Source organism: Herpailurus yagouaroundi, unplaced genomic scaffold (genome assembly GCF_014898765.1).
Source record: "Herpailurus yagouaroundi ecotype Mexico unplaced genomic scaffold, PumYag 182, whole genome shotgun sequence".
Taxonomy (NCBI): Eukaryota; Metazoa; Chordata; class Mammalia; order Carnivora; family Felidae; genus Herpailurus; species Herpailurus yagouaroundi.
The window spans coordinates 42,415,620-42,527,593 of record NW_024412413.1 but is presented as its reverse complement, the minus strand read 5'-3'; the positions used below and the strand labels follow the sequence as shown (position 1 = coordinate 42,527,593).

At 41.0% G+C, this 111,974-nt stretch overlaps 2 protein-coding genes and 2 long non-coding RNA genes across 4 annotated transcripts in view; 1 reads left to right on the top strand and 3 right to left on the bottom strand.

The window, feature by feature from the left end:
• Positions 1–9,080: 9,080 nt before the first annotated feature.
• On the bottom strand, positions 9,081–73,066 carry LOC121040715 (uncharacterized). The gene is made up of 3 exons (XR_005795415.1): positions 71,491–73,066; positions 60,440–60,496; positions 9,081–9,526 (listed from the first exon to the last, which is right to left on the bottom strand). It is a non-coding gene; the product is annotated as an uncharacterized LOC121040715 (long non-coding RNA).
• On the top strand, positions 13,729–23,558 carry LOC121040717 (uncharacterized). Its single transcript, XR_005795417.1, has 2 exons — positions 13,729–13,953; positions 23,164–23,558. It is a non-coding gene; the product is annotated as an uncharacterized LOC121040717 (long non-coding RNA).
• Positions 73,067–94,703: 21,637 nt separating the features above from the next.
• Positions 94,704–100,415, bottom strand: BBS10 (Bardet-Biedl syndrome 10). The gene is made up of 3 exons (XM_040490425.1): positions 100,400–100,415; positions 98,030–98,336; positions 94,704–97,596 (listed from the first exon to the last, which is right to left on the bottom strand). Exons 1-3 carry the CDS (start codon positions 100,413–100,415, stop codon positions 95,622–95,624), a joined length of 2,298 nt encoding a protein of 765 aa, XP_040346359.1. The 3' UTR covers positions 94,704–95,621.
• Positions 100,365–111,974, bottom strand: part of OSBPL8 (oxysterol binding protein like 8) — a 166,572-nt gene continuing 154,962 nt past the window's right edge. The window contains exons 21-25 of the mRNA XM_040490424.1: positions 111,880–111,972; positions 111,459–111,546; positions 108,622–108,727; positions 106,681–106,783; positions 100,365–104,646 (exon numbers count right to left, since the gene is read on the bottom strand). Of these exons, the coding sequence (XP_040346358.1) occupies positions 104,514–104,646; positions 106,681–106,783; positions 108,622–108,727; positions 111,459–111,546; positions 111,880–111,972 (523 nt within the window). The 3' untranslated portion in view covers positions 100,365–104,513. The remainder of the gene's footprint in view (positions 104,647–106,680; positions 106,784–108,621; positions 108,728–111,458; positions 111,547–111,879; positions 111,973–111,974) is intronic.

Genomic DNA, 111,974 nt, shown 5'->3' with positions numbered 1-111,974 from the left:
ATTTGTTACACAGCAAGAGATAACAAAGACATTTTTCATCCCAAAGTCCTCCCTTCTCCTGGGGGAGATATGATTAATGTCAATTTCACCATTCCTGGAAATTATGCACTTTTTTTGGCAACATACATTTCATAAGAAAAGACGCAAGTTAATACCAGCATTTTCCTAGCTACCTAGTTTTAAAATCAGCTTCACTCGAGCCACAACTTTAAAAAGGAAGAAAAACTACCTTATTGCATGTAGTAATGGTCTCATTGTGATCTTTTTCTCTAGAGTTTCAAGATTACGTGTTGCCTTTGCCAAAATTCCCCTTCTTTCATGGCCATCCAATAGGTACATCATTCTCTTTCATACTTTTCTTAGTGGGTCTTCCTATGAAACGACTTTAAAAGAAACACATTCATAGGGCTTGTTTCTCTTTCAATACCTCTTTAATTCATAGATTTGCTCTTTACTTCATGACAAAATGGCCTTTGAAGATCTTCAAGGACTGTTTTTATGTCTAAGAATTTAAAAAAGTTAGAATATGGAATTCAACTGCTTTGGGCATTCAATATTTCACCTTGGAGGTAATGTATACAAAGACCTTAGAACAGATTTATACAGAAGTTATTTATATAGAAGTACAGATTGACACCCTATTATGTAGATAAGGAAATGCTTCATGTGCTTAATACCTAGAGACCAAAATGGAGAAGAGCTATCCACTAACGCAGCCTGGACTCTACAGTGGATGCCAAGTTCAGAATAGCTCTCATAATTCTAATTAAGGACCCCCTCCATAGGATGGTTTTTATGATTTCTCCATCATCTATCAGAGCTGTGAACAAAACTGTTGTCTCTAAAATGTTTCCTGATAGGTCATTGTAAAATGATCTGGCACAAAATGACTCAAAAACTTCTGTGGACAGGAATGTTTATTAACACATCACTGTGCCTTTGGGCAAACACATTTCTTAGATCTAAACATCAAATTGCTGCCGCATGCCTCTAGGAAACGGTGTATACATTTTACCTGATCTGCAAAGGTATGGGCCTCAAACAGTATGCTAGATCTTTCTTACATCAAAGAGGCACAGGGACTGGCAACGCAGTCTGGTTAAATTCTGTAAAACTAAATTCTGTAAAACTAAATTCTGTAAAACTAGAAGTGACTAGATTTAGGGGCACCTGGGTGGTTCAGTTGGTTAAGCATCTGACTTCGGCTCAGGTCATGATCTCACAGCTCATGAGTTCGAGCCCTGCATCTGGCTCTGTGTTGACAGCTCAGATCCTGGAGCCTGCTTCGGATTCTGTGTCTCCCTCTCTCTCTGTCCCTCCCCCGCTTGGACCCTGTCTGTCTCTCTCTCAAAAACAAACACACATTTAAAAAAAAAAGTGACTAGATTTACACAAAGAAAGCACCAGCAAGGGCATAGTGTTTCCTGATTCCTCTGATTGTGGGATTTTGAGGGCGATGGGGGAAGGGAGAGAAGGGAGGCCATGGGAATCACGACCCTGTGGAGAACCACCATGTCCCCACCCTACAGGAAAGGGGGAAAAGAGAAATGAGTACAAGACAAGAAGTTTTGTGCTTAGAAACTCACTAAGGTGTAAGATGCTATAAAAGAGGTTTTTGCTCCTGACTTGCTTACACTCCTGGTCTCCTAGATCTGGATTCTGAGAAAAAGAAAAGAGTTGCCTAGAAATCTATTCCTAGCTTCCATTTTTAGGTTTTAGTAGTTACAGCCAAAAGCTGATGAGTTGGTGGCCATCACAATTTTTCTTGTACCACATTCATAACTTTCTCAAAGTGAGTTTGCATGGTTACTTGCGGGTTAAAACTAAGGGTAATTAAAGCTTTGGAAAATGACCTTCCCTCCTCCCTCCTTCCCTTCCCTCCCTCCTTCTTTCCCTCCTTCCTTCCTTTGATAAATTTACTTTGAAGAACCAAAATTTATTTTCTTTTTTCCCCATCTTTATTGAGGTATAATTGACAAATAAAATTGTCCATACTTAAGGTGTATAATTTGATGTTTTGACATACATTGTGAAATAATTGTCACAAGTGAGCTAATTAACATGAAAACTGATGTTTTTAAATAAAAAATATTTGAGTTGCAAATGATTCCCTCATGATTTTACACAGGAAATGTGACTAAAATGTAAACTGTACAAAATTAAATTACAGAATATTAGGGCAAGAGAAAACAGTTCCTGGGCACTGTCTAGACAAGCATTCAGGAAACAGTGATAGTGTTATTTATTCTTATTTTTTGCCACCTGTCAAGAGAAAGAATATCAATGTGCAGGTCATAAATAAGTCAGTGAAGGGGCGCCTGGGTGGCTCCGTCAGTTAAGTGTCTAACTTCGGCTCAGGTCATGATTTCGCGGTTTGTGAGTTCGAGCCCCGCGTCAGGCTCTGTGCTGACAGCTCAGAGCCTGGAGCCCGTTCGGATTCTGTGTCTCCCCATCTCTTGGCCCCTCCCTATGCTCTGTCTCTCCCTGTCTCTCAATAATAAGTAAATGTTAAAAAAAAAATTAAAAAAGAAATAAATAAGTCACTGAAGGTGATTACATTCCCTTTATTTTCCCCAAAGAAAAAGGAAATTGGATGTTTAGCATAGAATATTCATTATTACACCTGGGTTGACCTAGAAGAGCAAGTTTTCTTACAACCTCATTACAATGAAGCTACTAACACCTCTTGCATATTAATCAGTTATGATCTTGGAAGTTACATGGTTACTTGTACCCCAAACGCATGTAGCTTAATTTGGCCCAATACCCATTATCTTTTTCTGCATAACAACAGCCTATAAACTTTTCAGCCTAACACAGCAACCCCTCATTAAGCTCACAATTCTCCCGGTTAACAATTCGAGTTGGGCTCAGCTGAGCCATTCTTCTGGTCTTGGCTGGGCTAACTCACGAGTACTTGGTCAACAGCTGGTTGACTAAGGGACTCTGCTTCTGAGGGAGGGCTTGTCTAGGATGACCTCAGCTGGGACAACGCATCTCCGCTCCGCACAGTCATGTGAACTTGAGCAAATTTCCTAGCCTCTCTGGTCTTCCCTGCTGGCTCATTCTCATCAACACACAAATACGCTGTTATTTCTCTAACCCACAGCCAGAAAGGCCTCTTTTATCTCCAGCTATCGCCCTATCTCTCTGCTCATTTTTGTAGCCAAACTCTTTAAAAGTTATTTGGACTCACTGGCTCCAATTCCGTTCTTCCCATGTTTTGCTAAAACCTACTCAAGAAGGTTTTAGCCCACACCATTCTGCCCAAATTGCTCCTGTCAAGGCCAACCTTTACATTGCTCACTCCAAAGATCCATTCCTACTCCTCATCTTACGTGACCCGTCAGCAGCAGTTGACACGTGTCATCACCCCATCTCCTCGAAACACTTCTTTCACTTGGCTTCTGGGCAGCACACCCACCTGGTTCTCATCCTCCCTCACTAGCTTCCCCTTCCAGGTCTCCTTTACTGGCTCCAATATCAGAGTTATCCAAGCTCAGTCCTTGGACTTTTTCCCTTCTGACTTTACTTATTTTCCTGGTGATCTCATCCAGTCTCCTGATTTTTAAGTATCGTCCATATGTGAATAACTCCAAATTAATGTCCCTATCCACGACCCCAAGTCCAGACATAAATATCCAGCTGCCTACAAGCAATCTCCACTTGGAAATGTTATATTTTCCTATTTCTGCTGCAACAAATGATCATAAACTGAGTGGCTTAAAACAACATGAATGTATTACCTTACTGTTTTGGAGGTCAGAAGTCCAAAATGGGTCTCAGTGGGTAACATCAGAGTGTCAGCACGGCTGCATTTCTTTTCTAGGGGAAAATCCATTTTCTTGGCCTTTCCAACTTTTAGAGACTGCTGGCATTTGTTTGCTTGTGGGCTGCTTCCATCTTCAAAGCCAGCAATGGCCAGTGAAGTCTTTCTTGCATTGCATAGTCTGATACTGACTTCCACATTTAAAGACATGATTACATTACATCCACCTGAATAGTGCAGGACACCTTCCCTATTGTAAGGTCAGCTAATTAGCAACCTTAATTCCATCCACTAATTCAATTCCCCCTTGCCATATAATCAAACATATTCACAGGTTCCCTAATTCACAGGGAATTAGGATCTCGATGGGCCTTTTGGGGGATCCTTATCCTGCCTGCCACAGATGTCTTATAGTCAGGTCAAAGATAGCATATCCAAACTGAACTCCTGAGCTTACCAATCCTGCCCCTAAGTCCTCCTCAACTTCAATCAACACCAACCTCACCTTTCCAATTGATCAAGGCAGAAAGTTTGGAGTCACCTTTGTCTTCTCTTTCTAGCTCATATCCAATCTATTAGCAAATCCTGTGGACTCCACCTATAGAGATGCTTAGAATCTGATACTTCTTACCGCCTCCCAAGCAACTACACTGGTTCATCCTCCTCCATTACTCTCTTGGGTTATTGTTAATGGTCTCCAGATCTCCCAGAATATTATAATAGTCTCCCAACCCATCTCTGTGGTTTCTGCCCTGTCCTACCAGCACCCATTTCCCACCTGCCCACACATAGTCTGTTCTCAATATAACATCCAGATGATATTTTTACAACAGAAGTCAGACCATGTAGCTTCTCCGCTCACAACTCTCCCAAGGCTTCTCAGCTCCATAAAAGTCAATATCTGCAAAGCCCATAGGATCTGACCTTTCCTCCTACTTCTCTGACTTCTGTTCCTCCCCACCATACTCATTTTTACTCCACCCACCAGGGCCTCCCTGCTCTGTCTGCAACAGTCCGGGCACCTCCTCGCGGCTTTTGTACTTGGCAGTTTACTCTTTGTGACACACTCTTCTCCCAGAGGTTTATAATATGGGTCTCTCTTCATCTCCCTCCATCTTTGCTCAAAGTCCCCTTCTCAGGCCTTCCTTATTCATCATCCTTTATTTTTTAACCTTTTTCCCCCTTTCTTTTTATTGAAGTATCGTTGACACACCATGTTATGTTAGTTTCAGGAATACGACGTAGGGATTCGACACATCTTCTTGTTATGCTATGCTCGTCACAAGTGCAGCTACCATCTGTCCATACTACACTGTTCTAATACCATTGCCATATTCCATATGCATACCTTTTATCCCTGTGACTTATTCATCCCATAACTGGAAGCCTGTACCTCCCACTCCCCTTCATCCACTTTGTTTATTCCACCAAGCCCCTCCCCTCTGGCAACCATCAGTTCTCTGTATTTATGAATCTGTTTCTGCTTTTCGTTTCTCTGAGATCCACGTATAGGTGAAATCCCTATGATATTTGTCTTTCTCTGACTTATTTTACTTAGCGTAGTAGCCTCTAGGCCCATCGGTGTAGTTGCAAATGGCAAGAGCTCATCCTTTCATATGGCCAAGTAAAATTCCGTTGTATGTACATACCTACATACGGTGGAATCTATACTAAAGCTTCTTTACCCACTTACCTGTCAGTGGACACTTGGGTTGCTTCCATATCCTGGCTATTATAAAGAATGCTGCAATAAACATCGGGGTGCATCTATCTTCTCAAATTAGTGGTTTTGTTTTCTTTGGGTAAATATTTAGTAGTGGAATTACTGGATCATATAGTATTTCTCTTTCTGTTTGAAGAACATCCATACTGTTTTCCACAGTGGCTGTACCAATTTACATCCTCACCAACAGTGCAACAGGGTTCCTTTTTCTCCACGTCCTCGCTAACACTTGTTATTTCTTGTTGTTTTGAATCTAGCCATTCTGACAGGTGTAGGGTGAGGTCTCATTGTGGCTTTAATCTGCATCTCCCTGATGATTGGTGACATTGAGCATCTTCTCACAACATCCTTTAAATTGCACGCACATGGGGGTGCCTGAGTGGCTCAGTCAGTTGAGCGTGCCGACTTTAGCTCGGGTCATGATTTCACAGTCTGTGAGTTTGAGCCCCGCGTCAGGCTCTGTGCTGACAGTTCGGAGCCTGGAGCCCACTTTGGATTCTGTGTCTCCCTCTCTTTCCGTCCCTCCCCTGCTCGCACTCTCTCTCCCTCTCCCTCTCTCTTTCAGAAATAAATAAACATTTAAAAAAAATTTTAAATTGCATGCACATGCACACACACACGGACACAGAAATCTTTCCTTCTTTAATGCTTTACTTTTCTCAGTAGCATTTATCCCATTCTAACTTACCATATAATTTACATTTTTATAGTTTATTTTTATCTCTCACCACTACTAGATAGTAAATTCCACGAAGGCAGGGATGCTTTGAGGTATTCCTAATTCTTAGGCCATTATCAAGTACATGGTAGACACTCAGTAGATATTAGACAAATAAATGATTCTGCATCAGTTTCTTCATCAGTAAAATGGGAATACTAGGAATGGTAACGATATCGTAAAGTTATTGGGAGAATTAAATAAATTAATATATGTAATGTGTTATCACAGAGCCTGCAACGGAGAAAGCATTAAAGAAGTATTTGGCGCTTATAATCTCTCTACCATTTACACTGATTCTTCTCTTGTTACTCAGTGAGCACCAAGCACTACGCCTCAAGGGGTAATGATAGTAATATATCGAGAAAACACTGTGTCCTAGTAAGGAAGTCATATGTAAATACTTGCTATTGTATATAATTTAACAAAGCCCTCAGCAAGTAACGATCTTACATTAATTACTACTGGACTCTCTAGGTGTGTGTGTTGAGGACAAATGTTCAGTATCCTTGTTTTTCTATTGGATGCACACATGTTAACATGGACAAAGGAACCTGAACTTTAGTCCCTCACCCGGTCAGAACTAACCACGAATGGCAGGCAGATGAGCTAAATCCTCATGACTGTCGTAGTCCCACATTCCTTTGTTATTAATTGGATTTAGGTGATGACCTTCAAGTCTAGAATCAGCACCATTCTTTCCCAGTTTGAATATTGGCACAAGCCACAGACCTTATTAATCTTATTTCAAAATGTCAGAACACCAATATTCAGAGCATTTGAAACTGTGCAAATAACCTTCTAGAATACATTTTCAAAATCAAAGTATCATTATTGGTTTTCTTCCTTCATCCTCTTGCAGCATATACCAAACTGAATCCCAGAGATTCCATCAACTTATTTCCATTTTTATACCAGTGAGGCCAAAGGGAAAAAAGCATTATTATCTGGCTGCAGAAGCTCCGTGAAGAGCCAAACCTCAGACTTGCACATCTTTGAAAGTTAAAGTCTCTCCTGACAAAGTAGGCCAAATATTTCTGATGTGTAGCTATTGGATGGTCAGTTTTATTCATTCCCTAATAAATATGAAGCACCCAAAAAATCAGTTTTATAAGAAACCGGACCATCGCTGGCTGTTTGTCTTTGATTAAACATCACCTCTGCGATTTAATTCAATCACTTCAAACGGAAGTCTATGATGTTTGACTCTGAATAAAACACTTTAACGTCAAGTTTAAAGATGGCCACGTGCAGTTGTATAGATCATTCATTGCACCTGCCTATCTAGCTGAGGGGGCAAGTGAGGCTGAAAGATTTTTCACTTTGTTTATTTTCAATTCCAAGGCTTGACTGTGAGTATTAAGGATGCAACCTGGAAGACTCAGCATATAGTGACATCACAAACCTTAGAGCTGGAAAGAATAGGTGATAATATTATAGGAGAGGACAGAGGACGAGAGTGAATCATATAGGACCAATGCCTAGATAATTCATAAGACCCTTCAAGAAATTTAGATCAGGCCTGGAGAGAAGGGGAGAAAGGGAGAAGGAAGTAGAAGAGAAAACAATGACTGTGGCAATTTATCAAAAGAAGATGGGTTATATCTAAAGAAAATGAAGTATAATGATTTGGTAAGATTATGTTTTCTGCAATCTACTCAACAGAAATTGGGGACTTGAGATCCAAACTCAGTTTTTAAGCAGTTTTTTAGAAGCTGAATATGTGTACACCTGAGTAACAGGGGCTGGGACTATAAAATGTATACCCAGCATATTGCATTTATTGAGCTTCCAAAACACAGTGGGCTCTAGGCTAAGAGCCTTACACGCATTCTCACATTTAGTCAATCCAGGGGAAAAAGGGTCTGGGAGGCTGGCTGGGTATTTTCTGCTTGTCTCTCCAGATCATTATCTCCCCTGCCCTGTGCCAAAAGAGGCTGACTGATATGAACTACCACCACCAGCCACCTTGTCCTACTGCTTCTTATTGGGTTTGGCCAGTGGTAGGACTGGTGGAGAGTGCGATCAGGGTACTTACTCCCCTGGCTCTCTATGTCATATTGCCTTGAATTGTCTTCATCCCTCTATGGAAGGTGATAGCTCTTATCAGGCAGCCCTCTCCATTGCTACTGATATGGACTCAATGTTTATGTCCCCCCGCCCCCAAGTTCATATGTTAAAGCCCTGACCCCCAAAGTGATGATATTTGGAAGTAGGACCTTTGGGAGGTGGTTAGGTTTAGACGAGATCATGAAGGTAACCCCCCCGCCCCGGCGCGATGAGATTAGCTTTTTTATAGGAAGAAAAAGACACACCAGAGCTTGCTCTTTCTCTGCCATGTGAGGATATGTGGGAAGAAAGCTGCTGTCTGCAAGCCAGAGAGCCAACTCTCACCGGGAACCAGATCTGCCAGCACCTCGAGCTGGGCCTTCCCAGCCTCCAGAACAGTGAGAAATAAATGTCTGCTGTTCAAGCCGCCCCATCTATTGTATTTTGTTATAGCGGCCCCGTGCACTGACACAGCTACCCTCTCGGAGTTCCAGGACCGCTGCCTCCCACTCCCAATGCCCCTTCAGGCACAGGGAAGATAGGCGACTGCCTGACGCCACTGGTCTTAAAGTCCTGCACTATTCCTTTCTGGTTTCCGTAAAGCCTGCCCGCAATCTAGTGAACAGCCACTTTCTGCCTACCCAGTGGGAGTGCGCCCTCTATTTCCTGCTAGGACACTCTCTAATATACATGTACTTCCTAAGCAGAGACTGGGTGGCCGTTTATCAATAGGACTTTGCTCATCTGTGGAGCTACAGGGATCTTCACGCTTCTTCCAACTCTGAAAGTCTTTCTATGCTGCTTATAGTTACACTAATAAAGACATTCGTTACGTTTTTATTCAATTATACATGAAACAGCAAATATTTCCTGTAAAACCTTTACATTGTGTTGAACGAAACTGTTCTGTCTATCCTCCCAGCAGCCGTTCCTTTTGACCCCTGCACTCGATTTAAAAGAAAAAGGAATGGAGAAAAAGCGAGTGACAGTCCAGTGTCAGTGCTGGAGGGCAGCCATTGACTCCGAGTCCCTGGAGACAGAGGTCCTGGAGGTCCTGGAGAGTTTGTGGCTTCTCTACCTGGGACAACTAGTTTTCTAGAGATGGGATTGAGAACCCACGAATGCTGCTCACCAGATGAAGAAAGACGGCTAGTTGCAGGGCACAAAGCTTTTGTTTGGAGTTACATCTTGATGCTTCTGAAAGCAGCAACATTTCTCAGTGTTTCCTGTGTGTTCAGCTCCTCAGGAGAGGCTGAATATGCAAATGCTAGAATAAAATATAGTAAGAAAAAATAATGAATGAAACAGTCCACTGCATCTCAAACAATTTCGCATCATCATCCTGTCTCCTTTTGTCTTATGACCAGGAATAATCGCCAAATTGTTGTTCATGTTGTTGAATTTCTGCTAAAAATCCCTCATACTTGTCTAAGGCTTTATAATTTATGGAGCCTCTCATTTTATTCTCATAAGGATCTCCTGTGCGTGTGCATGCACAAACACACACAGACACACACAATTGTGAAAATAAATAGGGCAGGTATTCTCTTTTATTTTTATTATTGGTGTTTTTTTTTTAATCTCATAATATCTTATCTTTTTCCATTCCAACCCCTCAAAGTCTTTTATGATATATTATAAATGTGATTTTTCTTGATCTTGGTCATAATAATCTTATTAGTAATACTATGTTATTTGCTATGCTATATTATTTGTTACATATTCATTCGTTGATAATCTTTTTTTTATTTTAATTTTTAATTTGTATTCTGTAAAGTTGCCGATTCTGGAGATTTTCTCTGTTCCTTTCTAGTCTTTGTTGCTTTTGGTCTTTCTTTCCCACTCAAAATGTCCCCTTTAAGATTTCTCACAGGGCTGGTTTAGTGGTCATGAACTCCCTTAGTTTTTGTTTGTCTGACAGGCTCTTTATCTCTCTTTCTATTCTGAATGACAGCCTTGATGGCTAAAGTATTCTTGGCTGCATATTTTTTCCACTTTGGGCATGTTGAGTATACCATGCCACTCCCATCTGGCCTGCCAGGTTTCTGGGGAGAGATCTGCTGCAAACCTGACTTGTCTTCCCTTGTAGATTAGGAATTTATTTTCCCTTGTTGCTTTCAGGATTCTTTCCTTATCTGTATATTTTAAAATTTTTACTATGATATATTCTTGCTGTGGGCCAGCTTTTGTTAAATTTGGTGGGAGTTCTCTGTGCCTCCTGGATTTCAATGTCTGTTTCCTTCCCCAGATTAGGGAAGTTTTCTGCTATAATGTGCTCATTTAAAACTTTTCTGCCCTCTTTCCCCTTTCTGGGACTCCTATGCTACAAATGTTATTATGCTTTATGGAGTTACTGAGTTCCCTAAGTCTACATTCATGATCTAATACTTTTCTTTCCCTACTCTTTTCAGCTTCATTACTTTCCATATTTTTATATTCTATATCACTTATTCATTCCTCTGAGTCGTACATCCTCACTGTCACTACATCCTGTTGGTTTTGAATCTCAGTTATAGCATTTTTTTCCAGCCTGACTAGTTTTTAGTTCTTTTATTTCTGCAGTAAGGGATTCTCTGGTGTCTTCTATGCTTTCTCAAGCCCAGTCAGTCTCCTTATGATTGTTGTTTTAAATTCTGGTTCAGGCATAATTACTTATATCTGTTTTGGTTAGGTCCCTGGCTGTGACCTCTTCATGTTCTTTATTTTGGGGTGAATTCCTCCATTTTGGCACTTTGTTTAGGTCACTATTTGTGTGTGTGTGTGTGTGTGTGTGTGTGTGTGTGTGTGTGTTGGGAAATCCTGTTATATTTCCTGGTCCTGAGAGTAATGGCTGTATTAAGAAGAGGTCCTAAACTATCCAGGGCCTCGTGTTTCAGGAAGTATTTCTGAGCGTGCACTCCGCTATTGTGTCTTGGTTGCTCTTTCCCTCAGATCGGTCCTCTGCAGAGTTTCTCCTTGCCTGCAGTGGGGAGCGTTTGGACCTTTCCAGTGTGTGGCATTTTAACTAGGTGTACTTTAGTCTGCTTGTTAAAATGAGCCTGATCCTATTTCCACGAGAGCTGAAGCTTTGCAGAGCTCTATGATCAGTAGTCTTGGTACATGTTGGGGTTTGTGCTGGTTTTCTGGGGAAGAGGCCTGCTGCTTGGGTTCTCAGCCAGACCTGCCCTAGTTAAAGATGCACCTGCAGTGAGCAGTGGGGCAGAGCTTGGTGTATGTGGCTCCAGCCTCCACTGGGAGGCGCTGTGTTGTTCACTGAAGTCTATCCCTGCTGCTGGGAGGCAGGAAAAATGGCATTGCCCCGCTCTCCGAAGCGGGGAGTTTGTGCCCACTGCTATTCAGAAAGCCCTCATAGATGAGTGAACAATCTCCCCTCTTGTGTCCCAGGTTTCTGTCAGAATCCTGCTTTCACCCTGTGTCTGAATCGTCTGCCTGCCTTGCGGCCAGTACTCCTGTGTTTCATCTCAGTCACGCAGCTAGGTTTCAAAACCTCCAAATTTTAGGGACTCAGAGCAGTGCAGACCCACCCTGATCCTCTGGGGGAGGGTATCGCGGTGCTGTGGCTAGTGCCCGTTCATCCCAGAAAATCCGTCCCACGACTGTGCAGAGGCTTGGAGTTTGTGGTAAAATGCAGCCAAGAGTTGGCTTCTAGGTTAGCTGCCCTCTCAGCAGGTGCCCCTACTGCTATGCGAATTAACAGGCCGCTCAGTGACCCCCTGTCTCTTCTGTCCCCTGAAAGGTAGTGCCATCTCTCCCAAATGCATTCCAAGAAGGGGAACGGTTCCTCCCGGTGAGACCCAGGAGATCCTCAGACCATGCTGTCCATTCCAGGGCCTCTGCTCTCCTTCCCCACAAGAACACCGCTAAGGCCACCGGCATGACCCGGGTGATGGTATGACTTCTAAAACTTCAGACTTCGAGCTCCCTTGCTTGTAAAAACTTGCCACAATCAGTTTCTCTCCTTTTCCCAGTCAGTGGTTTTGAGGAAGAGTTTTTCTTGTGCAATCTCCTGCATGCTGCCTTCTGTCTTTGTCTCTCTCCCTTTCTCCCTCTTTCCTCTTTCCCTGATCAGCCTCCCCACACCGCAGCACCCTCAATTCTTTTCTCTCCCTCAAATCAACTCTCTGTAGTATCTCCCTCCATGATGTAGCCACTTTTCTCCCTCTAGGTGTGCAACTTGTTCTTTCAGTCCTCATATTAATTTCTTGGGTGTTCAGGATGATTTGATATTTATCTAGCTGTGTTCAAGGGACAAGGAAAGCATAGGGTCCCCCTACTATTCTGCCATCTTAACTCCTCCTCGACTATCTTCTGTAAACAGTGAGCTATGATAGGTGTTATGGGAAATATGAGAGAATTCCTGTCCAGTAGAACTTTCTGCAATGATGAAAATATTCTAAACGTGTTATTAAAAATCATGGAGACAAAATATAATGTGAAGACAGAATGTGGGATAAAGAGGAATAATAGCTTTATTGCTTTGCGGGCAAAGGAGGGTGTAGTGGGCTAAGGCCTTCAGAAACTGCAAGCCTGCCGGGAGGAAAGGGGTGGGAGGTTTTGTAAGGAAATACAGGCTCTACGGGCCCCCGGGTGGCTCAGTTGGTTGAGCATCCAACGTCAGCTCAGGTCATGATCTCACTCACAGTTCGTGAGTTCAAGGCCCCTGTCAGGTTCTGTGCTGACAGCTCAGAGCCTGGAGCCTGCTTTGGATTCTGTGTCTCCCTCTCTCTCTGCTCCTCCCCCACACACACTCTCTCTCTCAAAAATGAATAAACATTTAAAAACTTTTTAAAGATAAGGAAATACAGGATCTAGCCAGTTTTGACAGGAATTGTGTAGGCACTGCCAGCTTTGTTCATCATGTCTTTAGGGTGGCACCGGGTTCCGGAAACAAAAGGCTAAGAAGGGAGGAGGGGAGGTTTGCAGAAGAGAGGAAAAAGATTACTTTAAAATCGAGTTTGGCTAAAGTATTAGTGCAGCCATTTTGATTTTGGTTCAACTTTATGCTTTTAAGCATTTTCAAAGGTTCAGTTTCATTTTTGAGAGACAGAGCACGAGCAGGGGAGGAGCAGCGAGAGAGAGAGAGAGAGAGAGAGAGAGAGAATCCAAAGCAGGATCCAGGTTCAGAGCTGTCAGCACAGAGCCCGATGCGGGGCTCGAACCCACAAACTGGGAGATCATGACCTGAGCTAAAGTCGGACACTCAACCGACTGAGCCACCCAGGCACCCCGGTTTCCAATATAATAGCAACTAACCACATGTAGGCAATGAACATTTGAAATCCATGCAATAAAACCGAGGAAATTTTTAATTTTACCTAATGTTAACTTATTTTAATTTAATGTTAATTTTTTTAAAAAACCTAAATATTTGAACTTTAATAGCTACTGGCTTGGGCAGTGCAGCTCTGACACCAAAGTAGCTACTCCTATTTTGCAGGAATTTAGAATCCAAAGGGATGATGTCATAGAGTGGGTAGCCAACAGGAGGCGAGCTTGAGAACAATTACAAACTATTGCATAAAATTCAAAATTATAGAAAATACATCTAAACATTGAGATCATCTAATGAAGTGATCTGTGTGGGATGAGGTTAATGGAAAGAAAGCATTCAGAGAAAATAGGATTTCAGGAACTGTTATGGTGGAGAAAGGAAGAGCAGAGGCAAGTGAAAGAAAAAGGACCATTTGGAGGAATGTGAGTGAGATGTTGAGGCAAATCTGAAGGGAATGTGGATATTGACACTGATTAGTGGCAGAATATGCCATCCCAATGATACCTCTTTGGTATAAGGAGTATTTTGAGAAGGAGCAGACACAGGAGAAGCTCTGAAAACAGAGTAGAAGTTACCCTTTTGTAAGAGAAATGGATATTTATAAAGAAATCTCTATTTGGAAGGGTATCTCCCTCACTGTACCAGGAAGAGAAGGATGACCAAACCACAAGAAACTCTTATCAATGCAGAAGTCCCTGACTTAAATCTTCATGGCAAATCTTACTCTTGTTTACCAGACTTGTGCTGCCCATCTCCCCGTAACTGACTTCCCCCACACCCTTCTGTCTTTTGTCTTTAGCTAAGGCTGGTATTTAAGCCTGAATGGTGTATCACCTCTGAGAGTTACTCAGTTTTCTGAATACTTCCCTTGTATACAGTAGGTATACATTATAAACTTCTGTTTGTTTTTCTCTTATTAATCTTGTTTTATAGGGCTCCAGCTGAGAACTTACAAGGGCAGAGGGAAAATTATTTTACTCTCCCCTACGTTGGTAACATGGAAAGCCATTATCGGATAGTGTGGACACTGTAAAGGATAAACAAATGGAGAGAGAGCAAGTAAATGAGAGAGAGAGAGAGAGAGAGAGAGAGAGGAAACAAACACTAAAAATGTTCAAGTACTGTGACCTGGCACATCTTTTGTTCTTTCATTTATTCCCTAAAAATGTTTTCAAATAATAATAGAAGATTAGCTAACCCATTTGGTTTATGAATTTGTGTAGGGGAGGAATTTTTATTGTACCCTTCTAGATTCTGTGGCTGGTCCAATCATTAAAATGACATAAGACAGATTAACAGGAGAGAAACAAATCTAATTGCATACATGTGCAGGAGACCCAAAAGGCAACCAGGCAATTGAGGTTTATAAAACCTCCTGAGCTAAGGAAAAGGTTTCAGAGGAGGGAAAGCAATTTATAGGGAGGGGAGAGGAGGAAATGTTTGGCAAATCAAGGTTATGCAGATCAGTTTCTTAAGTAAAAATGGTTTATCTCTGGCAGTAGCTCTCTTCTTGGTAGAGGCCCCCTTTCCAATGTAAATTTCCTTTATAATTGCATATTTCCCCCACAAATGAAAAAATTACATTTCTTTTAGGCATTTAAGGGGGAGGTTACAAGCTTCTCATGAGTCTTCTGGGTCTTGATTGCCTTCAGGTCAAAGTAATCCTCCTGTGAGAGTGGCATGTTAAGGAGGAGCAGTCTTGTTCTGAACTCCTTTGTTTACATCGTATTTGGAAATATATATAGTCTCTTATTATTTAATATAAACCTCTTCTGCAAATGATACTGCATTTGATCTAATGACTTTCCACTTCATCTCTCTTTTCTTTCAACCCTATAAACACACACACACACACACACACACACACACACTTCACACTCCTGCCAAATACCATGTTCAGAAGTGCTTCTCAAATTATCTGAGGTGAAGAACCAGTTTTTCTTTTCCCAATCCATCATGAACTCATACTTATATAAAAATACAACAACAACAACAAGAAGTAGAAAGATGGAATAAAAAGATATACAAAATACAAGCCAGGTTTTCTTTTCTTGGATTGTACAAAGGTACCCTGACATACTGCTTTGAAAGTTTCTAAATGCTTCCGTTCAATTTATTACTTGTTTCCTCATGGACTTGTTAAAAAATGATTAAAGAAGACAAACCAGGTGATAACACCTCATGAAGCAGATAGCCTCCATTCAGAGAATTGTTAAATGGGGAGAGAGAAAGACTGAAAGCTTTTACAGGACAAAGAATAAAGAACAAGGAAGAGAGAAAGAGAAAATATCAGATTGGCTGGGGCTACATAGTCAACTTTGCTTGGGGTGAGAAGGCACAAGGAAATAAGGAGGAGTCCTAAATTGGCGGGGCATTTGGGGACTGGCTGCCTAGATAGTCTGTTTCTGGTGAAGCCGAGCATTCACAGGGACATGAGAGTTATCTAAATTTCAGTTCACTGATGTGGCACCCAGGGAAGGAGCAGTTCCATCACGGGACTTGAAATTTATTTCAAAACTGGTTACAAATAATGTGCTATTTGGCACCTACCCATGCATCACACTTTCAATAGCATTGACTTAGATGCATGAAGATTTGTCTATGTAGAATGTTGTGTAATAAATAAATAAATAAAAATTTATATACACAACACACTGCATAGACAATATTATTTTTCTGATCTTCAACTATTTACACCTTTAAAATGAAGCAAATCATTTGAAGTTCATAATCTATAAGGAAACAAGATTTTGTTTGAAAAGTCCTTTTTAATTCTTTGCTTATTTTCTTGCACTCATAAATACTTTTAAAATGTCAGTTTTCCAATGAACTCTTGTGTTCAAGAGTCTTGTGTTCTTGTGTTGGACACCCCACATGATTACGTAGGGGTATTGATCTCTAATACCTAATGTTTGTCTGTTTAATGTGTTTCTTAAGAACATTTTTATTCTTAAATGAAATCTTATGAGATAGATGCTTATAACATTATTTTATGGCCACAAAAACGAGTGAGTTATCATAAAATGGCTGAGTTTTCACAAACATCAATGTCTTCCTGCTGTACATGAGGACACAGAAAAAGTCTGGCCAAGAAAGGGGTGAGAAAATCAGTGTTTAGCACTGAAGGATTTGCAAATGTGCAAAGTGCAAATTTGTTTATCAAAAACATGTGAATACAACTTGCTTAAGGTTTTATTTACTTTAAAAATTTCTTCATCTAGAGGCACCTGGGTGGCTCAGTCAGTTGAGCATTTGACTCTTGATTTCGGCTCAGGTCATGATCCCAGGGTCATGGGATCAAGCCCTGTGTCAGGCTCCAGGCTGAGCATGGAGCCTGCTTGAAATTCTCTCTCTCTCTCTCTCTCTCTCTCTCTCTCTCTCTCCCTCTCCCCCACTCACACACACATTCTCTTTCTAGGATAATAATGAAAACGTTCCTTCATCTAACACTGCATTTATTCCTCTGAAAATTTAGGACAAATATAAAATCACAGCAGAAGCCCACAGAAGAAAAAGCAGGTGCATATCATTTAGGAATAACAGCCTCAGAAAAAACTGAAATTAAAGCTCAAAGGCTGTTGCATTTATTCTCCCTTCACTCCCTTTAAATCTTGAAGACTTTGTGTTCTATTTCCAAAAAATGTGGTTAGTGTTTTAACATTTCCACCAATTTTGCCGAGCAATCTAATTTGACCTCCATTTAAGAGAAAGCCTTTCTTGGTCTTTTTGTCATTACCATACAACATGAAAAACAAATATTATGAGTGACCCTTGATTGGATCCTAGATTAGAAGAAAAAGACAAAAAATCTTTGACAGGGCATTAAGACAATGGAGAAAATTTGAATATAGGCCACATTTATTAGATAATTTTATTACATCAACATTAAACTTCTTTGGTGTGATATATTGTGGTTATATGGGAGAATATCCTTGTTCTTAAGAAACACATGCTAAAGTATTCAGAGAGAAAGTGCCATGATATCTGCAGCATACTTTCAAATGCTTCAGCATTAAAAAATAAGGCCCATTGATATAGATAGATAGATGATAGATGATAGATAGATAGATAGACAGATAGACAGACAGATAAAACAAGCCAATATGGCAAAATGTTGATAATTGGTATATTTAAGCAAGACTCTTCCTAACCCTGAAGGGTCTGGGTCAAAAGTACAAATGGAGACTCATATACCATGCCTAAATATTTAAAGTTATAAAGCAAACTCATAAAATAATAAAATACGTTCTATTATTTACTTTGACCAATGCAGCTTCATAATGATCTGGAAACCAAGTTCAAATTTAGAATTCACAAACACCTGTAAGTTTTATGTTAAAACATAGCAATTCAAGGAAAGCCAGCCCTGGTCTCCTGGCCTGCAACCATTTCTCACCCATTCCTAAGTCCATCCTGCACCATAAGGGGTTCTATGCACACCTGTGTGGACACCTCAGTTCATGAATTCAAGCACCACCCGTGGGGTAGCAGAATGTGAAACCCCAAAACACGCCCCTTTGGCAGAAGATTATTTGGAGCTGAAGACAACTGAGAAGATGCAGATATAAGAAAAGCTTACTGCCCTCCCTCTATTTGCCCAAAACAAGGACATAAATTTTCAAGGATATCTCTCTTCCCCTCTCTATCGAGAAGGACCAAAGTTAATCACTAGAGATAACTTTAGATCCTATCTGCGTGGAAATGGTACTGGAAGAATCTATATAACAAACCTTACTATCCAGCTTTTATCTACCATTAGTTTCCTATATATCTGTGTGCTCATTATTTGCTGCCCTTAGAGACTCAAAGTCTATTTCCTTTGTCTGTGACTTCTATAGAAATGTATTGTTCCTTTGCTAAGATACTGTATGAACTGAGGTTCTAACTAAACCTTTAAGTTACTGATCTTTCCCTAGGCATCTCCCATCCATACAAGAGGTATACATATTAATAAACTTCTCTGTTAGTTTTTCTCTTACTAACCTATCTTTGGCTATAGGTGTCCATCCAAGAACTTAGGGAAATTACTTTCCTCACCTTCACATCCATATCATGCAGCTCCCCACTCTCAGAAACAGATGTTTCTTGGGACCATTGGGCCAAGGGCTATGCACAGTGGAGATGGTCTAACCTCAGGAAAATGGACCCCAAAAAAGATGAAAGTAATAGGAATTCCAGGCTCTAGGACACCTGAAGCATGGAATAAAAGTGAGGGGTTGTGGCAGGAGATGAGCTCCAGATGGGCATACCTCTTGGCTCAGAATACCTCTCATCCCTTGAGTAAGGCCAAGGCTAGAGGAGAAAATAGGGGGCCCTCCAACATATGGGTAGTGTTGGATATAAGTGAAGGGATATGGATTTCCAATGAATTATTCTTTCAATTAAAAAAATTTTTAATGTTTATTTTTGAGAGAGAGAGAGATACAGAGCATGAGCACGGGAGGGGCAAGAGACAAAGGGAGACACAGAATCTGAAGCAGGCTCCAGGCTCCAAGCTGTCAGCACAGAGCCTGACATGGGGCTCAAACCCATAAATCATGAGATCATGAGCAGAGCTAAGGTCAGAGGCCTAACCAATTGAGCCACCCAGACTCCCGTCTTTCAATTTTTGACTTTAACATTTGGGCATATTTTTTCCTACTTTCCAAAAATGCATTGGAGATGTTTTGGAAAAAAACAATTTTGTGTCCTATTCTTTTTACATATCTTTCTAATAATTGTAGGGGGGGGAATTAATCTTCCCTCTACCCTCAAAGTTCTTAGCAAAGACCTCTGTAATAAAAGAAGTTTATTAACGTGTATACCTCATGTATGCATGGGAGATGACCAGGGAAAAATGAGTAACTCAGAGGTGGCTCAGAGTTCAGGCTTAAATACCATATTAATTGGGGAGGGGAGGAAGGGTATAGGCCTCATAGGGGAGAGTAAGTGATTTTTAGGGAAGATGAATGGGTTCTTAGAAAAAAATAGATGGAAGATATGATAATTTGTGGTCAAGTTTGGATGTGGTGTCAGTGATTCCTGGTTGATGAAACTCCTGGGGAGGGATCTATAACTGAGGTCCTTTTGTTGCTCTGTCTTGAGGCAGATAGGAGCAGTTCAGAGATAGCCCTCCTTGCATTTATTGCTTTTTCAAATGTCTACAACTCAAAATGCCAAAGCAGCATATTATGAGGTAGCATGTCCTGAACGCCTACATTCATATTTTGAGATGGCATATTCTGTTACCCTTAGCAATAATCATTTACATGACTAAAAACTCTTTGCAAATATTATTTTTAATATTCATTAGATCCAATCTGCGATACTGTGACTTACAGTAAGAATACATTTTTTGGTCTTCATCCTTGTTCTTGGCCTGGAGCTCCTCAAACCCCTGGAATTTCCTAAGTGTTGAGAGTGAAACAAAGTGTCTTTTGTTATGTTAATGAGGTGACTAGCGCATTGCACCCTGGGAGGGGGGCTGGTTGCTAAGGGAAACAGCCAGGTGTTTAGAAGGCTGGAACTTTTGATCTCACCCCCTGATTTCCCAGGAGGAGAGAGGGGCTGGAGATTGAGCTTAATCACCAATGGCCATTGATTTAATCAATCATGCTTATGTAATGAAGTTTTCATAAAAAACCAAAAGGAGTAGATTTGGAGAGCTTCCTGGTGGATGACCCCATGGAAATTTGTTTGTTTAGATATTTATTTATTTTTGAAAGAGACAGAGCATGAGTGGGGGGGTGGGGCAGAGAGCGAGGGAGACACAGAATCTGAAGCAGGCTCCAGGCTCCCAGCTGTCAGCACAGAGGCGGACTTGGGGCTCGAACTCATGAACCATGAGATCATGGCCTGAGCTGAAGTCGGAAGCTTATCGACTGAACCATCCAGGTGCCCCAGAACTCATGGGAATTTGAGGATTGTGGTATGCTTAGAGAGCATGGGAGCTCTGAGCCTTTTCCCACATGTATTATTTTATAGTATATCCTTTTATAATAAACTGGCAAATGTTTCCCTGAGTTCTGTGAGATGCTGTAGCAAATCACTCGACCCAAGGCAGGGGGTTGTAGGAACCGCCAATTTATAGCCACTTGGTCAGAAGCACAAGTTACAAACCTGCACTTAAAATTGGCTTCTCAAGGGGGTGGAGGGGAGTCTTGTACAACAGTGTCCTTAACCTGTGGGATCTGGTGCTATTTTCTTTTTTTTTTTTTTTTTTAAGTCTATGTATTTATTTTGAGAGAGAGAGAGAGACCGTGCATGAGCGCACAAGTTGGGGAGGGGCAAAGAAAGAGTGAGAGAGAGAATCTTAAGCAGGATCCCCACTGTCAGCACAGGGCCTGACTCCCTGCATCATGACCTAAGCCAAAATCAAGAGTCAGAAGCTTAACCGACTGAGCCACCCAGGTGCCCGCTGATGCTATTTTCTAGGTAAATAGTTTCAGAACTGAGTTGAATTTAGGCCACCTGGACGGTGTCTGCTGGGAATTTCCCATTGACAGCACTCAGGCCTGTGGCTACATGTGAGTTCTGGGAGAGCTGGGAAAGTCAGTCTGACAGTTTCCCAGAAGGAGAGGGAAATAACATGACCCAACCTACCTGAACTCTTCCTTCTACTAACAGAGTAGACAACTGCAGGTTGTACAGGTAATTTACGATGTCAGCCTGTCAAGGGAGGAAAGCAAGAGGCCTCTAGGGTTTTGTTTTGTTTTGTTTTGTTTTGTTTGTTTTTCCTGGTGGACTCCATGAACCTCTACTCTGCGAAATGTGGCCACAGATCCCTTAGAATCCCCCTTCAATCTTCAGCCTGCATAAATACTTAAGAGATTGAAAACCTTCCTGAGGAATTCATATCACTAGCAATCCCTTTCAAATGTGCTTTGTGACAACAGTTCTGTTAGACCTTGTGTTTGAGCCAGTTTGGTGGTAGTGTTCACTGTATACACTCTATTGTGTATATTGTATTCACTCTAAATGAGGAGTCCTTGGATTTGTGGAAATTGCTTCCCAATGGTTTCTCTGCATTTTTTAAAATGATGAATTTCTTATAAAGGAGGTCCAAGTTACTTATTTTAGTTTAGATTCACAGTGTTATTTTTACAGCTGGAGCAGAGAGTGACTGTGTGCTATTCACTAAAATTTTGAGAAAATGTCAGGCCTTAATGGATTTATATTTCGAAACTTCCGACTTCACTTTTTTTTGCATTGATTTTAGGTATTGACTGAACTCATAATCAAGTTGCATGTCGGCAGAGTTGGGGAATTCAGTTGCTGTCATGCTAAATAAAGGCCTTAATCTGTGGAAGGGGAGATTAAAAAGATCATTTTAAATTAAAGGATGGGCGTTCATTTAAGCATTCCAAAAGAAAGTATCCAACTGGATACGTCCTAAGGAAGTCTTATTGGATGTGATTTTAGCTAGTAGGACTACCAGTTAGGCTAATTGCCAATGTTTGCCCCATGAGCAAGAAGCTTGCAAATTGAATTCAGATGGTTAGTCATTGATACGCACACACACAGGAATCTGCCAAAATATTGTTGAGGAACAGAGAGAGACAAGGGTTCAGACGGCCTCAACCTAAATTCCCCAAATATTAGGGGAACACGTTAATAGGACTAGTGAGAATACTATTTGTGTTCCTTAGAGGTAACATTAATTCTGAAGTTATTTTTTTTTCTGTTGCTTCAGGAAAAAAGGAAAGATAAAAGATGACAGAAATATGTTGCTGTTAATAAACCACTACCGTTGGCAAAACAATTAATCATTTACTCAACAAGTGTTTATTAAGCATTGGCAGTAACTAGAGAAGATGCGAAGCTAAATGAACAGAAGTTTCTGCCCTCAAACAGCACATAGCTTAGAGCAGAGTATGATAATTGCAAAACCATGCTATAAGGGCTGTAATGGGGGCATGCATAAGGCGTGGAGGGGGCACAAAGAAGGAAGCAGGTTTGGAGAGGGTGGTCAGGGAAAGATTTACAGAAAAGACCTTCTGGATACACTTCAAAGGATGCATAGGAGGGGCACCTGGGTGACTCCGTAGGTTAAGCATCCAACTTCAACTCAGGTCATGATCTGGTGGTTTGTGAATTCAAGTCCCGAATTGGGCTCTGCATGAATTCTCTCTCTCTCTCTCTCTCTCTCTCTCTCTCTCTCTGCTCCTGTCCTACTAGCACTCTCTCACTCTCTCAAAATAAATAAATAAACTTAAACAAATAATTTTTTGGGGCGCCTGGGTGGCGCAGTGGGTTAAGCGTCCGACTTCAGCCAGGTCACGATCTCGCGGTCCGTGAGTTCGAGCCCCGCGTCAGGCTCTGGGCTGATGGCTCAGAGCCTGAAGCCTGTTTCCCATTCTGTGTCTCCCTCTCTCTCTGCCCCTCCCCCGTTCATGCTCTGTCTCTCTCTGTCCCAAAAATAAATAAACGTTGAAAAAAAAATTAAAAAAAAATAATTTTTTAAAAAAAGGATGCACAGGAGTTTGCCAGTGTGAGTAGTGCTTTTCTGGGAGAGGAAAAGCATACCAAAGCTTGTCAGAGCATAAAGGGACTCACCAACTTTCACATCAATTCCTTAATAAGCTGTTTTCATAGCAGAACTTTTTTTTTATTTCAAGGTCTTCTCTTTTGATTTGCTTTTCTTTATATTTTAGAGAAAACCTGTGTGTTGGAATGTCTAACGGAGAACCAAAGCAATCTCACCATTGTGGAGTCCAGAGCACCCAGGATGACTTCTGAATCTCTTCTGCTGCCCTAGTTTCCCTAAAAGATTCCTTGGCAAACCACGTGAATGAAAGTATGATCATTAGAAAAAGGGCATTTTAAATCTCTGGTCTTTTTCAAATTAAAAACATACAAGGGGCACCTGGCTGGTTTAGTCGGTTGAGCATCCAACTTTGGCTGAGCTCATGATCTCACAGTTTGTGAGTCCAAGCCTCACATCGGGCTCGCTGCTGTCCATGTAGAGCCTTCTTCGAATCATCTGCCCCTGTCTCTCTCTGCCCTCCGTCTCTATCTGCCCCTTAACACCCCCCCCCCTCAGAAATTAATAAACATTAACAAAAATAAAACATACAAAACACTTTTCTTTAGCCATATAGTTAAATTTGATTATTCAGGGACATAGGGATAAAAATTGGGGTAACCAAACCAAGAAATAGGGAAAAGAATAGAGGAAACAATGGCAAAGTTCATTTTTAAAAATCAGAGTAAAATTGAAAGAATTAAAATCAAGTATGCCCGTTGTTACACTAATTATGAATGGATTGATTCCCCATTAAAGTCAGACACTGAATGAGCTTAAAAAAAATAGACTGCCTTTAGGGCACGTGGGTGGCTCAGTGGGTTAAGCGTCTGACTTCGGCTCAGGTCATGATCTCACAGTCTGTGAGTTCGAGCCTCCAGTCTGGCTCTGTGCTGACAACTCAGAGCCTGGAGCCTGCTTCAGATTCTGTGTTTCCCTCTCTCTCTGACCCTCCCCTGCTCACACTCTGTCTGTCTTTGTCTCAAAAATAAGTAAATAATAATAATAATAATAATAAAAGACAAGAAAAAAGAGACTGTGCTTAATGCTATTTACAAGAAACACTTGACACACGATGACAAAAAGAAAATAGGATAGTAACTGAAATCTGTAAATTATCTCAAAATCCACATTTGTTCATGATTTTAACTGCTTTCTTCCATCAGTCTTCTTGCCTCAATTGAAGATAGAAAAGTCAAATTGGCAGCTTGAAGTATCCTCAGTATTTATGGACAACACAATTCTCCGACAGAAATATAAGTAACGAATTTATCTTAAAGCAAGTTGTATCTGTCAGGGTCCAGTCAGGAAAACAGAAATTGCAACAACAGAGACAAGTAATTATGAGAAACTGGGTACACAAGTGTTAGAGACACCGTGAGGTGACACAAAGACAGCAAGTGCAGGAAACAGCCACAACTCCCTCATTTGGGGGGAACAAAAGGAAAGTTGAGTCTGTCAGAATCTAGAAGTCAGTACCCTTCGAGTACTTGCCATACCCGAAGCCTAGAGACTCTTGAAAGATTGCCATGTTATGTCAGCAAGGAGATACATAGTAGGCATGCTACTACAGGAAACTTCCCTTTGTTTCTTACTGCAGGCCTCTCCTTAACCCTGTTTCCTGGTGAAGACGATACTCCATATGGAAGTACAGGGTCTCCTTTTTCTAAAGAAGGTAACTCTAAGTCCTACAACCCTACTAGTTGGCCAAATGGCCTCCTTGACACCATTATGTTAGGACAACACCAGAAGTTTAGGGGTGGCAAATAGGATCATGCCAGTGGCAAAACAAACAAACAAGCTAACCCAAGGAAGAAAAGAAAAAACAAAGGGTGGACTTGGGCTTCTTCTATAGCCTAGAGCAGAGTTGATCTTGATCATTGTAGAAATCAGCAATTACAACCTTCTAAGACATGGTATATTCTCCCAGGAGAAGACACTTCTTCTGAATTCCAGATAATAGAAAGCAGCTTCTATCAATGCAAATTAAGAAGGGAAGATGTCACTTTATAGAAGGATAAAAACTTCTACTCAAGTCATTTTTGACCCTCCAGTCGAAAGAGCTTCACTAGAAACGGGGCTTCTCTAATTACTGAGAGAACATCTGGAAAGATAATTCAAAACCGGAGCTGTCACAATATAACTGCTGATGTGTGCATCATCTTGGACAAAGATTTAATTCATTCAGGTCTCATGTGCCGCATGAGAACTGAGCCCTGTGCTCGAAGTCATAATAAGATTACCTGGCTTTCTCTATCCCTGTGCTATCCATCAACTCTGTGGTTGATGAAGTTACATAAAATAATCAGATAAGCCTCTACTGCAATGATGATGATGACAGAAAGTCAGTGAAATGAAATAGGGCCAGCACAAATCCATCCCCTTGCATAAAAGTTAAAGTTAGAGATTTGTGAACCTAGGACATTGCCATTCAATGTCAGGATTTATCATTTATAGCCAAACACTGGATTATAACCATTCTGTAAGGCAAATATTCTAAGAATCTCAGGTTTAAAGTTACCTTAAACATTACCAGTCGCAGAGATAACAAAGTGACCATAAGCCAAATGTGTAGATGTGTTATGTGGCCCATAGTGTTATTTCTTTCCCCATTGGAATTTGGTAGCACATTTAAGAATTAGAAGCTTTTATATAAAAAGGAGAATTCCTGGCTTCTCTCTAAAAATGGAAAGATTTCTTGAGGCACCTGGGTGACTCAGTTGGTTAAACATCTGACTCTTGGTTTTGGCTCAGGTCTTGACCTCAGGATTCATGACTTTGAGCCCCAAGCCGGGCTCTGCGCTGACAGTGCAGAGCCCGCTTGGGATTCTCTTTCTCTCCCCCTCTCTCTCTCTCTGCCCATCCCCCACTAGATCCTGCACACACCCACTCTTTCTCTCTCAAAATAAATAAACATAAAGAAAAAATAGAAAGGTTTCTCAAAACAGGATCCATGTCCCTGCATGAAAACTATTGGTGCTGAAAAACAATTGTGCATTAGAAGGAATATGACCTCATTACTCCCTATTGTGTCTCCAGAATTTAGAGGTTGAGAGTCAGCAACTGCTCATCATGATGCTACAACTGTTTTTTTGTTTTTTTGTTTTTTAATTAATCAATTTATTTTGGTGGGGGGAGAAGAGGGAGAAGGAGAGAGAATCCCAAGCAGGGTCCATGCTGTCAGCACACAGCTCAATGCTCAAACCCACGAAGCGTGAGATCATGACCTGAGCTGAAACCAAGAGTTAGACACTTAACCGACTGAGCCACCCAGGCACCCCGCTGCAACTGTTTTACATGGAGTAAAGGGAGAAGTGAAGAACTTCTTACACTTGGCCTCTTTTCTCATTTATGCTCCTTGCCTGGCCTCTGTGGGCATCTGAGTGAGGGGCTTTGGTCTGGCTGACAGTACCCAACCCACCTGATGCTTGAGTCCCTATATAACTAACATCTTGCGCCTACGCATAGTCACAGGGAATTCATCCTTCTTGACACAGCCTGCTCCATGTTTAGTCATCTCTGAACATTACGAAGCTCCTAATATTGAACAGAAATGTATCTTCCTATGGTCTCCGCTGGTCCTAGTGCTATTCTTGGAGTTACCCACCACGCAGAACACTAACAAAAATGCCAAAGTATGCAAGAACTTCTGCAAAGCACTTAGTCCAGAGCTTGGCATGTAGCAGGCACTCAGTGAGTGTTGGTTTCCTTCCCTGCTCCATTTTTCCATTGAACAAGTATTTGACAAACACTTGTTGAGTGTCTACTATGTTCAAGGCACTATCCTGGCAGCTAAAAATAAAAAGGTGAACAAAACAGTCTCTGAATTCTAGAAACTAATAGTCTAGTAGCTGAGGCTCATCTGTGTGCATTCTGTTACAACTCTAGGTTTGGAATATGTACAGGGTTCCCAAACTAGAAGTGAGACATTCTACTGACTTTTGTGGGGAAGTAGGGTAGCTCATGTGTATAGTTTGACCATTATCTGTCTCATGCCTAAAGACTTACATGTACTTTGGAAGCAGAATCACACTGCCCATGACCCGAATATATAATAAATTTGGCTTTGTATTAGGGAATTAAAGACCTAAAGAGACTTAGTATGATTTAGAATATTCCCTCACTAATGCTTTTATTTTAAAATATTAGAAATTTATCAATTCTGAGATAGTAGTAAGCATAGTGAGCTTTAGGAACAAAGAGGAAGAGCACCTGACACATTCTGGTTATTTACAATAATATGAAAGATAGCAGGCAAGGGCAGGGAGATGTAAAGATTCCCTCTCCAGAACTTGCAGGATATAATGAATATTCGGCTTAGTAATTTCCTCCTTGTCCCCCTGGGCCCCGTACCTTATTTTCTGTCAGCAAGAGTTTAGAGTGACTTCAGCCTATGTCCTCTTCAACTAGGTAATGTTTAAAGTAAGATTACTTACCTTAGGGAGGGAATTCTAGCAAGTGGATGGGATGAGAGGTTTTTAAAATATATATTTAGGAAACCCTCTGACATCAAATGCACAGGTAACACAAGCAAAAATCAACGGGTGGCACTACATTAAACTAAAAAGCCCTGCACAGCAAAAGAAAAAGCAGCACAATGAAAAGGCTACCTAAGTAGTAAGAGAAAATATTTGCAAACCATTTTTCTGACAAGAGGTTAATTTCCAAAATATACAAAGAACTCAATAACAAACTCAATAACAAACAATCATGTTTAAAAATGGGCAGAGGAATTGAACGGGCATTTGTCCAAAGAAGACATCCAAATGGCCAAGAGGTCTACGAAAAAGTGCTCAGCATCACTAATCACCAGGGAAATGCAAATCAAAACCACAATGAGATATCACCTCACATCTGTTAGAATGGCTATTATCAAGAAGACAAGAATAACAAAGATATGGAGGAAAGGGGACTCCTGAGCACTGTTGGTGTGAACATAAATTGGTTTAGCCATTATGGAAAACAATATGGAGAGCCTCAAAAAAATTAAAAAGAGAACTACCATATGATCCAGCAATCCCATTCTAAGTATATATCCAAAGGGAATGAAAACAAGATATTGCACCCCCATGTTTATTGTAGCTATGTTCACAATAGCCAAGATATGGAAACAACCTAAGAGTCCATCAGTGGATGAATGAATAAAGAAGATGTGGTATGTATACATACAATGAAATATTATTTAGCTATGAGAAAGAAGGAAATCCTGTTAATTATGTGACTATGGAGGTGTTAGCTAAGCTACAGTGGTAATCATATTGTAATATATAAATACAGCAAATCAATGGGTTCTATGCTTTAAACTTAAACTATGTTTGTGTTAACTATATCTCAAACTATGTCTATCTGTTGAAAGAAAGAAAGAAAGAAAGAAAGAAAGAAAGAAAGAGTGAAAGAGCAAAAGAGAAGGAAGGAAGGAAGGAAGGAAGGAAGGAAGGAAAGAAGGAAGGAAGGAAGGAAGGAAGGGAGGGAGGAAGGAAGGAAGGGAGAAGGAAGGAAAAGAAAGAAAGAAAGAAAGAAAGAAAGAAAGAAAGACAGAAAAGAGAGAAAGGAGAGACAGAAAGGAAAAAGGAAAAAAACTAACTCTGTGGAGAGCTCCTCTGCTCCACTTTGCTGAAGGACAGGAGGGCGCCTGTTTTACTTTGCCACCATCGCCCTGCCAAATTGGCTGGCAAAGGTTGTGGGAGAGAGGGAGAGCAGTGCCACTCAAGAGCGACAGGAGACAGGCAGGCTTCCTGAAATTGCAGGTGGAGAGCGTAGATCAGGGCAGGCGCCGCAGCTGCAAACTGCATCCAACACTCTTTCCCAGAGTGGCCACATGCCAGGCCACCAGCCCTCGACCTGATGGGCTCTGGAAGCACATTGATGCACAGATAGACCGACACCTTCAAAGGAACAGTGTTGAACATGGAGGCGGGGCCGGATCGTGTGTCTGCATACTCACTCACTGTCTCCTGCACTCCACATTTGTCTGCTTGATATCTATACTGTATAAAAATTGGATTAGCCCTTAAACCTAAAATTCAAGGGCACAGACGTGCCTAGTCCTGATTGTTTTATTCTGTATCACTATGGGGTGGATAAACTGTTCAAGCTTTCTATTTGGACTGTTAAGAAAATATTTTTGGGTCCCCTGGGTGGTTCAGTTGGTTAGGTGGCCGACTTGGGCTCAAGTCATGATCTCGTGGTTCATGGGTTCAAGCCCCGCATTGGCCTCTTGTGCTGACAGCTCAGAGCCTGAAGCCTGCTTTGGATTCTGTGTCTCCCTCTCTCTCTGCCCTTCCCCTGCTCATGCTCTCTCTCTCTCTTTCTGTCTCTCTCAGAAATAAATAAACATTAAAAAAAATTTTTTAAAAAGAAAGTATTTTCTCAGATTCCTTTTGGAATATTTATTATTTCAAGAGTCAGGATCAAACTATTAAGATTGATGCCCTCAAAGTGAACACAATTCTTTGCCATCCCTAGAGGATGGGCTTGAGAACAAAGAAAGTGAATTGTCAGCTTAAATATGTCCTGTTTAAGCTTGCCTAGGAATTTTGTGTTTCAGTTAGAGTGCTACACTTAAAGAAGAACTTTAAGTTATTTTTATTTTTCTTATGTCTCTACCTTTTCCAAATAGGATTTATATAATTAGGCAAGCTGAAACATATTAAAAGCTGGTAAACAGAATAGTGAATTCACCCTGAGCCATGTCATATGAAAAAGGAACAGAAATTTGTTGTCTTTGTCCTGGGTGACATACCCTATAAATTTGTCTTACTGAAATAAAAACAATAGCACATGAAGATAAGTCTGCTGGATATTTTTTGAAGCATTACCTTTTCTTCTGCCAATGTTTAATTACATCTATAAATGTTGATAATCAATATATAGTTTTATTTTATATGATTAACAATTTACATAACAGATAATTTTACTCTATTTTTTTTTACTCAAGTTTGTTTTTAAGATCTAAACATGTTGTTACATCTGGTTCGTTCCATTATCTGCCTACATCATAATTTATTTATTGGTGCTCACAGTATGAAGCATTATCTTTAACAGGAAATAACTGGAAATAAAAGGCATATATGCTAACAGAAAAAAGTGTTGAATAGATAATGTATATCTATATCATAAAATATATGCAACTCTTATAAAGAATGAGAGAAAGGCACTAACTTGGAAAGATGTCCATGATAAATTACTAAGCATATAAAATAATTTTATTTTTTGTAAAAAAAAAAACCCTATATATATATATATATATATATATATATATATTTTGTATGTATATATATATATATATATATATATACTAGGTTTTGTATATATATATATATATGTATATATATATTTACTATACATGCATATATGAGTTTGTATAAACCCAGTGAAAAGATACCCAATAAACAAAATGTTAGTACTGATTTACATGGCCGTGGAAATGGATGGGGGAGGAAGAGACTATACATTTTTATTTTATATCCCTCTGTATTGTTTGGTTTCACATGTTATTTTGATAGTTTGAAACAACAATGATAATAAAGTATTAAATTTAAAAAAATACATTGTTAGCACTTAATTTTTGCTTCAGACCCTTCTTTCTAGATGATCAGTGTTAAAATACCGTCTCCCCAACAATCCCTCCCTTCCCACCTCTGTCAAAAATGTCTCTCAAAGTCTCAGTGTTTGTACTAATTCCTCATTTTTGTGCCAGAGAATAAACTAATTCACACTGAAGTGTGAATGGTTGATGTCATCTTAACTGTTACTCTTGCCTGGGATATTTGAATTTTTTAAAGGGCTGTGGATGGGCTGGAAGCTGTAACTTCATCAATCTAAATGCGTTTCTAATTTCAGACAAGAGTGGGATGACTGGAGGAGTGGCTTTAGGGAAAGAAGTCTTTCTGGTAGTTCTCACTCTTGGACCCATCACAGACCAGTTACTCCAACTATATGTGCTGAGGCCCAGTCATGAGAGAGGCCCCTCACAATGACAATCTCAGAAAGCTTCTTTTCATTTCATTTTGAAAACCTAAAAATGGTTTCCACAGTTGAATCATCCTGTGGAAATTGAATCATCCTGTGGAAACTGAATCATCCAAACAGATTATTTAAAAAAAATTTTTTTTTGATGTTTATTTTTGAGAGAGAGGGAGAGATAGAGCACAAACAGGGGAGGGGCAGAGAGAGAGAGAGGGAGACACAGAATCCAAAACAGGCTCCAGGCTCCCAGCTGTCAGCACAGAGCCCAATGGGGCTGGAACCCACAAACCTGAGCTAAGTCAGACGTTTAACTGACTGAGCCACCCAGGCGCCCCTAGTCCAAACAGATTCTAAGAGGGCATACTTCATTTTCTGGGTAGCAAAGATGAGAAGATTATATCTGTGTTTTCTTCTTCCTTGCTACACATAAAGTTCCCGAATCTCTAGTGAAATCAATGATCAGTTATTTATCTTTCTCCAAGTGGCCTGGCCACCTGGATTTATCCTGCAAGGATGGAACTGCTTGGACAAGTCTCAGCAACTTGAGGCAAACTATTAATAACACGGGCAATATCTCCTATGCTCTCAAGTCTTTTATCTGGGATCCCCGAGGTCCCAGAAATCCCAGGTCCTGCTTCTGACTGTAATAGTTACAGACAGGCCTGCACACTCACAACACCTGAAAACTGCTCCTGGAAATGCTCCCATTGACAAGGTAATGCTTTCAGTGGTCTAATTTGGGAACTTTCAGTTGTGACAAAAATGGGCGCGAATGATTCCGTCTCCATTTCAGGATCACATTAAAAGCTGGGAGTGGGGGGGGCGGGGTGGGGAGTTCAGGCAGCAAAGTTCTCTGACACCATCCTATCCCTTGAGGGACACTTCCTGGAGTTCCAGAAGGCACCCGGTGGGCCAGAGGAAGATCCGGCTGTTTGCCTTGACCTCACTGTTGCCTTTAACTAGCTCTCTGTTATTTGCATAGAGCATAGTTCCCCCACGACGTAAAACCAAGGGGGAGAAGTATGCAGAGGGGAGGTAATAACAGGATGCCTCACTGATTTCCTTTAGAGCAGTGGTTCTCAACTGGAGCAGGTTTTGCCTCCAAGAGAACATGGAACCATGTCTGGAGATGTTATTGATTTGTCACAACTGGAGGCAGGAAATGAGTGCCTACTACTGGCATCTAGTGAATAGAGGTCAGAGATGATGCCGAACGTTCTACAATGCACAGGAGAGCTCCCCACGAGGAATTACCCAGTCCCAAATGTCAATAGTGATGAGATTTAGGAGCTCTGCTTTTCCATTTTGGATTTATTGCAGAGGAGTAACTCTTGACGAAGTCTGCAGGGCACTAGGGATTTTTGGTACTTCTTTTCTTTCCATTTCGGAAACCAAATTGGCCTGAGTGCCTATTGAGTTCTAGGGCACAGAATTAGCATTAGAATAAAATCTTTGCAAACATTAGACATGGCAGCTTTAGAGAATGTAAATTAGACATTTCTGAATCTGAATAAAAACATACCATTTGATCTTATTGAAGTGTTAGACTAAACAAAGTGGAACAGTTCAAAACTGCTTTAAGAGCATATTTTGTCTTGGGGCGCCTGCATGGCTCAGTGGGTTAAGCATTGACTCTTGGTTTCGGCTCAGGTCATGATCTCATGGTCATGAGATTGAGTCCTACGTCAAGCTCCACTCTGGGTGTGGAGCCTGCTTGGGATCCTCTCTCTCTCTCTCTCTCTCTCTCTCTCTCTCTCTCTTTCTCTCAAAATAAATAAATCAATTTTTAAAAAGAGTATATTTTCTCTCTCCAAGGAGAAATCTGTGGACCACCTGACTTAGAATCACCTAGAGTGTTTATTAAAAATGCTGATTCCTTTGCCTCCCCTCCCCCATCTATCTACTAGAAGAGACTCTCTGAGGATTACACATTCTCTCCATCTTCACCCTGTAGGCCCCTCCCATACAGCAGTGAGCAAATACCTGCATGCACTCAGAACACTGTCTGACGTTCTCAAATGTCAATGATTGGTATTGTTTACCATGATCATTTGGGGGCATGATACAAAATAAATATTTGGTCTTTGTCACTGATTCCTGGCACAGAGCTCCTAAAATTCTTAAAATTTCCTTTTTTAAGCTAATAAGATGACTCATGGAGGGGTTCTCGGTAGCTTCAGCACAGGGGCTGTTTGCCACAAAAACCAGCTGTGTGATTAAAAGGTTAGAAATTTTAGCCCTGCCTCCACCCCTCCCTCCAGGGAGGGGAAAGGGGATAGGGATTGAGATCAATCACCAATGACTACTGATTTAGTCTATCATGCCTACATAATGAAGCCTCCATAAAAAACCAAAATGATGGGGTCCCTAGAGCTTCCTGGTTGGTGAATACATCAAGGTGAGGGAGGGCAGAATGCCATAGAACCTCCACACCACCCCCCTCCCCATTCCTTGCCTTGTGTATCTTATCTCTTCCATTTAGCTGCTCCTGAGTTATGTCCTTTATAATAAACAAGTAATAGTGAATAAATCACTTCCCTGAGCTCTGTAAGTCATTCTAGTGAATTCTTGAATCTGGGAAGGGATTGTGGGAATCCCAGAACTGGTAGTCAGCCAGGCGGAAGCATGGGTAGGCTGGGGACCCCATTTGCAGCTGGGGTCTGAAATGGGCAGCCTTGTGGGACTGAGCTCTTAACCTGTGGGATCTATGCTAACTCTGGGTAGTTCGTGAGAGAATTTCGTTGAATTGTTGGACACCCAACTGGTGCCAGAGAATTAGAGATTTGCTTGGTGTTGGAATGATATATATCAGGGAAAACTACACAATTATCTTACCTTAAAGTAACAAAGAAACCATGGAAAGAGAGAGTAAATCAGATACCAAAATAGTAATAGCATCTTAAAATCTTAATACCATAATGTTTCAATGATATTTTCAATAAGTTAAAGTAGAAATTTTCTCTTAATTTCTGATTCCATATTTACATGGTGTTTAGAGATATCAATTGTATAGATATTTCTGTATTACTATGTTCAAAGCAAGATATTTAAAAAATTTCCACCTCCCCTAAAATGTCCCAAGATACTATGTGTAAGGCAGTTAGTAATAATGCTCAGAATTATTTGCGCATTGTCTGTGGGAGGACAAGGAGAGTTTCTGTGGTCTCCACTTCCCCCCTCATTCTACTTCTTTTAAAAAAAATTTTTTTTTTAATGTTTATTTATTCTTGAGAGAGAGAGAGAGAGAAAGAGAGAGAGAGAGAGTGTGAGCAGGGGAAAGGCAGAGAGAGAGAGGGAGACACAGAATCCGAAGCAGGCTCCAGGCTCTGAGCTGTCAGCACAGAGACCGACGTGGGGCTCAAACTCAGGAACTGCGAGATCATGACCTGAGCCAAAGTCAGGCATTTAACCTACTCAGCCACCCAGGTGCCCCATCATTCTACTCCTTAATGGCAAAATGACAACATGTGAATAGCAAGAGGGAAAATTGAGGACTCATTGCTTCGAGAAAAATAACTTTGGTGTTGTCACTTTGCCTCCAGGGACAAGTCTTAGAGGAGAGCCTCCTGTTCATCGTGCATTGAAAGACAAGTTGATGGGAAGGCAAGCTGGTGCAGCCACTCTGGAAAACAGTATGGAGGTTCCTCAAAAAATGAAAAATAGAACTACCCTACGACCCAGCAATTGCACTACTAGGCATTTATCCAAGGAATACAGGTGTGCTGTTTCAAAGGGATGCATGTACCCCAATGTTTATAGCAGCACTATCAACAATAGCCAAAGTATGGAAAAAGCCCAAATGTCCATCAATGGATGAATGGATAAAGAAGATGTGGTATATATATATGCAATAGAGTATTACTCGGCCATCAAAAAGTATGAAATCTTGCCATTTGCAACTACGTGGATGGAACTGGAGGGTACTATGCTAAGTGAAATTAGTCAGAGAAAGACAAAAATCATATGACTTCACTCATATGAGGACTTTAAAAGACAAAACAGATGAACATAAGGGAAGGGAAACAAAAATAATATAAAAACAGGGAGGGGGACAAAACAGAAGAGACTTATAAATATGGAGAACAAACAGAGGGCTACAGGAGGGTTTGCGGGAGGGGGGATGGGCTAAATGGGGAAGGGGCACTAAGGAATCTACTCCTGAAATCATTGTTGCACTATATGATAACTAATTTAGATGTAAATTTTAAAAAATAAAAAATAGGGGCGCCTGGGTGGCGCAGTCGGTTGAGCGTCCGACTTCAGCCAGGTCACGATCTCGCGGTCCGTGGTTTCGAGCCCCGCGTCGGGCTCTGGGCTGATGGCTCAGAGCCTGGAGCCTGTTTCCGATTCTGTGTCTCCCTCTCTCTCTCTGCCCCTCCCCTGTTCACGCTCTGTCTCTCTCTGTCCCAAAAATAAACATTGAAAAAAAAATTAAAAAAAAAAATAAAAAATAAAATTAAAAAAACAAAAAAAAAACCAAAGACAAGTTGAAGTCAGCAATGTACTCTACTCCCTGTTCCCTGTGGAGGGGTGGGGCTTCTATAACCTCCTCACTGACTTGACTTTCTCTGGATCCCACTGACTCACACTGGTTCCTATGAATGTGGCCACTGAGTCTGAGCAAATGCCTCCTCTCTGTTTGTTTTTGTCTTTTCCTGTTTATTCTCAGGAGCCAGCTTCCCTGCACCCCATCCTAGTCCTGCTGAAGGCCGCTCGGCTTCCCATCTCAAAGCCCCCCTCTCTCCTAGAAGACAGAAGCTGGAGAGAGAGATTAGAGATCCTAGGACACCAGGATTAGAAACTTGGGTGTCTTCTTCCTTTTCACATGTCAAACCATAAGTACCATTTGGCCAACTCACTTCACGGCATATGACAAGGACAATGTCAGCAGGGATCACCTCTCTTTCTCCGACTCTCTTCTGTCCTCCTTAATCTTCCAGACTTTGTAGTCTTTAGTAAACAAAGAGGTGATTTAGGCTGCTTACCGAGAGACCTTGAGGGTCGGGGGAAAGCATGTAAGGTGTTAGTAACCCCTCAAATTTAAGTATTCTTTAAATGTACACATATGTTTCACTAACAAAAAAAAATAACTAGAACTCTCTATGGTAGCTCTGTCCAATAAAAATATAGTACAAGCCACATATATAATTTTAAAATTTCTAGCATCCACATGAAAATAAGTAGAAGGAAACCAGTGTGATTACTTCAAAGGTCGCCGTTTCCACACTACAGGCCCTTCTATTTATTCCAGCTTAAAATCTCACACAATATTCGCAAGTGGGTATGAGGGACATAGCAGGAAACCCTAAAACAGAAAATCAGCGGAGCTGGGATAGATCATCGATGGCATGATACAGGAAGTAACTCAACAGAGCTTTGAGGAAATGGCAGAGATCCTTCTAGGCAGGTCTCAACATGCTTGGTGGCTGTTCTCCTGACGCCTAAATCAGAGCATTCCATAACGGAATAGAAGGCAGTTGTGGACTTTATTTTTACAGAACTGTCATTCCATGGATTGATCCTATGACAAATAAGAAGAGAAATATCCAGAGCTCTAGGAAAGTAGCTGTGAAGCTTCTGGGTGACCCCTAAGAAAAATCTGCTGTCTAGGTATTTTCAAGAGTGAAATTAACCCCAAATTTCAGAGGAACAAAAATGCCCACAGCAGATGTGATAGTGATGGGTAGGCGCTCGGAGACACAACTAGTGGTCAGAACTGTATTTGCCCCCTCCCCCAGATGACTTTTGTCCCTGCACTTACAGAAAGCCCTTTTGTGTTTCAGAGCTTTGGGGATTTTGTAACTGCAGAGAAAGGACCGTGGATCTGTATCTGCCTCCTGCCTAAATGTCACACATTTGAAACGTACTTGTCCTTGTTTGACTAAGCAATAAGACATAGTGTTCTCTGGAAAGAGAGCTCTGCCACCCACTTTTATTACACCTGGGACATTAATAAGGCAACGGTGAGCTCATCCTCCTGGCTTCAGTTCCTTGGCTGAGCCTCCAGACTAGGGACGGTCAGAGCCTCCCTGATGCCCTGGTCTTCGCTCTCACAGCTCGTTGCTGGCCTAGCATTTTAAATCTTGGACAAGCCGGCACCCAAAAGAATCCCTTTTTCTGCTACTACCAAATCCTACAAACCTTCCCTCGCTCTCTGAGGACACCTACTCCCCAAATGCTCTACTTGCCAGTGAATATGCTTTCTTGAGCCACCAAATTTACGCCACCTGCTAGCAATGTAGGGCGATGGAGGGATTCATGCTGAGGAACCCTGTACACCTGAATTCTGTTCTAGAGTGAAATACATACACAGACAGTGACACGGGCAATGAAGCGTGTTATATTTAGCCGGGCTCTGGCCCAAGCCCAAGCACATACCCTTGAGACCTAGAGTGGACCACAGGCAACGGTGAATGTAATTTAGCCAGGCTAGCCTGAGTTCTTAGGCCAATTGTCTTAGATTTCGATGCTATCAAGGAAAAGGCATCCAGAGCCTACAGTATGGGAGTGAAATGAGGGGATGTGAGGGGATAGGAGCTGCGATATCTCCTCGTCAACAGCATCCCTGATTTTTATTCTTTGACCCATTGTCCTATAGACTTAGCTTCTGGGCCCATCTTATCTGGCCCTTTGGGATGAAAGGCACCCACAGAGTCAGTATCAGCAGAACGTTTTCCCCAAAGCAGACTAATTTAAACACTTCCAATGACATTGTACCCCCCAGAAACCTGTCACAGTGATGCTTCTTGCCCTTGAACCTGTTGAGGGAAGATCAAAGACACCGGAAAGGGTGGAACTCTGAGCTTCACATGGCCAACACGGTGGATGTTTTCCAAAGTGATGGTCGAATACACGAAAATGGAGCAAGACTTCTTACACCCACGACCATGCCTTTCTTGGGAATGTGACCTAGAGGATGCTGTCCAAACCATTAGCTTACTTACCACACCGGAGGGAAAAATAAGCTCTTCGGTCTTGGGCTAATGGCTAACTAAGGCAGTAAGAGATACAAATGCAGAATATGCTCTATTTGGAAACAAGGAGTCCAAATAAACCCCAATTCCTCTTCATTTGTGTGTCTCTCTCCGCTTTAGGAAGTGAATCGAAGCCACTGAAGATGTTGGCACTGCTAAATGTGTATCACTCTCAACACATACTTTGTAATAGAGGTCACCCTTTTAAGAAAGGACAACCCCACAAAACATTTATTCTCCTTCTACCCTCTGAATTAAAGTCTTGGCCTACCGTACTTGTCTGCCTGTGTTGTTTTCAGAAGAGTCTAGACCTGATATCTAATTGTACTGCATATTAGAACACTAATCTGATGTGATTCCATCAAAGCCTGTCTTCCTTTATAGGCTATATCCTTGTGGCCTAGATTTGTCTCCCTTCACAGTACTTGAGCCATCCTGACTAAATGCCTTGAATTAGTCCAAGAGAAATTCATTCTGCTCTGAGTCTGATGTGTGTTCAGAACCAGACCTATCTTTAAGTCCCATTGGAAACTCATTGGTAACATGAAAGTCATTTTTTGATTGAAATACTATCACTGATTAGCCATTGTAATAAGTTATCAGTGCTATTAGTGATCAGTACTATCACTGACTAGTGAAATGCTATCACTGATACTCTTTTGTTAATTATTTCATGATAGAAGTCTGAAACACCACCCTCAGTATAGTTAATAAAAAGTCCATCTTGGGTATTTATGTGAGTGAAGGCTTACTACTTTCCATGGATCAGAAGTTCAAAAGAAAAATGCTTCAGTTTCAGCTCTTTACCTGGATACCAACAAAACAAAACAAAAACAAAAACAAAAAACAAACAACAGAATTTGCTCAGGCCTAATTTGATATTATTAATACTCTTTTGCAGGTGAGGAAACTGTACAGATAAGGCACAAAGTGTACCCATTGTACAGATGAGGCACAAGGAGGAGCCATAATGCTCAAGGTCATACAAAAATAAAACTAGTATTTGAAGTTAGAGAATTTGCTGACAGAAACTATGTTCTTAATTACTATGTAAAACTACCTGTCACTAATATCCTCCATTACCAAAGGCCTAATGCCTTCCATGATCTGACCCCACATACTTCTGTGATCTCATTTACTGCCATGCTCACTCCACTCCAGGCATATCAGCCTCCTTGCTATTCCTTGAATATTTCTTTTGTTTTTTAGTGTTTATTTATTTATTTTGAGAGAGAGAGAGAGAGAGAGTGTGTGTGTGTGTGTGTGTGCACATGCAAGAGTGGGGGTAGGGGGTGGTGAAGAGAGAGGGAGAGAGAAAATCCCAAGCAGGCCTGCTGTGGGGCTCAATTTTCACGAACCAAGACATCATGATCTGAGCTGAAATCAAGAGTCAGGCACTTAACTGACTGAGCCACCAGGGCACCCCTCCTTGAATGTTTCTGATATATTCCCACCTCAGGGCCCCTGAAACTACTGTTCTCTTTACTTGCAACCCTCTGCCCCCAAGTATCCTCATAACTCTCCCCCTCACCTCTTTTGGTGTCTATTCAAATGTCACCTCAGAAAGCATCCTGCCTGATCTCCCTATCCATAAATAAGTTCCTTTTGCTCCCTGCCTCTTCACTCTCTATTATTTTAACATGCATTATTTATCTTCATAGAAATTATTAATATTACAGTTACTGATTTATTTATTTATTTTCTATCTTCTCCAACCAGAATGTAAGCTTCATAGGGCAGAGAGGTTGACTGCTGTGTTCACTGCTGTGTCACTGGCTCCTAGAACAGGTCTAGCACAGACTAAGCACTCAGTAAATATTGACTGGGTAGAAAAAGAAGGGAAGGATTGGCAGAATGGAGGGAGGAAGGTTAAGCAATTCATTGAAATTATGATACTGTGTGTGGTGCAATCAGTATTTCCAACTCCAGTCACATCAGCATGTGATATCCATCATTTTCTCACTGGTAACAAAAGATTTCCTTATATCACTTCCTGGAGTGGAGAGGGAATGCAGTTCTAGCTTTCAAAGAGCCTAGGGTTGAGGATAATACAAATTAATTCTTTGATTATCATTGTATTTATAAATCCTAATATATTAAGTTCTTAACAGAGTCTAGGCACTGAGTTCATTAAGCATTTTACATGGCTTATCTCATTTTATAGTCAGAACATGGCTTTTGATTTTTCAATAGGGAGAAAGTATGCACAGTGTTTACATACATGAGCCCTGGGGTCAGCCTGCCTGGATTAAAATCCTGAATCCACCAACTGATTCGCTCTGTGGCTTTATTATCTGCAAAGAGGATAGGATATGATATTAACCGCACCTAATTGATAGAGTTGCTTTGAGGCTTACATGATATTATGCAAGTAAAGCACTTGGCACAGAGCCTGGCACATGGTTAACACTCCAATATCTTAGCTACTATTATCCACATCTTCTAGATCAGAAACCACAGCTGAAGGCAATTAAGTAACTTTCCCACAATCACAAACAACTAAAAAGTAGCACTGAGATTTAAACCTGGCACTGTTGAACACCAGATTTTTTTTGGCAGACGATCTCTTCTGCCTTTCCTAGTCTAAGGGCTTCCAGAGAAGTAAATACAGTATAAGAAACTGTATCGACTTGACTAGTATTCTCATTTAAGATATTAAAGGTAAATGTTTGAGAACTTACACAGGGTATTATTATGTATTTGTAAATAGAAGTAGGCTGAACGTTGGTGACCTGGAGAGCCATAGATATTTACATGCCTGTCTAGAAAAAGTTGATCACATCTGATTATGTAAATGTGAAAAAAAAAATAATGCTTCTAGAAGAAAATTTAGGAGACTATCTTTAGATTTGGGGCTAAACAATCATTTCTTAAGACATAAAGAACACACTAGCCAAAGATGATAAATTGGACTATAGTAAATTTAGGACTGTCTTTTCACCAAAAGACACCATTAAGAGAATGAAAAGAAAAGCCACAGAGTGAGAGAAGGTATTTGCAATACTTATAACCACAAAGAATTCTCATCCAGAATATATAAAGAATCCCATAAATCATTAAGAAAAAGCCAAGTGACCTAAGAGAAGAGTAAGCAAAAGACATGGACAGGTACTTCACAAAAGAGATCATCAAAACGGCCAATAAACGTATCCATTGTTTTGAAATCTACCATGTATGTGGCATTTTAAATTAATGTCCAGGGGCGCCTGGGTGGCACAGTCGGTTAAGCGTCCGACTTCAGCCAGGTCACGATCTCGCGGTCCGTGAGTTCGAGCCCCGCGTCAGGCTCTGGGCTGATGGCTCAGAGCCTGGAGCCTGTTTCCGATTCTGTGTCTCCCTCTCTCTCTGCCCCTCCCCCGTTCATGCTCTCTCTCTGTCCCAAAAATAAATAAACGTTGAAAAAAAATTTTTTTAAATTAATGTCCAAAGACTGGAAAATCCAGAAAAGTCAAGTGCTGTGCTGATGCTGTCAGAGAATCAAGTGTTAATAAGACAGAATTTGTGTCCGCAAGGATCATCTCATTAAAATACACAGCACAGGGGCACCTGGGTGGCTCAGTTGTTGTGTGTCCGACTTCGGCTCGGGTCATGAGCCGACAGTTTGTGAGTTTGAGCCCCGCATCGGGCTCTGTGCTGACAGCTCAGAGCCTGGAGCCTGCCTCGGATTCTGTGTCTCTCCCTCTCTCTCTGCTCTTCCCCGGCTAATGCTCTGTCTCTCTCTCCTTCAAAAATAAGTGAACATTAAAAAAAATTTCAAATATGCAGCACAAGAGAGTGCAAGGTACAATGTATAAAGCTAAGGTTTACATGTAGCTCATGGTGGTGGGACATCTGGGAGGCTCAGCTGGTTGAGCGACCAAATCTTGAGTTTGCTCAGGTCACATGAGTTCAAGCTCCACATTGGGCTCTGTGCTGGGCTCTGCAGTGTGGAGCCTGCTTGGGATCCTCCCTCTCCCTCTCTATCTGCACCTCCCCTGTTCCTGTTCCATCTCTCTCTCAAAAAATAAATACAGGGGCGCCTGGGTGGCTCAGTCGGTTAAGCGTCCAACTTCGGCTCAGGTCAGGATCTCGCGGTCCGCGAGTTGGAGCCCCACGTCAGCTTCTGGGCTGATGGCTGGGAGCCTGGAGCCTGCTTCCGATTCTGTGTCTCCCTCTCTCTCTGCCCCTCCCCCATTCATGCTCTGTCTCTCTCTGTCTCAAAAATAAATAAACGTTAAAAAAACTTTTTTTTAAATAAATACATAAACTGTAAAAGAAATAAAAAAAAAAGTAAGGCTCATGGTGGTAACACAGCTTAATCCTGCATAAAAGGAACAAGCAGCTTTCAGAGGAGGTGACGCTGTGACACCGAACTGTGTCCTGACGGATGGTCAAATGCGTGAGTTGATAATGAAGGGGACCCGCAGGTGGTGGCGGAAGGAAAAGGAGGGCAAGTGTGCGCAATTGAGGAACCTTTTCCAGGATTGGTAAGACATGGGACTGAAAACATCAGGGGTATCTTTGCAAGCACTCAACCCCGGAAGTGAACAACAGGCAGTAAGTACCTCTTCCGTGAACTCACTCCGTCTACCAGCGGAGTAGGCCCGCTTCTGTTGCGATTTTCACTCTCTGCGTCCCTCCTCTCAATTTTTAGACAGACCTTGGCTTGCAGGCCGCTGAAACAGATTCCTCTCGGCTGTTCACATTTTCTTCAGGGGGCAGTTTCGGTCTGATATCATCGCAGACTGCTTGGGTTTTGTCTGTACATCTGTAGTGAAGTCTCCTTTATATAGGTCATCAGCCGTTAGCCTCCGGAAGTGTTGGGACAGGTAGAATATGCACGATGTGAGCTGACTTGCCCTGCGTGCAGGACACAAAGCGCTCCTCCCATCAAAGGTTTCCAGTGTCAGGCTTCACAGAAATAATGAAAATACTGTCAACTGGACGGCCAGAATTTCAAAGCAGCCCTTTTATCTCTGGTTCAGGGCAGGAAGGTCGGCCTCCTTCGCTGTTAGTCATTCCAGCTTAAGGCACAATAGCTTTACTGTTCTCCAGAACACAGTGAAATGCTCCTGGAGCCATTTGGTAAAGGGATTCTGGAAAAAAGAAATTGCATGACCTTCCAGCGAAAATAAATAATTTCCAAGTGAGTCTTCAATAGAATTGCAAGGACACCCTCCTCAACACAGAACCAAGCACAGGTGTTTGAGACTTACTGGGATACTTACTCCGATTCAGTTGGGTTGTAAGGGTTCGGGTGGACTATTTTCTTTTGGTATTTCCTTTTTTTTTTTTTTTTTTTTTTGGAGTCATAATAACTTATCTGTAAATAACAACTCTCTTCCCTAGGTTTTTTGTATGGGCTTATATAGCAAGGGTTGCAAGCAGGGAAGAACAGCAAGACTTTAATAAAGATTTTAATTGGATTCCTCAGGAAAAAGAGGAAGTGAAAGCATTGGTTTTGTTTATTTGTTTGTTTTAATTTTAGAGAGAGAGTGTGAGCCAGGGAGAGGGGCAGAGAGAGAGAGAGAGAGAGAGAAGCAGGCTTCACGCTCAGCACGGAGCCTGAACCCACAACCCTGGGATCATGACCTGAGCCAAAATTAAGAGTCTGATGCTCAACCAACTGAGTCACCCAGGCAGCCCTGAAAAAGTGTTTTGTTTTTGTTTTTTTCAAGTGGCTTAAGTTCTTCTAGAAACTTTCAAAGCAGATTAGAAAGCACCACGGGGAGATATTAGTAGGTGGCTGCAATCTTCATAGTGGGGTGAACAGCAAGTCAGCCTTAATATCCACCAGCAGCCTCTTCTTTATCTTTTAAGTTTATTTATTTTGAGAGCGAGAGAGCATGAGCAGGGGAGGGGCAGAGAGAAAGGGAGGAAGAGAGAATCCCAAGCAGGCTCTGCACGGTCAGTGCAGAGTCTGATACAGGGCTCGAACTCACAGACTGTGAGGTCATGACCTTAGCCAAAGTCGAGTCAGGCGCTTAACCAACTGAGTCACCGAGGCACCCCAGTCTGTTCTTTACATACGTGGATTTCAAACTGTGTTCCGTGGAGCCCTGAGGTCTTCCTAGGTGTCTCGGGGGTAGGAATACTGAACATGGGCTGTCAGCTAGATTCTGATGCCTCATGTCCCAACTTCATCTACCACATCTGAGCTTGTATCTGTTTTACACAGATGTTTGGTGTTCCATAGAAGATTTGTTTGAAAAAATATTTATGTTGAGGATGTGGAGAAGAGTTTGGCAATCATTGTTATGGTCACTTCCCTTAGCATCTTCTAAGAGTCTCTCAAACGAACCCCACGTATTTATTCTGGTGCCCTTTAAAACTGCAGGAACTGCTCTTAGACATGGGTAAGCAGGCCACCTGTCTAAGGTCCTGTGACAAAGCAGGCCACGTGTTTTAAAGGGCCTTCCTCAAAGGCCTCAAAGTTTTCTGAGTCTCCTCTAGTACCTAGGACTGGCGTTCTTAGCCCACACGCTTCCTGGTCCCTGTTTCTCCTCTTCAAGAGCTCTCTGTAACTCTACCCGGTGTGTGCGGTTGGCAGCCAATTGTCCCAAAGGACTTTGGAGCCAGCCACTGCGGGACTGTTCTGGGGCACATGGCTGGGTCTCAGTTCCAGAAGTGCAGCCCGACAGGCAGAATGTTCCTACTGGCCAGTGCAGTATTTCCTTCACAGGATCATTCAAGACTCTGTTGCCAGAATAGTGCTGGTGCTCTAATTTTCAGTTACGGACACTAACAGCAGACATAAGAATTCAGGATTTTTGGTTACTGACAGTCCACTGCCTGTCTTTGGGCTTGAACTGCCCACGTGAGCCCGTGCTTTTGCTCCTGAGTATCTATGCTCCAACTGCAGTCCATCCCTGGTCCCAGCATCCAAGGTTATTGGCAGTGGTGGCAGGAATCCATTACCCCCGACCTCTCTTGCTTCTGGCATCCAAGGCAGTTGCCCTGTTCCTTTTTCAGGTTCTGCACCACGTGTCAGAGAGTCTCCTAGTAATGGCCAGGCCTGTCTCCTCCAAGGGCTTTTGAAATTGTTGCTGTGCAATAACACTGGGCCTTCTGATCAATGTCCTTTCTCTCCTTTGGATTGATATGGTGGCATTGTGCTCTCCCAGGTTGTTCTTAAGGCCTGCCGGATGAGGGATGGACATTGCATGGCTATTGGGACTATGCTCTTCCCGACAGGCTTGGAGGCTCATCTCCTATCCTCTTTGCAGGTGGAAGGAAGACAGGAGTGGGATCAACACTAAAAGAGATGACATTCTAGGAATGCAGGGGTTACAGCCTAAAGAGTTCAAGAGAAGGCATGGTTAAAATATGTGCTATTTTACATTTAAGGTATAAAATTCTTATCAACAAATTTAATATGAGCAGAAAACAAATTATCGTTCACATTTTTGTGCATACCTTGAGCAAAACTTGCATTTGTGGTCATCGCCAATGACACAGAATAACAACCCATGACAGAAACATTGCAAGCCAGTATTCAGAGCAGCACAATGGATGATGTCACATCATGAGTGATGATGTAACAGGCATGAAATAACCGATGTTAATGAATTATAGGAATAAAAAGATCTGTATTGGGGTGCCTGGGTAGCTCAGTCAGTTAAGCATCTGACTTCGGCTCAGGTCATGATCTCACAGTTTGTGGGTTCGAGTCTCGCATTGGGCTCTGTGCTGACAGCTCAGAGCCTGGACCCCGCTTCAGATTCTGTGTCTCCCTCTCTTTCTGCCCCTCCCCGGCTTGCACTCTGTCTGTCTCTGTGTCTCAGAAATAAATAAACATTTCAAAAAGTTAAATAATAAAAAAAAGATCTGTATTACTTCTATATAAACAGCTCACCAAGAGCCATGACATTGTAAGAACTGTGTTGCTACCCTTTCTTGCCATGGGAGATATAAATTAGCCAGGAACCTCATATTCAACACAACAGAGCATGAAGAGATACTTCCTAAACCTGAATAGGAGCAGATGGGGCCCAGGATACTAGAAAGAATCTTTTTATGCACTGATTGGATAGAAAACAATTATGAGAATCTCTACTTCACCCATTTCTTAAACCATAAGTTAATCATCTTTTATGGACTCATAAGCTTGGTAATACATTTTTAATCAATTTTTTTTATATAGACAGGGTTCCCCCAAAATATCTTGCCCAGGGACTCATGCACTCTAGGGACAGCCTTGCTAAGACCTTCAACATGTCTTACCTGATAGTTTGTAATAACCTCCTAATTGGTATCTCTGTTTTTTAAATCTCTACAGTCTCTACTGCACCTCCCAAAATCCCAAAGAGTGTTCTTTCTAACATTCAAATCCAATCAAGTGTTTCCTACCTACAACTCTTTAATACCTAAAGAACCAAACTGAAATTCTTTGGCTCGACACATAATTTTATGTCAGCTGGCTCCTCCTTGTCTCTTTTAGCCTCATCTTCCACAATACACCATTACCTACTCTATGTTCTCACCACATGACTGGTAATTTTCAAAATCTTCAGCGCTCTTAAATGTTTTAACCTCTCTTGGTATTCCCTTACCATTACTTGCCTACCTAAATGATTCCTACATGTCTGGCAAGACTCACTCAGGCTCCCGCCAATACCTCACTGAAGGCTTCCTTCCATCTGTCTCAGGCTGAAGGGGGCCAGAGGAGCTAGAGAGAAGTGAGGGAAGGAGGGAGGATGGAGTTGAGGTCAGACACTGTGGGAGGTAGTTCACAGAGGTCCTCAGAGGACTGTATTCTTTTTTTTTTTTTAATGTTTATTTATTTATTTTGAGGGGAGAAGGGTAGAGAGAGAATCCCAAGCAGGCTCCATGCTGTCAGCACAGAGTTCTAGGCAGGTCTTGAATTCACAAGCCATGAGATCATGGCCTGAGTCAAAATCAGGAGTTGGACTTAACTGATGGAGCCACCCAGGCGCCCCCAGAGGACTTTATTCTGAGATAGAAGTGGGGACATCCAATGGCCTGTCAATTGTGCCTCCCAATATTCACATCCTTGCATAGTGCCTTCCCACTCTAAATCTAGGGTGGCTGCATGACTTGGTTTGACCAATACGAGGCAGAAGCAACTCTGTGCCAGTTCTGGGCCTGAGTCATCAGAAGCCATGACAGCTTCTGAATTGTGCTTTGGAAATCCCTCGGTGCCATGTAAGAAGTTCAGCCAACCTGCTACTGCTGGAGAGACCATGTGAAGGAGCCACAGGGAAAAGGAGAGACCTGAGACTACACAGTGAGAGCAAGAGACTCAGCCATCAGTAGCTCGGCTTATGGGCTCCAGCTTCCAGTTGTCCTTGTCAAAGGGCCAGACATGTGAATGAAGCCTCTTGGATATTCCAGCCCCATCCACAGCTTTGTGAGCATCCTGTGAGACATCTACCTGAACCCCAGTCAACCTATGGATCATGAAAAACAATAAAAAGGTCATACCAAGCCACTAAGTTAGCTGATAACTGAACCAGGACTCAGAGCCAGGTGAGAATAGGTCTTGGCATCAAGCATCAGTGAGAAGATGCTGGGTGGGAGATGTGTAGCAAGTACCATTAGCAAACCCACCATCTGGCATCATGAAGCGGATCTCAGAGACTGGATGGACAGGCAGGGTGAAAAACTAAGCATCTAGCAAGACCGTATGCACCCACACTTATCGACCTAGCATACTTCTCCACTCCCCATCATGCTCATCCAATCAATCTCACACTGGATCAAGAGGGATGAAGCATCAAACAAGTGCAACAGTGGGACATCCATCCATACTTGTGCCAGGCAATAAGGCAAGGTGACCATCCAGCTGGCAAAGTGTTGAGGACAGGAAGCCAATACCTGATTAGATGCCGTAACAGAAATGGCTGAAGGTGATTACCAGTTAGTCCTTTGCTCTTCTGGTCAAGGGCACAGATTTCATCCCAGTTAATATGGCTTCATTCCATGGCCACAGGCTAAACCTTTAACCTCAGCCAGCTGTCCAAATCGGATTCCCTCCATTAGTCTTAGGAAAGATAAAACAAGATACCATGTTCAACCAACAGCTTTTCTCAAGGAAATGTGCTGTGAGCAAGACCATCTGTAACAGTAACAGCATCAGAAAAAATAACTGGGTGCTAAAATTCACCTGCTCATCTGCTTCTTCTCCACATTCCAGTCTAAATTTATTTTTTTTTAATTTTTTTTTCAACGTTTATTTATTTTTGGGACAGAGAGAGACAGAGCATGAACGGGGGAGGGGCAGAGAGAGAGGGAGACACAGAATCGGAAGCAGGCTCCAGGCTCTGAGCCATCAGCCCACAGCCTGACGTGGGGCTCGAACTCACGGACCGCGAGATCGTGACCTGGCTGAAGTCGGACGCTCAACCGATTGCGCCACCCAGGGGCCCCCCAGTCTAAATTTATTTTTCTACTTGAATTCCCTATTTCTGTTAATGGTATCACCAGTCTCCAATCAGTCCCAGGTGTATACTTTGACATCATTTTGAAGTCTCTCTTCTCTCCATCTCCTACACCCGACCTACACCTTGATATCACTTCTACAACATCTCTTAGATCACTTTTTATTTCCACAGTTCTAGGTTAGGTATGCATGTATAACTCTTAGATGGAAGGTTCCAGGGACTTCTTTAACTAGTATTGAAGTTTCTGTCCTTTTCCCCCCTCCAATCCATCTTTCACATCTCTGCAAGAATAATCTTCCTAAAGTATGTTCTGAGCATGTCATTTTCCAACTCATGATCCATCAACTATTCTCCAACTCCTGCAACAGGGCTGCAAACTCAAATACCTTCAGGTGATTTAAGTGTAAGATGTGACTGAATGTTTAGGACAACAGGGAGCAATGTAGGCCTGCTGACAAGTGGAGAGAATGAATCTTGCTCAAGGCATTTACATTCCCTATTTTTAGAACTACTGTTCTGAACAAATGAACCACAACATTTCTCAAAATAAAGGCCAGACTCTTTGGTCTAATATTCAAAGTTTCCCATGACTCAATTCCAACCTATTTTTCTAGACCCAAAATTTTCAGTATCAGTGTGTGGTTCAGAGATGGTAGGTATATGGCACCTGGCCATTACTCTTCCATCCCTGGTCCATTGTAGATATTGCCACACTGTTCACAGCCCTCTTTCCTGTTGGGCTCGATACAGCCTCAGGATCCTCCTCAACGCAATACTCCACTGAGCATTTATGAACTGGGTAGGCTTACAGTGCCGGTAAAAACCTATTTGCCATTGCGTGCAACACATGTCTGATCAATTCCAGCCAAGGCCAAATCCCTTAGGTTTACTGCACTTTGCTCATCAGGCAGCCCAGAGAATTTCAGCACTTTGAAACAAACAGCCTGGTTTAGCTATTTCTCTCTGCCACACACTCTGTGTTACTTCCACAGACTGCTCTGCTCTAGGCTCAATCCTATTTTAGGTGAGTTGCCCCTGCAACCACCACAGGTCATGGCAGGAGGTTTGTTCCAGAGAGAGGCCTAGAGGAGGACCCCTCTTAGTAAAAGCAGATTTCTTGGAAAGTCTTCCATTCCCCATATCCCACCTATACCCTTGCAGTGGCGAATAATCTCAGACCCTACCTCCACTGTTTTAGAGGAACTCTCTAACAACACAGTTGGCCCACAGTATTCAGTCTGTTTATAGGTTGTGTACATAGATTCAAGCTCCCTACAAGCATCGTAATCTCATTTGGATTTGGCTAAGTGGTGTGTGTGTGGCTTATGGGAGACGTTTATGCGATGATGCCCACACCAGACAGAGTCTAAGATTTCCCTGATGAAGAGTTTATCCATTCTATAACTACTGTTTCCATGACTCGGGGTCAGCTCCACTTTTTCCCATTTAATTGGGCCATGCACATTCCAAAAAGCTCAGCTTTCCTCTTTGTTTGGCAAGATGTTTATACTTTCTTCTAAAGCAACTGACTTTATTCTTTGTCCTAAAGGAGAAAGTAAGACAGATGCTAATAGTATGACAGACTAATTAAAAAAAGCCCAAGGGAGGGGAAGTAGGAGAACCATTTATTAAAAAAAAAAAAAAAAAAAAAAAAAACTTAATGGACCCAGTTTGTCTTCATTTGTGATCCTCCTGAGAGGTGTTTAGCCTGGTACCTGCTGTGGCAGACATCATCCCCACTCCGTGTAGATATCATGCCCTAACAACAGGTGTGTAAAACAAAATTTGACATGAAAAAGGAGTCCTGCGTCACATGTGACCCTAAATGCTGCTCTGACTGCCTATATGGTTTAACATGCCTCCCACAAAGCCTTCAAATGATTGGGTCTCCAGGGCAACCACAGACAGTGATGCAGCAGGTGTGAGAGCCAACAGGGCAGGTAGTCAAATACACGTCACCTCATGGATCTCCATGTCCCCCATGGCCTTAGCCCGCTGAGAGTCTCTTATCTGTTCAGAGCTCTGGGTTTGTTTTGTTTTGTCTTGAGTTTTTGTAACTCAGGAATAAACTCTGCTACGGACTGAATGCTTGCGTCTCCCCACAAATTCATATGTGGAAGCCCTAATCCTCAGCGTGACAGCATTTGAAGGTGAGACATTTGCGAGGTAATGAGGTCATAAGGGTGGAGCCCCCGTGAGTGGGATTAGTGCTCTTACAAGTAGAGACGTGAAAGGGATGATCTTTCTCTCTGTCGTGTGAAGACACAGCAAGGAGACAACCATCTGCAAGCAAAAAAAGAGGGCCCTCACCAGACGCAGAATCCATCCACATCTTCGTCTGGGACCTCCCAGCCTCCAGGACTGTGAGAAACAATGTCTGTTGTTCATAAGCCACTCTATGCTAATTTAATAGCAGCCTGAGCTAAGAAAAAAAATCCCACAAGAATGAGTTATATATGAAGAGAGGGAGAGAGGCAATTCCATGCTAAGGACCACTTGCCAAAGTGTCTCCCAAGGAGAGTGACTATTTCCATCTAGTCCATCTGCACAAAAGGTAAAAGAAGGCATTATATGGGGAGAATCCCCCAAGCAGGTTGGGAATGTGTTTAAGTTGGGTTTTCATCTTTAATCAAGACAAAGACACCAGTGAGACTGTGTTTGTAGCTGAGGTGGCTTCATGCCGAAACCCTGGGGAAATGAACTCTCAAGGAACCACCTATTTTCTTTTCTTTTTTTTATATTGAATATAATTTATTGTCATATTGGTTTCCATACAACACCCAGTGCTCATCCCAACAGGTGCCCTCCACAATGCCCATCACCCACTTTCCCCTCTCCCCCACCCCCCATCAACCCTCAGTTTATTCTCAGTGTTTAAGAGTCTCTTACGGTTTGCCTCCCTCCCTCTCTGTAATTTTTTTCCCCTTACCCTCCCCCATGGTCTTCTGTTAAGTTTCTCAAGATCCACGTATGAGTGAAAACATATGGTATCTGTCTTTCTCTGACTGACTTATTTCTCTTAGCATAATACCCTCCAGTTCCATCCACGTTGCTGCAAATGGCATGATTTCATTCTTTCTCATTGCCAAGTAGTATTCCATTGTATATATAAATCACATCTTTATTCATTTGTCAGTTGATGGACATTTAGGTTCTTTCCATAATTTGGTTATTGTTGAAAGTGCTGCTATGAACATTGGGGTACAAGTGCCCCTATGCATCAGTACTCCTGTATCCCTTGGGTAAATTCCTAGCAGTGCTATTGCTGGTCATAGGGTAGGTCTATTTTTAATTTTTTGAGGAACCTCCACACTGTTTTCCAGAGCAGCTGCACCAGTTTGCATTCCCACCAACAGTGCAAGAAGGCTCCCGTTTCTCCACATCCTCTCCATCAGAAACGACCTATTTTCACCAAAAGCTTGTTCATCATTGGGATTCACCTCACCTGAGATGGCAGGGTCAGCCCAGGCTGGGTGGCTAGGCCTCCCCAACCCCCCAAATCCCTGCCCTGGCTCAATGAACACACCGTCCCCAGAGCCTGAAGTCCAGGTAGAGGGCGTACTTTAGCCTCAAGGTCCCTAGTGCACTTGGGAGTTGCATTTTATAAAAACTCATGAAGGATTTTAAAAAAGATTTTTATTTTCTTAAACATTTTTCCCAGTTTAATGGATACTATCACTTTTTTCGTGGAGAAGAAAATACAATGTTAAAAAAAAAAGATACTGTGTCATCCATACTCTCACCCACCCACCCCCCAACTATGCGATCGCTGATGGGGTGACTCCAGGTACTGGCGCTACACCACCCAGTAAGAAGTCCTGCCTGACATAGCCTCCCAGCTGAGGCACTGTGGGCGAAGGGTGATGACAATGACTAGAGAGGAGCCCTGTGGGATTTAACAAGACGTTTGCAAAACAACAGACGTGTAAGTATGTTGGAAAACCGACAAGAGTATATCCCTCTTCTGATTATGAGAATTTTAGGTGGTTTTTCATAGTGAAAATTTTATGAGGAAATAGGAATATTCAGAAAGACTGAACAGAATCCTGGGGTAGCATGAAGAATTAATTACAAAACAACATGGAGAGAAGGCCATAATGAGTAGCAGCATATACAATTTCTCTCATGGCCTCAATAGGCAATCTCTTGACACTTTGACTTTTCTTTTGATCATCGTTCAATTTATTTCTCAGCAAATATTTTGGTTCCTTATCCATTGCCTTTATATAAGGTTAACAGCACATCTCACGTGTTCTGCTTGTCCTTTCTGGCCCCCCCCCCCCCCCATGCTTCTTTAAATGGCAGGCCAGGGTGTAGGATGTTTGATGTTCTCTGAGTTACCACGAGTTCTGGGCTGTAAATAAATCATGAAGGTACCACATCATTCATGAATTATTCATTTTTTTCTTGTGCTTTCTATAGGAGACTATGCTTCAAAATCGAATTCAAAGTACGGAAATCTGAGGCAGTTTCAGATCATTAAAACGGCTGCTTATTCAGAAAGCAGAAAGATTTTTTAAAATCTACGTTAATGTAAAAAAATTATTTTTTTGGATGTTTGTTTGTTTGTTTATTTAGAGAGAGAGTGAGAGTGGGGGGCAAGGCAGAGAGATCGGGAGAGAGAGAATCCTAAGCAGGTTCCACGCTATTAGGATAGAACCTGACACAGGACTGGATCCCGCAAACTGTAAGATCATGACCTGACCTGAAATCAAGAGTCAGACGCTTAACTGACTGAGCCACCCAGATGCCCCTACGTAAAAAAATTTTACCAGCTGGAAGAAGTACAGCCTTCCCTACATTTACCAACACTACAGAGGTGATGCCTCAGGTCACAGAGGGCACAAGGGGCTTAAAGATACGGAGTCCTAGTGTTGTGTGGCATAAATGTCAATTTTTTTTTTAAAATTTTTTTTTCAACGTTTATTTATTTTTGGGACAGAGAGAGACAGAGCATGAACGGGTGAGGGGCAGAGAGAGAGGGAGACACAGAATCGGAAACAGGCTCCAGGCTCTGAGCCATCAGCCCAGAGCGTGACGCGGGGCTCGAACTCACGGACCGCGAGATCGTGACCTGGCTGAAGTCGGACGCTTAACCGACTGCGCCACCCAGGCGCCCCTAAATGTCATTTTTTTAATAGAAAATTGTGTTTCCCATAACATGCATCCTTTTTCAGTCTTTGGGCTTGCGCCCCAATTCCATGATTGTTCAAGAGGATATTTTCTCCTCTTTTACAAAAGGAGCACAGGCTGTCCACAACTTACTAAGTACCCAACCTACTACATTCCAAATCTTCATTAAGGAATTATTTAGTTGAAGCAGATGAAACACATTCTCCCAAAGAAACAAGGTGAGTGGTTCTGTCCCCAGGTGAGCTCACAGCCTGTTCACCCATAAGGTGCCAGAAATGTGGACCTAATGATAACCCAGAATGTGATCAACAGACAGAAGCATATTTCCGCAGAAAACTGTGTTCAGTATTTCATCCTGGGTTAGGAGGAACAGACCTCCTGACATTCCTTCAGTTTTGATGTCACATAGGCTTGAGGCTGTTCCAGGGCTGGGAAGAGCAGGGAAACAGCGAGGAGAGGTATGTTCTATACATAGGTGTATATATAGATGCACCCATGTGAATGTTTGAATCTTAATTCTAGGGGTCTTTGAATTCAAAATTATGTTTCACGTGTATTTCATGCATATGTTGTATGTACACAAACATGTATTTTCTAGAAAGATAGTCTATTTATTTCATTAGATCCTTAAGAGGATCTCAGACATTCAGACTCAAAAAAAATTAAGAATCATCCCTCTAGCAGATATGAACAAGGAATTGGATGGAACCTGTTGCCAGCATCATTTCTCCATGCTATCAATCTCCCGAGACATTTAGAATAAACGAAAAGGTCCTCCTGCTCTCTGGGCTCCACTAATATCTGATTTTTAAATCAACATCCCTCTCCCCTCTGATGCACTGGGAAACATGACCTCCTGTTTTGGAAGCAGTTTTTAATACTTCCTGCTGTCTGTAAAAATATGAAAGTGTATGCAGAATTAATGTCTTCTTCCTTCTTTCCACCTTTCCTCTGTTTCTCTTTCTTTCTGTCTCCCTCTTCTGTCTTTTTGTTTATGTGTCCATCTCTCTCTCTCTCTCTCTGTCTCTCTCTGTCTCTCTCTCTATCTCTCTCACCTGGTCTAAAGGAACAGGTCAAAGGAAGGTTTGAAACACACAGTACTCAAATTAGACCCATTTACATTTCAGAGGAACATGTTCTCAAGTCTTCTGTGATGTGTGTTTCTTGCTGGTTTTGTTTTGGAGCGTGTCTGTCTGTCCTGTCAGTGAGAGTCTGTGTGGTGTCTGGAAGTCTGGAGGGTGGGGAGAAGGTGGGACTGAGAGAGGAGTTACTCCAGGTAGCCTGAATCAGTGCTACAGAAGCAGAGACTTCAAATTGTTCATTCATCCATTAGTTCATTCTCTTCAGTTACTGAGCACCTCCTATACACAGAGGTTATTCTGGGCTCTGAGGAATACAAGGACAGAAAGATCTGGTCCTCTCCCTTAAGCGACAGTGCCATAGGAAGATGGACATATAGATGCACAAATACAAATCAAATTCAATTGCTAGAGGGGCACCTGGGTGGCGCAGTCGGTTAAGCGTCCGACTTCAGCCAGGTCACGATCTCGCGGTCCGTGAGTTCGAGCCCCGCGTCGGGCTCTGGGCTGATGGCTCAGAGCCTGGAGCCTGTTTCCGATTCTGTATCTCCCTCTCTCTCTGCCCCTCCCCCGTTCATGCTCTGTCTCTCTCTGTCCCAAACATAAATAAACGTTGAAAAAAAATTAAAAAAAAATTCAATTGCTAGAAAGTAGGTATATATATATATATATATATATATATATATATATTCAAGCAGTGGAAGCCAGGAAATAGAAATAATTCTGCTCAGTTGGGGTAAAGGTGGTGGTGGGAAATTCTATTTTGACAGAAGGCAAATGATAGCCAGGAAGACACCAGTTTCAGGGCAAGATGTTAGCTCTGCAGCTTTTTGGTCTTGAGTTTTTGCATCTGAACATGGTACATTGACCACCTCTAGGGTGGTGGTCGGAGAAAAGGGGATCTAGACAAACTGACTAGTTGACCTGGGCCTGAATTCAAGCCCCGCCTCTTACTGTGCCTCAATTTGCCAGTCTTCTCAGGGCATCCATTCTCTGACTGTTAATGAGAAGGATAATGACTACTTTTCAGGACCCATGTGGGATTACATGGCAGTTCTCTTTCCTCCTTCTCCTTTTTTAAAAAAAAATTTTTGTTTTAATATTTATTTATTTTTGAGAGAGAGACAGAGTGCAAGTGAGGGAGGGGCAGAGAGAGAGGGAGACACAGAATCCAAAGTGTGCTCCAGGCTCTCAGCTGTCAGCACAGAGCCTAATGCAGGGCTTGAACCCACCAACAGTGAGATCATGAACGGAGCTGAAGTCGGATGCTTAACCGGCTGAGCCACCCAGGTGCCCCTCCTCTAGCCTCTATATTTATTAGTCAGCGTTCTCCAAAAGAACAGAAGCAAGAGGATGTATGTGTATATATATTTGTCATAGGGAATTGGCTTACATGATTATGGCGGCTGACAAGTCCACAATCTACAGGGTGAATCAGCAAGCTAGAGACCCAGACGAACCACTGGTGTAGTTACAATCCAAAGGCCAGCAGGGTTGAGATCCAGGGAGAGCTAATATTTCAGTTCTACTCTGAAGGCAGGAAAAAGCCAGTTATCTCAGTTCAAAGGCCATCAGGCAGGAAGACTTTCCTCTTACCAACAGGTAGGGTAAACCTTTGTGTTCTATTAAAGCTCTCAACCGATTTCACATTAGAGAAGCAATCTGTTTTACTCAAACTAGTCTCAGGAATCATCCCCCAACTACGCCTCCCCAAGGTCCAGTTACTGAAGAGTTAATGCCTGGCACAGTGGTGGACCTCCAGGAGCCAATGTCTGATTGGCCGGTGCCTTGGCCACACTTGTGATTAAATATGCCAATGTCAGCCCTGGCTCTCCCACTTACTCACTACATTGGTTCAAACATAAATGGCTTAACTTACTGGCCTTAGTTTCCCTTCTCACTGAAATGAGGAGTGAAAATACCATCTAGCTTGCTGACATGATATGAGGATTAAATGAGAATATAAAGTAAGTGTCCAGCATAGAGAAGGTACTCAAGAAACAATAGCTATTACCATTATTAAATGAGATAATCCTAGGGGTGCCTGGGTGGCTCAGTCAGTTGAGCGTCCGACTTCGGCTCAGGTCATGGTCTTGCAGTCTGTGAGTTCGAGCCCTGCGTCGGGCTCTGTGCTGACAGCTCAGAGTCTGGAGCCTGCTTCGGATACTGTGTCTCCCTCTCTCTCTGCCCCTCCCCTGCTCATGCTCTGTCTCTCTCTCTCTCTCTGTCAAAAATAAATAAACATTAAAAAAATTTAAATGAGATATTCCTTGCAAGGCAGTTAGCACTGTGCATAGAATTAGTGCTCCATAAAGGTGAGGTATTATGACCTCCTTACTATTTAGAGAATAGAAATTATTTCAAAAATAATAGAAAATAAAATTACCTAGAAAAATTGTTCACTGATTGAGAGGTGAAAACAAAGGACTCCTATCTACTAACTCAAAAATTCTGCAACTCTATGGCAATCTTTGGCAGACACATGCCTCTGATATCTGAAACTGTCGTGCTATCTGAGATTCCTTCCAGAAGAAAATTCTCTCTGAGGATTGTTACGTAGGCTTTTCCACTGCCGATGGAATAATTTCAGATCCATTTGCACACTTACGCAGGGTTAGCCATTAGAAAACTGACTGAATATTGTCTGTGCTCCAAGAGAGCAAGATCAGGAATACCCTGATTGTGCCCAGATGGTTTTGGCTACTTATGTGAGGCTACCTAGCTGATGCACTATGTTATCAGCATTGAATCAGGAAATGTTAAGCCAGCAAAAAGAGAATTCAAATCCTTCTTTGCATAGCCTTATAATGTACACACCCCAATCTGGACCCTTCTATAGAAAAGTGGGATGATCTTCCTTGGCCTCCAGCTCACTCCATGGGATTGTCAACATCCCCATGGCCATGACTCCCACGTGCTGCTGCCAGCAGTGATCTTGTATTGGCATCTACGTTTCCTGATGGAACAATGGTCTCTTATTTAGGTGACCTTTTTAATACAATTGTCCAAAAATAAGCATATGATATATAATCCCATATCAAATTCTAATTACATAAACTTTCACCTTGCTTTTCATAGCCCAAACAAAGAGCCTAGACAAATTTCCTCCCCGCTTGTGACAGTGTCCCTGTTCCCTTGTGACAGTGTTCGGGATATGCTTTCCCAAACAGTGGCATCTTGATGTATTGAATATTTTAAGCTGAAGGAATTTAAAAAGTGACATGAGCAGAAAAGATTGCCTGCCGTTCCCCTGAAGCAGGATACAAAACCCTCAGGCAAGAAGTATCCTTCTTACAGCTGGAGGAAAGGAATGTCCTTATCTCGAAGACACAAAGAGGAATCTGAACCCACAGGCCTTGCTGCTTCCCCATGTTTACCACTGAGTTCACACCCCTTTTCATTCTGTCACATTTTCCCACGACTTTTCACTCTTCATCAGACTTATAAAAACACACCCAGGTTCTTCGGGTCTTCATTTCCTTATGAAGTCCCCCATGTCATGTAAAACTTATGTTACATAAATTTATATGATTTTCTCTTGTTAACCCGTCTTTTGTTACAGGGGCCCCAACCAAGAACTTAGAAGAATGGGGGATAAAGATATTTTTCCTCCCCTACACTTGCTTCCCTCACATTCCCGAGAGGTCTTAGTAATTTATCTTCAGCCAATCATTGTCTCCCACACTGAACACACTTCCCCTGCCTAAAACTTTTGAGATCTAATACGTTTCATACCTCAGACTTTGCTGGACTTTAGAAAGGTAACATGGTATATATACTGTTTTGGTTTTTTTTTTTTAAATGTTTCATTTGTTTCTGAGACAGAGAGAGACAGAGCATGAGCAGGGGAGGGGCAAAGAGAGAGGGAGACACAGAATCCGAAGCAGGCTCCAGGCTCTGAGCTGTCAGCACAGAGTCTGACGCGGGGCTCGAACTCACAAGCCATGAGATCATGACCTGAGCTGAAGTCGGACACTCAACCGACTGAGCCACCCAAGCGCCCCTATATACCTTATTTTAAATAACACCTCCAAATGGGTCTGGGGACACAACCCATAATTAAACACATTTATATTTTAGTAGCATATGAATATTCAACCAAATGGCATAAGGACCATAGGTAACCCCATATCATTTCAGGTCTGATTTTGCTACCATGTGAGTTTTCCAAAAACTTACAAGAAAATGTTTTATTTCAGGATTTTGACTTTGGAAACACTGATATAGATTTTGGTTCATAAAATAACGGCAGAAGAAACAACTCTTGCATTTTATATTTCCTTTCAAATTAATGGTGTCCTGTTAGTTACACTCCCAGCCTCTCTCCTTATGGCCCTACAGTCAGCCATGGGTATGGGGGAGAAGGCAGGGGTGCTGGGCAGTGATTAATCTAATTGGTACACTTGGCAAAAATAAACTGGGCATGCTCCACCCAGCTCCACACATTTTGCTCTTGAGAAGAAGTTGGCGCTCTGCCTTCTTAGGCCTTGGCCCTTTGCCTAATTCAATTATGATCCTTATTTCAGCTTCAGAATTTATTATTACCATTATTTTTATTATTATCTAAACATTTTTAAAGTGTTTCATTCATTTTTTGGGGGAGAGAGAGAGAGACAGAATGTGAGCAGGGGAGGGGCAGAGAGAGAGAGAGAGACACAGAATCCCAAGCAGGCTCCAGGCTCTGAGCTGCCAACACAGAGCCTGATGAGGGGCATGAACCCACTAACCGTGAGGTCATAACCTGAGCCAAAGTCGGACGCTTAACTGACTGAGCCACCCGGGAACCTCTATTACTATCATTGTTGTTGTTATTATTATTTTAAATTGTATTTATTTTGAGAGAGAGAGAGAATGTGTATTTGTGCATGTGTGAGTGGGGAGGAGCGGAGAGAGAGGGAGAGAAAGAATCCCAAGTAGGCTCCATGCCACCAGCACAGAGCCTGATGTGGGGCTCCACCTCACAAACTGAGATCACGACCTGAGCCAAAATCAAGAGTCAGAAGCTCAATCGACTAATCCACCAGGCACCCCTTCGTATTATTATTGTTAATGATGATGATATTTTGGCCTCCATCTGCCTTCCTTTGTTTTGCTTCTCAATTGGCTAAGAACTCAGATGAGAAGAGACCTGACCCCTCAAAGACTCCAGCGTTTGGTCCTTGGCTGGGAATGTTGAGAAATGAAAACAGTGGAATTTTTGAGAAATTAAATAATTGAGAAATTAAAACAGTCACAGACCTGTGACTCTGGGACTTGGATTTGGATGTGTGGGCGGGGCCTTTGACTTTAAGGTTTCTAAAGGTTTGAATTAGGCCAGGCAAGTTTTCACAGTTGTGTGTGAAATCAAGTTGTAGAACTTGAGAAGTAAATGTCAAGTATATGTCAAAAGTATTCTGGAATGTTGTAGAAAAAAAATCCCAGGCATGGAGTACATCTTAGATCAATCCTGGCCAGAGTGCAACTGATTCAGACAGAGACATGAGAAACAAACTATATGATTTCCCTAAAAATGGAAACATAAGGACTCGATAAACTCAATAACTCAACATGGTTGACTCAATAAAACTATGATCTCAATGAATTGGGAGTGGGAAGAGTAGAAGACAGGAAATGGAGGAAAAAAAGACAAAGAATCACAGACTAGTAGAGGACCACATGATACTATTTCAGGAAAACAAGGCACCAGGAAAGACAGGAAGTTGAAACGGGGGTTTTGGTGGTTTTTTTACAAGAAGACAGACAGCCCTGGGCCTGAAACCTCTCCGAGGTGCCTGTGCCAACAAGGAGAGTGAAACCTACAGGGATTCTAAACTTGAGAGGCTGGCGGACCCCATGGTCCTGATCTGTAGTCTTACTTGGGGCCCATGTACCGGCATTTACACGTGCTCTCTAGTTGATTCTGATACAGGTGGTCCATGGTCCACACTCTGGGAAACACAGATAAACTCAGGATTAATGATTTTTAATGATTGAAAGAAAAACATGTTACACATGCAAACACAAGCACTTCCTCCAGATCACAAGGTTAAATTCCAGGCCCCTGCAGAGCCTGCCTGTGGGCTCCACCCACAACCATTTGCCATCTGAGGTTCTGACTCTGCCGTTGGATGGGCTTCTCAATTTCATAAGCCACTTGGATGGTAAGGAAGGTTCTCCCTGAATCTAAAAGCTATTTTCTCTCATGCAAACAGTTCTTCTAGAACTCTGTGTAACTGTTTTTTTCCATGTTAGGGTAGGAAATAGGTGAATGCAATAGTCCTTTTTCTGGGTTCAGAAAAGAATCCGCACTTGAGTATAAGGAGAAGCTTAAGTTTTCCAAATGCACCTCAGCTTTTAAAAGTAAAGTTTTACAAATATTTTTAAAAATACTTCCCCCACGCAGTTGAAATGTAATTACTTATATCAACATTTGCCATGTAATAAATTAAAATGATCAAGGAAAGACCTGCCATAGGTGATAAAGAAAGGCTATTCAATAGGCCTCTTTCCAACACTTAAGGGGCTGGGAGACAGACAACCTGCCTAATCCAACTGGTGCTCAGAATATGTTTACAAGGATGAAGTCCACCTTTTTTTTTTTTTTTCCATAGTCATTTTCTTTAATTACTATACTGTGTTCATGTACCCAAAGAAATGAATGGATTTGAAGGTTATTTAATACAACAGGTATCTCTGTTGTCTCAGAATTTCAGCTGAAATCCAAAGCTGAGAAAAATAGCTAAGGAGTACAACAAGTTCTAAAAAGAGAGATGTGGGGCACTTCTACTCAGGACTTGTTAAAAGTGGCCAGATGTGATCATATGGCCCTTAGCCTGTCACCACCTCCAGCTTATCTAAGAGAAGGCTAGGGATTTAGTGGCAGAAAAAGGCTTTCTGTAAAGAGAGTTGCCAAGGGGCACCTGGGTGACTCAGTTGGTTGAGCATCTGACTTGTGCTCGGGTCATGATTTCACGATTCATGAGTTCGAGCCCTGCTTTGGATCTGCATTGACAACCTCGAGCCTAAAGCCTGCTTCAGATTCTGTGTCTCTCTCTCTGTCTCTCTCTCTCTCTCTCTGCCCCTCCCCAGCTTGTGCTGTCTCTCTCTCTCTCACCCTCTCTCTCTCTCTCTCAAATAAATAAACTTAAAAAAAATTTTTTTAAGTATAAAGAGAGTTGTTGGTTAGGAGAGCCGGTTCTGGAATGTTCCTCCACCCTAAGCCAAGTGAAGGAAACATCCAGAGAACCTCTCAAATCTGCCAAGGGAAAGAGACAGCTCACCTAGTCCTCAATTAAATGCTCACTGGGATGCACCAGTTCTGCCACGAGAGCAGGAAATCTACATGTAACCATGAGAGTTTAGGTGTGTACCTGATGAAGACAGAGGCTGCCACAGATGGCCCCTGGTGGCAGGGCAAGGCGAGTGGCCCTATCTCGCGTGGTTTCAATGGGAGCAGGGGGCAAGAGAGACAAGCCTGCACAAAGAGTTCTGGGCAGGCCAAGTGGACACCAGGGAAAGAAGGTGGGCACAAGAGAAAGAGCTGCATGGGACTTAGCCGAAGTGCGCATGACACACAGCAGAGAATACAGCACTGTGGAAGTCTGGAAGTGGGCACGAAGAGTGTCCTCCCAAGAATCCACAGACGTTCCTCACAAGAAAAGCAAGCCAGCATTTAGGCTTTTTCCATAAGAGAGAAGGCATACAGTAGCCAAGAGAGATGTTCAAATAGCACTGGCTAAATAATCGCATTTTGCCCCATTTCTTGCCATCTGTCTTCCCCTCCACTCGTTGCTCTGAATGTTGAAGAGTTAGTAGCACCCGGGATACAGGAGAGGTTGTGGAGTCAGCACAGACACAGGCCCTCTCCTGAGTCCGGGATTCTGAGTACAGGTTAGGCATGAGCAATGGAAAGGGAAGGTGCTGTGAACTACAGAAGACAGCAAAAGTCTACCATTGGATCGGTCCAGATTTCCAAATTACTGGAAATAGAAGTGTTTTAATACTTGGAAGTGACAGGAGGTCAAGCCAAGAGATCTGCCAGAGATTTTGTCCAAGGGCAGAGAAAGGAGAACCAACAGGACGTGTGATGGTTGTGGTAGAGGAAAAACAAAACCAAACCAAAACTGGACATTTCCTGATGATTGAATCCTCCTGAATCCTGCCCATTTGTGAAGCCAGATATTTTTGCAATGTGCACAGGCTGCAAAGGATAGAAATCTGAGAAGGCTATTGCTGTCATCAGGTAATGTAGACAAGTGTGGCAGGATTCCGGATGGAAGAACTCGTGTTTTGTTCTCTGCCTCTGCCAGGCTGAGAAGGTCGCTGGGCTCACTGGCTCCTTTGCCTCAGGGAGGTTTATGTTACAGAAATATAGGAAGACAATCTTTTCTTCAATCTTTTGTGAAAGGCTTTATGATTTTTGTGAAAATATTGGATAACCAGTAAGGAGAGGCAGAGGATGAGGATTATCTTTGAAGGCCAAGAGAGCGGAAGGATTCCCCACCCCCACTCCTATAGAAAGGGAATAGAATTCAGCTGGATCCATGGGAGGCAGGAGCCTGTCCCTCCTTCTACCAGCACCATAAACAGGAGGACAGACCTTAGCAGGGAAGAGTGGGCCATGGAAAGAAGGTATGTCCCAGACAATTGGCTTCCTTCAAGGAATTGCGAAGTCTCAGATCACAGAACCAAATGATGGGCTAGAAGCTAAAGGCTCTTAACCTTCATTACCTGTGGATACCATGGCTTCTTAGATTCTCACTCATTCCTGGAGAAGATTGATTTTTCCCACTCATCTGGAGGCATTGGGACTCAGAGTCAGATATATATGGTGTTCGAACTGACATTTATTGACATTCTGAATTTTATTTTATTTTATTTTTAACTTTTTTAAATGTTTATTTTTGAGAGAGAAAGAGACAGAGCATGAGCAGGAGAGGGGCAGAGAGAGAGGGAGACAGAATCTGAAGCAGGCTCCAGGCTCTGAGCAGTCAGCACAGAGCCTGATGCGGTGTTTAAACCCACGAACCCTGAGATCATGACCCGAGCTGAAGTCAGACGCTTAACCAACTGAGCCACCCAGGCGACCCTTGCCGTTCTGAATTTAGTTGTACATTTATGCCCACTACATAAGAAAAGAAATAACCAAACTATAATTGTCTTGATAAATGTCAGAGAGAGAGAGATGCTAAAAGGCTAAAAATACAAACAAAAAGGCTAAAAACAAGAGAACCTTTAAGCTGGGGGTCATTAGAAAGTTACTTTATGGAAGATCCAAGGTTGCTGCATAGGATTCCAAATGACAGCAAGGATGGAGAGATGAGCATAAGGCATATCAGTATCAGCAAATGCACAGAGATAGAAAGGCCAGAGGGAAACAGTATATGAAAGTGCTTTACTGTTTTTATCTGTAGGAGATATTACATGGGAGATCAGGGATGAGAAATGAAATTGGGTGAAGCTTGCATGGGAGTCTGAGCATTTCTATTTATTTGGGCAGCAACAGGAAAATATTACTGGCTTTTAAGGAGTAATGGGACATGATCAGAACAGAGCTTTAGAAAACTTAATCTGTTACAGATATATGGGATGGATGGAAAGAGAAAGTGATTGAGTGAGATGGGATGGGAAACAAGAGGCTATTGCTGTAATCCAAGCAAGAGGTCACGAAGGCCATGACAGAGCAGTGGTAGTGACCTTGGATCATAGAGAAGGCTGTGAAAGACATCAGGGAAGTACATCTTAGACCTGTATGGGAACAAGACAAGAGGCACTTCTAAGTGTTGAGCCCAGCTGATGAAAAAAATCATAATGCCATCATAGAAATGGGAAATAGTGGAAGAGGAGCTAATTTACAATGAACACACGTTCTAAATTTGAAGTTCAACATGATATCTGACTTTACAAGTAATAGAGATGTCAGGGGAGAGGAGGAGGCTAGAGACAGAGTTAGCAGTGCTTTCATAGCCAAACTGCCCATCTCCATAGCTGCCCCATAGCGCATGGAGGTCACCATGATTTGGGAAGAAGGAGGGAGGGGTTGGGCTGTGGCAACAGAAAGAGAGCTGAGGTACAGTACTGGGCAAAGAATGAGGCTCAGTTCAGATAATGATTCTGAAAAGAACAAGCTTTAAAGAATTTTCTAGTTTACTTGAGACTTTCTCTCATTTTCCTCAGTGCTTTCTTTAGCCCTGGGCCTTTCTCTTTCCCAGAACCTTTCAAGCTTCCTGTATCACTTTTCTCAAAAATCAGGTGAATACACCTACACCTAAGAGCCAGAGAGTTCCTGAATTTGGAAAGATTCTGCCACTTTCAACTTGGTGGACCTGGGGAGCATTTCTTAACCTAATTTGGTCTCAATTTCATTACCTAAAAAAATCTTTTTATTACAACAAAATGAAATTAAAAGGTTTTTTTGTGGAGAAGAAATGCAATAATGCATAACAAAACACCCAATAGAGTGACTAATAAATATTAAACTCTCAACAAATGGTAGCTCCTTCTCTCCCATCCTGCACATGTCAGTAGTAATTCCTAGTACTGATAAGGACCCTTCAGTGGAGCAGTACTGAATTCCAAGCACCAGGATGCATCGAGACCGGCATCCTAGTCCTAGGTGAGCTATTTAGTCGGTTATGACCCTGGCTAGCTTCTCAACTAGGGCCTTCATTAGCATGACTGTTGGCCAAGAGCAGTGGTTGCTAATTTCTACCACCAAGGAATGTTTTGTCTTCTCTTCATGCCCTCCGTCTTTTGAAAGATTTTTCTACTGATCTGCAGTTTGTTAAATCATTGATTCATTTCTTATGTGATCACCAGAATTACAAAACTGGATTGATAGAGTTATCAAAGCAGATTAGATAGACTTGATATAAGAAATTGTGCAATAGCTATTAGGATCTTAGATAGACTTGATATAAGAAATTGTACAATAGCTATTAGGATCTTAAAACAAGAAATATGGCATATGGACACAATGACAATAGCTTGGAATGTTAGATTCCAGGTGGACACCACTAGACAAGATAAGTTGATCTCAATGTTTCCCTCTAATGCTCTCTGAATCCATAAAGGAGTTTAGGGTTCCTGCTATGTGCCTTTTGGAGGACTCAATCATTGGTTTTACTCTTAAAGGCAGTAATTTAATGTAGTAGACAAAACATCTAAACATTCAGTATGATGGGCAATCAGAACAGATATTAGTGTGGGGTAGAGTAGTCAGATACAATAGATGTTTACAGGAAGTCGAGTTTTCACCAGTTTTTAAATGATGGTTAAATTTTAAGTAGCCTGAAAAGGAAAGGGAGGCAAAGACTAGGGAAGGAAAAGTATCATAATAGGATGTACAGAAAAGAGAGGCCAATGGGAAAGAATCATTGTTCTCATTCTCCCAAATAAAAAAAAAAGCATCTACCTCTGCACCCTTAGTTTTGGACTCAGAAGTCCTTACTTCTGAATTCAGAGGAAAAAGCCCCAAATGCTTTGTGATTAAAGTCATTCTTTCTCTCTAGCTTCATTTCTAGCCTCTTTCTTCCCAAACTCCATGCTCTAGCCATGTCAGAAGATAATAACCCATCCACCAAGTATCTCCAGTCAATTCTAGGGGGGGTCTTGATTGGAGGGGACTGGATCATCTCGATTCCTCCCTTACCCTATCCCCTCCTCCCCAATCAATCTTCCAGAGAGACCTATATATTCCATCTCTAGAATTTCCACCTCATGTTTATAAAATGCAAACCCGATCAGTCATTTCTCTGCTTAAAATATTTAATGGCTCTCCATCAGCTACAGAATTAAGTCAAAACTTCTTATCCTGGCATGCAGACTGTTTATAATCTAGTCACTGATTACCTTTCCAACATTATCTCCTTTGATTTCTTTGCTCCATGGAAAAATCTATTGGATAGGAAGCTTGAAATGTCTGTAAAAGACATAGGGGCTAAGAGCTAAACCTCTTCAAGTATCATACTTTCCAAGTATTAGAAGAGACAATGAGAGCTTAAAGTAACATAACAGTAATAGAGACAGTGATGAGAATATGGATTTAAGAAATATTTAGAATACAGGGTAGAACAGAGATGATTTAATGATGAGTTAGATTTAAGGATAAAAAAAAGGCAAAGCTGGGATGATGATGATGATGGTGGTGGTGGTGGTGGCGATGATGATGATGGTGGTGATGATGGCAATATCCAGAGATGTCTGCAACAATAACATTTTCTGTGCACTTACAATATACAAAGCATTATTCTAAAGGTGACATGTGTTAATGCATTAAATCTCCAAATTACTCCTATCAGATAGAATCTGTTTTTATCCACATTTTACATGTAGGAAAACAGAGGCACAGAGAGGTTAAATAACTTGTCTAAAATCACACAGGGAGTAAGAGCCAAATTTGTACCCATATAGTTTGGCTTTGGATCCTGCACAATTAAGCACAACACAAAACTGCCTATTTTGTCTTGTCAGACCAACTGCCATCTCCAAAATATGTCATACTCCTTTGGGTCTTCAAGTCCTCCCCATTCTCTGTGTATGAAATGCCCTTATCTTTTCCTTGGAGTAGAAAACTTCTGTAGGACACAGATCGACTGTTACCTCCCCTGAGAAGTCTCTGTGTTCTCCTCCAAGTGCAGCTATTTACTCCTTACTCCATTGTACCATAATACAGTGTGCATAATTCCACTGGTGCATTACATGACGTGGCAATTACTTGTTAATGTGTCTATCTCCCCTAACTATGCTGTGAACTGCTCAACAGCAGAACCTGTGTCATATTCATCTCTCAACCCCCAGGCTCTAGGATCCTACTATGGCCTCTGGTTCTTGATCCACAGTAGGCATTCAATGTTCTTTTTTTTTTTTTTTTTAATTTTTTTAATGTTTATTTATTTTTGAGAAAGAGAGAGACAGAGCATGAGCAGGGGAGGGGCAGAGAAAGAAGGAGACAGAATCTGAAGCAGGCTCCAGGCTCTGAGCTGTCAGCACAGAGCCCAACACGGAGCTTGAACCCACAGACTGTGAGATCATGACCTGAGCTGAAGTCGGATGCTTAACCGACTGAGCCACCCAGGCACCCCAGCACTCAATGTTTAAGTGAATGGATAAGTGAATGAATATATGAATAAAAATATGGAGGTGAGAATTGCTCCACACTGCCCTGTACTGATTGGTGATGGTGTGAGCCCTTAATGCAAAACTGGGCCAGAGATGGATAGTAGTGTAGTGATCAGTTAGAGTGGAGAGGTCAGAGATGAACTTGAGACTGGGCATGCCTGAAGAGATTAGCAACATGACCTCCAGAATAGCCAAGTAGAGGAATATTTTTCCATTTTTTTGTGTGTGTCTTCTTCAATTTCTTTCATGAGCTTTCTATAGTTTTCAGTGTATAGATATTTCACCTCTTTGATTATGTTTATTCCTAGGTATTTTATGGTTTTTGGTGCAATTGTAAATAGGATCGATTCCTTGATTTCTCTTTCTGTTGTTTCATTATTGGTGTATAAGAATGCAAACAATTTCTGGGCACTGATTTTATATCCTGTGACTTTGCTGAATTAATGGATCAGTTCTAGAAGTCATTGTTAAAATGTTGATACTACCCAAAGCAATCTACGTATTCAATGCAATACCTATCAAAAGAACACCTGCATTCTTCACAGAGCTAGAACAAATATTCCTAAAATTTGTATGGAACCAGAAAAGATCCTGAATAGCCAAAGCAATCTTGAAAAAGAAAACCAAAGCTGAAGAATCACACTCCCAGACTTCAAGACATATTACAAAGCTGTAATCATCAAGACAGTATGGTACTGGCACAAGAACAGACACTCAGATCAATGGAACAGAATAGAGAACCCAGAAATGGACCCACAAACGTAGGGCCAACTAATCTTTGACAAAGCAGGAAAGAAGGCCCAATGGAATAAAGACAGTCTCTTCAGCAAATGGTGCTGGGAAAACTGGACAGCAACATGCAGAAAAATGGACCTGGGCCACTTTTTTACACCATACACAGAAAGAAACTCAAAATGGATGAAAAACCTAAATGTAACAGAGGAAGCCATCAAACTCCTAGAGGAGAAAGCAGGCAAAAGCCTGTTGACCTCAGCTGCAGCAACTTCTTACTCAACATGTCTCTGGAGGCAAGGGAAGCAAAAGCAAAAATGAACTATTGGGACTTCATCAAATAAAAGCTTCTGCACAGAGAACGAAACAATCAGCAAAACTAAAAGGCAACCGACGGGATGGGAGAAGATATTTGCAAATGACATATCAGATAAAGGCTTGGTATCCAAAATCTATAAAGAACTTTTCAAACTCAACACCCAAAAAACAAATAATCCAGTGAAGACATGGGCAAAAGACATGAATAGACACTTCTTCAAAGAAGACATCCAGAGGGCCAACTGACATGTGAAAAAACGCTCAACATCACTCATCATCAGGGAAATACAAATCAAAACCACAATAAGATACCACCTTACACCTGTCAGAATGGCTTACATTAACAACTCGGGCAACAACAGATGTAGGTGAGGATGCAGAGAAAGAGGATCTCTTTTGCATTGTTGGTGGGAATGCAAGCTGGTGCAGCCACTCTGGAAAACAGTATGGAGGTTCCTCAAAAAATTGAAAATAGGATTACCCTACGACCCAGCAATTGCACTACTAGGTATTTATCCAAGGGATAAATAAAACAGGTGTGCTGTTTTGAAGGAGCACATGCACCCCAATGTTTACAGCAGCGCTATTGACAATAGCCAAAGTATGGAAAGAGCCCAAATGTCCATCGACGGATGAATGGATAAAGAAGATGTGGTATGTATATACACTGGAGTATTACTTGGCAATCCAAAAGAATGAAATCTTGCCATTTGCAACTACATGGGTGGAACTGGAGAGTATTATGCTAAGCAAAATTAGTCAGTCAGAGAAAGACAAATATCATATGACTTCATTCATATGAGGACTTTAAGATATAAAACAGATGAACACAAGGGAAGGGAAGCAAAAATAATATAAAAACAGGGAGGGGGACAAAACATAAGAGACTCTTAAATATAGAGAACAAACAGAGGGTTACTGGAGGGGTTGTGGGACAGGGGTTGGCCTAAATGGGTAAGAGGCTTTAAGGAATCTACTCCTGAAATCAAATTTGCACCATATGCTAACTAACTTGGGTGTAAATTAAGCAATAAATGAGTTAAAAAAAAATAGCCAAGTAGAGGATGCTAAAGTCTGAAGAGGCAACTTGGGGAAGTAGACGCATTGAGAGCATCTTAAGATCAAGTCTGAAAGGAAGGAAAAAACTGATATTATTCTGGTTTCTGGACATTGGTTTCACCAATTCCCCTGCCATTTACTACCTGGAATATGACTGTCGTTTGCTTATTTCCTCTTTTCCAGATCTTCTGAAAATATGTGAACTGTGGAATAGACACCATTACCAAAATCATCTGGAGAAGAAATCAACCAACTTTTGGAACTATCATGTAACAACCATCAAGTCAACATTTCCAGATGGAAGCCAAAATTGCTTGAATCCCCAAATATAATATCTGATCATTCATTTTACTCTCATGGCTGAATGGGCAGGATGCTCCTTTGGGCAGTCTTTATCTTCCATATCTCTCCACCCACTACGGTGGACACCATCTTATAGGACTTTCTAAGATCTTAAATGACCATTGTTTGTGAAAGGACCTTCCTTGTGTGCTTGGCTGCTGGAGTCATTTTGTAATCTGTTTCTCAAACTTTTCAGAAGAAGTAGGTTAGCTCCCTTTCTCTGTGCGTGTTAATATCATCTTCCTTTCTCTCCATCGATTTTATCAGTGCTGGCAACAGAGTCACTTTGGATCCCCATTTGGAACTCTCTTCTGTTGCTGGAATTCTAAGAATTTTTCTGCACAGCCCTCTACCCAAATGCCCCTGTGTAGTAAATATGTCTGTGCAAGAACTAGAGTTTAGTCCTAGTCCAGTGGTTCTCAAAATGAAATCCCTGAGCTAGCAGCATCAGTATCACCTGAACTTATACAACGGAATATTACTCGGCCATCAAACAGAATGAAATCTTGCCATTTGCAACAATATGGATGGAGCTAGAGTGTATTATGCTAAGCAAAATAAATCAGTCAGAGAAAGGCAAATATCAGATGATTTCACTCATTTGTGGAATTTAAGAAACAAAACAGATGAACATAGGGGAAAGGAAGCAAAACTAAGATAAAAACAGAGAAGGAGAAATATCATAAGAGACTCTTAAATACAGAGAACAGACTGAGGGTTGCTGGCAGGATGTTGGGTGGGGGGATGGGCTAAAAGGGGCCCTTAAGAAGGGCATTTGTTGGGATGAGCACTGGGTGTTATATGTAAGCGATGAATCACTAAATTCTCTTCCTGAAAAAAAAAAAATCAAAAGAAAGAGAGAGAGGGGGAGAGAGAGAGAGAGAAAGAAAAAAAGAAAGAGAAAGAAAGAAAAAGAGAAAGAAGGAAAGAAAGAAGGAAAGAAAGAAGGAAAAGAAAGAAAGAAAAAAAGAAAGGAAGGAAGGAAGGAAGGAAGGAAGGAAGGAAGGAAGGAAGGAAGGAGGGAAGAAATGTCAATTCTCTGGCCCCATCCCAGAGACATGCCAAAGACAGGGACAGGTGATTCTGAGGTGGCCTAAAATTTGACAGCTGCTTCCGTCATCAATGTACTCTCCCACTCTCTGAGACAATTTTACACTTTTCTCTCTCCTCCAACGTCAAATAGCCCCTCCCTCAATGCATTCACAACTTCTTAGATTCTTAATTCGTTAAGAAACTTTGAAGAGAACTTTCGCGTGCTCCCAGCCCCAATTCCCCTGAGGAACCTGTGCCAGTACTCACACGTGGCTCCTTCCCTGCCACGGTGACCGGCCCAGCACTCACCAGTTATGCAAAGAGGACCCCAGCCCCTCACCTGCTGGAGCTTGTAAGGTCCTGCCTTTGTCCTTCTCTCCCTTCCTACTGAGATGTTCCTGTCAGCACTGTGTATCTCCCGAGCTCTTTTTAAAAAGAAAAGGAAAGAAAAATAGAACTGTTCCCTTAACTCCACATCCACCTTCAGCTACTGTTCATTTCTGTGATGCCCTTTAAGCAAGACTTCATGGGCTTATCTTTGACACAGTGGCTTGCACACAGGAGGCTCTTAATAACCCACTGTTAAGTGAACGGCTGTGTGAGTGCACGTGAACCAACTGGGAAGGGGGAAACTGCCATTTCAAGCAAACAAAAGAAAATCTGGCCGTAGGTGCTTCCAGCTTCTTAAGAGGTGGTGTATTCTTTATTACGGAAGAATAGACTTTTATCCTGCTCCCTTCCCACTTAAGAAGACTGATGTGCCAACGAGTTTGATCTTACTCGAGCAAAGACTAATTTCTCAGCCTCTATGGGTACTCTGTGCTACTAAAGGGCAAATATCCTGAGAGAATGGTCTTTTGTTTAGAAAAGAGGCTTAATGAGGTTAAGGATTTACCAAGGGAGGCTTTCATGAGTTCAGAGCAGTGAAGTGGAGAATAAAACTGTTCTACATTAAAATGAGCGGTGTCTTACTTTGCTCGGGCTGCCATAACAAAGTAAAACAGACCGGGTGGATTTAAATAACAGAAATTTCTTTTCTCACAGTTCTGGAGGCGAAGTCCAAGATTAGTGTGTCAGCAGGCTTGGCTTCTTCTGAGGCCTCTCATTGGCTCGTACATGACCATCTTTTCCCTGTGTCTTCACATGGTCTTTCCTTTGCATATGCCTGTGTCCTAATTACCTCTTCTTATAAGGACACCAGTCATATTGAATTAGGACCCACTTTAATGACCTCATTTTAACTTGATTGCCTCGTTAAAGACCCTATCTTGCCTTCTGTGACTGGCTTATTTCACTTACCATGAAATCCTTCAGGTTGACCATATGAACCTGGATTTGGTTGTTGCATATGATAGGGTTTCCTTCTTCTAAAAGGCTGAATAATATGCCATTGTATGCATATGTTGGAGGAGGTCATCAAGAGGCTGTGACTGTCAGTTGACCCATGAACCGGCCCTGGGCAACTGGAGGCTTCTTGCAGCTCTCTCTGGTTCTTACAACGTGGGTTCTGCTTGCCTTCCCTGCTCTCAGAGGCTTCCCCAAGGACATACCCTTGTGATAATGTTGTGCTATTGAGACCATCTGGATGGTATATATGACGGAACCCAGTTAAGCCTCTGTATAAACTTTAAGGATTTGGTAGGTGGGTGCAGAAATTTAGTTACCTTGCTGCAGCCCAGGACAAGCCTTGTATGTAAGTTTCTGTGCTTGTTAAATCTGCCACCTACCAATCTGAAGTGGCCTGCCTCTCCCTCTCTCCCTGCCCTTCACTATGGGGGCCAACTTCAGATTACACCTGGGGAGCTTGCAAATCAACAATATAAACATTTACTTTATCCATTCAACCATCAGCAGACACTTAGGTAGTTTCTGTATTTTGGCTATTATAAATAATGCTGCAATAAACATGAGAATGCAGATATCTCTTTGAGATCCTGATGCCAATTCTTTTGCATATATACTGAAAAGTGGGATTGCTGAATTATATGGTAGTTCTATTTTTAATTTTGTTGAGGAGCTTCCATACTGTTTTCTATAACAGCTGTAACCAGTTTTACATTCCTCCCCTCCCCCCCCCCCCGCCCCCCCTCTACTTTGCTCCTATGTATTTGACTATTTTAGACTCTTTATATACTGGGATCATAGTGAGATATCACCTCCCAACTGTGAGGTTGGCTATTACACACCATACAAGCATTCCAGTTTCTCCACATCCTCACCAACATTTGTCTTTTGGTTTTTTTGTTTTGGTTTTTTTGTTTGTTTTTTGTTTGTTTGTTTGTTTGTTTGTTTTGGTAATAGCCAACCTCACAGTTGGGAGGTGATATCTCACTATGATCCCAGTATATAAAGAGTCTAAAATAGTCAAATACATAGGAGCAAAGTAGAATGGTGACCACCAGGGGTGGGAGGGAGGAGGAAATGGGGAGTTGTTGCTCAAGGGGTATAAACTTTCAGTTATGCAAAACGAATAAATTCTAGAGCTCTGCTGTACAACATAGTGTCTGTAGCTAACAATACTGTAATATACACTGAAAAATTTGTTAAGAGGGTAGACTCAAGACTGTTATGCAAGAGTGTAACAAACATGTACCTCATCAGTCCTGTGTTTTGGAGACTGTCGTGGCAGTCTGTTACCTAACTGACAAAGACAGCAAAATATCTTCATGATCTCGTGATCAATGTATTTTTTAAACTCTTGTGAAAACTATATAGCTTAAATAAAAATCACAAAAATGGTATAATTAACCCTATGTAACCATCTAGTTTTAGACTTTATCAACTTTTCACCACATTTACTGCATCTATTTTTCCCCCAGGTTTTTTAAGAGGAGGATTTTTTTTTTTTTGAGAGAAAGTGAGAGCATGAGCAGGGGAGGGGCAGACAGAGAGAGAGAGAGAGAGAGGGAGGGAGAGAGAATCCCATGCCCAGCGTGGAGCCCAACGCAGGACTTGATCTCACCACCCCGTGATCATAACCTGAGCCAAAATCAAGAGTCGGATGCTTAAGTGACTGAGCTGACCAGGCACCCCAAGAAGAAGCATGTTTTATCTTGAATCATCTGCTGTGCTGTTTGGCATCGTGCAAGTACTGGTTATCTTAAACTTTGATAAATGCCTTGCTACATATGAATTTTTGGCATTGATGAGAAAATCAGAGAAACGTGTACTGTTTTTCCCTTATACGGTAGAGGAGAGAAGAACCACAGAAATGGAATGTAAGGTGGACTGAGAGTTTAGTGGGACCAGGAAGTCTGGGCAAGGAGTGAACACAGCAATGGTTGCAGCTTGGGGTTTGCAGAAATCTTGGGAAAGGCACTGAACTCTCCACAGTGTAAGATAGAGACTCAAGCCACCTCTGTTTCAACATTAAATATATAAGCAACTACATAGACTAGAGGACTTAGGGACACCAAGATGACAGTCAGCATGTGTTTAGGATGTACACTAATGAAGAAATGGATGATGGAAAGGACCTACTGGTGTGCTACTGAGTACCATACCAACTTTGGTATTTAAGCCCAGAGGGCCATCCCAGAACAAGAGAAAAGCATACTAAGTGGGGCATACGTGTACAATTCCTCTCAGTATGGAGACCTGTAATCTAGAATTTTATCTGATGCTCCTTCACCTGGGTCTGTAGTGAAACTTCATTTGGCTTGGCCTTTGCAATCACTGACCCTCAGCTTCTGTCTCCACCTCTGTCACAGCTATGAAGTGGGAAACTATCTAGGAGGCTGAACTTCCACCTGTTTGTAATGTTCAATTTTCCTCATTTGACCAATTTATCTCCCGTTTGCGAGTAAATACATCCACCATGAGCTCTCAGGAGCAATCCCACCAGATCATGAATATTTTTATTTCCTTTTTTTTTTTTTAATTTTTTAATTAAAAAATTTTTTAATGTTTATTTTTGATAGGGAGAGAGAGAGACAGAGCACAAGTGGGGGAAGGACAGAGAGAGAGGGAGAAACAGAATCAGAAGCAGGCTCCAGGCTCTGATCTGTCCACACACAACCCCATGCAGGGCTTGAACTCACAAACTGTGAGATCATGACCTGAGCCGAAATCAGATGTTCAATGGACTGAGCCACCCCATGAATATTTTTATTTCTCATCTTTACTGAACCAAAAGTGATACATCAGGCTTCCTAATATAAAGTGTTAGGATGAAATATCCAGATAGAAGTACAATGTGTCCAAGAGGCAGGTGGGGGCCAGATAACAGGGGTATTGGTTTTTACAGGTTTTTTTCCCCCCATGATTTTCAGGCTTTCCTACTTGGGGCTATAAGTCCATAATCAGATATGTGTTTGTCTGATTTTGAAATCCAAAACCGATTCCTTCCTACAGAAACCCTAGCTTCTGAGTAGCAGCCCATTTGCACATCCATCTCAAGTTGGGGAGCCAAAGGCTTGTGACAAGGTTTCCCGGACGACGCGCCTGGCTAACCTGCCACAATTACAATCCATGGGGAAAACCAGAAATTCCAGTGCCTATTATGTTGTTCCAATGCCCACGAATTGGGTTGGGGGACTGTCTGAAAACAGTATTTTTAGTTTGGCAGTAGTTTATAGTGTCATTTGGCAGGAAATGTCTGAAATTCAGTTATTCAAGTTCACTTTTTAAGCCAGTCAGTAGAGCCTGTGTAGAGGATCAGGTTGTACAGATGGAATTCTTGGCAAAATCTCTGGAAACTTCCAGGATTATCTGATTCTACAGGGGTCTGTGTCTTTCACTGCCCTTGACTATTTTGCCAGTCTGTAGAAACTGAAGTTAACTTGTAAAAGGCTGACAGAGATGCAAATAATTCCCACCTAAGAAATGCAAATGAATTTTGTCCAATGAGGATGTATTGATTTCTACTTAGTGCAAGAGGCCAGTTTTGCCTCTATCAGCAAATTCAATTCAATATTCCAGATTACCTGTAGATATGTTTTCCTTGGAGTCTCCTTAGAACGAGTTTTTTATTTTTATTTATTTATTTATTTATTTATTTTTAATGTTTATTTATTTTTTAGAGAGAGAGAGAGAGAACATGAGCAGAGGAGGGGCAGAGAGAGAGGGAGACACAGAATCAGAGGCAGGCTCCAGGCTAGGCTCCGAGCTGTCAGCACAGAGTCCGACACGGGGCTCGAACTCACAAACTGTGAGATCATGACCTGAACCAAAGTCGGACACTCAACCGACTGAGCCACCCAGGTGCCCCTCCTCAGAACGAGTTTTTATTTCTTACTAGTTTCCTCATTAAAGAATGAGTAAAATAAAATCTTTGACACGTACTCATTTCATATTTGTATGAATCACATTTTTAAAAATTACCTTTAACACCTTGGTTTTCTAGCAACTTAGTTCATCCCCAAAAGTGAGGTCAAGGAGCACCTGGGTGGCTCAGTTGGTTAAGCTTCCAACTTGTGCTCAGGTCATGAGCTTGCAGTTAATGAGTTTGAGTCCCACATTAGGCTCTCTGCTATCAGCGTGAAGACTGCTTCAGATCCTCTGTCCCCCTCTCTCTCTGCCCCACCCCACATCCACTTGCATCCTTTTTCTCTCTCTCAAAAGATAAACTTAAAAAAAAATCAAAAGTGGGGTTGACAAGGAGTGAGGGGAGAACCCTGAATTTTTGACTGAGTATTTACCCAGAAGTGACTAGTAGAATGAGCTACTTGAAAAAATAAGATAATATTTACCCTTATTCCTGGATATAGAGGTTCTAGATTTGGGTTGATTTCAGTATAGAGTTATAAAAGCATTTTATGTTTGTATAGGCAAATTTGAGGACTGCTGTGATTCTCCTTTTTTTTTTTTTTTAAATCCTACCATTTTAACTTGTTCACTTATATAACAAAAAAAAATGGTAATAATGGTGCTAGGCTTAAGAAGCAGGATGGAAACTTGAACACCATTGGATATCACTCTGTCTCTGCCTCCATCTCTGCGGCCCGCCCCCCCTCACCTCTCCAGCACCTGTTCCCGTGTTAATTTCACTCTCCCAGGCTGCCTTCTCCATCAGTTGTGGTCTGGCTGCTAGCATCTCAGCACCTCTTACTCATATTCTCTGTGGAAAAAAACAAGAGCACCATTAGCATAAGTCTTTTTCAAAACTGTCGGCATGAGAAGGAGCGTTCTAACTTGAGAAGGAGGTGGAATCTTGTATAAGGCTTCAGCAGGCAGGGTCAGCTGAAGTTCAGCTAGTTTCAAGAATATTTGTTCAAGGGTGGTACTCAGGGAAGGGAGCAATTATTCTGGTTAATGAACAGCCGTGTTTGGACAATCTGGATTTTACTAAGAGAAGTGGAAGGAACAGTGAGGGGCTGAGGTCATGTGCAAGAGGGGGTGCAAGCTACAGTGGACAGGGACACGGAGGGCCACAGTGGACACTTTATAGTTCTTCAGCGTCTCTTACACCTCATAGTCCTCAGACCAGAGAGACCATCTTCCCCACATGCAGTTGGCTAAATCCTAGGGACGAATTTTGATTGATCGTGCTTATTTCTGGACCACTCACTGTGCTCAGGGAGTCAGAGCCAAGAATGAAGAGGCTGTTCCTAGGCAGATCCAAAGGCTAGAACAAGGGAGGAACAGCTCTTATAAGGAAGGAGTAGCCCAGACCTGGCCCATGGGGGCATCACAGTGAGTGGGACAGCCCCCACCCCTCATCCTCATCTGTGTTCACAAAACCCTCCTTTTCCTCCTTCCAGGTGAACAGCTCAATTTTGCCTTTAGGGGACACTGCTTAGGGGAGGACCACTCAGAGATCTATTTGCCTAATGTGCAGAGATGAAAATCCTTCTGAGAGCAGCCCTAAGCACAAAAGCTGGACACGGCCCTCATGCCCAGATTTCTTCCACAATCCTGAGAACTGTCTAAATGATCACCATGGACACTTAGGGAAGATAAACAAGTTTGGTTTGAATAAACATCCCAATATTGGCAGTGTTCCCCGCCTCTTCATTCTTTTCTCTCTCCCCTTTCAGGTATTCAGTGCCCATAACCCCTTCTCTCCTATTATAGGGGCCAAGGGCAGGCTGCCCCAAGATGGGCCACTTTGGCATAAAGATTATTTTGAGTTAAAAGTAATCAAAACCCAACAGATGCAGGAAAAGCTCTCTGCCTCCCCCTCAGCTGCCTAAATTTATATTGAAAAGGAGAGTCTGTACCAGGAAGAGAGCTATTAAGAGACTCTCCTTTACCTAAGAAACTTATCTGCATAATAGAGCAAACTTGCTTTTCCAAACATCTTTCACCTTCCTGCTAATGGGTTTTCTCCCCTTTGCATCCTCAGACCCTACCCCATCTTTAGCTCATATAAACTCCATGTTGCCTCATCGTCTTTGCAATTTCATGTTTGGGTGGATTCCTTATATGTGTTCCTATTAAATATGATTTTCTCCTGTTAATCTGTCTCATGTCAATTTGCTTCTAAGTCCAGCTGGGGCAGAGCAAGACCTTCCTTCCCAACACAGTAAAAGTAAGACAGATCTGCCCTACAAACATAGTTAAAACAATTAAGATTCAGGGGAAGGAAATAGTTGTCCTTATTATTTATATTTTGCTAGAAGAACAAGTTGGTGACATATCATGGACTTTAAAGTTCAAATCCCCAGAATATGAATCTTAACTTCCCACTTACTTGCTCCATGATTGTGGGCAAATACTTAACCTCAGTAAGTTCCAGTATTCTCATTTGGGAAATGGATAGCAGTGCCCACCTCACAATTTAAAGGGATTATGGATATAAAGAATATATGGAGTATATTAAAATCCAGTCACTATCATTTTTTTCTGGTGATGATGTGGTGATAATTATGAAGGCACTAAAACCTACTCACCTATATGTTTTCATCCCCACTTACTATTTTTAAAATGGAATTTCGGGAATAGAAAGGAACTTGCAGATGACCTCAGCCAGTGGTCAAGCCTTTCTCAAGAGATCTCTTCGCTCCAGGGCCAGGAAGGAGGGGAATAGGGTAAGGACTCATGGATGGAGAAGAGTAAACCTCTGCCCTGCAGAGCGGGGCTAGTGAGCCAGGGACAAAGGAACGCTCATTTTAGAGACTTGGATCCAGACTTGCTCTATGTGTGTGTGTGTGTGTGTGTGTGTGTGTGCGCGCGTGCGCACCCACGCACGCATGTGCGTGATCATGGTGTATGTATCCATGTATGCCTGTGTGTCTGGATCTGTGTATGTTCATAGGACGTGGCTGTTAAATGGAATAGGACATCAAGAAATTATCAACACTGACACTGATTACAGATACTGGCAAATTAGCAGTATAGAAAGGGGAAATGAAATTTGGCTTAGCTGTGTAAAAGTAATACTAATTATAGTCACTTACATCAGCACCTCACCATTTATGCCTAATTACCATGCAGCACAATCATAATCATGTGTGACATTAAGTATATGCCCAGTTAACTTTCATGTAACCTGTCTTGGTTAGGATCAACATATCTGTTCCACTTAGACACCTGCTTGGAGATACACCGCCTAAAGTCTTTGCTACTTTCAGGGCTAACAAGAGGGACTTGACTCCCTGGAGTTCTAGAACTGCCTGCCAGGTTGTACTGACAGTTACTCTAGTTTGGGAAAGCAGTCCTCTCAAACATACCTGAATGCAGGAGGAGGAACAAAGGATCTGAGGTTTTTTCCCTCTCCTTCCACACCAGAAGGTCTTCAGAGGGCCCAGGGAGTTCATCTCCCACAGCTGAGGGGACAGAGAGAGAGAGAGTGAGAGAGTATGAGCAAGAGATAGCAACAGAGAGATATAGAGATAAACAAAGACACGCAGGCCAAGAAACAAGGAGCCGGTCAGAAAGAGGCGAAGGAGATTCAGAGACACAGACAGAGGTGGTGACAGAGGAGAAAGTAGACACAGATAGATATAAAAAGTGGGGGTAGAGGCCCAGAGTCAGTTCAGTGAGGAGAGTGAATTCAGATGCCTCTGCAGGCCTGGTTGATTTTCTCTGATAATTTATGATACAAAATAGTTCCCAGAAGCAGACTCAGACAATTCATTGGAGGGTCCCTCATTGTCCTGGTGCGGAAACAGGAGGAGCAAGGTGAAAAGAAATGGGAGGTAGAGAGAAGATAGACAAAGACAGAAAAACAGAGAGATGGGGTAAGACAGATAGACATGGAGGGGTCAGGGAAAGGGAAGAGGGGAGTGAGGGGGTTAGTGAGTCTTCTGGATGCTTGGTCAGTACCAGGCTGTGGAGACAGAGAAACGGGGATATATTCATGACTTCCTTGTGGTGATAAAAATTTCCATGTCCTTAATGCACAGTGGGGATATGATTCGTTTATTGGGCATCAACTATGCACTGGAACCAGGCTAAATGTTTTTACCTATACTGACTCATTGAATCCTCAAAATGACACTAGCTGGCAGGTACTATCATGATGCCCATATTATAGAAAAGGAAACTGAGGCATGTAACTCGCCCAAAGTCACCCAGATAGTAAATGAGATTCAAATCCTGCCATCTGGCTGTAGATCCTATGTTCTCAGCCATGACGTATCACCAGCAAAGCTAGCAGTAAAAACCAGTTAAGGGATCCATGATTTCTAAACATTCTTGCCTAATGATAATTAATTTTTAACTTTTAGAGAGAAAGAGCTAGTGGGGTAGGGGAGCAGAGGGAGAGGGAGAATCTTAAGCAGGCTTCACGCTCAATGCAGAGCCCAATGTGGGGCTCAAACACAAAACCCTGGGATCATGACCTGAGCCAAAATTAAGAGTCAGATGCTCAACTGACTGAGCCACCCAGGTGTTCCAATGTTATTAATTTAATATGCAAGTCAATCAACATTTCCAGAATGTAACATTTCATTCGCATGAAGACTTCAATATCTTGTTAGCTCAGCAAGAGAAGCAGGGGCAGAACCCCAGTGTTGTGGCTGACAAAGAAATAGAAGGCTGTAGGGGTCTTATTCCCTCATGACTTTCACAGAGTGAGATGGGCAGATTGCCGTGTCTCACCTCGGTAGGTCCTACTTCGCAGTGAAGTGTGGCTCCTGTTGCTTTTCCATTAAGTGACCTTGAAGAGACTGGAAATTGGTTTCTCAGTGACTCCAGTTTTCCCTGTGGAAACTCAACCAAAATCTCTTCATCAGCTTTCTGATCTGGTAATAAATAATGATAATTTGTAAGAGAACTCATTTGGTTATCATCCTTGGAGATTAATTGAGTAATTAATTTTAACCAAGTGCTTATGAAATATAAAGTGCTTCATAACTCTTAAGGATTTATGCTCCAGTGTTCTTATTAGGCCGGCAGGGCAGAGATCCTCTGCTTCGAAATGAGAAGCTGATTATGAATGCCCCTGATCAGGGCTGTTTCTCACTAGACTGCACCAATCCCCACTCAAGAACTCATCGGGAAGGCAGATGATTGTCATTTTTTACTTGCCAGACTGAAACTCTGAGCACTGAACTGCAAATTGGAAGGAACCAGAAAGAATTTGGCTTCCTGGTTACTCAATTGCTGGTCGTGTGTGCACCATATTGATTTTTCAGTAGGGGGGATCTTTTCTGGGAGTGGTGGTGCTGGTGTAAATGGCTTCCTATGTCCGTGGAACCCTTGCCACACCAAGCACCAGGGGATACTGGCATGATTGTAGCCCGTGCTTCCTTTCCATCACTGCTCACTTTTGAACATACTGACAACTAACACACACAAAAGGCAAGAAGGTGACCGTATCAGTTAGTGATCGAAACATAAACTTTGGAGTCATACAGGCTGGGTTTGAATCTGGCATAACTGTTCCCCACCTCCCACCGTTTCTTCTGTGCAGATAACGCCTCAGTTCAACTTATATTATTGTAAAAAATGACTATGCTAGAATCTTTAGAGAATTGGTGACTGTGGTAGACAGAGCCAAAAAGATCTGTCCACGTCTGAAACCCCAGAACCTGTGAATATTATCTTATACGGCAAAAACATATATGGGTTACCCGATCATGGCAAACGATGTGATTATGTTAAGGGTTTTTTGAGGAGGTGTTTACCTAGGATTATCCACGTGGGCTATAAATAATCCAGTGGCAAGTGTCCTTATAAGAGTGAGGCAGAGGGAGATTTGACAGAAGAGGAGGAAGCGGCAATGTGACCATGGAAGCAAGGATTGGAGTACTGTGGTCACAAACCAAGAAAGCCCTGGAGCCACTAGAAGCTGGAAGGGGTAGAGGACAGATTATCCCTGGAGTCTCCAGAGGGAGCACAGCCCTCTTGCCCCCTTGACTTCAGACTTCTGAGCTCCACAGCTGCAAGACAATACATTTCTGTTGTCTTATGCCATTCAATTTGTGGTAGTTTGTTAGGGCAGCCAAGGAAACTAACACGGTGACTAATGGGATGAGGGAAGTGGTAACAGGGAAACTCATTTTGCTTGGTACCTGTTAGTGGCGTTGCAACAAAATAGTGGTCTCTTAAACTCCGCTGTGAAATATTCTTGTTGATCTTAGAACGGCATTCACACAACAATGTCTTTTTAGAATAAAGATACAGCAACCAAAAAGTCAGCATTGACATTACAGCGACTTGATTTACTACCTTTGAAATTTTCCCTCCCTTCAGGCGTTACATCGTTGTGAGGACATGTTCCTTATAATGCCAAAAATGATACTGTATGTAGTTGACTTTGATATGTGTTTATTCCCCCTGCAGAACACACACACTCACATTGAACTCACTCCTACGGACTGCGTGCAGGGTTTAGTTACAGCACCGCTAGATAGGTTAAATTTCCTTAGGGCACTCTTCTGTTGATATTGCAGACGTTAAACCTGTTGGGGAGAAATCCAAACCCATATCGTAGAAAAATTCAATGTTATGGTACCCCTCCATTAAAGTGCCTGCATAAAAGCATATTTTTTTAAACTCAGGTTTATTGAGATGTAATTTATATGTAGCAAAACTTACCCTCTTTAGTCTACAGTTCTGTGAGTTTGAACAAATGCATAGTCTTATAACCACCACTGCAATCAAGATACAGAACAGTCTGTCATCCCAAAAAGTTCTTTCACACCCCTTTGCGGTCAGCTCTGCTTCCTAGCAACCAGGGTCTCATGACAGACACAGATAAGCAGGTGAGTTACCTCTCCTGCCTTCGTGCACAGTGCTTCCTTGGCCGTGGCCACATCAGCCTTATTGGGTCCCTTGTCCTCTCCACGCCTCCACCCTCAAGTTTTACCCCTCTTGTCCCTCTCAGCTGGAATACTCTTCTCTTTCTTTTGCACCTAGGCAGCCACTACTCATCCTTGAGATCTCAGCTTTGACACCTTTTCCTCAGAGAAGGCTTTCCTGAGTCGTTCCAATCCCTCTCTGTTGCATTGAACACATGTTAAACGGCGATTTCACATTTGTGTATTCTTTGGTTAGTCTTCCCTTTAAACCGTAAGCTTCCTGAGGGCGGGGACTGGGTTTTGCTCATGATCTAATGCTGAGCATATAATACAGTAGTAGGGGGGCGCCTGGGTGGCTCAGTCGGTTAGGCGTCCAACCTCGACTCAGGTCACGATCTCGCGGTCCGTGAGTTCGAGCCCCGCATCGGGCTCTGGGCTGATGGCTCAGAACCTGGAGCCTGCTTCGGATTCTGTGTCTCCCTCTCTCTCTGCCCCTCCCCCATTCATGCTCTGTCTCTCTCTGTCTCAAAAATAAATAAACGTTAAAAAAAAATTAAAAAAAAATACACTAGTAGGTACTCAATAAATACTAAGTAAGTGAATCCATACTTTGAAACTAGTGATGTTCTAGATGTTTACTTTTGATTCTTTAAGATCAATATTATCATTGCTGTTTCACTTTAGTGATTTTTTTTCTGATATGATGATCTTAAACCATACATTGTTAGACATTCCTCCTTTTACAAGGTGGACTCTAATTCCTCTCCCACTGAATGTAAGCTGACTCAGTGACTCACTTCTAATAAACAGAATACAGCAGAAGCGACAGTATCATAAAAGGTATAGCACTTTCTCCTTGCTTCCTCTGGGGACACTCAGCCTGCGGTAAGCCAGCTGCCATGTCATGCAGACAATTCAGCAGGCTTATGAAGCCCACGCAGTGAGTAACGGAGGCCGTCTGCCAACAGCCATGTCAGGGAGGGAATTGGATCCTTCAGGCCCCCGTCAAGTCTTCAGAAGGCAGCCCTGGCTGTAACCTCACTGTAACCTCATGAAAGACCCTGAGCCAGCCAGCTAAGGCCCCTCCCAGATTCCTAACCCAGGGAAACTGTGTGAGAGGATAAATGTTGGCTGTTTCACGCTAGTAAGTTTGAAGATGATTTGTTACACAAGAGAAGCTGAAAGAGGTGATGAGGGAAGAAAAGAACAGCAAGTGTAAGTAACTTGTTTTAAGGTCACACAACCAGTAAATGGCAGGTGCGAGATCCAAACACAGGTCACGTGGCTCCAGAGCGTGCTTCTCTGTGTCACACCATGCCGTCTCCTAAAGGTGCTTAGCATGACAAACGCAAAATCGTTGGGCTGCTTTACAAAATCTTTGCAGATTTGTTCATGTTACAGTTTCAGGAGGCTTCTTTCTGGATTTCCAAAGAAGCTGCTGACTGGAGGAGTTTCTCAGAGAAGAGTAAGTCAAAAAGCAATTCTAATGGAGAAGTTTAAGCGTACTGAACTATTTAAAGAATTTCTGTGAAGACGTTCTGTTGGATGAGTGGATTGAAGCAAGTTTGTTATAAATTTAAAAAGAGAAAGTTTAAAAACCTGAAAGTAACTTTTTTTTTTCTTTAGCTCACTATTGTGGTGTAGTAAAATAGTTTTCACACTGTGAATGCATTATACTAGATTGCTCAATTTTTTATATATTCTACGTATTGATGTGTTTAATATTTTATATATTACACATCTTTAATAAATATTTATAAATATATATATGGTATATATATGATATATATATGGTGTATATATATATATGGTGTGTGTATATATATATATGATGTGCATATATATATATATATATATATGGTATACATGAGGGAATTACTGAAATTCGGTATTTGACTCAGATTTCCTAGTTATTATTCCAAAGGTCCATACCTTGCAGTAGGCAAACATTTCTTCAACAGGACACGAAAGCAGGGATCTCAACATACAACCTTATTTAGCCATTGCAAGCTATTTACATGCCTGGTGCCCAGTGGTTTTGCAGTCTATGCTGATTAGAACTAATATCTTCATTCCATCACCTTGGAACGACTCATTTCCCTTTCTCCTTCTATTCCTTCCCTCTTCTCAAATTAACAAAACATTTTTTTCATCTAATCACTCCACTCATCTTTGCTGTCTTTCTTTATTAAAGCATTGTCACTAGTTTCCTCCTCACGAGTATTGGACTCTTTAAGCTAATTTATGATGAGATCCCCTGGCACCTGGAAGCAGGAATGTTGCTGCTCCATGGAAAGTTCTGCAATTGTGAACCAGAGAGATGTCTCTCCATCCCTTGTATGTGATGCCATCTTCATGTCTGTGCAGGAGATTTAACTTGAGAATTGCTCCTCGGTGGCAAGGAACATGGAATACTTTGGTTCTCCCAATAACTTTGCTTTTTAAGAATCTCAAATCACCCTGGAGCTGGAAAAAAAATTAATAATGCCAAGTAACAGTACCTAGGTCTCCTTGGCTAAATAAAGCCCATTCCAGTGGTTGCTTTTATTTTTTTTAATTTTAAAAAATATTTTACTTATTTTTGAGAGCGAGAGACAGAGGCAGAGTATGAGCACAGAGAGGGAGACACAGAATCTGAAGCAAGCTCCAGGCTCTGAGCTGTCAGCACACTGCACACCGCGGGGCTCGAACTCGTAAACTGCGAGATCATGACCTGAACTGAAGTCAGACGCTCACCTGACTAAGCCACCCAGGTGCCCTCCAGTGGTTACTTTTGGAGCTGATAACTAAAATCTCAGAATCCTGTCCACTTCACAGCCCATCCCCCAACGGGAGCTCAGTTGTCTGTGACGTGGAGTTTGGCCTCTCTTTTCCACTCCTCTCCTGGGGCCTGCTTCCCAGCTGGTGGGGTGAGGAGAGGTGGGAGAGGGTTCAGGCACGTGTAGATGCGAGTGTTGGCACATTGGAGGTGATGGTGGGGACATGAGTAGTTCCAATTGGTCCTCACTGCTTCTTTACTGACCCTTGGCAATAAAAAGCTGGTGATGTCTCTGGCAGGGATGGGACTTTTGGGGACTCAGTAAACAACTCCCCTCTCACTGGGAGGCAGACCTGGGACTCAGGCTGAGGGAGATAGGAACACCTGATAATGCTTATACTGGTCTGCAGGGCTTAAGGAGCTAAGTGAAGCAGGCGAATGGATACTCCATCTCTGCCTCAGACGCATGGACCCAGTCACGATCCCCAGCCTTGCTGATTTCTGTTGCAGGCCTGCAGGGGCGAGGCTGACCATGCTTCCTTTCTCATAACCAAGAGAAAGAAAGGGAGTGCTGAGTAAACACATAAAATTCTTCTACCCACACTCACCAGTCGGGCAAGTCCCTCTGCCTCCTGGGATGGGCAGTGAGTGAGGCAAGAGCTGAGGGAAGTCTCAAGAAAGTAAAAAACAATCCGAATGCACATGTAGGAATATGTATGCACATTTTTATCTGATTTTGTAAGCAGCAGAGTGAGAGATATGGAAGTATACCTGGTAAGTAGTTCATAGGATTGCCCAGTTTGGCAGGTGGTGGCTGGGATACAATGTGAAAGGGGAAGAGGAACAGAGTATAGAGAGATAAGCAAAATGGGAAAAATCACCAAAACCCAGTATTACTGTGTCACCACAATATATATATTATTGTAGTAAGAAGTGATATTCAGGGCACCTGGTTAGCTCAGTCAGAAGAGCATGTGACTCTTGATCTCAAGATCATGAGTTCAAGCCCCATGTTGGGTGTAGAGCTTAAATAAATTTTTAAAAATCTTAAAAAAACAAAAAACAAAAAAAGAAGTGATATTCACAATATTTCAACCTGTATGGCATGGTTAATACTCTACCAATTAAAGTAGATACCAGGGGCGCCTGGGTGGCTCGGTCAGTTAAGCATCCAACTTTGGCTCAGGTCATGATCTCATGGTACATGAGTTTGGGCCTCACGTTGGGCTCTCTGCTGTCAGCGCAGAGCCTACTTCAGATCCTCTGTCTCCCTCTCTCTCTGCCCCTCCCATGACCATGCACACGGTGCTTTCTCTCTTTCTCTCTCAAAAAGTAAACATTAAAATAATAAATAAAATGATGTTTTAAAAAATAAAGTAGATACCAAAAAACTGGGGCAGGATCCCTGAAAATTCCCTCACTGAACCAGGCGTTAATCTGAATTGTAGGGTGCTCCAAGGGGTCCTGGGAGGAGACCGGGAGACCAGGGTGGTAGGACGTGATTTTGAGGATTGCGGGGAGGGTGGCAGCACTTGAAAGGCTCAAGACCATAGCTATTTACTAAACCACTTCAGAAGCACGTCAATGTTTTGACAACGTGTACAGCTCTATCAAGGCATTCCACTTAAATAACATACTTGTTGACTTACTCATAAATTAACAGCAAATCCTTAAAATATAACTGGAAAGTTTTCTTCCTATACTATGTTATCTAATTCAACTGGGAATAGGCATAGCTTGTATGAAGAAAACCTCTAAATTCTGGGTGCTGGAGGATCACTTTAAAGCCTCACTCAAATGACTGGAAAGTTGATGCTTGGCTATTGGCTGGAAACTTCATCAGGGCTATGGATTAGGGCCTTAGTTCTTCTCCATCTGGGCCTCTCCTCAAGCTGCTTGAGCTTCCTTACAGCATGGTGGTTGGGTTCCAAGAGAACAAGGAGGTGGCCTTTTATAATCTAAGAAGTCATACAGTGTCAGTTCATTATAGTCTATTGGGCAGGGCAATCATCCAATTTTTAGGGGAGGGGACCACTCCAGGGAAGAGTGTCAAGGTGTTACCATAAGAAGAGCATATGGCTTCAGATTCTGTGTCCCTCTCCCTCCCTGCCCCCACACACTCTTATCTCTCAAAAATAAATAAACATTAAAAAAAATAAAGAAGAGCATATGGCAAGGAAAATATGGGAGGAAATACAATACGCCACAACAAATTTCTGCTATGTCTGTGATATCCATAGTCCATGCTGGCATGGGTCCCAAAGGTCTCTGCTTTTTTCCATGCTGCCACATGAAGGGCAGCGATTAGCTTGTATAATTGAAAAATTGGAGGAAGAAGGGAAAAGTTAGTATTTTATAGTCAACCAAAGGAAGAAATAAAGTTAACGTTTGTTAAGTTCCTATTTAACAACATGGCAGGCTTTGTGTTGGGCACCTGTCATGGATCTTTATTAATTTCAAGATTTCAAGATCCTTATTAATCTTCACTACATAATATGTACTATTACTACCACTTCATAGATGAGGAAATTAAGACAGAAGAGGTATTTAGCAACTTGTCCAGCTATACAACCAGTAACTGATGGAGTCAGGATGGCAATACTGGTCTGCTTGACTTCAAAGACTATGTTCTTTCCGCCATGCTGTGCCTCAGAGTGTAGACTATAAACACAATCTGTAAAATGTCCCTATTTTGTTTTTTCTATGTAGTTAATTTTGTTTCTTCTTATGCATACATAAAAGATCTTTTCTTACTTCTCAAAAGGGTTAGAGTAAAATATGGCAAATAGTATAAATGTATGAATGGACTTCTTTTTTCTAAATAACCAACAAAGTCTTCTCAAGGAGCATTTAATATAACTCCCTTCTCAATTAATGCCCATGTTATCATTTGTCCATGTAAGAATGTAGAAATTACTACATGGGGGAATTCTATGAGAAACCCACATTAAGGGCACCTGGGTAGCTCAGCCAGTTAAGTGTCTGACTTTGGCTCAGGTCATGATCTCATGGTCAGTGTGTTGAAGCCCTGTGTTGGGCTCTGTGTTGACAGATCAGAGCCTGGAACCTGCTTCAGAGTCTGTGTCTCCCTCTCTCCCTGCCCCTCCCCCACTCTCACTCTGTCTCTCAAAAATAAACATTAAAAAATAAAAAAAAATAGAAACCTATGCTAATTATTATGCTAATTATATTGTAAGGTAATGTAAATTTTAAGACATATAGAGGAATTCAGTATGGGAGTTAATTAAGTACAAAATGATGGGTAAATTGAGATACAAGTTCCATGTTTTGTCCATATGTACTTTAGGAATAATATTAATATTAAATATACCATGGGACACCCTGTGTAGAGAAAATGGACATTTCTGTTGTTGCAGCAGGGATTTCCCTATAGTGGGGCACAGATAATGGAGTTCATCATAATTAGAACCCCTCAGTCATCAATTAGGTGTGTTTAATCTGGGTGTAAGGACCTCTGTTGCAATGATCAGGGAGGTTTTCACTCAGATATCTATTTATAAGATCTGGCACTGGTGATGGCGGGGATAAGAATGCCCCTCTCTTATGTGGTGCTAAATCCAAATCTAAAGGAGTAGTGAATGACAGAGACTGAAAGAATTACACATACTTTACCATACTGTTAACCCAAGCAGGAATGCGATTCAACCGTAACACGGTATGTCATCAATCCATGCTGCTGAGGCTTTTGACACTGACTTGGAAATAAAATTTCCTACTGAAACCTACTCTTTATTTTACTTATTTATTTTTTTATGTTTATTTATTTTGAGACAGAGAAAGAGAGCGGGGGAGGGGCAGAGAGAGAGGGAGAGAGAGAATCCTAAGCAGGTTCTGTGCCATTAGCACAGAGCTTGATGTGGGGCTCAATCTCACACACGGTGAGATCATGACTTGAGCGGAAATCAAGAGTCAGATGCTTAACCGATAGAACCGTTAGGCACCCCGTGGTCTACTCTTTAAAATGAATAAATGATTGTTCGGAACGGAGACATGCTAAGTCACTTGGAGGGAACAGAATGGCTTCCAGGCCAGCAGGGCTTTGTGATGATTTAGTGTTTTATGAAAACACCGTCGTCCATCAGAATTTAGGCGGCTTTGAACACAAACAAAAATGGTCATTGAGGCAAATGCTGGTTGGGTCTATTTGATCATTGTTCAGGAGGAGGAAGCCTTAGTCTTTTAAATGGTCCACTCTTATTCATTCATTAACTGAACTTTATCAAGAGCCTACCCGGTCAGGCATTATCCTAAATGCTGGAAATATGGAAGTAAAGAAGTCAAAGTCCTTATGGAGTCTACATTCTAGTGGGGAAGGCAGTCAATACAAAAAAATAAACACACATACCAATAACATAAAGTCTGTGGTCTGAAAAAAAGCTTAAGAAGGTAGGAAGACTGTGAATGAGGGCAGTGATGAGGAAGGAAATGGCATTATTTTAGATTAAAAGGCCAAGAAAGGCGCATCTGAACAGGTGACCCTAAGGCAGAGATTCTTGAATTAAATAAGAAAATGAGCCATATAAAGATTAGTGGGGAAGAGAGTTCTAAGTAAACACAACAGCAAGTAGAAAGCTCAGAGGTTGGAATGAATTTGTATGTTCAAAGAACAGAAAGGCCAGTTTGGGTACCCATTAGTGCTATTTGCCAAATGTGCTGGTTCTCTCTCCTTCTAGGTACAAGGTAAGATTGCATTAGCTAGTTCTTCTGTGCATAGGTAGGACCATATGACTTATTTTAGACAGCAAATCATGAGCAGAAATGACATGTGCCATTTAATGGACAGGGTGAATGCAAGGCTGTCTACAACTCTTTTTTCTCTTTCTGGCATGATGATTGGAAATACTTCAGACAGTGACTGCTCCATCAACCAGAATCTAAGAATGAGGAAGAAAACAATGGGGGCAAAGTTCCCAGCTGACCCCTAATAGACATAAATGTGAGCAAGAAACAAATTGTATTGTGCCAAGCCTCTGAGATTTGGAGTTTTTGCCTCAGTATAGCATAACCTGTCCTAGTTGATATAGTCAGCGTAACTGATGGAAGAAAGCTAGAGGGAGAGAGGTAGGAGATGTCATCTAAAGGATAAGCGGTGGGCAGATCATGTGGAGCCTTGTAGATTATGATACATTTGGATTTCATTCTGCATGAAAGAAAACTCTTTGGAGAGCTTCAAGCTGGAGAATGACATAACGACTTGCATTTTAAAAGAATCATTGGGAGCATCTGGGTGGCTCAGTTAGTTAAGCATCTGACTCTTGATTTCAGCTCAGGTCATGATCTCACAGTCATGGGATCAAGCCCCACGTTGGGCTGTGTGCTGAGGATGGAGCCTGCTTGGGATTCTCTCCCTCTCCATCTGCCCCTTCCTACCTCAAAAAAAAAAAAAAAAAAAAAGAATCATGCAGTCATGTAGGGGAAGTCCTTATTCATGCTTATTCATGGGAAATACATAGTGAGGTATTTAGGGATAGAGTATAATGTCCTCAACTTACCTTCAGTATGTTCCGTATGGTTTAGTAAAACGTGTGTTTGCATGTATGTGCATGTGCACATGGACAAAGGGGTAAAATGGCAGTTGGAAAATCTAGATGAAGGGTATGTAGGTGTTCATTGTATGGTTTTTTCAACATTTTTGTGGATTTAAAAATTTTTAAATCAGGGCGCCTGGGTGGCTCAGTCGGTTAAGTGCCAACTTCGGCTCAGGTCATGATCTTATGGTTCATGAGTTCGAGCCTTGCATCAGGCTCTGTCCTGCAGCCTGCTTCAGATTCTGTCTCCCTCTCTCTCTGCTCCTTCCCTACTTGTGCTCTGTCTCTCTCTGTCTCTCAAAAATAAATAAACATTAAACAGAGTTTTAAAAATAAATAAAAAATTTTCAATAAAAAAATTGGGGGGAAATAACTCAAGAGAAGTACAAGATGAGACAGAAACAAAGACTGTAGGAGGCTGCTGCAGGTCAGAGATGAGGTGATTTGGGCCACACCAACAATTGTGAGGATCTGAAATCTATTTTATATGTGGAACCAGAGGATTTGCTGATAGACTGGCTGTGGGATGTGAAGTTTAGAGTCAAGTTGTCTCTTCAGGTTTTGTCCTGAGCATTGTGGACAGGTGGTGGATACCATTAACTTACGACAGGACAGCAGGGAGAGAACCAGGTTTAGGGGATGGGAAATAGCAATCCTGTTTTGGACAAGTTAAGGGTGAGTCTCCAAGTAGAGACTAGGTTGGCAGTTCAGTGAGTGAGCCGAGGCTTCAGAGAAGAGGCTGGCTGGGAAAACAAAATTTGTAATAACCAGCACATAGTGGCATACTGAGAAATTACCTTTCTACCTCTTCCCTATGCCTGTCCCCCCCAAATTACTGCCCCTACCCCTTTTAGTTTGTGTATCCACTTAGAGTTTAGATTGTCACCAATCTCTTTCTTACAAAGATGCAAGGAATAACTATAACATGATAGACAAACAGATAGATGGCTCCTGAGCTGTAGTTTTTGTTTTCTCTGCTGCGCTGTGATGATGGGAAAGACATATTCTATTCCTTTTGAGAGGGGGTAAGTAGTATCTGATGAAAGTTCAGGCTGCAATTGCATTCCTCTTCCCTCCCCTAGCGTGACACATGGACACCATGCCACTCCACTTCCAGTGTAAAGTGATTAAATAGTTCCCCTGGCTTCAAAGAGTTAGGGCTATTCAACAATCTAATGCCTATTGTTTAGGGGATAAAAATAGCTTGTGCTGGCCCAGTGGAAAAAAATCAGGAGGTTCACAAAAGTTATCAGGGAAATGCATTTGTGGGAAGGGGTCATGTAACTTCAGGACACAATAATAAAAATCCCAGTTGAGAAGTTAGCACGTATTTGTCCTTTTCTCCCTTCCATGGTGTGGCAGATTGTATTTTCCAAAGATAGCTGCCTCAACATATCTCATCCCACATGATCTTCTAATAATGTGACATTGACACTCTTGCCATTGAGTGGTGGGGCCTGTGTTCCCTCTCCTTGAACTTCAGCTGAACTTTGTGATTGCCTGAACCAACAGAATACAGTGGAAGCTGTCCAGCTAAGGTTGGGTAACCCCCACAACCATGGGAGGCAATAATATAGTAGTTCAAATCTAGTTAGTTTTAAGTTATTCACCATGCAGCAACAGAAAATAGGAACATGGGCTTGACTTCATCTTTTATATTTTCTTTGGTCTTGATTCTTTAATTTATATTCAGATTTTACAGTAATTTTGTCTGCTCTTGTTGCAGGCAGGCCATCTCAAATTCTTTGTGGAAGAGGGTTTAAATACAATGTAACTACATTTTTAAAAGTGCTCTCCTGTCTAACCCAGTGATGTAAACTCCCTGGTGTTATTCTGTTAAACGATAAAGATAACCCATGAAAGCTCTATCACCATTTTTGAGGGATATTTTTTTAAAGAGATTAGAAGAGATTTAAAAGAAAAAAGATTGCTTCGTGTAGACCTGTTCTACATTTTCTGCTCTTTCTCCCCCAAAACAGATTCTTTCCCATGAATCTTTGACAGAAATAATTATGACCTCATCTATGAGGATCAAATGACTGATTCAGTCAACAAATAGTTCTTCAACAGACATTTATTGGCTACTATTGTGTGCCAGATATTAGACCAGGTGCCAAACATACAAAGACCCAGGCCCAGCTTACAAAGGGGCTTCTGGACTCCTGATTATTTATAGCTATAAAATGCCTACCATATGCAAGGACATATGTCTGGGCAAGGACATATGTCTGGGCACGGCTAGAAAAGCCTTTGAATGCCTTCAATGACGGTGTATTTAAAATAGCAACAATAAAATAAAGTAAAACTATCTAATGATCTAACAGGCAATTTAAAAAGTGAATGGAAAAAATTGTACAGCAATATTACAGTAGGTTCATACATCTATGAATTCAATACAAGAAACAGAATTAATTTACTCTCTCCATCTCAGAAATGAAATAATGCTATCATATGGCATAAACCTTAAAAAAATGAAATTACAGTTAATTTAAAAGATCATGAGATACTGCAAGATGTTAGTTTAATATGTTCTTAGTCATCGCTTTTTCAAGTTTTACTGTAATTAAAATTTTTAAATCAGGTTTCCTAAATTCAATATCAATCCAACATAGTGTCATTACCTTTTCAGGAAAGGGGTATGGAGGCAGGAACTACAGTTTACCACAGTGGAGTCCGCATTTGGCACATGAAAAGCACTCATTAAGAATTTGTTGACTTTGTGAGGTGCCTGCATGGCTCAGTGGGCTAAGTGACCAACTTCAGCTCAGGTCATGATCTCGTGGTTCCTGAGTTCAAGCCTCGCATCTGGCTCTGTGCTGATAGCTCGGAGCCTGGAGCCTGCTTCAGATTCTGTCTCCCTCTCTCTCTGCCCCTTCCCCACTTGTGCTCTGTTTCTCTCTGTCTCTTGAAAATAAATAAAAACATTAAAAAAAAAAAAAAAGAATTTGTTGACTTCATAAGTTGGAAACATGTACTTAAGAGAACGGATTAAGGTAACAGTTTTATTCAACAGGCACTTCTGAATACTTGGTATAAACATAGTGGTATTTTGGGTGTTACAGAGAACTATTAAAAGTAGAGGACACTGTCCTTATCTACGGCTAGATGCACATCATTTGCACTTATAAACCTTTATAATAAAATATAAATATATGAAATTCACATTAGAAATAATTTTCAAATTCTTTATTACAAATGAACTCTGGCTATGCACCAAATATAAGAAAAACCAGCAAATACGTGAATTATTTTTACAAGCTCTTAGAGAACAGGAGAAAATACAGTATGAATTTCATAAGCTTTCTGAAATTAACTTTTAACTACAGAAATGAAAGTAAGTTTGCAATGCACAAAGTCATATTTCTAGTTACATATTATTCAGTGGTGTATGGACAGTGGAAAAAATATATCCAGGCTTTTCCACATAAAACAGAAATAAATAAGGGGATATATAAAAGTAAAAACTAATTTAGTTTATATGCTTCTTGAGAAAAGAAATCAAGACTTTTTATTCATTGCTTTTTAGAAATTAGGAATAGAGAAAATACATTATTTTAAATGAAGCAAATAATGTTTAATATTATAAACAATTAGAATAGGATGACATTTGAAGACCTTATCCAAATCTCAGATTAAATAATCCTATGAACTAAATAAATACAGAAAGGCAAGGAGGACAGATGAAGAGAGTGAAAAAATGTACAGAAAAGTAAGAAGGACTATAAAGGAACACCCTCTCGCATATACACGGACTAACACAGAGCTGAGACACAGGGAAATTTAAGGGGAAGAAAGACACACAGTCATATCTTGGCTTCCCTCATGTGGAAGGGTTCCTCCTCAGAACAGTTCCAGAATGTTGTCTAATATTTGGTCTGAATGTCTGCTAGCCTCTTACTGTAGTTCTTCTAAAGATTTTTTTTAAGTTTTGATGTTTTCCTAACTAGACCAAATTGATTTGAGAATCAGTGGTCACATTTTTTACTTTATGGCTTGAGTTGGGTTAAAATTTTGGTTAATAAAAAAACTTCCAATTTTATACTTCCTCCTCTGAATCTTGATCATAAACTTCCTGAGGTTGTCTCTTAATATTGATTACCAAATCAATGGTTAAAATTTTTGTTAAACATTGAAGAACGGAAGTTAGTAATTGGTATTTACTAGCTACCGATTCCAAACCTGTCTGACTGCTTACCATGGGTTGATGGGTTTGTATCGCATGGAGAGTTCTTACATATATTTGTGGAAAGCTATAGTTTCCCTTCTTAGACTTATACAGGATTTGGGGAATGCCTAAAAGAGCATTAGCTATTATCACGCTGACCATAGTTTCTTCTGAATGGTGACATTTTTTGGCGTAGTTAAGAAGATAGTAATGTAACAAAAACTCAAAATTACCACCCACTGGCAAAACACAACCTGCTGGTATAGATGAGAAGCAGTAACCGCGGGATGTACACATCTCCAGTGACTTCTCTCTCACTGCTAACATGCTTCCCCTTCCAGCAATTTCTGTGACTTGTAAATTTTCACAAGAAATTTCTATTCTAGTGTTTTCTGTTGTTGAATTAGCAGAATTACTCTCCATAAATGGTTCACTGTCATCAACTATCCTGGCTAGAGATAAATATCTCAATGTTTCATCTGTCTGGTATGTATCTGTTGGTGTCACTTTTGGTATTGAACGTGGAATATGTGTTTCTAATTCTACACTTGGAACTACAAAATTTGAATATACTTTTAAATATGTTTGAGTTGTTGCCAGCTTACCTTTGTTCTCTACAACTGTGCCCTGATATGGGCTTTGCATTGAACCATTAACAATTTCTGGCAATGGCGTACTTTCTCTGCTATTCTTGTAGGTAAGAGGACTTGATGCATAATTTTGATCACTGGCTTGTATCATGTAATTTAGATCAAGGTCTTTAAATAACTGCCGAAGCATTTTAAATGCTCCATGTAAAGCACTTTTATGCTGTTCCACAAGACCCTGCACTGGTGCACAAAGTACTATACAGTGTGGTATAAACGAACATGTGCCAATCAAGCCAAGATGAACATACCTTTTGGATCTAAGGATAAGGGGCTTACAAAAATTCATCAAAGCAGTGTTACAGGTTTCATACCGCGAAGAGGTATGTGGCAATACAAAGGGAGAAAGACCAACAACCCTCTGGATAAGAGATACTTCTTCAGAGGATAAACACTCCACGACAGATATGCCATTCAGTCCTGCATAATAAATAACTAAATCTGGTTGTTTCACACTAGACAGCAGCAATTTTACATTCTGACTCTGTAAATGTTTCATGATTGCTTTTGTCCTTTCCATAATCCAAAACTGAGATGTCCGAAACTGTGCTTCTGAATTTAAAATAAACTCTGATCCAGAAGTTGAAAAAGGAGGCTGAATAGTCTCTGTTACTATCACTATTCTTATGTCACCATCTGCTGGACAGTATACAGAAAAGTCTCTATGAAGCACAAGTCCAGCTATGATCCTGGAATCTGAGACAGGAAGGCCAGTGACACCAACGTTCAACTCTATAAAATAGTCATCCACTAACTCAAATACTTCTTCACATCCACTTTCACAAGCCATACACTTGAAAAAGTAGTCACACATCAATTGTGAAATAAATTTTTGATTATTTCTTCCCACTCTTCCACAAAAGTATGCTTCTAAGAGCAACTCTAAAGAGCTTCTACACAATGTTCTCTCTTTAGTGGATGAAGAAAAGATGGACAAAAAGTGTTTGCTTAAGTAGTGGCCCATAATATAATCTAATACTTGTGTCTGAAACTTCAGAAGAGCCTGAGAAATAAATTTCCACTGACAACAATTTTTCCAATGCCTTCTATGGGTTTGAATATTTTTGGAAATCAAAGAATCCTGTTCTTTGTCTGTTACTGCATGAAGTCCTCTGAGTAAGTGACAAAGAAAGATAATAAATGTTTTAGCACCATCTCCTGTTTTTCTTAGATGACTGGAAACACAGGCTACCATCATCCTGTACAAAAAAAGAAATAAAGCAACTCAGAATTTCAGCGGGCTGCCTTCTTACAAATAAATCAAGTCGAAACCATGGCTTCACAGGTAAAGGCATAAAATAATACTGTCCTTTTGATGTCTTTAGTATTACTTTTTCCTTTTTTTCAAGTTACTTTGTTCTATTTCAAGATTCTGGGGTTAGGTGGGGCAGGGAGGAGGGGGAATAAATGTTCTTGGAAGTTTGGTAAGATTTGACGTCCCCAAGAACATTCCATTGCACACCGCTCGAACCCTGAGCATACAATAGTCTCACCCGAGGTCAGTCTTCCCAATAGTACATTCTAAGGAAGGGTCAGGAGATAGCCTGCGGTGCCCGGCTCTGGGCAGGAGAATGGGACAACAGTACCTGGCTAAGGGACACTATAACGAGCTGGAACGCGGGACACGGGTACCTGGCTATGGGATGTTCTAAGTGTAGCGCCTCCAGAAGGCAGCCTCCATCCCGACTGATCAGCACCTCGCCGGTGGGCTTCGTACACAGAACTTGCCGCCCCTCGGGTCCCACGCAGCAGCTCACGATGGTCTCCAGCACTTCCGCCACCCGCAACGCCACCTTTGCGGACCCCGCGGCGGCCATAGGGCGTAAGAGCCGCGTGGCTTCCGGCCGCCGGCGGCAAAGCCCTAGCACCACCAGAAGGAGGGAGGAGCCCCACGGAAGCGGAAGGGGCGGGGAGGGGGCTGTCAGCTGGCCCAGCTCGGCTCACTCCCCCCTATGACCCACTAGCGGAGTAGCCTGCTGTTCGGCCACCTGGGACTAGCGTTCCAATAGCTCGCGAAGCTAGGAAAGAGGTCAAGACTTCCCGGGAGCTAGCTGTTCCTGGAGCGGAAACTGCTGGCCCTTTCCCGGTTCCCTGGGTAAATTCATTCCCTGCAGCGGCTTCAGCTGCCACCAAATCTCTTCCGTCTCCCAGGAAACGTCCTTCCTCTCTGGAAGTCGGCACGCCTGGGGAGCGTATGTGAAGGAGGGAATGGGCACCGCGGGAGGACCTGGGCTCGTGCCCCACCCCTGACAAAACCTCCGCGTTGGACTCATGAATATTCTGTCCACAGTATCATCAGTTGCTTTTCTTCCCATCACAGAGGCCGGCTCGGGATGCAGGACGGATGGGCAAAGCCCTGGCCTTCACGGTCACGAGCTGCAGGCTTCATGCTTTCCGCAGGGGGCTTTGCCAGATTTCCTTGACGTGGATATCACTTTAAGTCCCCCAGCCACCACAACTTATTTTTTTCTTTAGCAGAAGGGATAGATGGGAAGACTTAGCTACACTAGTGATCACTAGTATGCCTTTAAAGCACATAAAGCACAGGGGCGCCTGGGTGGCTCAGTCGGTTAAGTGTCCGACTTCGGCTCAGGTCATGATCTCAGGGTCCGTGGGTTCAAGCCCCGCGTAGGGCTCTGTGCTGACAGCTCAGAGCCTGGAGCCTGTTTCAGATTCTGTGTCTCCCTCTGTCTCTGACCCTCCCCTGTTCATGCTCTGTCTCAAAAATAAATAACTGTTTAAAAAAAAAAATTAAAGAAAGCACAGTGGCCTAAGATTGTTGGGTACAACTGCAGAAGAAAACAGGCAGAAAGAACATACACCTGGGTTTGCGATGACACTTATCTGCGACATTCAGTAAGTAACCTCTTCCATCTCCAGTTAAAAAAAAAAAAGATAGTAGTATATAAAAGAAAACCTCACGAGTGAGAATGTTTGCAAAGAGCTTTTTTTTTTTTTTTATGGTGCCTGGCATATATTAAGCACTCAGCGATTATTTACAGCACCCTCCCCCCCCCATAACTGTGATATTCAGTCGCGTATTGACCCACTCTCTCTACAAGAAAAGGGTATTTTGTAAATTGCAGAAGAGCCAATTAGGGTGATAGCACAACACAGGACGCCTATTACAGTGCAGTCAATATTAGTAACAAAATTACTTATCTTGCAGCTTTTTCATTGAGGTTGAAGAATGAGGGGCTGTTCTCCTTTCCTCTCATTCCTATACATAGGCTAGGGAAAATCTGTAATGCCCTCCTTTCCATTCCCCCCAATTAGTAAGACAGAACCAACTATTAGCCAGAAGCAAGTGGATTCTGAGGAGAGAGCAAAAATGGAAGGGGAGAAGGACAGAGGAAAAGAGAGGAAAACCAGGCAGGAATGATTTGGAACTCACCTGATGTTGACTCAGTATGGACTAGTAAGTGATTTGAGGGGCGGGGGGGGGGAGGGAGAAAAAACTTCTATATAGGTTTTGTATATATACTTGTTTAATGGTAACATTTTTTTTGGTTCTACCCATCACAAAGCAGCAGTGGATATAGCTATAGTATACTGATTGAAGCAGTGGATTAATCTAAACATTTAAAAGTGCTACCATCAGAGTTCTACTTAAGCGTACAGTGGAAGGAGAGTGGATATTGATGTCAGACATAGATTCAAACTTATGCTTGCTATCACTTTTACTGTATAGCTTTTGGAGTCATTTAACTTCTCTGAGTCTCAGACTCTTCATCTATAAAGTCGGGCTAACTTCCACTTAGCTTAAGGTTATTATGAGTAGTTAAGAAGAATGAATATAAAGCACCAAGGAAAGCATACAGTAGGGATTCTAACTATTAAATCCCTTCCCAGCCCTTCACCCTCCTTCACAACTACCCCTACAAAAAAAGATCTTTTTTTTCAATTTAAAAATTAGGATGAAGTAATTCAGTCACTATATGTTATATTCAAAGTCATTTGATCACAGTTTACTCTTTTTAGAATTTTATTCAGAATGCCTACCTGTAGAAGTTAGCATAATTTTACAGATTAGAAAAATTCAATTCTTTTGTCTCTGCAAACATTTATAATAGGTTAGGAATAATAGATTAGAAATGTAATACATTACAAAACAGTTGCCTATGACTATCTGTACATCTACTATGCACCTTAGGGAAAGGATGTGACAGTGTGCTGTACTTACACTGCAGATAACACACTTTTTACTCTATTATACAAAACTGACCAGTGGTAGTGTCTGAATTTATAAATGGCTATTAAACAGGATATTTAACTTAAATGTATATTTAGCATGCTAAAAAGTGAAAAAATTTTCAACTGAAGTAATTCTGTGGCTCATCAATTCAAATGTTTCATGGCATTTTTCTTTAAATAAACATCAATATTGTAATACTAAATAATTTTACATGATAAATGCAAAAAGATAAAATTTTCTAAACATTTTAGAAAGTATGTTCACATTCATTTTGTCATGGGTTTCTTGTGGCTCTTCTAAATATGTTAATCATATTAAGGAGACACTGGTCCTATACGATTTTAACAGTCCATCTTCAATTAAAAACTGTAACCAAACAAACAGTATATTAAAGATTAACAAAAAGTAACTTAAATATACTAAATTCACACACTATACGTAAACAAAATCAAGTCAAATTACATAAAGTCAAATGACACAATAGTGGCAGGTTATACATTTTAAAGAATTTCTTTATCCATGTAGTCACATGAAATAGAAGCTGAAATGTAAACTCAGTGATTTGTGTGGTGTTACCCCTTACTGGTTCAAATTGGAAAATTTGGTATAAATGCTAATATTAGTATTTTATTTCTGTACATTTAACATAATTCAAAATCATCTACAGCATCAGGTATGGCTCATCAATTTTGCCGTCATCACCGTATATCAACCAAAAAAAAAAAAAACTCAAAAATATATTCATTGCTCGTTAGAAATGCTAAACACCGGAAAAAATGGAATTTTGTTTTCTTAAATAGTTGACTAAGATATTCTTCAAAAAGTTAAAACTGCCTTCCACAGAATTTTATGTGTAGTATGGCACAAGTTGACACCCAAAACAGTGTGAATTCCATCAAAAAGGCACTGTTTACAATACTCAGAATAATCTGACAAATCTACTTCAATGATGTCTGAGAGTGAAGAATATACTTGAAATAGTTAAATAGACAAACCCTTATAAAAGTACAGCATTACTGTTTAAATATACTATAGCTATATAAAAGGAAATAAAATGACACAGAGAAATGACCCTTTATGGCAGTTAAGCCTATAAACACTTAGAATCATATTGTAGTTCTGTAACACAAAAATAACAAAAAGTAGTTTATTAAAGGCACAAAAGCGTGAATACTAAATGAGTGTTGTATTTTACAAGGCCAACTTTTTCAATGGAATGGTGACAAAGATTACACTGTACCTTTATAAAAGTGATGCAAAAAAGTACTGACATGAAATACAAGTGAAATAGCTATTGCTGAAACTTACTTATTTCACATGCCCTATTTATTATCTGTTCCTGGGCCAGCTACACCTCATTAAATGGTGGATAATTGAAGGCATAGTACATTGCATAACTAAAACAAATGCACATGTCGATAATTATTACTCATGTAAATTTTCATGTGAAAAAATAAAATTTTTGATCAAATGAAAAAAAAAGTGGTCATAAGATCTTAAATCCTGGAAACCATCATGAGGCTCTCAAACAACTGGGAACTGTAAATCACAATTTTTATGAATCCATGTTTGAAGGAGTATTAATCTCAGGTAGGGAACATTCAAAGTCAATTACATATATGGCTACATACAAAGTTAATTACGTGTCTTAAAGGATTCACATACTAAGCCTAGTATAACCACTGATCTAAAAACTAAGCCACCAATTCCTGAGTTTTGTGTTCAGTTCACAGAAAGGAACTCATACAACTAAAAGCATAAGAAGACTATTAGATTAGATGTATGCTTTCAGTGTATAAGAAACAGTCATGAGTAACCCTGCTCTTTTTCATGAAAGTTTTTGACTCCTTGAGTAATAAGAACCCAAAACATCTGCTCTAAAAAGAAAAACATAAAGAACATAACTACCTTCCCAGTCTTAGAAGATACCTATACAAATAAAACACTATTTCGACCAAATGAAAAGAACACACAAGTGGGTAGGACTAAAACCCCAAAAGGGGGTTATCAGCAAAAAATTTTAAGTTTTCAGGGTTTAATGATGAAATTATTTTTGTGATCAGCCAATCAACTTATATATAAATACTAATTGAAACCATAAAAAGGATCAAATTGTACAATATTTACAAAATATCATATATCAATCAATAGGCAGTTGAGCATGACATTGGTAACAGAGAGTGAGGACAAAAACGACACAAGTATGAAATACAAACAAATCTCACCTGTTCTAGTGTAGACATATCTATACTTATACCAGGTATAGGTACATCTTATTTATATTTCAGTCAATTAAAAAAAGTGCTTTCACATGTACATATGGAATACAGCATTATTTTGCCCAAACTATATGGCTCTTCTTAAAACCGAAGACTATTAAGATAGCTAAATTGGTAAGGGAGAAAAAAAGCAGGCTCTTTATCACTTTCAATTTTTGTAATTTAGCAATCATTCCTTGACTGTATATATCTTGGCATAAACAGTTGATTGTAATTTTGCTAGTGTCTCACAGTCTCTTCTTAGTCAAAGGCAAATGTAGCCAGAATAATTATTCTGACTTTTCATTAATAACCATTCCAAAAGGTATACTTTCAGGATTCTAAGACATATCTTAGGACAACATGTTCCTAAACTTAGCTACATTTGCAAAAATTGCTTCTGAGGGCTATAAATATTTATGACAAACATTAAAATATTAACCTGAAAAAAAATTAGGAAAAAGTGTGCCTGAGTCTGAACAAAAAAAATCTTGAAGTGTGGTTTGTCACAGAATGAAGTTACTGAGAACAGAGGAATAAAGAATTAAACCTCAGAACTTGATGCTCTTCTTAGATGCTCAACTTATTGCACATTTTAAAGAAATAAATTTTAATGTACACATAAATGCTACGACACAAAGTTTTTCTTACTGCCTTTCTCTTATTTGGCTTTTGAAGTAAAATATTGGTTATAATTTTTTCTATTCTATTTACTCACTGAATACACTAAGTTCTAAACGAAAGCTAAAATAAGTTTTTCATAATGAAAAACATGAATTATCATATACCCTATAAACAACTCTAGAATTTGGCCTATGCTACTGGACCAACAGGGTTACAAGAAACAAAAATAAGAAAAAAGGACAGCAATTTTGACCACAATTTTTTAAGCAAGTGCTTAAGGTGGTATTATATAGGTATAAGAAAGATATAATCAATAGATCCAAATAGCTGCATATCGGTTTTTTATGTCGATAAACACACACACAGATTTATACCTGTCTCTATAAATATTAAAATTCTAGGGGTTAAAAAAACTGTGTGTAAACCTTTAAAAAAGCAATCTGCCACCTTGTCTCTCTCAGTACACCAATTTCAACTACACTTTTTTCTTGCTGTTTCTAAGAACACAATTGAGCTGGGTGCTTTGGAAATGATATTTCTAACAGGACAGTGTTTTGAACTATTTATAATATGTCTATTATGCCATCATTTCCCATTCTGTAATTCCTTATTGATAAAAGTCTTGTGCCTGTTGTATGAAGAAAATAGATTGCTATGTATATATTTTATAAGATTGATAGCATTTTTGTTACGAATGTTAATGTTATATCTCAGAACACACTATAGAATACAAAGACTACTGTCAGGTATACATAAGACACAATTGTGTATACATGTGGACTTATTATACTCACATGTAAACACACTGTCACAAAAGCTAGAAATGTTCTGGCACTTAACACATAGCTCACTTTAATGACCAAGAGTTCTTATTTCAGGTTAAGGAAAAAAGGTATGAAAGGTCAACACCTCTACATTTATCTCTAAGATTTTTGTTTTAGAAATATTGTGACATTTTAACAAAGACCAAACCAACTTGAACATTGGTCCCAGGCCAAATTTGATCATTCCAGTTCATTGATTCAACTGTAAGGAACTTCTACTTAAACATGAAGTTTATTATGACTTGAAGCAAAATCAGGAGGAAAATGATGAAGTAGTCTTTTTGTTGCAGAAAATAATCTGTGGCAGGTGTGCTTGAAACTAAATGATTTCGAAGAGCCATAATATTTCTACAAAGATAAAAAACAATAAATTTTAAAATTATTTGTCAAAATGTTAGCATATAAATCACAATTTGATACGTGAGACTTAATTAGTAAAGTCTTAGTTAAGAGAACATTTAATTACATTATCTAAGGTAACTTGTTTAATCAATTACTACTACAACATCAACAGGAAGCTGATTATGTTACGTGAAGCCGTTATTAGGTCTTGTCTAAATCTACATTCCACATTGTATCAAATATATTACTTGATGATGTTCATCAAACAGAATTATTAAAGTTAGAGGATATAAAAATATACCACTTTTCTCTGTTATCACAGTGGTTTTAAAACAAAAATTGTGTTTCTTAGTTGGTCTAGTAAAGTTCTTTTATCTTTACTTTGGGGAAGACAGAAGTAGATTTGGAGAAAAATTCTAAATTCTCTAAGAAAACATAATACAACAGATTTCATGACATTGCTAATTTGAAAAATGCTATATAGGCATTTCATATACTAACGAAAATAAAATGTTAATTTAGTCATTAAATGAGCTTACATTATCCTCATGCCATCCTAAATGCTTTTGGCTAAAAAACAAACAAACAAACAAAAAAGCTGATTTCATTCCGCCCCCCTTGACTTCTACACTGGTATACCAGTATAGAGAAAGAAAGGAGGCAAATGAACAAGTAGGCTCATTAATTTATAAAGATAATTAAACTAGGAAATGAGCATTTTATATAAGGGCTGATGATATCAAGATGCAGAAGACATGTTCCCTCCTCTAAAGGAGCTCATTGTCCAGTTGCGGGAGGGGGTGGTGGTCGTGTGGTAAACAGACACACAATAACAACTCTGTAATCCAATAAACGCTCAAAAGTAGCATGCATAGGGAACTGTACAAGGACAGTGCAGGGATTACTAACTCTACAGGGCAATGTGGGTAATTAGAAATGTTACAAAAAGGGTGGCATTTGAATTATATTCTGAAGGATAAACAGGGATTTTCTTGATGGGCAGGGTGGGAGTAAGAACAGTCTAAAAAGTGGATTCAGTGCGGTCAAAGTTCCAAAGATGAGACAGTACAGTATATTCTGGAGCTGTAAGGAGTTTCACAGAACTGGAGCATGGGACAGGTACAGGGGAATGGCAGGAGATAAGGCTATAAATGAAAAAAACAACTAAATGTAAGCTGTAAGATCACTAAGAACTGAGAAAATCTTTTTTTTTTTAATCCTCTAATATAGTAATGGGAGGAAACCAATCTACACTCCTACTAGCCTTAGCAATGGGGCAGAAAGAAACAGGAGTTCTCCTCCAAGGAATTTTCTTTTTTTTTTTTTTTTTTTTAATGTTTATTTATTTATTTTTGAGAGAGAGAGAAAGAGAGAGAGAATATGAATGAGGTGGGAGGGGCAGAGAGAGAGGGAGACAGGGAGTCCCAAGCAGGCTCTGGGATGTCAGTACAGAGCTCAATGTAGGGCTCGATCTCATGAACTGTGAGATCATGACCTGAGCCCACTTAACTGACTGAGCCACTCAGGTGCCCCCTTCAAGGAACCTTCCTAAGTGTTAATGATTTTTTGTTGCTGGATCTGGGGAGGAATGTGTGAGGAAGGGTCTGGGACTACAAAAAGAGCCCTCAAAGGTCTCAGGGTGGTGGTTATTTACCCCTTGCTATGGAAGCATTTCAATATGTCAACACATGATGCACTCCTATTAAAGATTAGCCAGGTACAAAGGGACTGCAGAAACCTTTGCTAGCCAACTTTCTCAGAAACCACCCCTCTACCACATCCAACACACCTACATTTCTAGGTATGCTACAGCAATAAGATAAAGAGATTCCACTTGTATAATCACAGAGGAGAAATCACCACTCTCCCCCAATATTTGAATGGTGATGGAATTTCACAAGTTGCAGTCGTCAGGCGACAGAAGCCAATCTATCTTAATAGCTCAACGTTATAAAAATGTAAAGTTTGCATATGATTTCCTACATAACAGATTCTTAACTACCTCTCTAGACTTAAATAGCCACTGTCCATATATATTACCTTTTAATTTCTTCCTGCGTTTGTTTTATAGATTCGATGGAATTTTGAATGTCTCCCAGTTCTATCCCTTTCTTTCTTCTTGTATTTGGTTTTACTGATTGAGCTAAAAAGACATTTGGAATAAAGTTGATGAAAATAGCAAACACATTTAATTATAAACAATTTACATTTCAGCTTAATGAGCCTTATATAATAAATTTTTTCCTAGGCATTATTTTTATGGCTTAGAATGTAACATAATAATAGTAATACTCTGCATTTTTAAAAAAATGTTTAGTTTTGAGGGGGTGGGGGAGAGGGGTGGAGAGAGAGACAGAATCTGAAGCAGGCTTCAGGCTCTGAGCTGTCAGCACAGAGCCTGATGCAGGACTCAAACCCACGAGCCATGAGATTATGACCCGAGCTGAAGTCAGACGCTTAACTGACTGAGCCACCCAGGCACCCCAATACTCTGCATTTTTAAAGTTCCAATCATTAGTTGAATTTTTTTTTGTGGCATCAGTTTCATTTTTTTTAACTAAATGAAATAGACAACAAACAGTTCATTAAAAATACATATATTAATTTGGGGGAAGGTATTATTCTCGTGTCTCTTGTCCATTTGCTTACTTCTGAAGAAGTCAGCTTCTTAAGTTCCCTTTTCAGTGTTTTATTAATTGTTATCTTTATTTCCCTGGTCACCCCAATTTTAAGCCTTTTCAGTTGTTTTTGCTACCTCTTCTACAAATTTTTACCTTCAACCAGTAAATTTTTTTTTTTTTTTTTTTTTTTTACTACCTTAAAACCTCTCATATCATTCCTTCCTTTCCATTTTTGTTCATTTTGGTTCTCATTTGTAAAACAGGGATAATACTACTCAAACTCCACATGGTTGTGTCATGGTATTTTAAACATCTAGCTTGGCACACATTAAGTGTTATTTACCTTATAAATTACAGGTAAATAGTGCAGTGGATAAGAGAGTGAATTAAGGAGCCAAAATATCTTCATATATTACATGTATATATACTGTCTTATGGGATATGTGACCTTGTGTAGGTTAACCTGTATCTCAATTTCCTTTTCTGTAAAATGGGAACAAAACAGCATAACTAATATTCCCCGTCTAGCACATTGGTTCCATATGACTCCTACTTTTAAACTTTTATTCCTTTTTGACTGCAGTATCTTGATCCCACCCACATCCCTCAAGCTTAGACTGCTGTAATCCATTAGAAATCCTAATAATTCATCAGGGTTCTTTTAAAAACTGCCCTCAAAGTGAATTCAGCTCCCTCTGCTTTAAACTATTATTTGTTACCTACTCATTTCCCGGCATTTATCATTTATTCACTTCTACTGTCATCTCTGTAAAAATAAGCTCCCAGCTTAGAGTGAGCTTAGTAGAGAACTATGGCTTTAAAAAACTGTATTTTCTCAGACATTCATTACTTTAATCCTTTCTTGATTATATGTCAGTGTATTTCAAGACATTTTACACATTATCTGGCTTGTACAAGAATAGCAAACTAGTTAATCTAGTTAATAATTTTGATATATTTTTACTTGTCTGTGGCTTATAAACACTACAATAATTTAATCTAAAAGTGAAAAATTTTTTTGAAGCATGGAACTGAGTTCAAAGCTCAAAAACTGGTCCCTGCATTGAATCTAGGAAACCATCAACAACTTTTCAGGAGCTAACAAGATGTAAAAAGAACTAGTACTACAATGTGGTTCTTGATTTGCATGTTTTCCCTCACCTTTCCCTTGTGGCCTGGTCTTGCAATTTGTCTATAATCTAAAACTGCTTTTTAGGCACACCATCTCTGTCCCCACCAAAACTCCCAAATTATCTTGAGTTAATATGAAAAATGCTTTTTATACATTAAACATAATACAGTAATATCCTTTTAAAAGTTTAGACGCTTATAGTGAATAGTCTGCAGTAAACATTTTTACCTTCACTTCCAGATGAGTCTTGGATATCAGGTTCTGGGGAAGAATAGCCTTTTGCCACTTTCTTCTGTTGCCTGGTTGGCTTATGTTTCATTTTTGGGACACTAACCTGAAGAAAAAGCCCAAACTATAATGTGAATTTGCAATGAGTTTTGTAATTAAATACCAATGTTGTAAAACTGTCAAAACTATCAGTTCATGGGCACTTTAAGTATACTGAAATAAAAACAAAGATGAAATAGTCTAATTAAAACCTAACAAGAGGTGGTAACACTTATACAATCATTTAATCTTAATAGGAAACATTAATTCAGCATAAACAAGAAAATATATACAATGAAGAGTTTCCCTTCACTCCTGACCTCTACTAGCAATGCAGTATCTCCATCACAAAATAGATACTGCTATTAGTTTGTATATCCTTCAAAAGACAATTTTATGTACAAATGTGAATACAGACGCCCCCCCCCCCCCCAGCCAAGCTTCTAATTGCACCAGTCAGTACCTTTTTCAGTCATACTTATCTTATTCCCAACATTAGAAACATTCCCATTGGATGATGTTGGGTTTCCAATAAAATTATTTATTTACTTTTAATAATATCTGGATATTGCAGAAAGCATCTTATAATAAATAAAAATATTATTTGGCAGAGCATGATTTAAACCTACAGAAAGCATTTGAATGCATGCACAAGATTCAGAAGTATATTAAATGTTCAACTAGGACTAAATTTTTCTTAAAATAATATACTTCAGAGTCTACCCTATTAATAGGCTTGCAATTCTGAAGGTCAATCCTAAATATAAAAATTCAAATTCAAGAGGAGAAACTAGAATTAGAAGGGTAAGGTAATTTACATGCTTAGAAAGAGGGAACCAGTCATCGTAAGTCTTTAACTCTATTCAGACCTGTTTACTATTCTAAATAGGAATTATCCTCTATTACCTATTCTTTTACAAAATTTTATTCAAAAGATTGAAATTAAAATAAAATTTCTATAATTTTATTATAGAAAATAAACAATGAGCAGTTAAGTTCTGGATTCAACCTGTATTATGCCCTCTTACTTCAAGGCATAGAGACTGAACACTGTTACATTAGAATCCAAATCCACCTTAGAGTAGGTTCAAATTGGAGATTGATGAAGACTGGTGAGAAGTATTTAAGACAACAAAGGGAGTCAATAAGCTATGTCTCTGTATGCAAAGATTTACTGTCATCGGTAAACTCTACTTTTAGGAGGAAATACAGAAGCCCTGTCTGTCTCTACCATGTTAGTGTTGTTGAAAGAAGAAACAAAATTTTAAAATGTTTTAAAATTTCTAAATTGTAATAATTTAGCCATTTTTAAGTGTACAATTCAGTAGTATTAAGTAGATTCACAATATTGTGTAAATATCACAGCTACTTCCAAAACATTTTCCTCATCCCAAAGAAAGACTGTTAACAATTAAGCAATGACTTCCCATTCCCTCTTCCCTATAGTCAACAGTAACCTCTTTTTCACTTTAGTTATTGTATTTTTGAACCCCAGAAGTTGTTTGGTTCCTTTATATATTTTCTCTTTGTTGATATCCTAATTTTGTTTATGTATCTTTTTCTTGATTTTCTTTTGTTCTTTGTTCCTGTTTCATTTAACTCTTTGGACACATTTAAGACAACTGTTTTTGAAGTCCTTGTCTGCTAAGTCTCGTGTCTAGATTTCATCAGGGATGGTTTCTGTCAATTTATTTTGTTCCTTTTAATGGGTCATGCTTTCATGCTCTTTCTATGCCTTGTAATTCTTCATGGAAAACCCTGGACATCTGAGTGTGATAATGTGGTAACTCTGGAAATCAGATTCTCCACCTTCCCCAGGGTTTTTCTGTTTCCTGGATTGATGAAAGCTATAGTACTCCATTTGTTCACAGAAGTTCCTAAACTATTTCTGCAAAGACTGTAATGTTGTTCATGGTTACTGAAATTTCTGTTCCTTAGCTTATGTTCGGTTAGCATTTTGACAGAAACTTCCTTGAACACCAGTAGCCAAATAAACCAAAACAAAAGACAAAAACGAAAACAAAAAAATACTCTCCCACTCTTAGCAGACTGTTCAGTGTAGGGGCACTAAGCCAGACTTGCACTGAGCTTAGGTGTTAGCTCAGTGTTCTTTCACTGTTCTTTTCTGAGCATAAGCACCTTACCTTGGACATTTGGTTTTCTAAAATCCCTGATGCCCCAGTTTTCCAAACAATCTCTCCCCAGCTTTTGTTCCTAGGCCTTACACAGTCTATTGTATTGTTTCAACGATAGTCTTTTGCCCCAAGTGTGTGCAGGATGTCAGTATGGTTCATAGCACTTCCAAGAAATGCCTGCAGCCTTTCTGCCTGGGCTCTGAGTTATCAGCAAAAACAGAAATGCCTGCCCTGTCAGCATACTTAAAGTAGCCCCTAGACAGGTTAAAATAGACGTACACAATTTGTGAATAAGATCTACTCTGTTCCCTCTGGAGCCAGGGCTCTCATTGAGAATGTGGGGGCCCTTAAGACAACCAGTGCATCAGTGATGAGTTGGGGCAAGGGCAAGTAAAAATAACTGCTTTGAAGTCACTTCTCTCTTGATTCATTATTCACTCTGTTGCTGCAAACCTGACTATTTTCCATAGTTTTGGCAAATTTGGTTCTGACAGCTCCTGCTTGCTGTTTTGTTTCTTTGAAGGGAAAAGAGCTTGGAGCTGCCTATTCTGCCATTTTGCTGACTCAACATTTTAAGTTTTGAAGTTAAATTTTAAACATTGGCTGCCAAAGATACTATGGGTTCATATGCCTAGCAGATCTTGTTACTTTTTTATTACATACCATTGGAGTGCGATGTTTCACTTTGGTCTGGATAACACCATCTTTTTCAAACTGTATCATATCATTAAGTGGGTCCCACGGTCTAGTACTGCATAAATGAAAAAAAAAAAACCATTTATCTAACAACTAAACACTCAAATACTTTTCCAAAAATGTTGTCTATAATTAGATTTTCATTAGTAATTATGAACCTAGCTGTAAGATTAAGAATTGTCATATCTAATCTTCTGATCCTGAGCTTACTTTATAGACCACTATCATGGCATCAAATTTACAATGAATGAAACATCAAATTTAAAATCTCATATTAATTTATAGATAGGGCTTAATAAAAAAAAATACCCCAATAGTAAAAATTCTAGAAATAAAGGCAAAAAACAATGCTCATATACTGTTTGTTATTTATGTTTTAATTACTTACTCTGCAAACTTGTAATGCCATTCTCCTGTGAGTGAATCAAGCTCAAATAACCTGCACGCCCACTCTTCACTTTTTGTTTTCCGATCTCTGGCAGC

What these genes read in the sequence shown, in the direction of transcription:
- BBS10 (XM_040490425.1), bottom strand. An exon ending in TTAGAACATCCCATAGCCAG is followed by an intron (nt 97,597 to 98,029) that starts GTACCCGTGTCC and finishes TTTTTTGTACAG; the next exon opens with GATGATGGTAGCCTGTGTTT.